The following is a 144,179-nucleotide window of genomic DNA, read 5'->3' on the forward strand; positions in this document are numbered from 1 at the left end:
AGCACTGTCATGTCTCTATTAACCATACAAATAGCAGTTAGGAGTGCAGGCCTTGGAGTCACACCCTGCAGGCTCTAATCCTGGCCCTGCCCCTTACTAAGAGAATAACCTTGGAGAAATTATTCACTCTCTCTGTGCTTCAGTGTCCTCATTTGTAAAATGGAGATAATAATAATACCAATATGAGTACTACTGATTGCTACAAGGATTAAATAATACAGGAAAACATACAAAAGGCTTAGAAAGCATTTAACAAATAGTATGTGACCAACAAATGTTAGCTACATACTATTATTCTATAGGTCTTTAGGGAACTCCATGATAATAGATAAAAAGGAGTAGGCAAGAAGATCATGGAATTGTGGACATGGCAATTCTCCTAAGCATGAGCCATTCGAATCTTTAAACACCCAATTGCTTCTCGGCCTTTTGGCTAAGATCAAGTGCAAATCTTTAAACATCCAAACCCACACTGATGGAGGCTTGGGAATCATTGTTCCAACCTTATGACCTGTGCCTACTGCTTTGTATGTTGCTTATTTTGTACAACTTTTACCTATAGATTTATAGATTTATTACATAGATAATATTTCTTGATTGTGTACTATTTGCTATTGTCTCCTCTTATTATTATTATTTTTTTGTCTTGAGAATAATTTCTGAATTTCCTCTTCCCCAAACTTTCTTTTACTACTCAGGAACCTTAGACAGCCTTAGTTCTGATGCTGGCTATATTCTGGGTTGATCTCCTCCCTTTCAGGATTCCATATCTAGTTTGCTGTCATTGCTACCAAATACAACATTTAGAAGGGGCTCTATAAACCCCGTTAACAATATGGCCATAAGAGCCATTTTAATTTCTCATTTTATTGACTCAGAGAACAGGAGCTTCTTGGTAAAAAAGGCTGATATGGGGGCGCCTGGGTGGCTCAGTCGGTTAAGCGTCTGACTTTGGCTCAGATCATGATCTCACGGTTCATGGGTTCGAGCCCCGCGTCGGGCTCTGTGCTGGTGGCTCAGAGCCTGGAGCCTGCTTTGGATTCCGTGTCTCCCTCTCTCTCTGCCCCTCCCCTGTTCACGCTGTCTCTATCTCAGAAATAAATAACAAACATTAAAAAAAAAAAAGGCTGATATGGAACAGAAAAGGGTGAAGTGCTGAACGAGGGTGGAAAAAGTAACTAATAAAAACCATTCTCACAAAATTCAGGACCACAATAGCCAGAGAGTAAAGTAAATCGAGAAACTAAAGTATTTCCCTAAATATCCGGAAAACAACCCTTTGACACTGGGATTAAAGTACAGTGTTTAAAACTTCAGAGATTTCTTTTAGCTAAATACTAGAATTCTTAGGAGAGAATCCTTTTCTGTTGTGTTTGTGTTTCAGCGGGATTCATAAGGGCACATGGTGACCTGGCTGGAAAACACTAAGAGACACCACCCCCCACCGCCAACCCCCTCCCTGACTTGCCACTCACACAGTCCAAGGCTCTTGATCACAGACAGATTGCAGACGCCAAATAAATTAGGCGGACGGAACTCATACATCAAAGCCATCTACTTGGATTCCTTTTTGGCCATTGGTGCATTTCCTCTCTCTCTTTTTTAATCAGCCTCATAAATCTGACCCTGACAAGGTCCTACCTCTCCATACCAATAGTCGGAGGTGAGATGGTAATTTGTCCTCAAGCTTCCCATTTGCTTCTCCACTTGAGTGACCCTCCATGCCACGTGGCACCCATTCATTAAAGGGGCTCAGGTGCGGCTGTAGGGAGATGTGTGCCAAGTCCTGCCAATCTGGTTACTCCTCCCAAAAGAACAGGGTAGTTCTCCAAGCACTGTGCACATCAGATGATTACGCTCTACGGTGTCTGATGAAATCCTGGCACGGGGACAGCTGTAAAGAATACAATACATTGTTATGTACTCTTCGGAGTATCTCATTCAGGATAGCTATTCACATACTGGTTAATGATGCCCTGGAGTCCATTTTTCAAGAGGTTTATCCAAATCGAGAACTGAAGGTAAAAAAAAAAAAAAAAAAAAAAGCCAGGTCCACGATGGTGGCCTCTCTGAGGCGGTGACACATGCCTGAAGACCTGGGTTGAATTCACCATTTCCAGGGACGTCTAACTCAATTTTAGGCTCCCGGGCTTGAGAGTGTGAATCGGGAATGTTGACTGGCTCATGTGGACAACAGGAGGATTTTCTCATCCTCCATGGAGAGCTTTCTTCTGACTTCTAGCAGCTAGATCTTGGCTGAGTTTTGAGTCCTCCTTGAGTCTTGACTCTCTTCTTCTCAGAGAAGACTCTCTGTCCTTATAAGGAGTCTGTCTCTTACTTCTCTCATCCAGATGCTACGCACAGCAGGCTTGGTGCCTCCTTGCCCTCTCGGGGATTCACCATAGGGAGGGGAAGATCTAGATATTCTCTGTCTTCTTCGGGCATGATTTGTACCCATAAAATGCAGTAGCTATGGGCAGTGTCATAGAGGCCTTTCTATCTAGTCCATTTAAAGACCTTGAGGAACGGAGATACCTTATTGTTGTCTGGCAGCTTATTTTGGCGATTCACAAAATAGCATTAAACCTCTTTTATGGGCTCATAACAGAAGAACCTATTGAAAGAGCATAATAGTTTCTCGTACTTTTGAGTGCCGTTCATTCCACCACCCCTGTAGACGATTTATGTTTTTAGGGGCCTCACCATAGGCCTCCATGCTTTTCATCTGGGCACCATCCTGGGAGAGTGATGTTCTGTACTGAACCTAGGATCATGGCTTGCAGATGTGAGCAGTGAGGAAGTGTTACTGGGGCAGATGATAAATAACAACAATGACTCAGCTGCCATTAATATCGGACCACTTATTATAGGTCAGCCTTTACATTCACGGTGTTGCTAAGTGCTTTATGATCGTTGTGGATTTGCTGTAAGTATCAGCCCTAAGAAGAATATTACTATTCAGATCCCCATTGCACACATGAGGAAACAGAGGTGTGGAGAGGCTATATGTAAATCCCTTTTCCCCACGCAAAATCACGCTAGAATTTGAGCCCAAGTCTTTCTGACTCCACATCTCAGACTCTGTGTTGTCCTTCTGGGTATCATCATGATATCATAGGACTCCCCTGCCTTGGCTGAGTAACATGCATTGTTTTGGCATGCTTGAGTTTCTATGAGGAGGCCTTGATCTGAACCTTTCAGTTCTTCTAGCTACATTTCCCCCTCAGCAATCTTATCTCATCCTGAGAATTTAAATATCAACATACGTATAACACCTATGTGCTGACATCTCTAAAGTCTAAATCTTTGTTCCAGACTGCTTCCCTTCCTCTCAGACTCATATATCCCACTGAGATTTCTAAATGGCATTTTCAACCTAACAAGTCCAAAACTGAATTTTTACTTCTCCCCCAAGTACCCTGACACCCCGCCCCCTACACGATACCAGGGCTCGAACAGACCAGAAATGGGTGCCCGGTTCTTGATTTCTCCTTTCCCTCATCTGGACTCCCACTAAATCTGTGGCTTCAACCTCTACCCACTTCCCTGTGTCTATGGTTGTGTCTGTAGTCTAAACTACTCAAACATCTTGTCTGGACTATTGCAATAGACTCCAGACTGGTTTCCTTGCTTTCGGACCTGCTGCCCTCAGCCCCAGCTCATTTTTCCCATAGTCTTCTGAGTGACATTTAAAACACAAATCAACTCATGCTCCTCCCCTGCTTAAAACTCTTCAAAGGCTTTCTTTGGACTAAAATCCAAACTCTATAGCATGGCCTTCAAGACGAGGTACGATCTGGCCCTTGGCTAGCCCTGCAATCGAATCTCATGCCACTCACTGCCTCACTTCCTGCTCTCTCACTACAGTGGTCTCTTTTCAGTTCCTCAGCGGTACGAAGCTCTTTCGTGCCTCAGGGCCTTTGCACTGGCTGTTCCCTCTACCTAGAATGTTCTCTCCCTGGCCCCTATGTGCTCAATCAGTGTTACATGAAAAAATAAGAACAGTAGATTGCCTCTCCTCCAAGAATAATACAAATAATATGAAAAAATCATGTCATTAATAACTTATTTGGCCATTTGTATTTATGATAGATAAATGATGTGAACTTAAGATAATTAGGTTATGGGTTTTCTGTAGCCTATTTATATGTTTCCATGAATGGAATAGGGAGGAGAAGGCAGTGGGGTGGGGGGAGGAGGTAGGAGCAATGTTATTTAACACGTGGTAATCATGAATCATGGATCCTGTGGGAAAGATGTTGATATCCCCGTTTTTTGAAACTCAGGTGATCTGGAGAGGTTAGCTAACTGGTTCAGGGTTAGCGGGTAGGAAGCAGTAGGTCTGGAATTTACAGGTGGTCTGTGTGGTTCCCAGATCCGGGTGCCTTAAAGCAGACACAGCTGAGGGAGAAAGTTCAAAGGTAAGAGAGAGGGAACCACCTGGAAACATTAGCTCTTCTGTTCACATGGACAGCGTCAGCGGCTGCTGTGAACTGGAGAGGCTGAATATCGTAACTATATCCAATTCCACACTGGTTGCCGAACGTGGCCTAAGTGAGCTGCATTAGACCCCAACTTCAAAACCCAGTACCCACATACGCAGATAAGGCAGGGAATACAGTTACGGATGGCAATTAATAAGCCACCATCTGCTGAAACATCACACTCTGAGTGGGATCTAGCATGGTTATGGGTTTCTTTGAATGTGTGTGTGTGTGTTTTTCCCACCATATGTGTTTAAAGGCTCCAAAAAGGAAACAGCTTAATCCAGGAATGTGAAAAAAATTGGTGACATTCTGTGGTGTGTCACTGAAATGAGAAACTTATCAGGCACCATCTATTTTGGGGGTTTTGTGGTATTTTATGGTTCCAGGGTTTGAGTTAGTGACAAAATGGCACTGCCAAGATGACTTACCGCATGCCTGGGGTAGGGAAGAGACTGTGGTAGGCGCCACTTCTAAAATTTACTTTTGGTTTTGCCCTGGACTGAGTTGACATGAATACAGAAAAGATCCCTTTCCCTCCAGGGCCTAACTGAGATCGCGGTCTATTCTACTTGGCCTCCCTATGTTCTTCCCAACGGAAGTTAATTTCTCTGCACTTGATTTTCCTATGTGAACTTCTGTGATAGCACTCACCCCACACAATCCTTCCTACATTGTAGCCTCTTGCATTTCTGTCTTCCTCCTCCACTGACTTAAACTTCCCTGAGGGTCCAGGCCCTGGGTTTCTCATCTCTGCATAATCCAGCTGGACCTAGAGGTACTCAATATATGTTGTTGAATGAAAATAAAATTGTTCTAGGGAGACAAAACTTTAACACAAGATACCTCCGTTATTGCAGCAATGACATATTGCATATCAATAACATCATTGACTATATCCTTATGTTAAATGCTAAAAAAAAGTCTGATATTACAAGAAAAAAATCCCCATTCTTTATTAAGCCAGTGGGCGGTTTTAGTTAGAACTTCATGTCTAAATTCTGTGGAATCCAAATATTCGAGATGAAGAAGGATATTGCATCTGGTCTCAACACTGGGGCAAAAGGGTGAAAGCCTTTTAGAATGTTCATGGTTAGCATGGGTAGCTTAGCATAGGTATGTCAATAAATCATTACCATGGCTCTTTGATCATTGGAGATCTGTGTGTGTGTGTGTGTGTGTGTGTGCGCGCGCATGTGCACAGGCATTTTATAAGGAAATATTCACTGAAGAACTTCCTAGTTGTGAAGAGAAATACAATGAAGGTCACAAAGCACCTAGATATTATGATAAGTGTGTTTGTGGAAGACAAAGTATTTTGTTTTCTAAATATTTAAACATGGCCAACACATCAGTTGGGATGTTTACATGTTATGGGAATAAAGGACTCTAGAGTAATACAGCGGATAATGCTCTCGAACCTGAAAAGGAGAGTTGGAAGCTGAAGAAGGATGTAATCAAAGTCTTATATGAGAAAGAGGCATTTGGCAACAGTATCCAGGGTAACTTCAGGCAGGGCTGCTCCTGACAACTGGGGCCAAGAGGGAGGCTGTGATAATAATCCAGATGTGAGGGGACAGAGGCTTAGTGACAGCACGTGGCAGAAATGTAGAAGAAGGATTGGCGATAAACGATGTTTCAAAGGAAAAAATCCCTGTAATTTTTGTGAATGGGAAAGATAGTCCTAAAATATTGAGTCTGGAGGGACTTGAATGATCTGTCAATACCAAGGAAGGAGAAGTGGGGAGGGGCAGCCAGACCACAGGAAAATAGGAGTTTGCTTTTTTGGACATGCAGAATCCAATAATGCAGTGAGATACCCACATGGCAATCCCCTCGCTCTGTCCCTGTCATTTTAGGACATTGTGGCTCTCTGAGGGATGCACAGGGGAAATCAGGTCTTGAGATGGCAAAGAGGAAACTTAAGAAAGATGAAAAACCAGTTACGTTTGAAGATGCTGAGGTTATAACATGGCCACCGGTGAGACGCACCACCTTGTTCCGGTTGGACCTCTGATCTCTTATCTCCCTGACTCTCCGCCAGGCTGAACGCCCTCACCCACGGACTGTATTCGGGCTTACACTTCTGCTTCTAGTCATCTGCAAGCATCTAGCTTGGCGTCAGGCGTTAGAACATGACAGCTTTACGAGTTGAAAATGTAGAAAAAAGTTCTTATTTTACAGTGGCCCCAAATACTAAAGCCTCCAAGCTTGTGAAGCAGATATATAAATCAAAGAGGTATATTCTGACCGTAATGCCAGTATCTCTGATCTAATCCTCTTGGTAAAGTTTAACACATCCTTCAGAACTAACTCAGAAGTTACCTTCTCTCTGAGTAGCCTGCCTGACTCCCCAGGCAGCTTCCTCATTGTCCACGTTCCCACGACACTTTGTACTTAGTTCTGCTAAGCACATGGAACAGTCGATGTCATTCTCTTACCACTGGACTGGGGGCATCTTGAAGAGGGAAACTGTTCATTCATCTCTGTACCCCCGCAGCCCTAACAGAGTGGGGGGTAGCGGGTGATACTTCATTGCTGGAAACACCCAAAAGAATTTTAAGAACACGGATGGTGTGATGTGCATTTGCCATAGCAAAGCCTGTGTACACATCATATGTCACGTCCCTGCTGATGTCGTTAATGCTGCACTGGCAGAGAGTTCTCATTACATGCTGCTGGCCCATATTTGTAATGTGTGACATTTTTTATGAAATACTATCAAGGGCAATCCATCATAGAATAACCTTTGGATTATATGCTGAGACTAGTTTTAACCATAGACATAAATGAACTTCAGAAATAATGCTATTTTCGAAGAAGGGTGTGTCCAAAGAGTTCTGTCTAGGAACATAAAGCAGAACATTACAGTCTTTTTAAGTTCAAAAAAAGTGCCTGAAAAAGAGGTTTCCTTCTTTCTACTTCAGGTGGAGACAGGGTTCTTGTGTGAAGATAAACAGATGACTCTGAAATGTGGCAGAATATTTATTTCTTGCAGGATATCTGTGCATGAAAATGGGGTGAGGGCTTGCTAAAGGTTTGATCACCCTTGGGGCTTGCAAGGTTTGTAATCGCTTTCTCTCAAGAGGCATTTTTTTTTTTTAAATAAAAGGACATGTGACAACTTGAGTGAATTTCAGATGTCAACTGTAGGCCCACAGTTAGAGGTATTTCTCTCCATGTATCCATAAAGATGGAGGATTTTACACACATTATAGAGTATAAATAAAAGAAAGCTTCTAAGTCTCATCATTTTTGTGTAAATCCAGATAAGACTCCTTTGATGAGCTTAGCGTTTCCTGTTAAGGTAAATCTTATAGGTGAGAGAAACACTAAAATTATAATTCTTTGTCTTCCTTAATTAGACTGGAGCTCCCCATGGATCTTGCTGAAGCTGTGAGAAAACCCAAGCCATAATTCACACTGTCAGGTCAGCAGATATGGGCACGAGGGTCCGATATGTCAGAAAGATTTGCTTAAGTGACCTATCTGTGAACTAAACAGTTCAGAAGAGATACACTGTTTTCATTGGAAAATATACGCTCTGAAGATGCTGAGCACAAACAGCTATGGAAATAAATCCCAGCCAGATTCTTATACCACCTTTACAGATCGTTCCCGAGGAAGTATATAAATCCCATTAATACCAACTGATGTGGGGCACTAATTAATAAGTCCCATTAAATCACGGAGTAATGACATTTAGCGTCTAATGAATGCCTCATAATCTCTTGATCGTTAATATTTTATAGCATAAGAACACAGAATTGGCATCCCTGGGCTCGCGCAGCATGGTTTTCTGTCTCTGACATGCCCCCAAGGGCATAACGTGGCACAAGGGCACCTCTGTAGTATGACTACGCAACATGAGCAGTTGAATCTTTCAGTCACCCTGCCTTCTAACACTTCCTCATTTAAGGAAATGTGAATCTGTCATTCTCCTATTTAACATCTAGGCTGCTGAGGGCCCAGGAAGAACAGAAAGGAGCTGAGGCGCGTGTGGACTTTGCCGTGCAGCTTTGCTTTCTTGTTGACCCTCCCATCCCATGCCGGAAATCTGGATGGGCGAAAAACCGTTTATTTTAAATCATTGATTTATCACTGGGGGCTTTCTTTATTCAAATGCAATAGTCGCTTCACAGAGCAGGTGCCCATTGCAAGGGTTTATTGATCCTCTGCTCTTCTAGAAATTCCAGGAGATAGAGGTGGTCAACAGAGAAGAAGTCCTTCTCAGAACAGGCTCAGGGGAAGTGGGAGAAGATCCCTGGCCATCTTTCCGTCGCTCCAGTGACAGTCAGTGCCTTCCCCCCCCCAACTACTCCCCCCCCCCCAAGAGGGGCTGGAGCAGAGAGAATGCTGAGGCTGCAGTGGACGAGTGAGAGGGAAGAGAGCACTGACAGCTGTCAAGGGGCTAAGAGGCTGCATCCTTCATCGTCGAGACACAGGGTCTCCAGCTCCAGATCACGATTCCAACGAGTTAAATAGCACCACGCCGCCAGATCTGGATGCGATTTGCTTCTGGGTACAAAACGGGACACTGATCAAAATCCACTTGGACAAGTGACAAGACTGAGCCTGATTTCGGTGGATGTCTTTTAAGGTCGTTGGAGGGGAGAGGACTGGAGGCAGCGTGCTCAGGGGGTAGGTGGAGAGAAGCTTCCAGTCCAGGGCAGGGATATAAAGGGACACGGAGCCGGCGAGTCGCGAGACCAAACGAGTGGGGAAAAGAGAGAGGGAGAGTTGAAGAAAAGTAGGGGGAAGTGGGGACAGGGTTAGGGGAGAGAGGAGGGTAGGAGAGAAAAGTGAGGGCGGCGGGGAGGGGTTAAAAGGGAAGGGGGATCGCCGTAGAGGAGGGCGGACCGCGCGCTCGGGAGGTGGAGAGGAGGCGAGGGGAGTGAGCGGGCGGGGGTCGCTGCCGCGGGGCCGGGGAGGAGGTGGGGGAGGAGGGCCAGAAAGTGCGAGCGGCGCGGGGGGCGGCGGGGGGCCGGGGGCCCGGGGGGAGGGGGCGGTCGCAGGAGCCGCGGCGGGGAAGGGGCCCGGGGAGCGAGCCGGGCGGGGAGCCGAGGGCGGGGGGGGGGGGGGGGGGGGGGGGGGGGGGGGGGGGAGCGCGGGAGGGAGCGCGGCGGAGAGCCGAGGCCAAGTGCATTGTGTCTGGCGGCGGCGCGCGAGCCCACCGGCGGCTGCGGCGGGGCGGGAAGCCATGGAGCCGCGGGCGCTCGTCACGGCGCTCAGCCTCGGCCTCAGCCTCTGCTCCCTGGCGCTGCTGGTCACGGCCATCTTCACCGACCACTGGTACGAGACCGACCCCCGGCGCCACAAGGAGAGCTGCGAGCGCAGCCGCGCGGGCGCCGACCCCCCGGACCAGAAGAACCGCCTCATGCCGCTGTCGCACCTGCCGCTGCGGGACTCGCCCCCGCTGGGGCGCCGGCTGCTCCCGGGGGGCCCGGGGCGCGCCGACCCCGAGTCCTGGCGCTCGCTGCTGGGGCTCGGCGGGCTGGACGCCGAGTGCGGCCGGCCGCTCTTCGCCACCTACTCGGGCCTCTGGAGGAAGTGCTACTTCCTGGGCATCGACCGGGACATCGACACCCTCATCCTGAAAGGTGAGCGGCGGGCGCGCCCTGCGCCCCGGGGCGCCCGCGCGGCTCCCCCGGGGCGCGCCGGTCCCCGCGGCCGCCTCCCCGCGCTCCTCTCCCCGGCTCGTTCTTTCATCCTTCCCGGCCGCCTCCGTGCTTCCTTTCCCATCCGTTCTTGCTCCCCCGTTCCTTCCTTCCCTCTTCTGTTCCCTCGCTCCCGCTCTCCACGACTCTCCTCTTCCCTGCTCATCCCGCTCTCGCCTCCTTCCCTCAAGCCTGGGCTTAGCCCCCCACCCCCCTTGCCTCCTTTGCCCCTCTTCCTTCCCTCTCCCCTCGTCCTTCGCTGTCTTTGTACACCTGCCTGACTTGGAATGCTTGTGCAGATTTCCTTGCCGCTGCTCCCCTACAGAGGGTAACAATAAGAAAGACCCGACCTTTCCCAGCCGGGCACCTCTCAAGTTGTGCTTTCCTTCTAGAAATCCCTTTGGAAGAAAAGTGGTGCAAGCCTCAGCCGAGGCAGAGAGGGGCTGCTTCTTGTATTGTGCTCCTGTCGGTATTTAGACGGGAGCGGTGAGGTTTTCCCAGCCTGGCGGGCTCATATGGGAAGCCAAGGAGGCCCGAGATTTTCTTCCCAACCCCAAAGTGCAGGGTTCGTGTTGATTCGACCTCAGAGAGTATGGATTCACTGGTGAGGCAGCTGGACGCGGATAGGACAGCTACTTTTTTTCCAGCCTTCCGGTTCGATCATGCCCCGCACCATCCTCAGTGTCCAGGCACGCCAGGGTGAGGGGAGGAGAGAACCTTCCGAGCCCTTTAAAGTGCAGCTTTCTGGATTTGGAGTGGAGTCTTCCGTGTAGGAGACCGTGTAAGGCTGCTTTTGTTGAAATCTGTGCAACACCTGGCTCCCATGCATGTAATCAAAAGTTTGCTTTTTTTTTTTTTGGTAATCTCATCCATGCAACAATATCTAACGTGAGCATCCTATGGGTGAAGCTTCCTTCTCATTTTCAGGGCTCCACTCTTAATATAAATTCTTTTTCTCTGAGATGAAAAAACAAACAAACAAACAAACCCATAGCTTCTTTCCCTTGGAGTCATTATTGCCAAAAAGAAAAGGTCTAAAATCAGTACATTTTAGTATTTAGTGGCTGTTCCGGAAAGCCAGAGAACGGACTTGTGTTGAATTATAGTGGGGAGTGGAATTACATCGAGGGGGTTAATAACGGTTTGGCCTTCAGAGTCTCGTTAGTTGGCATATTCCTCATTTCTCATACATGTCAACTTCCTCCGTCCCCTGGGTAGCTCAGCTGGGGACTGCCATCTGAAATCTGTCTGTGTATGGAAGGACTCCAGCGCTTGGGGGGGGGGGGGGGCGAGCGGGGGATAAGGACAGAAACCTTCCTTTGGGAAGTAAGCCTTTCTCTTTCCTCTCCTAACTCACATCCAAATCTGATTTCACCTCATGAAGATGCTGCATAATTAATCCTGATAGTAGCGTAGTACATGAACAAACTGCAAACGCCGAATTGGAGGCTCAGTTATGGAATGCTCATTTAGGCAAGGCAATTTTGAAAGCTAAGCAGTGTAGTCTGTCTTTGGAAGCGAGAGAGCTGCATTGCCTTACACTCTTCCTGTGCCTACAGTAGTTGATTGCATGTAAATTGGATATAGAGGAATGCCCGGAATAGCAGGGCAGAGTCTAACCTAACAACAGGAGAGGGACCCCCACAGGATGCTGCACTTTCCCCATCCCTAGAAGTGCCCTGGCTAGCCGAGGTGCCCAGGTCTTGGGCAGTCCAGAATCAGACGATCTTAAAGGTGGAAGGGACTTTAGAAGTCACTGAATCGAGTCTCCCATCTGTTGTCCAAATCCCTTCTTCTACAGCCTTTCCGGCGTTGGTCCAGCCCAGCACTTCCATACGACCCCCGGACTAGTTAAAGTAATTATATTTTTCTCATCATGAATTCGGTGTTTTAGAGGAAAGCAATATCAGCTTTGTAATAATGATGGTGTTTAGCTAATCCTTTGTGGAGAACGCTAAAGGGTTCTAGGTTGTAACCAGAAGACATGGGCTTTGCTGGTCGGTTGCAATGTATTCTCCAAGAAGTGGCCGACATTTGTTGGCCTTCAGTTTGATTGTCTACGGTAGTCGGAGAGCTGACTACTCTTTAGGGAATTTTCTAGTTCTAAAATTTAACATTGTTGTAATAATAACAGTGTGAATTTGGCTTTCTGGGAAGTTAACGAGCTGACATTATTAAGACATGAGGAGTTTGGAGAAAATGACAGCCATCAGTACATTATAGGATCATAATTTGTTGTTTGGGAGATGGCCAAAAATGCTTCAAGCACTTTCGACATTCCTACTAACCTACCTCGGGCTGGTTACATAACTCTTATTGATCTCCATTTCATAAACTATGAAAAAAATGGGCAAAATGAGCAGCTTTAAAATACCGTGATTCTATGAACAATTTGATTTTGGCATCAGTATTAGGGAAACCCTATTACCTTTGTCTTGGCATTGGACATCACTGGCTGTGGTATGAATTTCTTAAATGAGTCACATGTATCTAGCAGTTGAAATCACGTCTCATTAAAAAATTTAGATAACTAGGGTCTTGTGGTCTGTTTTTACTTTCTTCCCTGAATTACCTGGTTTATGAGTTCTAACCTGGCATGGATTACATAAGAAGGGCAGGAAATGAGAAGAGGTGACCAAAAGATGGGTTGTTCATTCATCCATTCATCCATCCATCCATTCATTCATTCATTCATTCATCCATCTGATTTATTCACTCAACAGATAGATATTGGGTGTCAGGTATTGTTCTAGGTGTAGGGGACACAGGAGTGAATCCATACATACAAAAGTCTGTCTTCATACAGCTCATGTCAAGTGGTGGAGTTATTTTCTAATGGGTTATGTAGTAAGTGTGTTTAGTAAATTATGGAAAGGGCACTAGGGGAGGGCTGCTAGCACTGGTAGGCAAGTGACAGAGAGTACAGTGCAGTGTGATGGAGCGCTCTGCCCTTTGGGGGTCGCCGGCCCTTCTGTTTCAAGTACAACTCTTCTGTTTAAACTACTCGAAGAACATTCAAATAGGAAGGCAGATGGAAGGAGACTCAGTTGGAAACATTATAGAATGCTTCTTTCTGTTACTGAAAACACTGGTTTTAATAAATAAACATTGATGAGATTTGTGAATACATTATGTGGTGAGCTTTGGAGAAATTAATTTTGAATGGGGATTAGTCATTGAAATTATATCCAAAGTTCCAACTGTTCTCACTGGCCTTCACTTTAGTTTTTTAAATTTTTTTAATTAAAAATTTTCCTTAAAAGCAATTAACATTACGTTTCAAATAGATGTGCCTTGTTGATGGAAATCAAATTCTAATTATATATTGCCTGCAATATACAAAAGGAAAATTAATGTAACAGTGCTTTGTTTTTATAAAATTTAAAGGGATGGAATTTCAGAAATGTGAAGATCATAATTCCGTATGCATAATGTTAACTTGTATAAATCATTTGGGATTGAATTCTTGAAACTTGAAATAGAACATGTCCTTGTGGTTTCAGAAGCATTTTTCATCTAATGAGATAAACAGAGATATCAAAGACAGTGGGACACAAATACTTTGTCATTTTGTTCTCTGCAAGAAAAAGAAAGTAGGAAAATTGGTAGGAAACTCAATGGATCTGTTCTCCACTCTGCTAATGATTTATCTGTTTCCCCTGTTGCTTATTTTCCATGAAATTAATAGTCTGTACAGGACCCACCAAGTTCTACCCAACACAGAATTAGATTGATGCTTTCCTTCAGCTCATTTGTAGACCAAAGTATCATTTGTGTTAGAATAATTATCTCCCAAGAGATAATTATTCTATCTCCCAACCTGTCTCTAGGAAAAGTTGAGAGACAAGAACCGTTTCTTCTCCTTGACCCGTTAGGTCACATATTATTCTCAGATCTTCTCTTGAACCAGAAGATGCTGCTGGCAAAGGGATTCCTTAGTGTTGGGGGTGCTGGGGATATCAATATGACTTTTTTTCTTTCTTTCTTCTCAAAGCACGTGGTCTCCGAAATTGGTTTGAGTGTCACTCCATATCATTTGTATTTATTCATTTTTTAAATTATGTGCATGGACCGTACTAACATATGCATCATAAAGCACATACAGAGACAAATTTTGAAGGGATGTGGTGATAGATACCAACAGAGGTTCAACCGGTTTCACCCTGCATTCCAGAAGATTGCTTGTATACCCCCTGGCCTGTACACACGCCACTTTGAAGAGTGCTTCTCTCACTGCTCATTAGCAGAGCCAAGTTTCTCATAAGAGCAGAGAAAGGAGTGATTTTTCCTATCCTGGCGGAACTTCCTGGGGAATCTCCCAGTGCACTGTTATGTCACACACATTCATCTTGCACAAGGGAGAGAAGACACATTTTATTTCTGTATCATTTCTGACACTGGGCACAGTATTAAATGAGCCCTTTTTGATTAAACCACTGGAGGCTCACGCTACACAACTCTTAATGACTAGATTTGTAGTTTTGCCACACAGTGTTGTGAGGCTGCACAGAGCCAAGAGTCATACTCTATGTTTCAACATATTCTGTTGCTAACGCTCCTGAAGGTTCTCTTGAATAGAAATTACATTCTTACTTGCCACTCTGCTATCAAAAAAAGATACTTGTTTGAATTCTTTCCATCTGCACGTAGGAATTGTCTTTTAAAAGTGATTTATAAACACAAAAGTGGATGGTATTTTTTAAGTGGCTTGTGATCAAAATTTTCAGAATCAATGACATTTGTATCCACCACGTCTCATGGATAACATTTAGCAATGGCTTTGAGGGAGAAAAAAGGAAGAGTTTTTGCTATGGCATAGAAAGTTCATATCCAATTATATCCGAGTTGCTGTGATTTTCTTTTGCCTTAGCTACTGATTTTTCTTCTCCACAGCTCAAAAAGAGCCCTCAAATCCCATCAGGCAGACTACTGGTAATTGCAAGTGTTCTTGATTGCCGTAGAAGATAAGCTTTTTGTTAGGGGAGCAGCTGGACTTTACATTCCGTTGAGGGAGTGAGGGAGACTCCCAGTGTGGGTGCTAAGCTAGAGACCATAATGAGTTGGAACATTGAAGGAATTTAGGTGGGTCATCAAGTTTCCCCAACACTTACCAAGAATGACCTTTCCTTTTATCTCCATATGCTGGAATATAAGTGCAGTGAATCATCCCCAGGTTATTGATCTGTGACCTCTGACAAGCAAGCCGTGACCTCGGTGTGGCTGTCTTCTCATCCCCTCAGCCTGCCTTTCTTGTGCCCACCTTATCTTTCAGGAAGCTTCCACTGTTCTTGGCTACTCAATCGTGTGAACACCTGGGTTCCACCTTCTGGTACTACCTGCTGGCGAAAAGAATAAAAGCAATCATATTTGGTCATCCTTTTCACTTTTTGCAAAAGCAATTGGTGAAACAGAAAGGAAAAGTTAAAAACAATCAAACTGGAAGATTGGTAAATACTTCACTTAGCAAATATGTCTCCTTCGGAGTAAAACATGAGTTCAACATTTTGGGGCACTTCAGCTAAGATCATTTTGAACCATGAAGACTTGTTTTAGGTTTAAAAAATTTTTAAAAAAGAAAACCACACCACAATCTTGATACTGTCTAAAGCTTGGCACAACTGGTTGCAAAGATATTTATCAACATAAAGGCATCTATAAATAGAAAAGTGGAGTTTATCTTCAAAACCTGATAAAATTTATGTCAGTTTATTTTTTTTTTCACTCTCTTATAGTGTTTCCCTGTGGTTAGTGATTGCAGTGATTAATCTCTTATCCCAAGTTTTAACTAAAAGGATGTAAGTGAACTTAGAGCATGAGAGTCAGCATTGACCGTCTGAAGCTGACAGCCTTTGTTTGCTGCAGAGTTAACTGGAAACTATATGCTGTGCTCCATCTTCCTTGAGATTCAGCCAGATAAACTGATTGCAGACCTAACAGTAATGTCATGGGGACATCCAGCAGAGCATGCATTAGCATGGAAAAAAAAAAGGGAAACAATACAAACCATATTTTAGTTTTGGTTATCTTAAATTACTGAGGACACATGACATTATTTTCTAGAACTTGCGAGATGTCCCCCAGTGTTCAGACTTTTCGATATTTTGTTCACAGGTAAAACTCAATCAACTCATTTCTCCTCTAAGGACCTACAGGATATACTATGTTTCCTTTTGGTTTCTCCAGGTAATTTGATTCCCTACAGGCACAAAGGGAGAAGATTCCAGAAACAGAAGTCAGACATTCTGAATGTATCCATAATTCCAGAAGGCTTAATTGTCCCTTTGCAACAGGTCACCCAACTGCAAATCGACATGGATCCTTTCATCTGCCCATAAGCACTGACTTACAGACTTTGGGTCTATCACAGGGCAATAGACAGGTTTAGGGAGAGTGCTGGAGTGGGAAGGGTGGGAAGCTATAATTGGTTCGGATCTCTTTTGTTTACATTTTAAGGAATTTTTATTTGGTGTAGGGGATGTGAGCATTTGCTTCACTCAGTGATCAGTCGATAAATGTTACTGAGTGTTGGAAACGAAACGACTTTGAAGATAAGAGCCTGCTTAGTGAAAAATATGGGTGCTATGTCCTCCTATCTTGGGGGGTTGTACTTTCCCTTATTGCACCCAGAGCAGTGAGGAAGGAGTTTTGGGTAGGTGGTTAATTTGGGTTCAAATGTCTTTTCTTAAGATCTCACGATTTTGAGAACTGCTCACAGTAGTGGTTACAGCAGTCATGGAATTTTAAGCGTGTGCCTCCCGTTTAAGTGGTCCTCAGTGAAGTTACCCCAGAAAACAACAGAATTGATCACTTGTCGTGGGATTGAGAACTCATGAAACAGATCATCACGGTGACAATGGGATGCAGCGGGAGACAAAGTGATGTAGCGGGAGACAAACTGTAGGGGAGAGGAACCCAAAAATATAACGGACAGTGGGAGTAATCGAGCCTAGGCCAACTGGAGCTCAGTATTTGTTTTATGTCACCGAGGTTTCAGAATCACTTCTTCCGGATCATTTCATTCTTCGAGTCCAAAACATTGTAGGAAACTTTGGTGTTGAGACAATGGAAGCATTGGCTGAAGGAAGCTGAAACTCACAAGTACTAGACAAGTAATGAGAGAGCTGAAGAAGTGTGGCGGGAAAAGTGACAGTGACTGCTAACACGAATGTTTCTGAAAAACGCCTCTTTTTGTTAGGGTGTTGAAACAAACAAAACAAAAGACACAAGGAAAGCGTTTACTGTTCAGCAGTGAAAGGGAACATCCAGCCAGAAGATGTCCGCCGAAGAAGCATCAAAGTCAGGTTGTAGTTTTTTCCTTCTTTTTTCTCAGTTACCTTTTCTTTGGGAAGGAGACTCAGAGTGATAGGAGGAAAATAGGTAAGCACATGTAGAATCAAAGATCCACAGAGTTGAAAGGAACTTGGAGCAGCGATCCTCACCCTATTTTTGTGTGTGTGTGTGTGTGTGTGTTGATGCCTGCGGTAGATTTCCACATGTGCTACCAATGCCTATCAATAACATGCAATTCCCAGCATACCAGCTCAAATTCCCTCCTTTTCTTTCTGAGAGCCTATTATCAGGACGCCTGTAAGGGAGGGGATGTTGTAATCAGCAGCATTTTGAATCTGTTTTAATTTATAAAACAGTCTATCATTTGGATAAAGGCGGCCCCTCAATCTTGTATAGAAGAAGCCAAGAGATAGCGGTCTGACAGGCAGTGGGGGTGGGGGCTTTATCCACATCGCATATGCTTCGTGGACGGTGGTAAGGGGAGCCGATGGATTTTGTGCGCCTGGATGCTTCGGTCCCCCAGAGTCCTCCCCGGACACCACCACTGATTTGGAAAATTGGGAGCTGTGTAAATAACTCATTACCCGTTAGTCTTCTCAACTGGTCCCAACCCACCTGATTTGGGAAAATTTTTAAAAAGTGACGGGAGCACAGTTCTGTATGCCCTCCAAATGTGACACGGTTCTTGAAATAAATAGGTCTGAAAGCCCCCGAGAGACATTAAACTGAGTCGCTCCCTGTTCTCTAACCCCCACATACAGATGATTCTGCAGTAATATTTTGATGATGCCATGGGGGAAATTGAATTCTTCTTACTAATAGGCCCCAGATTTTCATTTTGGAAATTTGTGGCGTGGGTACTTTTTAGAGCATGTTCTTTTGTGTTTTTAAATTTCTAAACTATCACAGAGTTTTTGTTTTAGCATGCTTCCAGTTCTATTTACAGGTTGAAATCGTAGACAAATTTCCTGCGCCCTGGCCAGGTATTCTATATAGATAGATACATGGTAGATAGATAGATAGATAGATAGATAGATAGATAGATAGGTAGATAATAGTATATCATATAGTATAATCTATCTAAATATATATTTAAATATATATCTATATAGATATGTATAGATATATAGATATTTTACATAGATATATAAAATAAATTGCTTGATAAACATCCACTTACACAGGTGGGTTTATCAGTTAAGGACCTCTTAGGGCCAAATAACAGAAATCCTAAATATAAACGGCTTAACCTACAAGGAAAATGTATTCTCTCCCATAACAAGAAGCCTGGACCTGGGCTGATTGAAGATTCAGTGCTGTTGGGCTTTAGTCGTCCCAACATGGCTGTTTTTGCCTACAGGCTTGTCTCTTGCTGGTCACAGCGGGGCCATGAGTCACTTCGCCATACAGCAACAGTTCAAACCAGGAAGGAAGGAAGGCTTTACCCTACTTGGAGAACTTCTTTGATAAAAAGTGTAATCTCCCAGATGTCTCCCAGCAGACTTCCCAGAGGTCTCATTGGTGAGAATTCTGTCACATGACCATTCCTGAACCAATCCCTGTCAAGTGGAATGGAATTTTCAGAACTCCCTTAGACCAATTAAGTTTTCTCTTGGCCCCAGAGAAGGAAGGACCCAGTCTTCCCAGGAAGCACTGGGCTGCCTGACAAGGGAAGAAGATTTGGTTTCTTTTAGCTAAGGAAATGTGGCGGTTGTATTTACAGCCACAGTGCCCGCCACAGTAGGGAACTTCAAATGGCAGTTCCGTCCCAGCTGTGGTTATTCCGCAGGTAGATCAGGACTGAGAAGAGAACCCAGGTTTTCTACTAGCTTTCCCAGATTTACTACATTCTCTCTCCACATCCTGCCCCCATGGGCAAAGGGGAAGAAAAATACCTTTTTCCCTCTGCACTCCTAGCTCCTCAGGTTGGGACCTTATAATCTGTAATAATCTGGGGCCAGATTTACAGAAGACACATTGACAAAAGAAAAACAAACAGAAATTTAACATATGCATGGTACATGACACGGGAGCACTTAGAGATGAATTTCCATCCGTCCAGGTAGAGACGGGAAGAAGGAGGGCAGAGAGGTATTCTTATATGTACTTCTTCTCAATTGCCTTCAGCTCACAATAATCCTAATGTAAAAGTGGTATGTTTGGGGGCAGCATATTCTGCTGCCTTTCTTGGGCACACAGAAGTGCTTTGAAATCCCAGTGCCTTTTTTTTTTTAAATGTTTATTTATTTTTGAAACAGAGACAGAGCATGAGCAGGCGAGGAGCAGAGAGAGAGGGAGACACAGAAAGTGTAAGCAGGCTCCAGGCTCTGAGCTGTTAGCACAGAGCCCCGCACGGGGCTCAAACTCACGAGAACCCTGAGACATCATGACCTGAGCCGAAGTTGGACACTTAACTGGCTGAGCCACCCAGGTGAAATCCCGGCCTTCACAAACAGCCCATTGTGCTTCTTTACTCTCCAGTGACCTAGAGACTTCATGGTTACTTCTAAGGAAGCTTATTTATAATTGCACTTCTAAACATGGAATGTAAAATGTTCAAATGTGTGTGTTTTAGGGGATATGGATGTAATCTAAGATCTGATAGTGTAGTTGCTGTCGATCTGATACACACCAGTTTGGTGAGTTCAACGTTTTCAGTGCTTCCTGGATGGACATTTGTCCCACTCCCCACCTCCCAGCCCACGCGGAAGTTCAGTGTACATCAGAGAAGAGCCCTGTGGAGATCATCATTCTGAATATGCTTTCTCTCCACCTCAAGCCAGCTTGGCTTATAAAAATCATTTCACCCCGTAGTATGACTCATTTTAATTTCTTGTAGGAAAACAACAGTGACCATAACATATTTCATGCTCATCCCTTGACTGGTAACCAAGTGACCATTATTATAGATCCCATGTGCCCTTCGCTACAACAACTTGAGAAAGAAAATTAGCAAATCACTCTGCTGTTGTCTGTGTCCTGATGTGTTGGGAGAGGCACGTATTCAAAACCTGAGAAACTAATCAATTCTAATTGGAAGAAAAACCACTTTACTAGTGTCTTTACAGGGCTTGAATAATCCTTGAAATTTCTGTGAAGAACTGTTTGCTTTCAAAATTGCAAACCCCGAAGGCCACGTGAGGAGGCAGTTGCTTGGCTGTGTATGATCTTGGGTTTGGAGGAGGGGGCGGAGGGAGACTGCGATAGGATGAACCCCAGTCAGCTCAGCTGGAATGCTCAAGCCAGCCCCCTCCGGCGCACCTCACATTTCCTGACGGAATTGCTATGCTCCTCTTGGACATCTTATTTGAAACCGAGATGCCTATTTATTAAAGCTCGATACCTCTTTAGAGCAGGAATTTCAAAGCAAGAAAATAACCTGAACCATTACAGATGGGCTGAGCTAGCAGGATTTTAGCACAGAAGCCTCAGAAGATGGTGTAGAGCCACAAGGTATGTGGGTGGACATATATTTGGACGACCAGATTGCATGCCAATTTGTAGGTTCAAAAAAAAAAAAAAAAAGAAGGCAAGAGAGCAGGCAGGAAAGGAAAGAACAAATGAGCAGCTATTTGGTGAATCTTTGAACGACCATCTCTACGGAGATCTTATTTCTTTAAATATCTATTAGTACATTTATCTTTCTAAAATATAATCGTATCATGCCTTTCCTTTTATTAAAAGTCTCTGTCTTGAGGGTTCCTCAGTAAGTTAAACACACAATTACCAAATGATCCAGCAATTCTACTCCTAGAAACATATGCAGAAGAATTGAATACAGGGACTCAAACAAAATCTTCTCCATGAATGTGCATAGCAGCACTAGTCATATTAGCTGAAAGGTTCATCCATTGATGAACAGATCAACAAAATGTGGTATATTATACAATGGAACATTATTCAGCCATAAAAAAGGAATGATTTGCTGATGCATGCGACAATACGGATGAATCGTGAAACCGTTCTGCTAAGTGGAAGGAGCCAGACACAAAAGGCAAATTATTGTATGATTACATTTATAGAAATATCCAGAATAGGCCAATCCACAGGGAAAACAAGGAGGGGGGAATGAGTAGTGACTGCTTACTGGGTTTTCTTTGGGGTTGATAAAAAAAGTTCTGAAAGTAGTTTGGTGGGTTGCACAGTGTCTTAAATGAAATTGAATCGTTCACTTGAATGTGGTAAAAAACAAAAACAAAAACAAAAAACAAAGAACCACCCCACCCAACCTCTGACGGTTTCCCACTGTCAACAGCTAGAAGTCTAAACTTGTCAGCAGGTCTCGAAAAGTCGTAGTCTTCACTGTGTGGTTCCAGCTACCTTTCTGGTTATATATCCGGCAATTCCTCCAGGAAATTTAGGACCAGGCCACACCAGCCCGTTTGCTATTCCCTCAGTACATATGCCCTCCACGCTCTGTGTTCGGGCAGATGCTGTTGCCTCTGCTGGAAATACCGTGCCCTCTTGACCATCTGGGTACTCTTCCGTGGAAGCTTAGTGCCTTGGTTACATCCCCTGTAAATTTCCTTGACCCCAGCCTCAGCCCCTCACTCGGCAAAATTAACTGCTTTATTAGCTGAGACCCCAGTGTGTTTTATACGCTCCTCTATGACAGCACTTCCTACGTTGTTTTGTGGTTTGTTTCCTTGTCCGTTTCTCTCCCTGCCTTAAGGCCAGGGACAGAGGCCACCCAGCCCAGTATCTGGCACATGGTGATCTTTCCATAGAATGGCTGTTGAAGACTTGCGTTGGATTGATTCAAAGCATGGTCATCCTTTCTGGTTCTTTTTCTTGTCGCCCCCTCTGTCGTTTTGTGTTCAATTCAAGGACAAGGAGAAGGGAGAATTATTCCCAGTTTTCAAAGCCCAGGACTCTAATAATGAATTCAAAAAAGACAAAGTACTTGGCATTTTTAAAAAGTAGTAATAGTAGTAGATGTAAAAAAGCATTTATGGCATGTTTTTATTTTTGAAGTGTTCAAAAAAACAGTTTAAAATTAACAGAGTGCTTCCCTATGAGTGGGATTTTCCTCCTAAAATGCTCTTAATCCTGCACTAAAGGATTGTGTTATTATTGTTGAAGTTTTCTTGTCTTTCTGCTTATCTCCCTAGGAAGTCTCTACCCTCAAGAAACTGCCCAGCTGGTCCCTGCTCCCTCACAGGACTTAGCAGGGTGCTTTATAAATACTAGGAACTCAGTACATACATTGTGTTTTTGCAGAGTTCGTTCTAAGTGTTTCTTTGTACAGTTTTTGGTAGGTTAAATACTCTTTTTTTTTTTCTTTCTTCAGTAAAATTGTTGCAAGTCCAATTGCGTACTTCCTCTGACCAGCAGGCCGAGGAGCTGGAATAAACTGCAGAAAGACTCTTGGTGGCTGCCCTTCACCAGGCAGGTAACCGAGCTGTCTGCAGAGTGGAGCTCATTACTAGGAGGCTCTTGTCAGCTAGAGAATTGAACGGGGGGCAAGAGCACTTTTAGGGCTCTCCCGGCAGAGGTGGCTCTCCAAGAGCTTTGCTGGCGTTCTGAAGTGATCTCTCTCTCGACGCGTTTATTTTGCAGTTTTCTAAGGAGACAGGAGTCAGGAGACTTGGGGCATCTTCACCAGTCTCCTTATTAACTCATTCTGTGACCTTGGGCAAGTCGCCTTACCTCTCCAGAGCCTCATTTTCTCATTCGTAAATACAGAGGTTGGATCAGCGTAACCAGTAGGGTCTCTTTCGGCATTAACTGGTGGTAATTACAGGATGTCCGGAAAACAGCAGCTTAATTAACTTTGCAAAGTGTAAGGATAGGAAGAGGTCAGTTCTCTCTAGAAGCAGGTGAGCATTAAGACAATTCAAATTTGAGACCTTTTTCCTGTTTTCAAATTGTTCACCCATATGTCTTTGTTTTCTTTGCTCTTTGAATGCGATAGGCTTTCTTATTGCTTAATTTTCTTTTCCATTTCCTGAGGATTTCAAAGGAGAAAGCAGGACTTTCTATATTGTTTCAGGAATTCTTTTCTGTGGGAGCAACGTTGGTTTTGGTCGGAGGAATTCAACTATATATATATATATATTTTTTTTTTCTTAGAGGATTTCATAGGGAATTGGTAATAATAAGTTATATATGGTTTTAGGGATGGGAGTCAGAGTTTATAATAGAGAACAAAAAGGATTACTCTTTATTTTTTTAAAAATATTTTTATTTATTTCTAGGAAAGAGAGAGAGAGAGAGACAGCGTGAGCAGGGAAGGGTCAGAGAGAGAGGGAGACACAGACTCCGAAATAGGCTCCAGGCTCTGAGCTGGCAGTCAGCACAGAGCGCGACGCGGGGCTCGAACCCACAAACCGCGAGATCATGACCTAAGCGAAAGTCGGACGCTTAACCGACTAAGCCACCCAGGCGCCCCAGGATTACTCTTTAGAAAATTGCATAGTATCCTTTAAATTTTGCCTTTCTTGCTCATTTTTAAATGCCTTTGAAGAAGTTTTGAAAAGATTTTGATGAAAGAAAAAATCATATACTTATTTTGTTACTACAGAAAAAATTCTAGCGTTATTCCTTCTTTGCTTTGAAGAGTATTTAATACTCATAATCCACGTGAAGTCAACGAGGAGTCTACAATTATGTGTTACACTTCATTTGTTCAAAAGTTTTAAAGGTATGCTTTCTGAATTTAATATTCCACTGTGTTTGATACCTGGAAGATATGTTTGATCAGTTTAATTTAATTCTTATTATGAATCCTGATTATTCATTTCAGTTTCTTTTTCCCCCCTCAAATGATATTTTAGGTGGCTTTCCACATATTGTAACTGGCATAATAGTTCATTTTAGGGGCGCCTGGGTGGCTCAGTTGGTTAAGCAGCCGACTTCGGCTCAGGTCATGGTCTTGTGATTTGTGGGTTCAAGCCCCGCACTGGGCTCTGTGCTGACAGCCTGGAGCCTGGAGCTGGCTTCAGATTCTGTGTCTGCCCCTCTCTGCCCCTCCCTGGCTCATGCTCAATCTCTCTCTCTCAAAAATAAAATAAATATTAAAAATATTTTTTAAAAATAGTTAGTTTTACTGAAAGCCTTAGTCAAAGAATTTGAACATGATATGACTTTCATTGACCCCAAATTTCCTCCTTTGCAGAGGAAAGTATATACCCAGGTAACCTCTTCAGTCATCCCTGGCCATGATTGTAATGGTGGATCTGCTGCTCAACTTCTGATCCTTGGTAGGACCAGTTGTTTTTACTTAAATCTTTCCACACAAAGCAGAGAACAGGTAGACAGGTCCACCATCTGCATCATCTCCATCGGGGTCAGGCTGGTTCTTATTGAGAAAGCCAGCGTGTGACTTCCAGAAGATAGATTGTATGTGGTCTAAGGGGTTGAGTGTATTCCCTCACCTGGCTCCTGTCGTAAGCATTCGGTTAGTTGGAAGATTTACTTAGAAGATTATCTGCGAGGAGGGGAAAAAAAAAAAAGGCTAACTAACCTACACTGAATGGTGATGGGGGAGATGGGAGAGCCATCACAGAATGGTCTTAATTTTGGTCCCTTGGTTTGGGAGTAGTTTTCTTAGTTTCTTCATTCTTTTGGGATTCTGTTTCTTTGTTTCCTTTTACAAGCAGTAATACTAGGGAAGAATTCTATGCAATCCCTCGAGATTATGAACTCGGTAAGCGGAATTACTCTGTTGTAGCCATATGATGAGTAGTGTGATGCCCATGGAGTATAAAAAAAGCACCTTAAGTGTACACGGCACGTTCCTTCCACATCACTCAAAGCAACTTTTCACAAGGAGAAAGAGGAGACGTGTTCCCTGAGGAAGCATATGTGGTGGAGGGGGATGACATTGGAACTGCTGGTAGTTCCCATTTATATACAGAGGGGGTTCAAGTGTTCCAGTGGTGGTGGGATCTGGGCGCGGGGAGGAAGATGAGGAGACCTGGGCACCAGGACCTACGGGCCTAGTCCTGGCTCCAAGCACTGCATGTAAGACCTTGGCGAGTCATGCATACCTCTCTAGACCTCAGTTGGACGTTTTTATTTATTTATGTATTTATGCATTTATTATTTATTTAAGAAATAAATGAATTTTGTATATGTATTTATTTAAAAATAAATAAATAAAAAAAAAAAAAATATATTTATTTAAAAATAAATACATACATTTAAAGGGGAGGGGCAGAGAGTTTTCCAAATTATTACATTTTATGGTTTATTTATAGCATCAGGGCGTCAGGATGAGTCTTCCAGATAGCTGAAACCTGCCTTTCTGTGGATCAAAACTTGTGTTTATCTAAATGGATGAATGGATTTATTCAGTGCATTATGCACATCCTTGCCTTCCGAAACAGAGGGCACTACATTTAACTTCTGCCTAATGATTCAGGTTATCATTACGAGCAACGTTGGAATACTTTGGTGCCCGGAGGGAACGTGGAGGGCGTGTACAACTATTGGCCTCAAAACTAAGTAACAGCACAGCGTACTAGTTTAAAACAATTTTCTTTTGGTTTTGTTTCTGTTTTTGCTTTTGTTTTTGTTTTTAATGCTTGCCGCTTTTCTAAACATCACTTCCTTTTGAGTCTGTTTTCTGACTCGCCTCTAGCTGCCCTGTTTATATTCTACTTTGCTGGTTCGAATGCGCTGGGCACAGGGGGCTGGAGACGAAGCAGGTAGGAATTAAGTCTGAAGTTAGAGCAGATAGCCCTGGGTGAGGTTTCAGGCGGCAGTCCTACGGTGGAGACACTGGGACTTGACGGCCACTGCTCGAGCCTTTTGGCGGTGTTCTTCCGCGCTGCAGGAAGTAGGCCTTGCAGCAGTACAGACTGAAGGTATATATATTCACAGAACGATGTAAAGTTGGTGAGCATGCTGCCTACAGGAGAAAACAAGAACGGGGTGGCCAAGCAAGAATGCGAAGAGGGCTCAGAAATAGAAAGGGGTCCCTGAGACGGCGAATGGTGGATCTGCGAGAGTGTCCCATGACCAGGTCTCATTTGTAGGGCCTCCCACACAGTCATCCCATTCCCAGCCTTGGCTTGCCTGCCATTGTCTACCGTGACAGCCCATTACCCACCTCCTTTAGATGAAGCAGATACGGGGGGATTGGCAGTGGCCAAGTTGAATTAGGACTCACGGATGCTGCACTTGGAGTTAGTTGTCATCCTATTGATCCTCAAGGCCGCTTGTAGTAGATTAAGAAAATGTAAATTGGTTATTCATTTTCTGCGTATTTACATGGAAATGCCACTTTATTAGCTTGCAAAATACAGTATCTTCCATTTCAGCATAAATTTGGACACTGACTAATTTGCACTTGTTTAATCTTGCAAGCTTGGCAATTTTGGGAAGCCTCCCACATCCCCCATCCTTCCTCCCCATAGGCTCACCTCAGCCATCCGACAAAGCCAAGGATGTTACTTCAGCCATCTTAAAAAATTACCACTGGGTTTCTCTAAGCTTTTCTGAAGTAAATTAAGTAATTAATAAGCATCGTATAGGTCGGTCTCTCCTAGGGCTCTCTTTGCTGTGCTTTCTGGGTGCCCCCCAGAGAAACGGTGAAACCTGGTGCTTCCTGGGACCACGGCTCCATTGGCCAGCAGGACAGGAGCTCATCCCGGTTAGGAGGGAAGCAGGAGGGTCTAAAATCTGCAGCTGTGGCTTCATCCAGGATCGCGTGTAGGTACCTCCTGAGGGTGATAGGGAGGTGTCGGGGGAAAGCCACAAGGTGATCTGTTATTAGAGAAATGGGGCTACATGTGCCACCCCTGGTGGCGTGGAAGTTACGTGTGCCACGATTGTGTGCCACCTGTGTTAGCTTTGTCCTCCCTTTTAACACAATCAGCGTGGGTGACGATGGGCACAGGTGTGGAAGCAACTTCCACTTTCTTCCAAACTAATGCTGACCCTGCCTCACTTCCAGAAAAATGCTGTCATACTTGAGCTCAGGATTCTGGAATTACAGTCCCTGTAACAGTAGAACGCGTGGCCTTATTTATCCGAGGCTTCAGATTGACCTCTTCTATATTGATTTGGGATGATCATCATGCAGTCTGTTGGGCTGTTCCTAATTATTCTGGCTATCTTAATTATTGGATTGTGCATGATCTGTTCTGTTCAAATAATTTCTCAGCAAAAAAGAATTGAACCAGCTGAAGAGTGTGTATACATCTACCTCGTGCCTATCTGCTCTGCCTCTAGCCCTCTGTGTCATGTTAAATGAATCATTTTTGCCTCCCTGTTTTTCATTTTCCTCTCTGCGAACACAGAGAGAGCGATATGATCTTGTGGCTTAAGATTTAGGGTCATTGGATATCAGGCACTAGCAAAATGTAAATTGTTGCCACCTAGTTTGATGGGACCGTTCATGCTGACTTTATGTCGTTTAAATCTGATATTTTTCTCATTATGAGCGTACAAAAACACATGCTCATTGTAGAAAATGCCAAAAACTGCAAAGAGGAAAACAAAAATCATTTATAACCTTGCAACTTAGTTACAGAAAGCCTGGTAAAGCTTGATTTCTTCTCATCCAGCCTTTACGCAAACATATACACAAAGACGAATTTGAGGTAATACAATATATATAGCTTTGTAGCTAGCATTAAGCCACAAGAACTTTTGCAGTTTTCAACATTTTTAATATGTGCATAGTATCTTAACGAGTGGACGCCCAGCCTTCTAGTTAACTATTCCTTCTGACTCGCCTATGTCCTCATCTCCCTTTCTTTTGCACAACGGACACAATCATCTATCTGAAATAAAACTTGATGCTATCACTGGCTTGCTGAAGTCCTGCTGTGGCTCCTGATAACTTACTGGATGAGGCTTTGCAGTGGGGAGAAAGAGCTGGGCTCCCAGCTGCCTGCTAACCTCCCCTTTCAGCTCTTTATTCTTATCGCTCTCGGCCTCACGCTTCATGCTTGGCAGCACTGAACCTCCTGTCTGTCAGTCCCTGGAAACGCTCCTTCCCTCTGCACCTATGCGTTAGCTCTTCCTCTGTCCGGAATGCCTATTCCTTCCCCTGATGTCACCACGCATGACCTGGCTGACACTGACCAGCTTTAAAACTCACTCCGGGACAGGCATCTCTGACTGGCCCCCATCACTGGGAGTGTGTTTCTCTGGGCGGTTCTGTAACAGCCTGTGTGTGTTTCCATCACTTAAATGACTCCTGGCCCCCTCCGATCCGTTCTCCGCACAGAGGCAAGAATGACGTGTTTTATGCTTGTTTGTTTCAAAAACAAGCAAAATCAATTCTGAGCATGTCATCAATTCTGATCGTTTGTAATCTGTGGCGACTCCCATGGAGGCTCACGATAAAGTCTCAACCCGCCTTCGGGCTGTCCGTGTTCTAGCCGCCACGCACCTGTCTAGCAGCATCTTCCCTGACCCCCCCCACGCTCTGCACCCCAGTACCGCAGACCTTCCTCTGGTTGCAGGATTTTTGTTTTGTACCACAATACCTGAGATTCGTTGTCTCAGCACTTTGAAGAATGAAGAGGTGGCCACAAAATGAGCAGCACACTAAAGTTTGGAGTATAAGATTAGACAGGAACAATAGCAGGAAAGCTCTCTGTACAGAAACGGGACATTCGAGAGTGAATGCACGTGAACTATAGGCAGGGGTCCTTGTTCTATAAGGTTCTGGTGAGCCCTCCTCCTTCCCTTCCCCCTTGTTCCTTCCCAGGTCCTACCCTTGTTGACTGGATAGCTCTACGTGCTGGGTTGTCCATTCCTGATTGGCTTGTTTTCATTATATGAGGAGTGGTCTACGGCCATCTTCTGTCAAATTCCTGAGGGAAACCTGAGGGGGAGTAGGTGGGGTCTGTTACATTCTTAAGAGGCACTTGATGCCTGGGGAGGGGGGTTGCTGTGGTCGGCCGCTCCCAGCATTGTTCCAAAATGTGTGTTTCTCCCCACCCAGGGACCTCAGGTCCTATCCTTTCCATCTCTGCCTATTTCATCCCATCTTTTCCTATCATACTTTTCAAAGCCCTTTCCATTCCCCTCCTTCTGCCCCAAGAGAATATTCCTGCCCATCCTGGAGACCTCAGCCTTCATGGACCACCTCCAGCTTTCCCCCCGTGGCTCAGTCATCCTGTCCTCTGTTCTCAGAGAACTGTGTGCTGCTCCTTCACGTCAGAGTTGTAATTTTACATCTACTTGTGCTATTATTTCAATAATGCCAGTGTCTTTTACTAGACCCTAAGCTCTCTGAGGGTAGGGCCTGTATTCATTCTCATCCACTTCATAGATAGGATTGGATTGGGGAAAGAATGCCCAAGTCCGATAGCTGAGGTTAGACAAAGTCTTCAGCAGATCGGGCTGGGTGAGACCAGCTCAGTGAGATGTGACCAAGGGGGGCAGTGCAGGAGCTGTGGATTAAAGGTGGTCCTGCGTAGAAGTGGCTGCTCCTTAGGTCCTGGGCATACCCGATGCAATCAATATCATCAGCTCCATTTTACCGGTTAACGAAGGCACAGAGAATCTCATAAAGGTAGCAGTGATAGGGCCATAATTTAATGTGGAGCCGTCCTTCGGGATGGGGAGGCAGCTGGGAATGAAGGACAGGCCGGTCCAGGCTGTCTGCTGGGAAGTGACGTGTCCCGGCTCGCCTTCTGGCAGCTGGCTGGCTCGTTGCGTGCTATGAAACCGGCCAGGCAGCGAAGACTTGCAGCCAGCAGCAGGGAGCTGCGTCTGCAGAGGCTGCTTTCATCGCTGCACAGTTGTGCCCCACCCCGGCAATTAAGGGTGCTCTCCGGGTGCTTTTGCCTTGTGCTACCCAGGTGGGGGCTGCTGCTGGCCAGGGGACCAGGATCCTCCGAGGGCACCGTGCCGAGTCGTGGGCAGGAAGTCACCAGCTGCCTACACTGAGGAAGCAGGTACTCCGAGCCCTGCAAGGAAACCGAGGTGGCCCTTCCGCTTCTAGTCCAAGGCTTTTGAAAGTCACCCCCACCGGAGGCTGAGAACGTGGGCTTCGCTGGAACACCGGACTTCTAGCCCCAGGCTTTGAAGACCCAACAAAGGCAAAACAGAAGTCTTCTGGCAAAGGAGAATAATCCAGAAAGGATGTTGCCAGAGAGTTAAAGAAATGTCTTCAGGATTTTCTTAAATTAGGTTTTCCTTTTGATTACCTAGTTATCCTTCAGAAACTTGGAACAGTCCCATTCCTTATCAACATACTCCTTGTCAATTATGCACAGGCTCAGGCTTATGGTGCCGAGGGTGATGCTTAAGTGCTAGGCAGCTGGAAGTTTTCCCCTTGGGTTGCGGGGAGTGTCAGGAATGCTAATGTGCTGTGCTCTGGGCTGAGCTGGTGGCTGGACGCAGAGGCCTCGCAGAGCTCAGTGGGGCCTGGGGGCAGGGCGGGGAGCAGATAAGAGGCTCAAGGTCGGCACTGCCCGTCCTGGGGGCAGGGTGGCTGGCCCCACTGAGTGATCTGGAGGGCTCAGCGTCAATCTTGAATTTTTGTGATTCCGGTAGACCCTCGCCCTGTCTCTGGTTCTTCACACTGCGTTCTCAGAGGATTGACACGATGCTTAGCAAAACTGCTTATTGGCACTTTTATTTTTCCTTTCTGTCTGGCTGTCTCTGTCACTCATGCTGCTTGAGGTAAAACTAGGGCTGGAAACATCGTGTGGGCATGTTCTGATGAGATGTGGGCTGGAGTGTGGCCGGGCAGGGCTCGTGCGTGATGAGAGGCGACCTTGGTGAGGCGCAGGTCGGGAGCGTTCGCAAGCTATCCTGTCCCCTCCACGTCCTCCGACGAGGCTTCCTGGGGCTGCCTGTGAGACGCGCAGGTGGTCAGAGAGAGGAGTCCAGCTTCGCCGCCCGCTGTCACTGGAACTGGACCAGAAGTACGTTTTACGTTTCGGGCTCCGAGCACTTGACGGTTATTTTGACTTTGAACTATGCGGGTGGGTGGCGAGTAGTTGTAGGAGGAAGAACGGGGACTTGACTGTGGCGTGTGGAGCGGTGGGGGTGGGCCCTCTTTCCCCACACAGAGATTCCCAAATGGATGGCGGTTCCACTTTGGCCAAGGGCGAGATTTCCCCTTCCCACCCTCGCTTTAGGTTTTGAGCGTCGCCCCGCCAATCTGGGACTCAGGCACGTCCGGGCTGGGGCTCTGGGTTCCAGAGAGATGCCATCTACCCTCATTCCCAGCCACTGTGCTCCACCTTCTTCTCTCTTCTGAGCCACTCCTGTGCCCTTCTGTTTTTCCTCAGCCGTCCTCAGGGGTTTTAGGCATCTGCCTGCCTGCTCAGCAGGCAGGGAAAGAAATCTTTGCGCACAGAGGTTTGGACAGTGGTTTCCTCGAGTCTTTCCTTCTATTTCCTTGTGGGCAGCATGAGAACAAAGGAAATGGAAATATACAAATAACATTGCAGTAAAAGCGATAATAAAATTGCAGTAAAAGCCCATGTCTGCCTGCTTTGTCCTTGTCCCTTTAAGGGGACTCATTAGGCACGATCAGGTGTAGTCATAGTGATTCACATCTGACAAGGTCTGTTAGGTTATCTGAGATTGCCTTTGGAAGGAGATGCAAATTCCATGCCAGCTCTGCTAGCCGTGGGACCTCAGACAGATTATTTGGCCTCACTGAGCCTCAGTTTCCTCCTCTGTAAAACAGGTAGCTACAGACTCTATCTCATGAGGGACATGTGAGTAAGGCTCTGAGCATAGAGTCTGACATAATATAGCAAAGCTTCAGTAAACTATTATCACAACTGTTTATTTCAAATCTGTATATTTTTGGAGAGCGCAAGTGGGAGAGATTCAGAGAGAGGGGGACAGAGGATCTGAAGCAGGCTCTGCACTGACAGGCTGACAGCAGCGAGCCCGATGTGGGGCTCGGACTCACGAATCGCGACAACTATTTAGTTATGTGGCCGTGGCAGGCCACTTACGTGGTCTGTGCCTTGTTCTTCCTATTTGTAAAAGGAATGGAATGTTGTCCTTATGTAACGTGTAAGGATGTGTGATGAGACCCTCTGAATGCAGCATAACGGGCTATATGATAAATAAAAGCATGATTACACCATTTTCGTATAGACCACACTAAAACAATTCTGGTGGTCCCACGCCTGTGCTTCCCTGGCGGTGGTAGATTTACGTCATGACTCAGAGGTGTCTGTGAGGTTGCTGGAGGATGCAGCACACATGGGAAATAGTGGGAAAGGCTGCCAAAGACAGAGGGTCCTGCGTGGACTGTCATCTTCCTGCTGATGCTTCAAAAAGGCTCTGGAATTTGGTTTCTTCCTACCATAAGGTTCTTGCTGCTGGAAGGTGGTGAGTGCCCCCCTCCATTGTTCTCGTTGGCAGTGGGTCTTGGATAATTCATTCAATTTGGAGATTTTATCCCCCTTCACTTCTTGTGTCTGGTGTCTTCCCGGCCACCTAACTATCAGGGGGCTGGGGAGGGGAAAGGACATGAAATCAGACTTCTCCGTTTTGCTTGATCATTGCTCATTCTTGATCATTACTTCGAAAAAGTTGAAAATGTTGTTTCCAATCAATTTATGTAGGTTTTTGAAATTGATTTCAATAGCCTACCGAAGCCCAAGAGTACAACTCTATCAATTATGGAGGCAGTAATAGAACGGGCGCTCTCTATAGATCCTGAAGGCTGGCTCTAAAGGGCTCCTAGTTTCCATTTATCTTGATATGTATCTGTGACACGTCTCATCATAAATCCAGCGGCCCATCTGGTGAAGGGGACATAAGAACATTGTTCATGGTAGCAAATATGTTTAAATTTTTTCACAGTTTGAGCAGAGCCATTACCCTTGTCTACACTGCCATAAATTAGCTCTACCAAACATTGCTTCCCTAATCTCCATATCCACCAGTAATTAGTCAGTTCAGCTTGATCCAGGGTTCACTGTCATAAAGGAAACAAACTTCTGAAAGTATAGCTCAATTAGGAAGATTCTATCGAGGCACCTGGAAGCCGCCAAGAGTGCATTGTTTTTAAGGATAATTTGCCCTGGAACACTGCCAACCCACTCCACAATGGGCAACCTTTCTCCAGTAAGTTGCTCTTTTCTGAGTATTTGGGAAACTGCTAAAGTCATCAGTAGTTAAGCATCCCCTTATGACAGGTGGGAGCTCTCTCTCTTTCTCTCTTTCTCTCTCCCTCCATCCCTCTCTCCTCCCTCCCCATTTCAGAGTCATGGCATTTTTGTGGAACCATATTCTAGATTCAGAAAGTGGGTCCTCTGTCTAGAAGGCACTTGCGAAATAAATGTTCGTTGAACAGATGAATAAATGAATCAGTGAAAGAAAGACTAAATAAGGAGACGATTGACTCTTGACGGCAAAGGGTAATGGCTGATCCTTGGCCCCTAATTTTTTCCCCAGATCTGGAGGTGAGGATGAGGTCCCTCAGGTCAGGGCTCAAACTTTACTGGTGCTGCTTACAAAGACAGCAGGAAGAGGGAGTGGACGGCCGCTGCCCCTGGGCACTAGGCGTGGGTAGGACACTTCATATATATATTAGCTCGTCGGTCCTCATGCCAATTCTGTGAAATTGTATTACTTCTACTTTCCAGATGAGGGACTGGAGGCTCAGGGCGGTTGAGTTTATTGCTCTAAGTCACACAGCTGGTCCCAAAACCAATATTCTCGTTTACACTCTTGAGTGCTGCTTCTTCTACACACCTATTAAATGCAAGGAAGACCCGGCATTGGGGAGTACGCAGGTTTAAACTTCCGATTAAAAAAGTTGTATTCGTCGATGTCCGTATTCCTGGAAAAAGTCACACTGGAAAGTGGATGAGTAAAGCTCAGGTTTGCTTCCCACACTGACTGGCTGTCTTCCAGAATCCAGGAGATCTAAACTTCAGGTGTGTGTACTAACGACAGCTTTAGGCTCGAGGGGCTAGTAACACAGGTTTTGTTCGGACTGTATCGATCTCTCCGAGGTCAGCATGTCATGACCTGAGCAAGAGTAACCAGCAGCAACTGTCGGCCTGTCCCTGTAACCTAGTATCCCCCATGGGAAGGGAAATACCACTGTGTACTGAGCTGGAAGACCCACTGAGCCAGTGGCTGTATTTGGTCTCACATGAGTCGGGGCTCAGGGAACAAGGTAGGGGATAGGGTGTCGGTTCTTGCTTGCGTCTGCCTTCTCACCAATGGCATAGTCGTATCTCCCACACTGGCAACTCTGAGATGGAGAAGAAAGAATGGAGCCTGTCTCCACACTGTGGTTCACCATCTCCTGTTAGAGAGAGAGGGTAAAGGGAAGGAGAGGCGAAAGTGGAGGGAGAGAGAAGCAAGCAGAGAGCACTGTTAGGCTGAAAGCCCGCATCAGCTACATAAAATCACATCCTGTCTTTAATCTCCAATTCTGAATCCATGTCCTAGCAGCTAATCACCAACTGCGTGCCATCATGGTTTTGAGAAGCTGAGAATCCCTGGTTTTGATTTTTTAATTGTACTTTTATTGTAGATATAACATAATAACTACATAAAGGAAATGTAAAAATGGATTCAGCAAGCCAGTGGTCTTCCACTGCCTTAACCCCGTGACAACTTCCACTTGTGCGCAAGATCATGTGTGTTTGAGCTCTGGTATTTCAGGTTTGCTCCCCTGCTTCCCCCCCCCCCCCCCCCCCCCCCCCCCCCCGCCCTTGTCAACTTCCTGTGGTGATGTTTACTCTCTCTGTAGGAGGTTGACTCTGTCAAACTTGTCGCTGAATCCTCTCTCTTTGGCCCCTAGAGATCATGTGTTTACAGTTCAAGGAACTCACTAGAGTTTTGCCTTTAAGGAATAGCGCAGTTGTCTGGGCTTGCTCAGGTAAAAAAAAGTAGTAGTAGCAGAATAATAATAATGATGATGATGATGATGATGATGAAATTAACACTAACAGTATTTATATGAATGCCTCATTTTTTAAAAAATGTTTATTTTATTTTTGAGAGAGAAAGACAGAGCATGGGTAAGAGAGGGCCAGGAAGAGAAGGAAACACAATCCGAAGCAGGCTCTGAGCTGTCAGCACAGGGCCTGACATGGGGCTTGAACTCACCAACTGTGAGATCATGACCTGAGCTGAAGTCGGACAGTCAACTACCGGAGCCACCCAAGTGCCCCATGAATGCCTCATTTAATCCTCCTCTGAGATAGATGGATTACCCCCCGTCTATATATTACAGCTGAGGAAAGGGATGTTAAGAAGCTTGCTGAGGACACACAGCTAGTGAGTGGTGAAGCCAGAATGCAAATCCAGGCTCTCTTGCTTCAAAGAGGATATAGAGGGGCACCTGGGTGGCTCAGTCGGCTGAGCATCCAACCCTTGATTTTGGCTCAGGTCATAATCTCGCGGTTCATGGGATCGAGCCCCGAGTCGGGCTCTGTGCTGACAGCTTGAAGCCTGCTTGGGCTTCTCTCTTTCTCCCTCTCCCTCTGCCTCTCTGTCTCTCAAAAATAAATAAACCTTTTTTTTTTTTTTTTTAAAGAGAGAGAATAGAGTGAACACAGATAAGATTCCACACAAGTGAGATGGTGACTCTCTGTTAGTAATAAGCAACAAGAGTGGCAGAACAAGCTGATGTGTTGTGGAGAGAGAGTATAAACAAGAACGACTTTCCCACCTGCCAGGCACTTGCTCTCAGTTGCTTTTGCTTCATTTGGAGTCTTATTCCCCTTCATCTGGAACTTTCCTGTCTCCGGTCCAAGGGCCACCAGCCATGTGAGACTGCTGAGCTCTTGGGATGAGACTTGTATGGAAGGAGCTGTGCGTTAAGTGAAAAACAGCAGATTTCGAAGATTTGGTATGAAAAAAGTATGTCAAATATCTCACTAATAGGGATGCCTGGCTGGCTCAGTTGGAAGAGCAGGGGCTCTTGATCTTGGGGTTGTGAGTTCAGGCCCTATGTTAGGTGTTGAGATTACTAAAAAAATAATAAGTAAACTTGAAAAAAGCCTCACTAATACTTTTCCAAATATTGCTTGTATGTTAAGTTAAAATATAATACAATTATTCTTGCCTACTTATTTTTGTAGCATGGCTATTGAAAAATTTGACCATCTGTATATGACTTGTATGGTATTTCCACGGGACAGTTCCATTGTACAATCACTAATGTTGTACCTCTCGTCTCAGTCCTGGAGACCTGATGATGGGTTTGCCCTCGGGGTTTGACTTCAGGACTGGTTTTGGCCATTTGAGGCTTAAAAATCAATGCTAGACCACTAACCCTACTGTATTTGGTTTATTTCTCTAAGTGGGGGCTGTTCATACATACCCCTTAAAGGAGGCGACAAGGAAGACGTTTTCTTTTGTCCGCGTAGCGCCTGATTCCCTCTGAAATTAAATCTCTCTGATGGGAACATGGCAGCTCCCCTGCCCTGTGACCCCATGATGGGATCTTCCCTTTCAGACCGGGATGCGTGGCGGCAGAGCTGGTGCGAAAAGAGTTGTTTATTTTTCCCGCCACGGGCCAGTTATGGAAATCGAAGTCGCCTCTGAAATGTTTTGGGAGACCACGCAGACTGCTCACTGACCCCTTCATCTGCTGGAGAACCTGCAGCAATGATTATCCTCCTGTGGTCAGCAGCCGTTGCTGCCACGGCTCTTACACGTCAGGGACCCAGAAAGAAGTCACAGCCTTGGCTCTTAAGGAGCTCGGAAAACTCAGAGGGAGGCAGACTCTCTGATCTATTAAGAACTGATCAAGAGCCCGATGGTGAGGCTCAGGCTCTAGCATCGCAACGCCAGAGAAGGGAAGTGAGCTGCGGGGGCTGGCTGCCGTGGTCCTTCCGGAAGGCATTTCAAACGAAGGCGTTGGGCTTGAAGGGCATAGAGGCTTTGGGGTTGGTCCAAGGTGATGGGTGTATAGCTATAGGAAGAAACAGGCACGACCCTGCCAACGCGCATGTCTGGGAGGGGTGGAGATATAGCCCTGGGGACCAGTTGCGGTCAAAGTAAGGGGGCTGGGGGGCAGGGATAAATGACAAGGGCTTAGAGCCTGGATGTGAGTAGGGGGAAGCCAATGGTCTCTTACTGCATAGAGGCAGGTCAGAGACAGATGATGAGAAACTCAGGCTTTACTACTCTCAGGGGCCACCAGAGATTTTCTGATCTTCTGTTTGCCCAAGTGTAGAATTTGGTACATTGGCACAGCATTACAGCTATTTAATAAACAGTTATGTGGCATTTACTATGTGCAGGGTACTTCATTTTAAAATAAGTACATAATTCTACAATAAATACCTAATTACATTAGGGGAGGTAAAATTGTGTCCCACTTGTAGTAATCAATTTACAGAAACATATTAAGTGGGTGGTACTGTAAATGGCAGGCGACTACAGCAAAAATCTTATTTTTTATTTTATTATTTTTTAATTTATTTTGAGAGAGAGAGTGTGAGCAAGGGAGGGGTAGAGAGAGAGAGAGGGAGAGAGAGAATCTCAAGCAGGCTCCGCCCTGCAGCACAGAGCCCGATGTGGGGCTCGAACTCACGAACCTGTGAGATCATGCCCTGAGCCAAAATCAAGAGTCGCACGCTTAACCGACTGAGCCACCCAGGTGCCCCTGATAGCAAAACTCTTAAGGGTTGTCATAGTCGACATTACAGAAGGGCACCTGAGGCTCCAGGGGCCCCAGCTCTTTCCACAGGAGATTTATCCAGCAGTGGCATGAGGGTGGGTTGGAGGGTGGAGAGAACAGCGGTGAGGAGACCCGTTGCCAGCTCTTCAGGAGCGAACTGACCGGAGACTTGCCCTGAGCGTTGAGTGGAGAGGAAACATGAGAGCTAGACCGCCATTCAGGCAGCTACTGTATGTGTTTGTTCATCTCTCTGTACACTTGGGTTCATCTGCGATGCACATTTGGGGCACAGACTCCTAGTGTGTGTGGCAATAGGTCTGTATGGTGAATGCAAGCAGCTGCCAAGAGATATTTCGTAACCAAATGCTGACATTTATTGAGTGCTTCCACTGACTGCATCCCGTGCTAAGTCCCTAAATGACCTCTTTCAGTCCTCCCAATAACCGCAGAAGGCATCTGCCATTCTCTCCCCCTCTTTACAGATGAAGGAACAGAGGCTCAGAGAGGTTAAGTCATTTGCCAAAAGTCACACAGCCAGGTTTCAAATCCAAGCCTGTCAGATTGCAAGGCCTTTGGCCACCACATCATTGCCTGGTACTAGTGACTTTTTACAGCCTCTTCTGCTGTTTGTTTCTCACGTTTCTCTCTCATTTAACCTTGAGTCTGGGTTTCTGTGACTTAGCTTAGAATTTGATTCATCTCCCTAAGCACCAGAAACAAGATATTCACCAGACCATAAACCCCATTCCTAACCTCTGTGCAGCATATTTATGTATCTTCTTTTGTGGCTTATATCATCGTTAAAGTAGCTCTTCTTGGCCCTTTAAGAAGCTAATTAATCACTAAATATAGATCACAACTTGTTCTTTTCAACCCTCTGCATGTTTCTTCCCCCCATTGTGTGATGCCATCTGGTGCTATGAGCTCATGTTTTTTGTGTTCCTTTTCAGAGAGCCAGATTCATCGCTCTCTATACCCAGAAAGCCAGTTAATTTCAAAGTTTGCATGTATGGCTTTGAAAACATTGGAATCTAATGCCTCCTTGTGGATTTCCACAGTATCACTCTTTAACATAACGCCACATGCAACTTGTGTCTTTACCGCCATCCACATATATACACACACACGTCTTTTCATCAAAAGGACCTAATTTGTCTTTGGCAAGCGGACAAGCAGCTACAGGTCTTTCCCTGTGTGATTTTTGTCAAGTTTCTTTTTGTCAATTTAAAGTGTATGCTGTAGGAAGCCAGACCTTAATAATATACCTCTCCTTTCGAATCTATTGAACTTTCTGAGACGGCGGCGGGACAAGGGTTTAAGAACAAGAAAATATAACAGCTAACGCGGGCCTCTGACACTGCTGCTGATCTGTCCTTCGCTCCCACTTTCTCTCCTAATTCTGCCTGGAGTCTCTGATCATCTTCCAAGGGAGTGGAGCACAGGAGCTGTAGACTCTTTTCTTGCAAGCTCAGCTGAGGGGCTCTGGGCTGGCCAGCAGGCTCCCAATCAGTGGGATTGTTACGTACTGCTTGTTCCTGTCCAGTCCAGACCTTGTCACTCTCCACACCTCTTTTCTCTTCTCGTGTCAGAGCACTTGGTTTAAATTTAGCCTGGGAGCCTAGCGGCGAAGGAAAGGTAATTTGGCTACGTGTGCACTGCATACCTCACTCCTGGCACATGCTGGATCCCCCGGGGGAAGCGGGAGGGCACTGGCCGGCTGCCTTCCTCCTTTGCATGGCTCTTCCTCTTGGAATCGTGACTGTGCCCAGCGCGGGGCTGAGATGAGCCCCGAGAATGTCCCCAGTGATGTAAAAGGAACCATATACTTCCTAGCATAGAAGCTGCCGTAGGGCCTGCCCCTCTGACTCTCAGAGAATAGCTTCTACTCAGTCCACACTGAACAAGTTTCTGCTGTTCAGTCTATACTCCATTTGAGCATGAAGCAACTTCTGTGAGATGCAGGGAAGATGAAGTCACTGACTCAGCCATAGCGCCAATCCAGTCTCCAAATAGCATAATCGAAAGGTATGGGGAATATATAGAGACAGAAGCCTCAATTAAGTTTTGTTTCCCAAAGAGCACATGTTGTTAATGACACCAAAAAAAATGTGGGTGCCTGGATGGCTGGGTTGGTTAAGCCACTGACTATCTCTTTTTTTTTTTAATGTTTATTTTTGAGTGAGTGAGAGAGATAGAGAGAGAGACAGAGAGAGAGAGACAGAGCATGAGTGGGGGAGGGGCAGAGAGAGAGAGAGACACAGAATCCAAAGCAGGCTCCAGGCTCCAAGCTGTCAGCACAGAGCCCGATGCAGGGCTCGAACTCATAATCTGCGAGATCATGACCTGAGCCGAAGTCGGATGCTTAACCGACTGAGGAACCCAGGCACGACAGCTCTTGATCTCGTGGTTGGGGGTTTAAGCCCTGCATTGGGCTCCATGCTGGGTATGAAGCCTACTTTAAAACAACAACAACAACAAATGAAAAAAATATACTTTTCACTTTAAATTGACAGTTTGCTTAATAACTCTTTCTAACCAACCACAGAATTAAGATGCACTTCTGAAAGATTAAGGATTTCTAACTTTCTTGAGTGACTAGTATACAAAATTTGGGTAACAGCATACATGTTAAAGCTCAGTTACTATTTTGCACTGTGGCCATAAGCTAGTTGCTTAACGTCTCTGAACGTCAAATTTTTCTGCCTACTTAATGGAGTGAATCATACTATTTTTTAATCTGGTTCATAGGGTTGTGGGTGAGTATCAAAATCAAATAGATTTTGTCAAATGCTTTTTCTGCATCTATGAAATGATCTTGTGGTTTCTGTGCTTTATTCTTTTGATGAGAATTTATTTTATTAATTGATTTTCATTGTTGAAAATGAAACCTGTTGAAACAGATCTTGCACTCATGATATCAATTCCACTTTGTCATGATGCACAATCCTTTTTATATGTTGCTGAATTCAGTTTGCTAGTGTTTGTGGAGGAGTTTTGCATATAATATTCTCAAGGAATATTTTGGAATATTCTTTGCTTGTGATATAAATACTGACCTCATACAATGATTTGGGAATTCTATTTTTTTTGAAGAGTTTATGAATGATCATTATTATTTTTTAGATATTTGGTAAAATTCACCAGTGAAGACATATGGTCCTGGGCTTTTCTTCATTGGAAGATTTTAATTGTAAAGATTTTATTTTTAAGTAATCTTTATGCCCAACACGGGGCATGAACTCACAACCCCAGGGTCAAGAGTGTCGTGCTCTACTGACTGAGCCAGCCAGGCACTCCATCATTGGAAGATTTTTAGTAAGTCATTTACTAACTCAATCTCTACCTATTATAGATCTTTTCAGATTTTCTATTTCTTACTCGAGCCAGTTGTCATAGTTTGTGTCATTCTACAAATTTCATCTGTGTAATTTGTCGGCTTATAATTTTTTCATAGTATTCTTTTACAATCGTTTTTATTTCCATATTGGTAACGCCCTCTGTTTTAGTCCTGAGTTTAGTAACTTCAGTCTTCTCTCTTTTTATTTTGGTTAGATTAACTAAATTTTATTAATCTTAGTGCCAATTTTTGGTCTTGCTTATTTTCTCTGTTCTCCTATTGTCTATTTCATTTGTTTCTATGGTAATTATATAATCTATTTTCTTCTGCTTGGGGTTTAGTTTGCTTTTCTTTTTTTAGTTTCTTAAGGTAAGAACCATTAAGTTCTTGATTTGACATCTTGTTTTTTTAATGTAGGCATTTGTAGACATTTATAGCTATAAATTTTCCTCTAAGCACCACGTTAGCTGCTTCCCATACATTTTGGTACGCTGTGATTTTGTTTTCATTTATCTCAGAATGCTTTTAAATTTCTCTTGTGATTTATTGTGTGAACACTTGGTTGTTTAGGAGTGTGTTACTTAATTTCCACAAATTTATAAATTGCTCAAATTCTCTTCTCTTACTGATTCTAATTTCATTGTAGTATGGTCAGAGAACATACTCTGTATGGTTTTAATAATTTTAAATGTATTGAGATTTGGTTTATTGCCTAACATATGGTCTATCCTAAAGAACGTTCTATGTGCACTCAAAAAGAGTGTGTATTCTGCTGTTGTTGGGTAGAGTGTTCTATAGATATGTTTTGTCTACTTGTTTTAGAGTGTTGTTCAAGTCTTCTATTTCCGTGTTGATCTTCTGTCTCCTTTTCTACCATAACTGAAAGTGGGATATTGACGTCTTCAACTATCCTTGTTGAATTGTCTATTTTTCCCTTCAGTTTCTGCTTCCTGTATTTGGGGGGCTCTGTTGGTAGGTACGTGCATATGTGTTTATAATTTTATAAATTCCCAGGGGATTGACCTTTTACCATTCTAAAATGTCTTTGTCTGTAGTAAAAAATTTTTGTCTTTAAGTTGATTTTATCTGATGTTAGTATACCATTCCCGTCTCTCTTTTGGTGGTTGCATGGTATGTCTTTTTCCATACTTTTACTTTCAACCTATTTGCATTTTTGGCTCTAAAGTGTGTCTCTTGTAGACATCATATAGGTGGATCATGTTGTTTTTTTTATAATGCCAATCTCTGTCTTTTGATTAGAGTGTTTGATCTGTTTAGATTTAATGTAATTCCTTATAAGGGAGGACTTATGTCTGCTGTTTTGCTACTTGTTTTCTGTATGTTCCTCTATTCTTCCATTACTATCTTCTTCTGTGTTAAATAGATGTTTTCTAGTAACCTCTTACATTCCCTTATGTTTTATTTTCTCCCTATCTATCTATCTATCTATCTAGTAGTTGCCTTGCACATTACAATTACCATCTTAATTTATAACAATCAAATTTGGGTTAATACCAACCGAATTTCACACAGATGTAAAAGCTTTGCTGCTTTATAGCTCCACTCTCCTCTCCTTTGCATGGTTATTATCATACAAATTACACTGTATGCTCCTCAACACAGATTTACAATTATTGGTTAATGTTTTGTGTCTTTTAAATCAGATAATAGAAAAAAAGTTACAACACAGATAGTACATTTATATTGTCTTTTATGTTTACCCATGTCATGACCTTGACAAATGCTCTTTTTTTTTAGTGTTTCTTTTTGAGAGGGGGGCAGGGAGGTGCAGAGAGAGGGAGACACAGAATCCAGAGCAGGTTCCAGGCTCTGAGCTGTCAGCACAGAGCCTGATGCGGTACTTGAACCCACGGACCATGAGATCATGACCTGAGCTGAAGTCGGATGCCTAACTCACTGAGCCACCCAGGCGCCCTGAGAAACGTTCTTTATTTCTTCATGTAGATTCATTTACTGTACTTTCCTTTCATTCAGAAGGATCCCCTTTAGTATTTCTTGTTAGACAGGTCTGCTAGTGACATAGTCTCTCAGTTTTTGTTTAGCTGGAAATGTCTTAATTTTTCCTTCATTTCTGAAGGATGACTTTGTTGCATATAAAATTCTTGACGAATTATCTTTCTTTCATTGCTTTGAATATGTCATTTCACTCCCTTCTGGTTTCCATAATTTCTGATGAGAAATCATCTTCTACTCTTTTGAGGAACCCTTGTATGTGATAAGTTGCTTTTTTCTTGCTTCTTTCAAAATTTTCTCTTTGGCTTTTCTGAGTTTGATTATGATGTGTCAGGGTGTGGCTTCCTTTGAGTTTATCCTATTTGTAGTTCATCAAACTTAGATGTGAGTGTGTATGTTTTTCATCACATTCAGGAAGGTTTTGACAATTATTTCTTCAAATATTCTTTTTCCTCCCTCCTGGGACCCCCATGATACTTACATTGGTGTAATTGATGGTGTTTCATAGATCTCTGAGGCTCTGTTTATTTTTTATTTTGTTTATTTATTTATTTATTTATTTATTTATTTATTTATTTTTCCCTCTTCTTTCTTAACTGTTTTTCAGACTGGATAATCTCAGTTGACTTATTTTCAAGTTTGCTGATTAATTTCTCTTCCCTTCCAGTGGATTTTTCATTTCATTTATTGTGCTTTCTAAGTTCAGGATTTCCATTTGTTTTTTGTTTTGTTTTGTTTTGTTTCTTTTAATCCTTACCATCTGATATACTCTGTTTGGAAAGACATCGTTCTCATACTTGCCTTCAGTTCTTTGGATATGGTTTCCTTTAGTTCTTTGAACACATCTTAAACAGTTGATTTAATGTCTTTGTCAGGTAAGTCCAACATCTTGGTTTCCTCGGTGATAGTTTCTACGGACTGGCTTTTTTCCTTGTGCATGGGCCATGTGTTCCTGTTTCTTTGTATGTTGTATACTTTTTTAAATTGAAAACTGTGTATTTAAAAGATATTACGTAGCAACTCTGGAAATTAGATTCCTCTTCTTCCTCCCCAGGGTTTGTTACTATTTTGTGTTGTTACTGTTGGTTTCTTTAGTGTCCTTCCTTAACTGATGGCTTAAAGTCTTTGTCATACTGGCCCCGGAAGTCTCTGCTTGGCCAGCTGTGGGTGAGGCTAATGGACAGAAATATCCTTAGCTGCCTGAAACTAACAAGTCTCAGTCTTAGCTGCTGGGCTCTGTGTGTCCTTTGTGCATGTCCTCAGCTCTGCCCTAGCCTTCACTCCCTGCTTATGCAGAGCCTCAACGTCAGCCTGAGGATGAATAGCAAGTGGAATGACAGTTTTGAAAAATACAAGTGCAAGCTATTGATACATTTGCTGCATGTTATCTGCTATTATTCTCATACTCGATTATTTGTTCTTTGTAAGCCCAGGCATTTTCTGACTCCTATGTAAATATCTAACTTACGTGCCTTAGACCACACACCTACTGCCATGGGCCCATGTTGAAAAACTAAGGAGAAAAATAAAAAGAGCTTTGAACTTTGAGAGAATTGGTAGTTTCGTAAGGAAAAAAAAATTAAAATCTTCCCCAAAGCAGAGACGGTTTTGGGGCAGTGTTGCTCAAAGTGAGATTCAAGGACGGCCCGCCTCAGAATTACTTGGGATGTTTGTTAAAGTTCACGTTCCTGGCTCCATCCCAAATCTTTTGATTTAGAATGTCTTGCGTTGGGTCCATCCAGGAATCTACATTTTTTTATAGCTTAAAAAGTTTTTTAAATGTTTATTTATTTTTGAGAGAGAGAGAGAGAGAGACAGAGCATGAGTGGGGGAGGGGCAGAGAGAGAGAGAGAGGGAAACACAGAATCTGAAGCAGGTTCCAGGCTCTGAGCTGTCAGCATAGAGCCTGACATGAGGCTCAAACCCATGAACCATGAGATCATGACCTGAACTGAAGTCAGACGCTTAACTGACTGAGCCACCCAGGCACCCCCAGGAATCTACCTTTTAAACTAGCTCCCCATTGATTCTTAAAAGTACATACTACTGCATGAGAAACTCTTTAGGGAAGATGATCCTATAGGTGCCTTTGCATCGCAGACTGGCTCGTGATACAGACTGTGCTCAAATATTAATGTCCCCCTTTTAGTGCCGATTTCTACAAAAATTTTACTTTATTTCTTTTTTAAAATTTATTTATATATTTTGAGAGAGACAGACAGCATGTGTGGGGGAGGGGCAGAGAGAGAGGGAGTGAGAATCACAGCAGGTTCCTTGCTGTCAGCACAGAGCCCGACATGGGGCTTGAACTCACAAAACCGTGAGATCATGACCTGACCTGAAACAGTCAGATGCTTAACCGATTGAGCCACCCAGGTGCCCCCCCCATTTTATTTTATTTTTATAGTTAATTAAATTCCAGCAATTAGACATTTATTTGCATCTATGAGGATTTTTTTTTAAGTAGCTGCCAGGGTTATCATAGGATTTAGGCTGAATCATGGGGCTCAGAAGATTTTAGGGGAAAAATAAGCCCATATTTATTTATGCAATAAAAGCATGGGTTGGGAGGGAGGGTGGAAGAAGATACTAGATAAAGCAATGGATATACTTGCCCATTTCAAAGTATTGTGCCTAGGGCTGGACATGCAACCAGAAAAGGTAGGGAAAGTTTCTCCTTTTTCCTCTCTACTTTAATTTTCTTTTTCCTCTCTGCTTTCAGTACTACTCTTTCTCTTGGGACCCAGAATTTAGGTCAGTAAAATTTGTACGAAGGAAATACGTCAGCTGCCCGGGGGTTAAATAGGCTCTTGAGGGTTGGCTGGTGACGCATCACCACATAGAGATTTGTTTTCGTGGAATAATGTCTTCTGGTCTCCAAATAACACGCTTGCTAATGAACTTTTTGATGCATCCCGTTTGCAAGTTTGAGATTGGCTCAAGTTCAGACACACGTAATTTACCTGGGTTAACTTAAAATTTTAAGCTGATTTCCCCCCAACCACGTGTATGCTTTTAGGCCATTTCTCCTTGAGGAGTTTTGTGTTTAGTTAATACAAACACAGCGTTGACAAACAATTTGGGGAGTTTAGATCCTTATCAAATTCAGCACGTTCGCAAGTGAAACACGATTGAAAAAATTATTTCACGTTTTAGATGCGTACTGCTCTGACTTGCCTGTGCTACTGAGAGTCATGACGAGACCCTTCCCCCTCCCCCCAGTCAGCCCAGTTCAGGACGCATCTTGTGCTGTAGATCTCTGGAATTCTCTTACCAATGCACAGACCAGTAAATCGCGTTTCTCATTTCCTTCAAGGTATTGCACAGCGATGCACAGCTATCAAGTACCACTTTTCCCAGCCAATCCGCTTACGAAACATTCCTTTCAATTTAACCAAGACAATTCAGCAAGATGAATGGCACCTACTTCGTGAGTATTTCTGGGAAAGGGTCAGAGAGGAAATGGTGTCTTTCCGCACAAAAAGTATTCCCGCCAGCCCTCTCAGGTTTGAACGGAAAGATGTGCGGATCCTATGTGGGCCTCTGGGCCCAATCCTACTTGGTCAGAGAGACCCAGGGTGTCATTTCACTAGGCTGCGGTCACAGCTTGTTTACAGATGGAATGTGTGAAAATCAGGCCTGAGGCTTTGAGAGACAGGGAAGTGTGTGTATTTCAGCCCTGGGGGCACGCTGCCTCTTGAACCTTTTCTTTCCCAAGTCATTGGGAATAAGGATCTGCTCTGCCACTTGGGTTAGTAAACCAAGGAGATTATACCTTAGGTACACTCCGAATAAATAGAATGATAGAATATTCATTTTAGCTACCACGTCTATCTCAGACCTTGGTATTTCTGCCAAAATATTGTGATGAGTTTATGTTGTAATTTTCTCGGAGGACGTCTGTTATCAGAGGATATCTCAATGGTGGGAGGAACTACTCTTTTTCACTGTCAGGAAAATGTGAAAATCTAGAAAAGATCATGCCTCGTGACACTAAAGAGGGCAGATACCTACCTGAAAATCGTTGATTCATGCTGCGTAGCGATAGGTGACTCAGGAAAGCAGAGAACAAAACAAAACAAAACCCAAAAACAAAAAACAAAAACCTAGACCCTAATCTGGGGCTGACACTGTCATTTGCCAATGAAATACGCAGCAAGGACGTTGGTGACAGTGTTTGGGTGGCCAAGGCCACTGCGGAAGATCAAGCAGAATCTCATTTTGCCAGGAAATCTCTGCAGCTGAAAAGGCTCTGTTTTGAGCTTCCCACCCGTGCACGGAAGCGCTTATGACACGGCTCCCGCAGCAGGGTCGATGTCACACACTCCCTGGCTGGCCGATTTACATCTTGGAGAGTCATTGGCTGAAATGTGATTTATTCCTTAATGCTACAACTCCCTGAAAACTCTTTCTTGTTGGCTGATCTTAACAAGCATTTCTCAGCAGATCTGAGAGTTTTATCGAAGTGTTCCCACGTCTGAATTCTTCATGGGCGTGTTTGGAGTTCTTTGCCTTTAAAAAAATTTTTTTTAATGTTTTATTTATTTCTGAGAGAGAGAGAGAGAGAGAGAGAGAGACAGCATGAGCAAGGGAGGGTCAAAGAGAGAGGGAGACAGAATCTGAAGCAGGCTCCAGGCTCTGAGCTGGCTGTCAGCACAGAGCCTGACACAGGGCTTGAACCCACAAACCGTGGGATCATGACCCAAGCCGAAGTCAGACACTTAGCCGACTGAGCCACCCAGGTGCCCCTGGAGTTCTTTGACTTAATCAACAGTCTAGAAAGCCACTCGGTCACTGGTTTCTGTCTGGTGAGAAAAGATAGTCATAGGAACCTGAGAAAGAACTCACCTCTGTACTCAAGTAGTTCGTGCCCTGCTGTTGCCCAGCAAGACAGTATTTGAGTGTACCCTTAATCCTCTTTGCCGTTCTTCCAGAAAGAGACTTTTGGCATCTGCATGCATAGCCCTTTCTGAGAAAGTGATAGTTGGTGATTTGTACCATGTTTACCAGATACGCTTAACATGTCTGGTACTAATGCAAATTCTATGTGGATTATATCTGAACCTTGTGCCTTTTAATGGTCGTAGACAACAGAATTACTACTTAAACCACAGAGAATTTAGGGAGTTGAGATACTAATGACTGAACTATTATGACATCGCCCCTGCTCAGATGTGGATGTCTCCAAATGGCTTATACCCTTAACATTAAACTCAGCCCCTTTAAATTATCACGGTCCCTGGCTCTTGATCAGAGTGAGGTGCCTACACTTCCTCATCGAGGCAGCAGTGTTCTGCTTTCATTTAGATGCTCTGAGCTGGAAATGGGAAATCCCTTTGAAGATAAACATCATATGATATCACTCATATGTGGAATTTAAGAAACACAACAGATGAACATAGGGGAAGGGAAGGGAAAATAAGATAAAAAGAGAGAGGAGACAAACCATATGAGACTCTTAAATACAAAGAACAAACTGAGGGTTGCTGGAGCAGAGATGGGTGGGGGATGGGTTAAATGGGGGATGGACATTAAGGAGGGCACTCTTTGGGATGAGCACTGGGTGTTATACATAAGTGATGAATCATTAAATTCTTGTCCTGAAATCATTATTACACTATATGTTAACTAACTTGGATTTAAATAAAATGTAAAAATAAAATAAAATCATATAAAATTCAATTAAAGTTAAATAATCATAAAAAAAAAAGGAATGGTCCATGGGTCCTGGGGCAGCCGCAGATCTCTGCTTGGTATCTATTGTTTTGAGAAGGATCATAGGCTTTTAGCTAACAATTTTTAAAGTTAGATTTGTTCAAAAAAAAAAAAAAAGAAAGAAGGAAATAGAAGAAGTAAAATAGAGGGTGGGTAATCAGAGTGCTGCCTGAGGGTGGCAATCAGAGTGAAAATACGTCCAGGAGCAGGTAGTCAGTCCATCTCTTGGTTTTGCCTAGGAGGTGGGGGAGGGGCTGCGTTTTGGCCCAGGGATCATGATTGCCTTTGTGACGGACTATACCTGCCGGTTGTGTCCACGATGGACACTTGACCATGAGAACAGTCCCTCCTTAAGCCTGGGTAAACGGGTACTTGGGTTGTGGGGCCTATGTTTAAGAGGAGAGGGGTTTACGAGCAGATATCCCAAATGTGCACTTTGGGCCCCATTTCCGTCACCGCAATTGCCTTCACTTTCTCAAATGCTTTCTGAAAATAGGCGAGAGTAGATGTAAATGAAAAAAAAAATAATCGGCAACCATGGTGCTCAGGTAAAACCGTATTTCACTGCAGCACACATTGTGGGCTCTTTCTCCAAAGCCAAATCAAGTAGGGCCACCATAGTGGTGGTAAGCTACATTTCCATCGCTCTTTTCAGGGAAGTAAAGATATTTCTCATACCTACCTCACTGTCAGTACACTAAGTAACTTGCTATCCATTACCCAAGTTTACCCTGGCGTTGTCCTTTGGCCTAGTCTCCATGGGGTACAGACTTCTCCGTAGACTCAGAAGGTAGACTCCACCCTCTGGATTGGCTGGACCCCCTGTGTCCTCTTCTGGAATACCTGGGGAGAGACCTCCCTAAACCACCTCAGCCCCGCAGACCCTAAGACGGCCCGTGTCACCCACTAGTTTTGACAATGATGTATACAAAGCTCTTCGTTCTCTGGTTTTCAATAACTGCTGCTTCTGCTTTTCACTTGGAATGTTTGTGTTTCGAGACTAGACTTGAGAAGAATCACTGCCGGCTTCCTGGGCATGGCCGTAGCTGTCCTGCTCTGTGGCTGCATTGTGGCCACGGTCAGTTTCTTCTGGGAGGAGAGCTTGACCCAACACGTGGCTGGACTCCTTTTCCTCATGACAGGTATGCCCAACACCACAGCTACCTCTCCGGGCGGAAGTGAAGGCTGCTGTGCATGCGGCCAGCCTCGCACTGTTGATTGTGCTTTCACTTGTGAAAAGAGCAACCAGAGGTCATGTGGCTTTTACGGGGAATACACAATTTAAAGAAAACAACAATGTTAATAGTACAGGCCTGATTTCCCCACTGTGGCCCCTTAGAAGGTTGGATAGAAATGTCTTGGGTTTAATCTCTGTGTGAGCCAGCCCTGTATTTTCTGTCTCTGCTTCATACCATGTCCGTAGCCCCGGCCTGGTCTCCTGGCAAGCACTGCTCATTGTTTATCAGAGCCTGAATGGAGAGAAAGAGTGATCAGCACAACCAGCCCCTGGGTTGAAAGTCAATTCAAAGTACTCTTAGTGATGGTGCCTCTGGTGTCATCTATTTCCTTCCTTCCCTCCTTTTTTTTGAGAGAAGAAAGAGACAGCATGAGTGGGGGAGGGACAGAGAGAGAGAGAGAAAGAAAGAGAGAGAATCCCAAGCAGACTCCACACTATCAGCACAGAGCCAGATGTGGGCTCAAACCCACGAACCATGAGATCGTGATCTGAGCCAAGACCAAGAGTCGGACGCTTAACCGACTGAGCCACCCACGCATGGTGTCATTTTTACACACAAATCATTGATTTTTTTCACTCCACAGATATTTTTTGGGGACTTAACTATGCACCAGGCACTACTCTAGGTACTAGAGACACCATGAATAAGGCAGACGGAACTCTTCTCCATTTCTGTCACGGGGAAACAGAGACAGTAACTTGTGATAATGGTAAAAGCTGTGAGGAAAACAAAGAAGGTGGAATAGGGCCTCAGGGAACACCTGGCTGAGGTGATTTCCCAGCTAAATCATGAAAAACACCCCCCAGAGGTTGAGAGTGCTTTAGGGTAACTCATACCCTGACGCAGAGGTGGCTTGGTGTATCTTGAGCCACCAAAAGAAGACCAGTGTGGTTGGAGGGTAGGGAGAAAAAGTAAAGTATCTCTTGAGGTGGGAGATGCAGGCAGTGGCTTGGATTTCAATCTAAGGGTAATGGAAGCCACAGAAGGTTTTAAGCAGAAGAGGGACTTGATCTTAAAGCAGGGGATTGAAAAGGGGGTGGTGTGTGGAGACAGGACTGTGTCACTTTGATTAGCAAGTGAAGGATACCTTTGTCGAAAAAGAAGTCAGGAGCTGAGTTGACAGCTAACACTGAAGGTGGCTACGTGGGAGAAATCTTTCTTTCCTTCTCCTCTTTCACAAGAAAATTGATGTGTGTTAGTGATTAGTGAATGCCAAATTAACAGTCTCACACGTATACTCAGTATCAGGGCTAATATGACTCTGGATATGTCGCCATTTTGAACAAGCCTGTTTCCTATTTCTCTGGAGTTCAGTTTTTCAAATGACCACACGGGGTTTGCTAGCACTTCTCACTTAACAGCCACTCACTCAACGCCCACGTTAACTGGAGGCTGCGGCACCTGACACTACTGGCTGACACCATTTTCTGCCTACCTGTCTTTCAGGATTGACATGTTGGTGGCGCTTTGCTTTCTGGTGTGGCCAGCCAATCTGCAGCCTAAGTAACCCAAGCCACAGGCAGGGGCTCTTCCTTCCTGACCCCCATCAGCTCATTTCTCTCTCTGTGAGCAATATGGGTCATCGTCATAAACACTCTGACAGAACACGCCGACGTCACGTGGCCCCTGAGTAGTCTGAGCAGAAAACCAACTTAAGCTTTTCATATTTTGGCGACTACTCTAGGACTATAGCCCAGGGAGGCTAAAATTCTAGGTCCGGAGGTTTTGGAGGAAGATTTGAACTCAAGACTAGCCAGTGGGTACCTCATTTAAAACCCAAACTGCAGAACGAAGGAGTCAGGGCAGCAAAGAAGCAGAGAGGCCTGTCTGCCCAGAGGATGCCTTTAAGTCTCTGCTTAATGGTGATTAAAACTATCACCCATTTTCTTCCCTCCCATTATTGGCTGAGCCCCCGGTTTCCTGACTCTTGCCTCTGTATGCATCAAAGAACTGCAGATTCACCTCCCTTTCCGACCCTGGAAAGACTCCCGCTCACAACCCCTTGTCAGGAAAATGAGAGAAGCTATAATGAGAAAACCTTAGCGGTGGTTTTAAAGCACGCTTTAATGTGGGTAATGCGTAAATAATTTAGGATGCTCTTAGATATAAAACAATTGTTCGCAGTAAAATAAATCACAGGGCCATAAAAGCCAGGGCTAGTGAGACTTCCTGAGAAGGTCGCAGGCCGAACAGGTTTTAAATAAAGGAGGGTGGTTGTTGAGCACTGGGTAGGCATGGAGGGAGGCTGGCAGCCAAGTGTCCTGCAGCTCCGCTTTCCCTGCTCAGCCCTTCTTTCTCACCCGCACGTGGGCTCTAACTCCGAGCCAGATTGGCTCAGGCAGCCTCAGGATGTATCATCAAAAGCCCCTGTGCAAATGTATGTGTGTGGTTTTTTTTATGTTTTTGCTTTTATTTTTGAGAGAGGGAGACACAGAGTGTGAGCAAGGAAGGGACAGAGAGAGAGGGAGATATAGAATCCAAAGCAGGCTCCAGGCTCCGAGCTGTCAGCACAGAGCCTGACACGGGGCTCGAACTCAGAGGGTGAACTCATGACCTGAGCTGAAGTCGGGCGCTTAACTGACTAAGCCACCCAGGTGCCCCCACCCCTGTGCAATTGTTAAACAAAAAAACTAAGCAAGCAAAGCAATAGGCACAATCACAAAACCCCCACGACAACCAAAAAAAAAAAAAAAAAAATATCCCAGACTTAGAAACTTGAAGTTCGATGATGAGTCCTGAAGGACCAACAGACACAACATGACATCATTCAGCTTTCTTTGCTTTCGGTTGGCCAAACATTTTTGGAATAAGGAGAAAATCCTCTTGTAGATCCTACAAGAAAAATGAGGTGGTTTAAATATTCTCCTTATTCTGGACCAAATTTTGCCTATGGGTTTGCCTCATTAAAAAAAAAAAAAACAAAAGCTCTTCGTAATCATGATCACACGTGAAGTATTTAGTCTTCCGGGCTTCCATTTAACATCCTCCCGTCAGCTTTCCCCATGCTGTTCTGCTGTTTTCCTACTCCGTGGTTTTCAGTAGTATTCCATAGCCACATGCTTTTCCGGGGAGTGGCTATGCTGTGTTGTGTTCATCTGTTCCCTTCCTTGTAGGGTTTAGAGAGGTTTCTTTCATTTTTGCTATTTCAAATGGTGCCTTTGTGTTTCCTTTGTAAATACCGGGGTCGCTACATTAGTCCATTGCACGCGATAAATTAGCTGGAGGATGCTCGCATGTAGTAGCAGCAGAAGGGAGCAACTAAGGGTTAAAAGAATTGATTTTAATTAAGCAGAAGTGTCTTCAACAGCCCTTGTCAGCATCCCTCCCACAGATTTCTGATGCTAAACTTAGCCCCTTCTAATGTGCTGGCACCTTCATTCTCCACCTGAACTTATTAGCCAAACCTTCAATGGGGAGCATCAGTGATGTGACGGTTGGAGACGTTAAAATGGAAACTTTGGAACAGTCTTCCTCCTCCTGCCTTATTGCATGCAGACAGCTCTTGATGACCCACATGTGGAGCAGCAGTGCTGCTGACTTCACACTTCACACTGGGAGCCACGCTCTGGCCCCTTTCCTCTCCCCTGGCGCCTCTCCAGGGGCCTTCCAGCAGGACCCGGGGTACGCTTCACATCTCCCAGAGCCTCCAAATATAGCCCTTTGACTTCATGGCCTCTGAGGTCTCTCTCTCTCTCTCTCTCTCTCTCTCTCTCACACACACACACACACACACACACACACACACACGATCAAAGAGGCACACGTGGGGGACCAAGGGAATAAGACCTCTTCCACTTCCTCTTCTGCTCTCGGGGTGCTGTGAAAGCATATTCCCATCAACATTCAATGCTTCATCGCCGTGGCGATGTAATCGTGATCCTTATCGTTTCTGTTCTATACACAAATCTTTGAAAGGGTTAATTTATTCAAAGCAAACATTTAAAAATTTTTTAAATGTTTTATTTATTTCCAGGAGAGAGAGAGAGAGACAGCGTGAGCAGGGGAGGGTCAGAGAGAGAGGGAGTCACAGACTCTGAAACAGGCTCCAGGCTCCGAGCCGGCAGTCAGCAGAGAGCCCGACGCGGGGCTCGAACCCACGAACCGCGAGATCATGACCCAAGCGAAAGTCCGACGCTCAACCGACTAAGCCACCCAGGCGCCCCTCAAAGCAAACATTTTAAAATGTAGTGTTTAGGTTGCTGTTGCTTTTGTGTTATTACCTTTTAAAATATTGGGGAATCTCAAAAATTGGTTAAAGCGTGGGCGTTTCTTGCTGGGGGCCCCATTGCCCACTGGATCTGTTCCCTTCACGGGGCTGTCCAGTGAGTGTTGTGACAGCTGACAAAAGGAGACAGAGCCCAGGCTGCCCTGCAAACGTCAGGGACAGTCAACACCCACATTGTGTTATCCCTTCCTTTGCTTCGATGCATTAAAGAAAAAATAAAAAAGACTTCACTGTAGTAGAGATATCAAATTATCTAGGTTATCCATTGATTATGACCTAAAGGTCCATAGGGACTTAGTTGAAACATTTGAAGCCAGGTGTGTTTTGGATTTCAGGATTTTTAAGTTTCATTTTAGAAAGGTAAATATGGTGACTATATCTTATATTGTCTAACACTCCTCAGCAGGGTCTGAAATCAAATACATTAACATTTCTGCAGCAAAACATATGAATATTCACTCGAAGCAGGATCAATAAGGACTATAAATAGCCTCATGTCACATCAGGTCAGGGTTTGCATTAAACAAGATGGCTGCAGTCTTTCGGAAAAAGAGTGAATGTGTTTTGGATTTAATAATTGCAGATTGTGGACCTTCTATTTTATTTTTTTTTCAAAGTTTTGTCTGTTTCTGTTAGTCTTGCCTATTCATTTAGGAAAGACAATTTAGGAATGGCTTTTTGAGCAATCTGTGTGAAAAATAGCATGAGGCATTTTTGCTGGAAGAGCAAAGAGACCAGAATGATGGGCAGGCCATCTTTTGAAGGAGTGGGGAAAAAAAAATCAATGTTTATGCCTTGGGGTGTTGCGGTTGTGTTATTTATCAAGCAGGCTAACCAGGGTGAAGCAGCTCCACTCCTTTAGGACTGTTAAGCACATCAAAGGAGAATGGTCAGAAGAAGGGGCCTAGTTACCCTAATTACAACTTGCCAGCTGGCCACAGGCACCGTAAAGATTTCAGGGAAGGAAATTAGGTTGATGATCTGGACAGCTGCATAAATTTACTTCCATCCTGATCCCAAAAAGATCCCTTCCAACCCTATAATTCTGTGACATCCCAGTATCTTCTAATTAAAAATATTGGTAGAAAACTTTTTAATATTTTATAAGAAAAGTAGTTGCATGCAGGGCTTTTCAGCACCAGTAATTATTCACTGTTTTGAAGACGCTACTAGCAATCACCATCACCCAGGCTGGAACTCAAGAACCTCCTTCCCCAGGCACCACCAGCTGGGCTGAAGGCTGTCAGTGGTAGCTGAGGGGGACTCCTGGCTGGTCAGGGAGTGAGCAAAAGGGAAGGAAAGGCTAGGAGAAGAATGGAGGAGAGGTGACCTCTCTCCCCTTGTATCTTCAGGAAGGACCATTAGATTTTGAACTTTTGGAGTGCAGGGGTGGTACCTTATTTATCTTTTCATACTCCTGCCCCAGACCTTGCATTTACTGGATTGCTAACAATAACGGTGCAGCATTGTTTGCAATAACTTGCTCTATAGGTAAGTCCCCCGTGGGGTCATTTGGGACGAACTGGTCCTTAAATTGGTAGAACTCGATGCATTGTAGAACTCAGTTTCGTTCAGCAGGCTTTGTCGACTCCATGTGCTCGGCTCTGGTAGGCTCCGTGTGGAACTTACCAGAAGTCTCGGAGGTCTCTACCACCTTGCCCTGAGATGCACACTGGAAAGTGAAATGGGAAAAACACCCAGGAGTCCTGATCACAGCGACGGCAAACCAATCATGTCTGCGGCCAACAAGGACTCGTTAAACCCCCGCTAAGATAATCAGAACTGGATTAGGACATAGTAGATGCCTGATAACTAATCGCTGAATAACTGATTAAATAACCTTTAAAATAGTAAACTCTTGCTAAAACCTGTAAAAGGAATAGAAATGTACTTCACGCATTGACTACACGCACAGATGATGTTATGGATGTTATGGACTGAGTTGTAGCTCTCCCCAAATTCAGGTTTTTGAAGTTCTGACCCCCAGTACTTCACCATGTGACTGTATTTGGAGACGGGGTCTTTAAAGAGGTGATTAAGGTAAAATAAGGTCTATTAAGGTGGGCCCTCATCCTATAATATATGATCAACGCTCTTTCTTGGTGTCTTTGAAGTCAGAGTTTTTTTCCTTTTTAAAAGATCTTGAGTGGGTTAGGCCTCTTTTACAGTTTTTTGGGCAAGTTGGAAACCATGTTTTCCCTCCTGTCAGTACATTTCCTGGAAATAATCAGAGACAGGCCTTCCGATCCCACAGGAAGTAGCTGTGGCAGGGATCTATGTTCGAGCTCTCTGAAAGATGTGAGTCTAAAAAGAGGAACTCTTGCATATGCTATTTTTTTTTTTTTTTTTTTTGGTTAATCTTTGCTTTCCTCCTTCTCAGAACAATTTCAAAAGTATCTTGGAAGAATTAAAAATATCACCAAAGGGCAACCTGTGAGAGCGCCGGTGGGAAGGGGGAGGGTAGACCAGGGTATATTTGTGGGTTCACAGTAACCCTCCCCACCAACTTTAAGCAAAGCAAGTAAAGGCAGAAGAAACTAAGGCAGGTTTTCATCAAGATTTGACAAGTGCCCTCTTCTGAAAAGAACTTCCAAAAAGAACTTGAGAGATATAGATATTTCCCCATAAAATACATACAAGTAAGTAACACAAATAAGACAAAGAGGCAATTGGGTTTGCAAGGCAAGATGGATCTAAGGGTGAGATCAGTAGCAAAAAGCGTGACATGAGATCCCCAACTTTTGCTCATGGTGGGCCACTGATTAGCTCTAGGGAGTTTCAGCAACTTGACCAGAGAAAGAAATTTCTTTTTCTCTTTTAAAAATGTTTATTTATTTTTGAGGGAGATCACATGCACACACACAATTAGGGGAAGGACAGAGAGAGACAGAGAGAGAGAGAGAAGGAGACAGGATCCTAAGCTGGCTCTGTGCTGACAGCAGAGAGCCTGATGCAGGGCTTGAACTCACAAGCCGTGAGATCGTGACCTGAGCTGAAGTCAGACGCTTAACCGACTGAGCCACCCAGGCGCTCCAGAGAAAGGGATTTCTGTTAGGGACATCATTCACAGCCTCCGCGAGCTCCATGGACACAAGGCACAATCATTCATGACACCAAGGGCAGAGAAACTCATCCTTCTGGTTAAACCTTCAGGGTCGATTATTTCTTATAATCTGTTTCTATTCAGTGTAAACTGGTGGTGTTATACTAAAATTCATTTCACCGAAAGCAATTTTATGGAGTTGGCAGGGGAGAGGTGCTAATAAGATCAATGTTCAGCATGAAATCAACGGGAGCATATATAGTTATATACGCGGCATGCTTTTTTGGTGGTGGGGGGTGGGAAATGTTCTTGCTCCATGCCTTTATTTTGGAATAACAGAATCACGGAAATTTGACACTATCAGGGTCTGCAGTAACCAAGTCCCTCATTTCTTTTTCCTGGTTGAGGAAACAAAGACTCAGGTAATTTCAAGGTCACAGTGATTAGTAGTAGATCTGGGCACCAGAATACACATTTCCTGCATCTCAGCCCAATGCATTTGGACATCAAAGGATGCTTGAAAGAGTTTGAACTCAAGTTTTCAGAGGTCATTAGAACTACATTACTTGTAAAAAGCCTAGCTTTTAGGCATTCAGCTCTGTGCAGACAGCTGAATGCAGAATAGAGTTGTTTTTCCTACGAACGGGTCATTGTTGTATTATGATACTTTACCTGTTGATACTCCAGAGATCAGTTTTTTTCTAACTGCCTTATTGTTCTATGATCAGCATATCTTAGAAGGACCTTGTTATATAGAAACACTGTCTTTGTTTTGATGCCAGTGAAAGCATTCGTGTCCATGTAAAAGCATTTGCTCTTCGCAAAACTTGAAAAAAAAAGCAGAGGAGTGTTACTTTTTGACTGGCCCATTCCTTTATGAAAGAATTAGTTCCATCTGATCTCGGGGGACCTCAAAATGATATGTTGGCCATAATAATCTGGAGCAGGAAGTCAGAAGATAAGATTTTATCCTTTTTGGAAAGACAGAATCCCTTCAGAGTTTAAAAACAATTAGACAATGAGTAGGAAATATCAAATTATCTCAGATCAAGTGTCCTTTTAACTTGAAGCATGTCTTTTCGAAATGCACATTTACCAAAGGATTCAGGCAATGTACCCGTATATGATCTGAGTGCAGGCAGAATTCTGGCGCTTCACAATGGCATTAAGGTCATCTTTATTTTCTCCCAGTTGCTGCCTGCCCAGAGTTTGGTTTTCTGCTAGTGTTTCTGATCTCCAGAGCGCTATTAAAAAGGATGGAGGAGAATCTGTTACTTTCGGCCCTCTCTTTTGAGCCCTCAAACCTATGCCTCTGTTTCCTATGGAGATGCTCAGTGTATCCCCAATATATCCCCAACACAATTTTCCAGCAAATAGATGCAACCTCCATTGTACGCCGGGATAAACCAAAGTATGAAGCAGAGAGGCGGGGGGCTTGGAACAGAACTGGACATCCCAATAATACACTGGCGTTCACCTCTGTTTTCATTACCCATTGTCAGCGAGTGCCTCATTCCTCCCATCAAAGGGAGCACCCTTGACAATCCATTGTGGTGGAATAGAAGCATCTATATTCTTGGAACATCGCTTAAGTACTAAAAATACTGTGTTTGGGGGACTTTCTTTCTTTCTTTCTTTCTTTTTTATCAGAGTCTTGATTTTAGTTTTCTGGAAAGACAATTATACATACATGTGTTGGTACAAGAAAGTAAAGTTTGGGGTCTGTCCATTTTCTTATGTCACCCAAATTGCCTCCTATATTCTGAATGGTTGAAGTATAAGATCCCCTAACTCAGCGATTTTACATCAGTTCTAACATCCTGGATTTCATTTGTATCACTTAAAAGCTTTCATTCATTCATTGAAAAAACCCACAATGATTTGTTGAGGCCCTAGTATATACCACACTCTGTACCTTAAAACATAATTTGGCACTTGAAAAATTCATTTAAAACATTATTTACAGGGAACGTGATAAATCCTAACGATACCGGTAATTGAAGAAGAAAACAGACTGTGTGGTGCTTGCAACTGCATGAAAGTGTATCCCTTTTATTTCCTACAAGGGAAATGAAGACTCTTATATTAGGTGTGAGTGATCATAGTAAAGATCACTTCCTCAAAAATCATTAGAATTGTTATTTCATTGTTTTAAGAACAGAAACCAAAAATAAGTTCAAACACACATGCCCTCCAAGCAAGATAATTCTGAATAATTCAAGTTATCAGAGTTTTCTCCCGTGTTCTTTCCTCTCATACCTCCAATACGTAGCCTATGGCCTGGAGCATAAAGGTTTTGCCAGTGTTTGTTGAACGAATTCAGGCGAATTCAAGTGCAGGAATTACAGATCCTTCACGAATTTGGAGTGACCACCTCATCAGCTGACCTGATTTGCACAAAGGCCCGTGTGGCATTTGCCTTGTATCAGGCAACACTGTCACTGATCATTCCGTTCTCTTTTGCATTATTTATAGGGATATTTTGCACCATTTCCCTCTGCACCTATGCTGCCAGCATCTCCTATGATATGAACCGGCTCCCAAAGCTCATTTACAGCCTGCCTGACGATGTGGAACATGGCTACAGCTGGTCTATCTTTTGCGCCTGGTGCAGTTTAGGTTTTATTGTGGCAGCCGGAGGTCTCTGCATCGCTTATCCGTTTATTAGCCGGACCAAGATTGCACATCTGAAGTCCAGCAGGGACTCCACGGTATGACTGTCCACACCCAAGTTCCCTGCTCAGTGGCCCGTCCACAGTGCCAACGACTCCTGAGAGGAACAGGGTGGAATTCAAGTTGGGATCCCAAGCACAAAACGGTCTTTTACATTCCAAACTGTAGCCTGCCGGCCCTTCCTGGATGACTGATAGAAAATCATGTGAAACCTCCAGACCTTTCTACGGACAAGCCTACTGTGGATTCAAGTGCTTTAATGACTATTTATGCTTCGACTGTGAGAACTAGGGAGCGGTGCCATGGAACATTTCTCGGTTTAGAAAAAGGGGAAATTGCAATGGGAAAATTTGTATGGCTGCCATTTGTTTCAGAAAGTTTGTATATAACAATTACCTGAGAGTCGTTTCTATTTGCAAAGGGGTTCATAACAAAGCGAGTATAATTTTCTTGTCATTGTGCCACGCTTGTTAAATTTTAATGCAGTACCTTCAGAACTTGTCCTAACGTGGTCTTGTGTCAGCACCAAATATCTGTGCATTATTTGTGGATGTTCCTTGTCACGGGAAGACTCCTCTTCTGTTGCCTTATTTATTTATTTATTTATTTATTTTTAATGGAAGTCTCTTCTCTGTCTTCGTACTGGAATCCAAATCCCAAGAAAAACAGACCAACCGTGTAAGAGCTAATCCGTGACACTATGCAGTATCGTTCGATGTCTTACCTGTTGGTTAATCTCTGTCTCCTTCTGTTAACTGGATTTCTGCATTAAATGACTGCCCTCTTGTTAAGCTGGGTGTGTCTTCTTTCAGCCGTGGTAATGGGCCTCCTTAGCCAGGTGGACAGAGGGGAATTCTGTTGTTTTAGTAAGACTTTTCCTAAGGCTACCGAGTTGCTTCAGTTATCTTTTGTGCCAGCCGACACTTGCTATTGACAAAAGATGCCTTTTTCAAACTTATTCGAAAACCTTACCGTAGTATTATATATTTTTTCTCTCTCTTTCTTTAACCATCTGCTTGGTAGTCAGCCCATGCTAAGGAACCACAAAGGTCTCCTTTGTCTTTGGACCTACTAGGCCATCGGGTTTCAACCTTGGCTGCACATTAAGAATCACCTGGGGTCACCTGGGTGGCTCAGTCAGTTAAGCATCCAACTTCAGCTCAGGTCATGATCTCACAATCATGTGAGTTTGAGCCCCACGTCGGGCTCTGTGATGACAGCTCAGAGTCTGGAGCCGGCTTCAGATTCTGAGTCTCCCCCTTTCTTTGCCCTTCCCATGCTCATGCTCTGCCTCCTCTGTCTCTCAACAATAAATAAAAATGTTAAAAAATTAAAAAAAAAAATCACCTGGTGAATTTCTCAGCCACATCTAAACTAGGCCCCTCCTCAGACCAACTGACTCAGAATGTCGGCAGCTGGGCCCAGGCTCGAGTATTTTTGAACCAATATTCCAGAAAATCCTGATGTGTAGCAAGATCGATGTCCCTGTTCTGGGCCACAGCCGTGGTAACCCCCTTAGTAATTAACATTTATTTAGCACTGAAGGTATGCCAGTAACCGGGCTATGTTGTGGGGTTTTTTGTTCCCTAGGTATGATTTCATCAAAAAATATTTAAATGTTTTTATTTATTTTTGAGAGAGAGAGACAGAGCGAGTGGGAGAGAGGTGGGGGTAGGGGGAAGACACAGAATCTGAAGCAGGCTCCAGGCTTCGAGCTGTCAGCGCAGACAGGGGCTTGAACTCATGAGCTGTGAGATCATGACCTGATCCGAAGTTAGACGCTCAACAGACTGAGCCACCCACGCGTCCCGGTATAATTTCACTTAACCTTCTCAAAAGCTCTATGAGAGAGATACTTTTATTCCATTTTTATGATAAGGCGCTGAGGATCAGACTCAAGTTGTTTCATTTTTTTCTCAATCTTTTTCCTATGTCAGTGCATAGGACGAAAGTTAAAATCCTTCCATTGTGTTTCCTTATCTTTAAATAGAAGGGTGGGCACCAGCTGACTTCTGAGTGTCCCCTTCTAACTCTGACATCGTCCTGTTTCCTGCACACAAGGTGTGCCAACAGTGCTCTGTAAAACAGGGGAAGGTACCATATCTGAATGTAAGACATTGTTCCAGATTTTAATTTCGTTGACAGTTCTATTTTTGCTTTATTTTAAAAACTGATTTGGTACTCGTGGAAGGATAATGATGAAGATAATCTACCCCCTCCCCTCTCCCATCACCTACAAATAAAGCCTGATTTCCAAATGACAGTGTCTACCTGTTGTCACATAAGCCTTTCGGAAGAGGTTAAACAATCCCAGTGACCACACAGGCTCTCGGGGCTTGTGGAGAGATTCCTCAGCAATCTCTCAGGTCTGTTTAATAAACTCATCCCTCTGGATGAGATCAGAGACACATAGAAAGGGGAATTATTTTCACTTATTACTTATGCGGGAAATGCTCAAAGCAGGAGAGCTGTTTCTTTGAAGTATTCTTTAAAGATCCCCATAGATGATGTCAAGACACTTCAACATTTATATTCTAACCGCCAAAGCAGTGTCTGAGTGAGTGACTTTTGAAGTTTCTGAGAAGCTTCCTAGGGATTTGAGGTGAGAATGGAAAAAAGCCTCGGAGTGACAGAAGGTTGAAGGGTTCACACAGCAGAAAGATGCCCAGAAGCCAGGGGAGTTCAGTTACATTCAAACGTGTGCTGGCCAAAAACAGAGCCTCCCTGCCTTCCAGCCAAAGTGAGCTTAGAGCAAGGGGTGACATGCCCGTCAGCTCCGTGCTTTCTATTTACTGTGAGCAAATGTTGCCAAAGTCAGGCATTGGGCCCCCAGCCCTTGGACTTCTCTTCGGAGTGTTTTCTTAATTGGCTTATGAATGAAGAATGATTGAAATGGCCGCTTAGTACTGCATGGAAGAGAATAATTTATTGAGACAATCTGTTTATTCTCTTCATGCCCTCCCTGTCCCACTTCTGGTAGCCAGACTATATTCTTTTGCCTTGGGGATTTTTCTGCGGAGCACAAAGCAGAGGTGGTTGAGTTCATTGAAATGATGCAATGGATCCAGAAGGGAGGACAGGCTAGCTGACTGGCTTTGTGAGCTAAAAATGCCCGAGGGCATCCCAGACACTGAACTAGACCATTGTGACAATCCCGTGACTGGCTGGACTATACGTTCCCCAAAGGAATCAACACCACAGAGAGGATGGCTATGTGGGGCGTCCAGGGAAAGTGGGGCATGCAGGAAAACTGAGGCCCTTGGCACAATGGGACAGAGAGGACATGTTACTTCTCAGATGTAGCCAGTCTTGGCCCTTGGCCCAGGGATATTGACATAGCTGTGTATGTGGGTGTGTTTCCCCAATAAAGACTGAGGGCTAATACCCCACCCCCTCCACTCCTGCAAGATAGAGCTTTGAATAGAAAGCAAGTGGATTTAGGGGCGCCTGGATGGCTCAGTCGGTTAAGTGTCGGACTTCAGCTCAGGTCATGATCTCACAGTTCGTGGGTTTGAGCCCCGCATCAGGCTCTGTGCTGACAGCTTGGAGCCTGGAGCCTGCTTCAGATTCTGTGTCTCCCTCTCTCTCTGCCACTCCCCTGCTCATGCCTCGTTCTCTCTAATATAAACATTAAAAAATTAAAAAAAAAAAGTAAGTGGATTTACAGAACACTTGGGATTGACTACAGATTGAGTCATGTCCATATGCCATATATAGACAACATTTACCAAAAAAAAAAAAAAAAGAGTTTTATCCTAAACCTCAATGAGATAATCATAAGCCCCACAGGCCTCTTCTTTTAACAATGTTGTCTTTGGTTTCTTTGCAACATTAGGACTGTTGCAGCCCACTCTGAGGGAACCCTAACTCCTCCTTCATTAGAGTATTATGGACCCTTGATAGTCAAGAATCCAGGATGTAGTAAACTTACACAGAATGTTACTTCTCCGTAAGAGCACTGTATCTTTCAACAAATATTTATTGAGTGCCCACTATGTGCCAAGTACTATTCCAGGCCTTTGGAAAACATCAATGAAGGCAAACAAAGGTTCTTGCCCTTGTGAACCTTATTCTAGTAAAATATGGTATAGTACAAGAAAAAAATTAAAGTCACCCTTTTAAGCCCCAAATGATTTTATAAATCTTAGACTGAAGTAATTCAATTCAACACAGTTACTAAAATAAGTTTCTTTTGGATCACACTTTCATTGGCTATGCACTTCATATCATCCTTATTTGAATCTGTCCTCAGTTACATAACTTTCTTGGGGGTTGGGGCATGGCCTCTCCAAGGTTTCCCATTTGAAACTCAAACCTGAGAACAACAAAGGTGTACGGCACCGATAAACCTCAATTACCTGAGCTAAGGAACCCAGGTTCTTGGGCTTTTAAGGTTACGCGAGCTAAAGAGGAAGGAGAATCTGGGATCCTGGAGTCACAGAGATTCACAAGGTCAAGATGAACTACCCAGTAAGAGCCGGTCCATCTGGGATGCTAATGCCTCATGGTCACTGCCTCCAGATCTTTGCTCAGGCTGTTTCCCCTGCTGGAGAATCATACTCTGACTTTTCCTTGTGTCTCAGCTTCAATATAATGCTCGTGGAGCCTGCCTGTTGCCAGTTACACTGCATGCTAACTGGGTTCAACTGTGTCTTGTTTGTGTTTTGTGTCTCGTGCTCAGCCAAGGAACACGGTAGGTGCTCATAAACATTTGCGGAATAAATGCATGAATTCAGAGTCACAAAGATAAACCTACATCTTCCCTGGACAGAAGTGACTCCCTTAGTACCACTTGTAGGGAGCCCATCAAAACATATACGGTCATACAATAGGCTAAATGGAATGAGAATATAGCTTGGCAAGCAAGTAAGCCTCATTAGAATAATTAAAGGGACAATTAACCCAAACTAGCCCAGACATAACTTGAAAAGTGTTATGAACCACATACTATGGAACATTTATTTGATGGCTCAAACGGTATTAAGTTAGTAACCTCAATGTGATTCTACACCTCAGCTTAAAGCTTTCCCATTTAGGTGCAGGTAGGAACACTTTAGAAGTGACTTCCTTTGAATGTAAATAGCTATACTGGCCAAGAACCATTTTAAATTGTTTTCTTTGAGTTTCTTCAGGACCCTGTCCTTAGATTTGAAGGAGATGAGTTCACCTTGCTGCAGGACAACCACAAAAGCTTGAAGATACTCAGGGCACCCCCACTGGAGACTGGAAACGTGGCTGTCCAATATAGTTCCCCCCATAATCAACCTATATTTTGCCAACCTTCAAAGCAAGATTTCTACTTATTCTAAAACCTTTTAACATATGTCTTCTGGTAGCTTCCATAAAAGGAAAACAAGTTGGTTGGCTGGAAGATACTTTTTTGTCCTTATTTTCCATTTTTTTTCCTCCCTATCAGCATGTACTGTAAGATCCTGCCTGCTCTCTGCTATCTTGGGCTGTGCTCAGGCTTCTCTGCAGACAGGAACTGCGAGGGGACCACAGGGCTGAAAAGGTGAGAAGAAGGGGGCAGAGGAGCAGGTGAGATTGTAGAGATAAGGCAAAACTATGCTGGCTGCCCTAAGGAGGCTGGGTTTTATTCTGGCTGCAGTAAGCAATGAGCGTGTTTAAGGAAGCACAGTGGTGTGATCTGATTGTTGTTTTAAAATGTCAGTGTGGCCACTGGATGGAAAATGGGTTGGAAGAAGCGAGTGGAGGGCGAGAGTGTTGCAGGAGTGCAGGACACATGATGGTGGTCCAGACCAAGAAGGTGAGGGTGGATGTATTTCAGAGATGGGACTGACAAGACTTGCTGATCACGTGGATGGAGAGGGGAAAGAAAGAGACATTATCAAGGATGACAACTAAGCAATTTTTAGAGTTAGGTTTTTTACTAAGGAAATTATGATTATTGTATCAAAAAAGCAATAAGGATTTGAAAAGGGAGGGGAAAGTTACTAAGTTTCATGGTGAGCCCAGTGTCACATAGGATGGCATCTATCCTTAACTGAGTAGAACCCAGGACTGAAAAGCTATAGGTGAGAGTATGGTCCAATGACCCTAATGCACATTTTCCCTAGTTGATCCGACTACCAGGCTCATCTTCTTTGATTTCTAGTTATTCTCCAGAAGCTGCCTATATCGGCTGCACTAATCAGCTTGAGTGTGAACTTGATAACTTAGTGGTGACTGTGAAGATTTCGGTCCAGTCACAAGGGGTGATTGGAAGTGAATGGAAAAGACACATGTCATACATGGGCCTCCTCAGCCTTACATCATACCTGATACTGATTTTATTCAGTTTCTATCCTGTCTTAAGACTGGCATTTCCACCATGCACAAGATGCACAGACCATTGCCCCATAATCTGCTCATTTCTGATGACACCACTGCCTCGAGTGTAGGTTATAAAGATGGAGGAACCAGAGCCTCAGGCTCTCAGGGAATGTCCTCAATCTACACAGGACCTTAGAGCTAAATTCCCTTCAATATCTGCATAGACATGGAGTGACATCGTCTGAGAATTCTGGAAAGTATACGGAAGCCTTGCTAGAACAGGGGTTCCTGGAGGGTCTATTAGACCCAGACCAGAAGGGTCTGGGACTCCATTGTCTACATTCCCAGGACACAATAGGTACCTATCACCTCCAGCCAGATGTCAAGATCAGGGTGCTTCATTCTTGAATCACATAACACCTTTTACTTTTATCCTCATGGTTTTGCCCGTCAGTCAAATTGAATGTGATGATCACATCAGTACTTGCTTTAGAAACTTGCCTGAACTGAACTTCACTCAACAGTGGCTTCAGCGGGCTTCAAACTCATTCCCCACACAGAAAACCCATTCTGTCTCATCACACGGGTTGAAACTATTAGGCTAAGAGGACAAAGGGAACCCAGAAAACTGCAGAGATTGTTGAGGTGTTCTCATTTCTCTCGAAATGGATTACTTCTGGATTCTATTGGGTTGGGTGTTCAAAAAACATCACCTCTCTTTCAAGTCCCCGATTCTAAGAGGATAGTGCTGGAGTTCCAATCCCACCAATTCGGAGGTCTCCTACTTTCATGTAAATGTTGGATGTAAACAAGAAGTGGAAAAGAAAGCTCCGACTCTCAAAATCCTCTCCAGTCCTGTCCTTTGGCATTGAGATGCTACATGTAGGACTGATTCAGCATTTCCTCAGCGCCACGCCAAGCTCTTTACAAACTCTATCTTGTTATTATTTCCCCTACATTATGGATGGAGCAACCAAGGCTCATAGAGGTTAAAGAACCTTCCCTAAGGTTTTAAGTGGCAAAGCCAAGATTTGGTTGTGACTCCTCCCACTTCCCCACATAGCATCCTACCTGAGACCCAGCACAAGTACCAATAGTGCATCCTTAACCATATCTGAGCTTATTTCCCCAGATTATATACATCTAGATAGATTCACATTCCCCCGTGTTTTTCATGGTTGCCCTTGGAAGTTAACCACCCTGCAGTTTTTTAGGTTTATTTATTTATGTTTTAGGAATCTCTACACCCAACATGGGGCTTGAACTGTGACCCTGAGATCAAGAGTCGCATGCTTTGCTGACTGAGCCGGCCAGGCGCCCCTGCTCTTCAGTTTTTAATCAAGCAGCTGCATTTCTAAACCAGAGCACACACTGCCCTTTGTAATTCTGTAAAGAATGCCAGACCTATTTTTATAAGCACAGAACCTCTCCTTACTGATTGACCTTCAGGAGCCCTGTCCTCTGCAGTAGCCTAAAGGTATGGCAGCAATTTTAATTACCTTCTTGGCACTGCTCCCACAGAACATTTTGAGAAATTCCCATGTCACCAGGGCTGCTCAAAGATTAATATTTAAATGGGTAGATCCTCCTTACTTTGTCCTGTGAAAGCATCCCTGGTGGCTTTTTGAAAATTATTCAATGAAAGCAATTACTCAAAAAAAGGAGGCTATACAGTCTTGTGGTTAGAGATAGGATAGGGACTCAGAGGCGCATGACTTTTAGTCCTTGTTTTGTGACTATGTAGATGTGTGTTCCTGAAAGTCAATCATCTCTCCTGAACCTCCGGAGACAGTCAGGAGCTCATGGGCTTTGCAGGGACACTGGCAATACCACACATTGAAGAAGTCCGTGAAATACTTCGAACACCTCTATAAACTTTTATATTCTTTTCCAAGTTGAATGTGAACTAATCTTTTGTAATGTGAACCAATTTTTAAATTTAGCCTCCTGGGGATCCCTGGGTGGCTCAGTTGGTTAAGCATCCAACTTCAGCTCAGGTCATGATCTCACAGAGTGTGAGTTTGACTCCCTCCTCTGGCTCTGCCCTGACATTGTGGTGTCGGCTTGGGATTCTCTCTCTCCCTATCCCTTTCTCTCTCTCTCTGCCCCTCCCCTACTCATGCTCGCTCTCTTAAAAATAAATAAACATTGGATTGTGATCAAGGTGGTGGAGCAGCATGGAGACCCTCAGCTTTTCTCATCCCTGAAACACAGCTAGATCAGCCCCAAACCATTTTGCTCACCCAGGAAATCGATCTGACGGTTCACACAGCAATCTGCATTACTTGAGACAGAGAGCTTGGCAGGTACACGGTGCAGAGAGGTGTACTGGGAGAGAGAAAAGCCATGGAGGGCAGGGAGCTGTTTTTGCAGAGGAAGGACAGAGAAAGGGGGAGAGTGGAGCACTTCGGGAGAGTGCAGGAAAAACACTCCCCTGAAAGTAGCTGGAGAGAAAGAGTGAAAACACTCGCAGGCAACTGAACAAGAAATCTGTGCCCCCAAAACCACTGATTGAAAGAAAGGAGAGGGTTTCAATACCACCAGGATTCTATAAACAGTGGAGCACAGAGTCTGAAGTTCCAGAGTTCAGTGCCTGGCGGTGCTGTGGTGAGGAAGCAGAGCGAATCCCCAGGAGCAGGCAGTGGGGTCTGAGGGGTCTGTATGCCACATGAGGAGAAGTGGTTCTCCTGCTTGGAGAGCATTTGGCAGAGGCCATACAGCCTCTCCACAGGCAGAGGTCCCAGCAGACCCCGGAGAGCAGCCACATTTGGGTGTATTGTGACGAAGACACCAGAGTGTGTTAAAACCTGGCACTGACTGTGTGTTGTGATTTTCACATCTCAGCCTCTGCTGCTGTGTGATTGCACAAACGTCTTCTGGGGCAAGCTGGCCCGTGGCTTTGCTCAGGGAGATACTCCCCCAGGCAGTGAGTGCAGGTCCAAGTGGCAGGGGTCTCTGAAGTGTGGGGTTTAGAAACAGAACACCATCTGAGATAATTCTGGAGGGAGATGCCTCCAGGCAGGCAGTTGGCTTGGGCATGGACAAGGTAGAGGCAAGGAGTGGATGGAGGCCGGAGACAAAGGAGGGGTGCTTGATTGCGAGGTCTCGGGAGTACAAAGCTCCTGTGCCAGAGACCAGGGAGCTGGGTGAAGCCATTTCCACTTCTCTCTCCACTTGCCCAGTCTAGGGCAAACTGGATGTAACTTCATCTGGGTTTCTTTCCGTTTGCTGGTTCATTTATTAGTTTGTTTTGTTTGCTTCTGTGTTTGTTTAAATTGTATCTTTTCTTTTTCTTGGATACAGAAAGAGAAACATATTTTTATTTTCTTTATTAAAAAATTATTTATGAATTTTATTATATTTTTTAAAATTTACTTTTTAAAAAATTATTCTATTTTATTTTCTTTATTTCATTTTATTCTATATTTTTTATATTTTTAAGTTTTTATTACCTTTTTTCCTTTGCTTTTCTTTTCTTTCCCTTTCTTCTCTATTCTATAAAGCTCCTTTCAACAAGCAGCACAAAATATACCTAGAATCTAGCTTCCTTTATTTGATTTTTTAGTTTTGTCTTTAATTTTTTTTAATTTTGATTTTTATTTTATTAATATTTTCTTCCTCTAAGATGACAAAATGAAAGAATTCACCCCAAAAGAAGGAACAGGAAGAAATGACACACAGGAGCTTAATCAACACAGATATAAACAAGATGTCTGAACTAGAATTTAGAACCATGATAATAAGAATACTAGCTGGCACTGAAAAAAGCATAGAATCCTTTTTTACAGAGATAAAAGAAGTAAAATCTAGTCAGGACAAAGTTCAAAATGCTATAACTGAGATGCAGTCTTGAATGAATGCTATGACACCAAGCATGGATGAAACAGAGTGGTGAATCAGCAATATAGAAGACAAAATTATGGAGACTAATGAGGCAGAAAAAAAGAAGGAAACAAAGGCAAAGGAGCACGATACAAGACTTACTCCGTGACTTATTAAAAAGGAATATCCAAATCATAGGAGTCCCAGAAGATGAAGAGAGAGAAAAGGGGGCAGAAGGTTCATGTGACCAAAGTTTAGCAGGAAACTTTCCTAATTTGGGGAAGGACACAGACATCAAAATCCAAGAAGCCCAGAAAACTTCTATTAGATTCAACAAAAATCAACCATCATCAAAGCATATCATAGTCAAATTCACAAAATACACAAAGAAAGAATTATGAAAGCAGCAAGGGAAAAAAAGTCCTTAACCTACAAGGGAAGACAGATCAGGTTCTCAGCAGACCTATCCAGAGAAACTTGGCAGGTCAGAAAGGAGTGGCAGGATATATTCAACATACTGAACCAGAAAAATATGCAGCCAAGAATTCTTTATCCATCAAGGCTGTCATTCAAAATAGAAGGAGAGATAAAGAGTTTCCCAGACAAACAAAAACTAAGGAAGTTTGTGACCAGTAAACCAGCCCTGAAAGAAATTTTAAGGGGGACTCTTTAAGTGGAGAAAAGACAAAACAAAACGAAAAACCAAAAGCAACAAAGATGAGAAAGGATCATGGGGCACCTGGGTGGCTCAGTCGGTTAAGCATCCAACTTGGGCTCAGGTCATGATCTCCCGGTTTGTAGGTCGAGCCCCGCATCAGGCTCTGTGCTGACAGCCAGCTCAGAGCCTGGAGACTGCTTCCGATTCTGTGTCTGCCTCTCTCTCTGACCCTCCCTTGCTCATGCTGCCTCTCTCTCTCTCTCAGAAAAAAAAAAAAAAAAGATGAGAAAGGATCAGAGAACACCAGGAACACCAACTCTACAGGCAACACAATGGCACTAAATTCATATCTTTCAGTACCCATTCTAAATGTCAATAGACTAAATGCTCCAATCAAAAGACATAGGGTATCAGAATGGATAAGAAAACAAGACCCATCTATATACTGCTTACATGAGACTCATTTTAGACCTAAAAACACCTGCAGATTGAAAGTGAGGGGATCAAAAACCATCTATCATGCTAATGGTCATCAAAAGAAAGCTGGAGTAGCCATATTTATATCAGACAAAATAGATTTTAAAATTAAGGCAGTAACAAGAGATGAAAAAGGGGATTATATCATAATTAAGGGGTCTATCCACCAAGATCTAACAATTGTAAATATTTATGCCTTCAACGTGAAAACACCCAAATATATAAACCAATTAATCACAAGCAAAGAAACTCATTGATAATAGTACCATACTAGTAGGGGACTTCAACACCTCATTTAAAGCAATGGACAGATCATGTAAGTAAAAAATCAACAAGGAAACAATAGCTTTGAATGACCCACTGGACCGGATGGACTTAACAAAGATATTCAGAATATTTCATCCTAATGCAGCAGAATACACATTCTTCTCGAGTGCACATGGGACATTCTCCAGAACAGATCACACACTGGGTCACAAATCAGCCCTCAACAAGTACAAAAAGATCAAGATCATACCATGCATATTTTCAGGCCACAACTTTATGAAACTTGAAATCAACCACAAGAAAAAATTTGGAAAGACCATGAATACTTGGAGATTAAAGAGCATCTTACTAAAGAATGAATGGGTTAACCAAAAAATTAAAGAGGAAATTAAAAAGTACAGGGAAGCCAATGAAAGTGAAAACACGATAGCCCAAAACCTCTGGATGGTCATAAAGAAGTAAATATACAGCAATCCAGGCTGTATTCGAACAGACCCATAACCAGTAAAGAAATCGAATTAGTAATCACAATCTCCCAAAAATCAAGAGTCCAGGGCCAGATGGCTTTCCAGGGGAATTCTACCAAACATTTAAAGAAGAGTTAATACCTATTCTTTTGAAGCTGTTCCAAAAAGATAGAAATGGAAGGAAAACTCCCAAAGTCATTCTATGAATCCAGCTTTACCTTGGTTCCAAAACCAGAAAAAGACCCCACTAAAAAGGAGAACTACAAACCAATTTCCCTGATGAACATGGATGCAAAAATCCTCAACAAGATACTAGCCAACCGGATCCAACAATACATTAAAAGAATTATTCACCATGACCAAATGGGATTTATACCCAAGATGCAGGGCTGATTCAATATCTGCAAAACAATCAATGTGATCCGTCACATCAATAAAAGAAAGGACAAGAACCACATGATCCTCTCAATCGATGCATAGAAAGCATTTGACAAAATATGGCATTCTTTCTTGATAAAAACTCTCAAGAATGTAGGGATAGAAGCATTGTACCTCAAGTTCATAAAAGCTATACTAAAAAAGACCCACCACAAATGTCATCCTCAATGGGGAAAAACAGAGAGTTTTCCCCCTAAGCTCAGGAAGACGACAAGGATGTCTACTCTCACCACTGTTGTTTAACATAGTATTGGAAGTCCTAGCCTCAGCAATCAGGCAACACAAAGAAATAAAAAGTATCCAAGTTGGCAAGGAGTATGTCAACCTTTCACTGTTTGCAGATGACATCACACTTAAGTGGAAAACCCAAAAGACTCCACCAAAAAAACTGCTATAACTGATGCATGAATTCAGGAAAGTCACAGGATATAAAATCAATGTACAGAAATTGGTTGCATTTTTATATGCCAATAATGAAGCAGCAGAAATAGAAATCAAGGAATTGATCCCATTTACAATTGCTCTAAAAACCATAAAATACCTAGGAATAAATGTAACCAGGAGGTGAAAAATCTATACACTGAAAACTATAAAGGAAATTGAAGAAGACACACACGCACAAATGGAAAAAGCATTCCATGCTGGTGGATTGAAAGAACAAATACTGTTAAAATGTCAATACTACTCAAAGCAATCTACATATTCAATACAACCCCTATCAGATTAACACCAGCATTCTTCACAGAGCTGGAACAAAAAATCCTAAAATTTGTATGGAATCAGAAAAGACCCCGAATAGCCAAACCAATCCTGGAAAAGAAAACCAAAGCTAGAGACATCACAATTGCAGACTTTAAGCTGTATTACAAAGCTGTAATCATCAAGACAGTATGGTGCTGGCACAAAAACAGACACATAGGTCAATGGGACAGAGCAGAGAACCCAGAAATGGACCCACAAACGTATGGCTAACTAATCTTTGACGAAGGAGGAAAGAATATCTAATGGAAAAAAGACAGTCCCTTCAGCAAATGGTTTTGGGAAAACTGAACACAAAATGCGTAAGAATGAACCTAGGCCACTTTCTTACACTATACACAAAAATAAACTCAAAATGGATGAGAGACTTAAACGTAAGACAGGAAGCCATCAAAATCCTAGAGGAGAAAACAGGCAACAACCTCTTTGAACTCGGTGGCAGCAACTTCTTAACTTACATATCCTGGAGGCAAGGGAAACAAAAGCAACAATGAACTATTGAGACCTCGTCAAGATAGAAAGCTTCTGCACAGCGAAGGAAACAATTAACAAAACTAAAAGGCAACCAATGGGATGAGAGAAGATATTTGCAAATGACATCTCAGATAAAAGGTTACTATCCAAAATCTGTAAAGAACTTAGCAAACTCAACACCCAAAAAACAGATAATCCCATGAAAAAATGGGGAAAAGACATGAATAGATATTTTTCCAAAATAAAAATAAAATTTTTAAAAATGAAATACTTTTAAAAATAAGGTGAATGTTTTCACTGTGAAAAATGAAAAAAACTTTACATCATAAAACATAAATAAATAAGGGTGCCTGGGTGGCTCAGTCTGTTAAGCATCTGACTTTGGCTCAGGTCATGATCTCATGGTTGACAAGTTCAAGCCCTGCATCAGGCTCTGTGCTGACAGCTCAGAACCTGGAGCTTCCGTCGAATTCTGTGTGTCCCTCTCTCTCTGCCCCTCCCCATCTCATACTCAAAAATAAATAAAACCTTAAAAATATAAATAAACATTAAAAAATGACAACATAGCATGTAAATTACACAAACAATGGAATGAAGCTATCTGATGTTGAATCAATACAAGGACATCTTCCACGTTTCTTATTACACATCAAGGAGGGTACTTCATTTTCTGTTTCTCTTTAAGAAGTTGGTCCTGTGCCGTGACTTCAAAACAAAGCCTCAAGACAAGCCTTGGGAGATATATGGAGGCTCTGACTGCCATTCCTGTCGAAAATAGAGGAAACTGATACTCTGAACAATAACCTAAAGTCTCTTGGCCAGTCTCTGGCAAGGTGTTGAACTCTCTAGCTAGTGAGCTAAGTAGGTTTTGAGGTCCACATAGCTCAGTATCTGTATTTCTGCAAACACGTAGATGAAGCAGTAGCCTCTGCTTTATATGCGGTGACTACAGTAAATCACTATCATGCCAACGCTGTTTCTCAAATAAAATGAAACTAAACCAACTGTGAAAGGTAATCTGGGGGAGATAACATGAGTGATTAATGCACTATTGATTCAAAGGATGAGCCAGTTCTTAAACAAAGAATTTTCCAAATAAAGTAACAGTTTAAAGAGCGTTCACAGGAATGGGGAATGGTTTTCAAGAGGATTGGAACAAAGTGAGGAAGGAATGTCTGAGGCAGAGTGAGGGGAGGTGGGTTGAAGGGCAGAGCCCCGAGAGCCACAGGCAGCCGTGTGGTGCAGGACACATGAACACACCCTTCTCTCAACCTTGTGTAAAATACCAGTTCCTACAGGGAGCCAGAAGAGTGAAGAATGCAAAGGGTTAAGATGGAATTTAGTGCGATTTCATTATTTTTAAAGCAATCAGCCTGTGGGTCTGATACGCCTACATAATCAAGAAGGGTGTCACAGAAAATGTCAAGCTTTTACCTAGGAACGATTGAGCAGCTGGCTCTGTGTTGCATGATTCCATACATCGCAATGTTGCAAAGGAAAAAAAAATCTTCCCTCAGGGAATAACAGTTGAAAATCTTTTCCTTTTCCCTTGGTGACATTGGAATGCATGGATTTGGTTCAGGCAAGGGGGAACTTGGTCTAGCATCCTGGAACTTTCTGGTTTGTTCACTTGGTTGGCAGATGACCTTGAAAAGTAACCTGTGTGTGGTCATTTATCTATCAGATCTATACTGAGTGACTGGTATATGCCAGCGATTGACTTCGGTGTGGGGAATCATGTGAGCAAGTCAGCAAAGCCACTCCCCTTAGGAGCTGTCATTGAAATAGCCAGAAAGACAGACAATAACCAAACAAGTCACTTGTGCTGGGGGGAGGGGCTAGGAAGAGAAAGAGAGATGGTGAGGAAAATAGTGGGGACAGAAGGAAAGAGTGTTAGAGATGAAGCCAGAGGCCAGATCGGGACACCAAGTTTTATTCTGAGTAAAATGAAATGTCATTGGAGTCTTTTGAGCAGGGGAGTGATATATCTGACTTACACAAAATTAAAAACAAAAACCTTCTGTCTCAGTGAATGAATTTTCCTTGGTTTCCGTGTTAATATCCAAAGGCCAGTACTGGACATTTGGAGCACACAGGCCGAACACGAGGTTAATGCATCCACTCTTCCGAGACAACCTTAATCTCAAATAGTGTGGAGGTATCAAGGACAGAGTCACAAAATGGCAGCTGGTAGAGTGACCACAAAGTGGTAGAAATAATTAGTAAGAGAGAGGGGGTTGGGCAGGGAGGGGACCTGGAATAATTACTTTCCTTTGTTACACCCTCGAGAAGGCAGTTACCCACTGAAAGAACTTGATGAAAACTGACAATATTAAATGATTGTGGCATTCAGATGGCAAAATTATACTTCACATCTGATTCTCTTGAACACAATAAATTCATGGAATTTAAGTGAAAGACGAAGAACGCTGAGTTCTTCTGGTATCTAGGCTTGTTTTCAGTTGTTTTTTTCAACTTCCATTGCTTGTCATTCATACGTTTTCCTGGATTTCGTTCATCTTTCTTGGTCAAGCTTTTTCTGAGAATGGTTTTGTCCCCCCACTTCCAGAGGTCAGGGCTAATCCTTTCTCCCGTATACTCAGACTTTCGGCTGGCACCCCACCTCCCTCCACATCTGCCTCTCTTTCTGGAGAGATGTCATGGCAGCATTTCAGGCAAGGCCAGTCTACCAAGGAGCATCTCTGGAGCCTGATACATAGCAAGGACTCAGTAAATGCTTGATAGCTCAGTGAACGAAGGCATAAATAAGTGAGTGAACAAATAGGAGAATAGAAAAGGCTACATACACTATAGGAAATAGTGTTGGTATAACATGTATAAAAATATTCACTTGAGATTTCTTTTTAGTTTATTTATTTTGAGAGAGAGGAAGGGAGAGAGACAGAGAGAGGGAGCTGGAGAGGGGCAGAAAGAGGGAGAGGATCCCAAGAAGACTCCACACCAGCAGCACAGAGCCCAACTTGGGGCTCGAGCCCATAAACCGTGAGATCATGACCTGAGCTGAAATCGAGTCATATGCTTAACCGACTGAGCCACCCAGGTGCCCCACACTTAAGATTTCCTAATGACCATGATTTCTGTGGGAAGACCTTACATCTCAACTAATTTTAGTTCAAAGGCTTTCCTGCATAGCACTTTGACAATCATATTTACCTTATATCTAAGTGAGTGATTCCTCTTGAAAATCAATATATCTTGAATCCCTGACGAGACTTAGCTTCTCAGGTTATATAGGAAGCAGGTATCCCCCGGACAGCCGTCCCTCTCTTGCATGGCTTTCTGAATGTCCCTTCACTGTCCTCAGACCTACAAACCTACAAGCATTTATTTGTTCCCCTCTAACAGGAGCCAATACAATTTAGTTCAAGAAATATTAAGCGTTCTTATGTGCCATGCCTTGTACCAAAAGGGAAAAATGCTGTAAACTATTCCCAGCTAAAAGATCATTTCAAATTCTGGAAAAACCTCAAAAAGCTTTATTGCTTTATGCATTTGATATTAAAGACGCTTTTGCAGAACCTGAAACCATGATTTAATTCTGTGAAAGACACTAAGATCATTAGAACAACCACCTCCGACAATCTCTGCTGCTGTCATTCAAGTCCACGAAGAAACACATTTTTCTATCTGTCATTTACTGCATCTTGGTTACACACACAAAGATATCCACCCCCACATGTATTTTTTTTTCTCCTCAAGATGAAAAGAAAGCTTAGAAACAGAATAAAAAAGACTGTATTGTTAAAAATCTTCGAGAGGCCAAAACATTGTGAAAGTAATTTGGGAAGGGGCCGCAAAACAGAAAGTTGAGACTTGAAAATATGGCCACAGGGAGAATGCAAATCGTATGGAAGCAGTGGTGAGGCTGGGGCAGGTCCCCCCCCCCCCCCCCCCCCGCACGACAGGAGTGAGCTCAGTGACCGAAGTGTGTGGGACAGAGCTCCCAGCTGGCATCAACAGAATCTGCTTTAGGTGGTTTAGAAGAAAAGAAGTTTACTTTAAAATATATTAAGGTGTTTAAGAGGGCCAGGAAATCTGTCCGGTCGGCTAAATGACCAGGAACACCTCCCAAACCGTATGATGGGATTGTCGCCTTGGTGACCCTTGCCGCCTCTGCTCGACACCCATACCACAGCTCGCACCATTGATGTTGGTCCCTGAATTCTGCCCTCTGTCCCTGCTGACCCTTGGGACCAGCTCCTTATTCTACCACCCTTCCAGAAAGTGGGTTCCATTTTGGTGCTTGCTTAATTAGAGGTGATACGGTAACAGGCACCCCTCCCACTTTCACCCTTTGGCCCCTTTCTTCCGATTTTGGGAGAAAGAGCACCATCTATTGGTCGCTGGGTCATAGCACACACCGCATCCTGAAGCGAGGCACTGCACCCTCCCGAGGAATGATCTCTGGAAAGGAGAGCACAGTCGTGGAGCGTCCCACCATGCCATGGGACCTTCTGTTTCAGGGGGTGGGGTACATGGTAAGAAGTCCTCTGAGCATAGGCCTTGTCGTCTCCCTCCCATCGCTGTAACTGAACTCCGGTGAGAAGCATTGCTGCCTGGAAATAAACGATGCTGAGTAAGAGAGTTTGGTGAGGTCCATGACAGGTGCTGCTGGCCTGAGAATCCACACCCAGAATGACTCGTTATTCCTTGAGGACAAGTTATTGCCCTCTCCCCAATGGAAGGGGTCTCCACTATAATGTTCCCCGCTGAGTGCGGCATTATAGCAGGTCTCAGGCTGGTCACTGCTCCTGAAAGTTCATCAGCAGTGGCAACAGACACTTGGAGTGGAGAAGCCCTTGTTGGGCCAATGCTCTGTCTCTATTCCATTCCTGAAACCACAGCTACTTTGTCCATGAAGCCACTGAGCAAGGGTGGCTAGGGCAAAAGGGAAGGTACAAGGCAGGCGATCTTCCACCTGCGTACTCAGAACCTCCTCCTCAGTGGTAGCTTTTGGGACCATTCCAGTGTGACACAAATATTCTTCCATAGACTGGGCCCTGCTCTGAGAGGTCCATCCCGTTCTTTTTCCCCAGACCTTCTTTCATGTCGCTGACCATACCTTCAAGCTGGGGACCACTAACGTGACATGGTGAGTGCCTGCCTCTCAGGCTCTCTCTTCTTCCAGGGAAAGCGTATCGTGTGGGCTATTCCAGGTTCTGCTCCCTGGGAACATTTCCTTTCCCCACTGTCTCTCAGCCCCAGGGGGTGCCAGCAAAATTTGCAGAACAGTCTACAAGCCAGACTTGACTTTTTTCCTCTTTGGCAAACTCCTCAGTGGGAATTCTTCCCCCGGGGAACATGGTTGTGAGGGAGGGTAGCAGCGTAGGAGGCAGAAGGGACATTGCAGGATAATGTGCCGACTATTCTGTAGCTCATGAGGTCCATCAGCCATGGTGCTGATATATCCCACTTCCATCTGATGGAAACGTGCTGGTGGGCTGGGTTCACTGAACTTTGGTTTGGTGGATCAAATCACTCTCAGTTAGAGGCGCCTAGGGGACCAAGTCGGTTAATCGCCTGACTTTGGCTCAGGTCATAATCTCACGGTTAGTGAGTTCAAGCCCCACGTTGCACTCTCTGCTGTTCAGGTCCTCTGTCTCCCTCTCTCTCTGCCCCTCCCCCACTTGTGTCCTCTCACTCTCTCAAAAATAAAAATAAACATTAAGAAAAATCACTCTCAGTTCAGGGTGGTCAGTGTAGGTCAGGGTCACCAAGTGCCCTGTGGTCAAGCCCTCAGTAGGTCAGCCAAGAGTTCTTTCTGAAAGGAGAATAATTACATGCACAAGAGAGCTTGGCTTTGCTCCAAAAGCGAAGAGGCAACAGCTATAACTTCCCCTATTAGGACTTGCTGCTGGCTCCACACAGCAGTCAGGTGGGTCACAGGCATTCTGAGCACCATTAGATCCGCTGGGTCATCAGGGCAAGGGCGGAGAGCTGGCCACAGGGGGCCAGGACCAGCCGGAGAGCTCCCTCTCCTGCGCAAGGCTCCATTAAAGGTAAATGAGTCAGAACAACAAACCCGAAGTGACACCAATTGCCTTCTGGTGCCAAGGAATTCCACGAGGCAACTGTGCATCTTTCTTCTGAATGGCACTAATAGTCGTAGTTTCTACAAAGGAACTATTGCTTTTGTTTGGCCATTATGGCAGGAAGGGGGAGCCCTGGGAGGCCCTCCAATAACAGACCCCCTCACTCCACGCTTTGGAAGCCATTGTCGGGATTCTGCATTTGCTGAGGGCTCCGTTCCAGGCATAATGTCTGGGGACATTACCACGTACTTTCTCACTGAGGAAACTGAAGCAGGCAGAAGAGAACTTCCAGAGTCCTACCACCACCACGTCCGCCCCCCTCCCGGCATCTGCTCCCACTTACAGTCTGTTCTACAGTGTGTGCTTCTGTAATAGGCATTAACTCAAATATTATTGCTAGGTGGGGGGTGATGTCACTATAATGGGGAAATTGGGTCCGTTCATGAGTGGTTTCCCCCAATAATATTTTGTGCCACCAGATAAGAGCTGCCGAATGTGAAGACACCAGTGGAGTGAGCTGAATGAGCAAACTGCCAAAGGATCAGGTACTTTATGTGAGTCCTTTTCACTGTATCCTCTTCCTGGGGCTGTTGGGCTACAGGTTCTGTCTTGGAAGTGCTTATTGCGTCCATAGCTCCTTCTACCATTCCTCCTACCAAATTCTATCAAGCTGCCTTTGCCCGCTTCTTGGAAAGGCGAAATCCTTTATTTACTGATGTGCAGTTGACCCTTGAACAACAGGGTTTCGAACAGCAGGGGTCCCCTTTGACGTGACAGCGAAAGCTGCAAGGCATTTATTTACAACTGCCCACCTCAGTCTCCTCGGGACCAAATCCAAGGCGAAGAGTGCAGAGGTCATGACTGCCACCCGAGGCCATCAGCAAACCCCAGGTGCCCGGGACCAGGCAAGGCTGTGCTGTCTGATAGGGTGGCTGGGCGGAGGGCGTGGGCTGGTGAGCAGGAGCCCAGGCTGCAGTGGAGGACCATGCCCGGAAGGCGGGGACAGTGCTGCAGCAGCTTAGCCTGGGACGCCCCGCCTCCGTCCTCCTTGCGCAAGCTCCAGGGCTGGGGCCTCTGCTGGGCCAGGTGCAGACCCCTCCCTGGGGGACAGTGGAGGTACACCTGCTGGGAGGCATGTACTTGGCCCATGTCACTACCCACAGGCCTGCCCTGTGGCTGTTGCTGCTAAGCCAAGGCCACCAGACTGTGGGCTCCTGCTGCCACTGCCCTTGACCTGCTCACCCAACCAGCCTATACTTTGTTTTCCATAAATGTACCTACAGAGCTACAAGTGTGTTTTTTCTTCCTTATGGCTTTCTGAATAACATTTCTTCTCTCTAGCTTACTTTAATGTACGAACCCAGCATATAATACATACAACAAAATAATGCGTTAATCAGTTATTTATGTTATTGGCAAGGAGTCAGTTCAACAGGAGGCTATTAGTAGTTAAGTTGTTGAGGACTTGGACGAAATTATATGTGGATTTTTGACTGTGTTGTCAAAAAGGGTCAACTAATCCCTGTGTTGTTCAAGGGTCAACTTTATTAGGAATGTGACAAGCTCTTTTAAACTATGTTAATTGGTGCTTTTGTTGGTGTGCAATTTCCAAAGTTGGACAGGTCTCCCCCATGTTTCTTCCATGAATTCTGTTATTTTTAGTGCATGAATTTGAGAATAAGAAATTTTCAGGAGCACATTTATCACGTTATCGCAGAAATGCCTGTGTGCCGCCTTCCCACTCGTAACCATGGAGAAATTATTCATACTCTTATCGAACGCTAATTCCCCTACGTGTGGAATGTGGTCCAACCCCCTTTTCAAGGACACTGCAGCATTTAGCCTTTTCCTACCTCATGAATTTTCCGCCTTTCCCGGAACATTCTCTTCAATATGAAAAACTTGTTGCTACTTTTCCCATCTTAAAAAAATTTAGTCTCGATTCCACATCCCTAACCCACCTACTAACTCCATTCTTTGCTCCCTTTTCAGCAAAACTAGTTGCAAGAGTTGTTTGTACTCATGATCTCCAGAACCTTCCCTATTTTCTCTTAATTCCAACCTGGTGTGACTTTGTTCCCTCCACACTCCACCAAAACTCTCACTAATAATCTCATTGCTAAACCCAAGGGTCAATTTCTAGCCCTTATCTTATCTAGAGCACTTCCTCCTCCAGACCTGTTGCTCATTTGCCATCCAGGCAATCACTCCTTTTCCTCCTGCCTCACTGGTTATTTCTTCTCAGTCCCCTTTGCAGACTCCTCCCCTTCTCTTGACCTCTTAGTGTTGGAGGAACATAGGGCTCAGCCCTGTTCTTCCTTCTCCTCCATTTAGTCTTTCGACGATCGCATCCAGTTTCATGGCACCAATATGCTGAAAATCCCCCAATTTATTTATTTTTTTAAATGTTTTATTTATTTCTAGGAGAGAGAGAGAGAGAGACAGCGTGAGCAGGGGAGGGTCAGAGAGAGAGGGAGTCACAGACTGAAACAGACTCCAGGCTCTGAGCTGGCAGTCAGCACAGAGCCCGACGCGGGGCTCGAACCCACGAACCGCGAGATCATGACCTAAGCGAAAGTTGGACGCCTAACTGACTAAGCCACCCAGGTGCCCCTGAAAATCCCCCAATTTATAACTCTAGGGCAGAACTTCTTAAACTTTGGACTCCTCTATTCAATTGCCTACTCAACACCCCCACTGGGATATTTAATGGGCATCTCAAAAGCCAGCAAGTCTAAAAATGGGCTTCTGCCTTCTCACACCCAACCTGCCCCCTTCTGCAGCCTTTCCCCATCAGTTGACGGAAATTCCACTGGTCAGGGCGCTTGGTCAGACATCTCATAGCCACTCCTGTCTCCTCTCCACTTATCACACCACACATCAAACACAGCCACAGATCCCCCGGCTTAAGAACCAAAATATTCAGTATCCAGCTGCTTTACTGCCTCTACTGCCACTGCCCTGGGGCACGTGACCGTTTTCTCTTGCTTGGGTTATTGCAAAAAACTCCCAACGGGTCTGCTTTCACCTTTGCGTGTCCACAATACAGCTGTCACAGTGATTCTGTAAAATGTATGTTAGATTTCTACTTGTTCAAACCACTCCGATAGTTTTAAGTCAAAGTCAGTCCTCCTAAAAGTCTTTTAAAGTTCCCCCATGGTCTAACCAGCCGCCACCACCACTCACCTCTCTTCAACCTCTTTCTCCCCCTCTTTCACTCTGCTCGAGCCAGATTTCCTCTCTGCTGTTCCTCAAACACGTCAGGCAGGCTCTTGTTTCATGGGCTTTGCAACTGGCTGTTCCATGTGCCGGAACACTCTTCCATGTCCTTTAAGTTTGCTCAAATCTCATATTCTCAACAAGGCTTACCTATTTGAAAACGGAAAACACTTCTAGCCCCATCTCCCTGTGTTTCCCTAACCTTTGCTCTGCTTTCATTTCCCCAGACCCACACGTATCACCTTCTAATCCATCAAATAAATTATTAGGTCTACTGTTTCTTATCTCTCTCCCCTACTAGAGTGTTGTTCTATGGGGCAAGGATCTCTGGCACGGACGTGAACAATGCCTTGGTAGATAATAGGTGTGCGATAAATACTTGTTGTATGAACGTGTGATAGGCTAGGTCCCGCTGGGATTACTGTGAATTACTTTCAGGCAAGTGAGTGAGTAAGTAAGTAAATAAATAAATAAATTCCATTGATCACAGGTGCCCCCACTAGCCCCAGACGGATTAGTGGACCTAGCCTGACGCTGGGCCAAGGTTACATGCCACACCCCAGCTGGAAAAGAAGTCTTCTGCTTCTAATTTGGAGAGGTGGGATTCACAAGGTGAGAAATTTCCTAAACATGGAAAGGTCGTTCAAATAGTACTAAAACAGCCAAGAACCCAAGTTACTACTTTACTGGAAAAAAAAAAAAAAAAAAGAAAATCGTATTTGCATCAACTTTCCTTTTAATTTTTTTAATGTTTTATTTGTTTTTGAGAGACACACAGTGTGATCGGGGGAGGGGCAAAGAGAGAGGAGGAGTCACAGAATCTGACGCAGACCCCGAGCTATCAGCACAGAGCCTGATGTGGGGCTTGAACCAGGAACTGTGAGATCATGACCTGAGCCGAAGTTGTACGCTTATCGGACTGAGCCACCCAGGTGCCCCTGCATCAACTTTCTATTAAGATCTTCTCAAGTAGTAAACACAAGGAAGGCATTTCATTTAAATAAGAGAGGGGTGACATTTAAAAACATTTGTTAATGTTTTTAGAAAAAGAGCAAACTTTATTTTCTATCATGTTGGAGGATACTGGCTTGATTCTTATTGCGGTTATTCCCATTAATGTTTTACAGAATACGGGACATATAAAAGGTGTTGCAAATAAAAATTATTTTCATTCCAATGGAGAGGAAAATTATAGGCTTAAGAACCAAGTTTAATATCAAAAGAAGTAACACATCAAAGCTTCTACGTTAAAAAAACCCTGATAGTGAAAATATCGTGAGCCCTGTGATGAGTGCAATGCACTTCATGGGAACCTCTGAAAACCTGTGCTCGAAGTTGCAGCTCCAGCTCGGAGCCAGTGCCGCCTGAGCGCAACTGCTCACATTCCGATGGAATACAAAATTTGAGGGTCCTTTCGTAGGAATATTCATTCATTGGTCTTTGTTGGCAACTTTTGGCTCTTCTGAGGATGAGGCTGGAGCGCGTCCTGCCTTTCGGGGGAGTCTGCTTCCCGGAAACTCTGTGGCCCCATCGAGATCCCAAGACAGCCACCTTCGCCGCCGCATGGCTGACGTACCTGATGTACGAGGACTTGAACCTGGTGCTGGCCTGCTAGAGTCCAGAAGAGTGCAGCTTCCTGTATTTGCATATGAATGCATCCGTCCTCCCAAGGCTAACCTTGTGGCATTCCACTGGCACTAAAGAGCCAAACGGTGGCATTCTGTCCAAGCACTCCTGGCTAGTGGCTTCGAAGGACAATGACACGGTCTCTGATATGCCAGTTTTTTCTCCAGGATTCAAGCGCTTTTTGACTCCAGGTTCAGGTTCATCTGTGTGGCTGCTCCTGGGATTCAAAGGGCTGCTGCTCTGTTCGCCATCTTTGAGGCGCCTGTGGTGCTCCTCGCTGAGCAACAGTACAATGGTTCCGCCGATGTGAAGCACTCTGTGACAAAAAAAATGATAATTGGTATGAGTCTTTCTTTTTAGACAACAAACAATCCCACTTTATTTAAAATATTTGGTGTTTTTAATTTGAAATTTAATTTTATCTATTTAAACACAAGGTTTTGATAATTAGGTAGTATCTTCCATACTGCATATTCATTATAGTAATTATGGAATCACAAGCACAAATCTGCTTTAATTATCTATTTTTACTCTACTTAAAAGGCAAGCCTCAAAGTAATTCATAGTCACATTCTAATAAGTGATTGTACAAAGGAAAAGGCAAATGAAAGAATCCTATAGGATCAGCATATACTAGGCTGATGGCAGAAGAAAAGCACCGGAAAGAGTGCGGACACGGACAAAGGAATGACAAGAGGGAAGATCAGCAAAGGAACGGGAGACCTCAGAATGTCAGCCTGTTGAGGAGAATTACTCGGTCACTGGACCAAATTCTGTGGAGCACTTCTATGTGGAAAAAGTGACGAGTGAACACACAGTCCTCAGAGCTGCTCAAGAGATTACTGACAGTGGGCGAGAGGCGAGTAGAGAATTCCAGAGGGTGCCAAACGCTACCCTCTGGGCAAGTCCGAGGTACCCTGGGAACACGTTAGCTGGGTCCCGAATGTGCACCGTGAGTTAAGGACAAGCGGGAGTGAGCCAGGCCAAGTGACAGCAAGGGGCCGGAGCGAGGCAGGGAGCTGGAGGCAGAAACACAGCAGAAAGGAAGAGGTGAGGAGGAGGAGGCACTGGAAGAAACTCAGCGTGAGGCTGAATCAGACGGGTGGAGGAGGAGGGAGGAAAAGAGTGCTGTCTGGAATGTGCTGGGGGACCTAAGGAAAAGGGCGGCCTGAGTTCCAGTCGCCAGTTGGATGTACAGCCTGGAGGCAACAGAAGACCAGGGCTCGAGGTAGAGACTTCGGAGTTGTCAAGAGCACACAGTGCATGAAGCTGTGACAGTGGATGACATCTCCTGGGGAGGCAGGTTAGAGTGAGAAGAGAAAAAGGGCCAAGGCACAGAGGCTTCACAGTTAAGGAAGGAGAGAGGAGGGAGGGGCCATGGGACAGAATCCTAGGAGAAAGGCTGGACAACGGTGACGGCACGGAAGCCAAAGGTGTACCCTTTCAGGACGGGATGGTCTCCACGGTGTCTGACGCTACAGGACTAACGGATTAGGACCACACGAGGCCATCAGTGAGCCCGGGGACAGCAATCTTAGCTGAGAGCAGGAGCAAATGCGGGTCTGCCAGAATCGAAGTGGGACTGGAAGGGGAGGAAGCACAGATGTCAAGTGTAGACGATTCTTTCCAGAAGTCTGGTTGTATAGGTAGGAGAAAGGTGACAGCTAGGGGGCAAGAGTTAAAGGGAATCTCCCCCGCACCCAACAAAGATATCAGGAGCTTAGAAGTAGCTTTCCCTCATCTAAACGATCAGTGAATCAAGACAAGTTTGTCTCCAAACGATACCATATTAGGCTGCACTGCCTATGTAAAACCTCCAACTATAAAAAGTGAAAAATCAAACCATAAAGGCTGTGGGTAGGTGTCAAGGAAGCGTGGTCACAGGAGTTCCTTATATTCAAATACATATACTTTCAACTGGTCCTACTGAGGCATTCAAATTATGGGGGGAATCTTGAATCTCTTCTGGAAAGGTCCAGGTTAAATATAAGTCATTGCTCACACATATTAGTATTTCACTATGAGTTGGCTTAATAGTATGGCTGGTGAATTACCTACTGGGCACAAAGGCTGTGGTTATGAACGCAGGCTGCAGGCCAGAATCACCTTGGGAGGGGTTAAGAAATACAGCCACGTTCTACTCCAGACCAACTAAACTGAAGGGGTGGAAAATGAGCTTCACTGTTTTTCAAAAGCCCCTGAAATGATTTTAATATGAAGTCAGGGCTGCAAAGTCTGCTTGAGGAGAATGTACTCCCAGGCAGAAGGAAGTGCAGGTGCTCAGGATATGTCTGAATTACAGGTGGTGCCCAGCTTGCAGGTTAGGTAATTGTGTAGCAGGGGAAGGGGCTTAGAAATAAGATAATCTAAAAAGAAGTGTGTAGAGTCCAGTTCACAAGATGGAGGTGACATGGTTTTAGCTGGATGTGGACTTCATGTCAAGCTTTAATTTTCCTTACAGAATGTCAGCTTTGACACTGAATTTTCTCCATCCAAATCCATGGCTCATTGTTTCTACTGGTGACATGATTTACATACAGGCTCATTACCTGTCGTCTTGCTCTATCAAATGCACACTGAGACAATTTAATGACTTGAATTCTTGGTCATATCTTTTTATTGCTCCATGTGTTCTAGGTTCTCTCCTTTACCAGCTTAAATGAACAGAAAAAAAATATATATTCTGCCTTCACTGTTTGAACTTCTCAAAGAAATACTTTCCCTGAATTATATTCCCTGAGGCCAACCTTAGACCCCCTGACATGAATAACACTTCTGAATTTTCATTTTACAATCAGCAGTGTTGTAGCCTCTCTCTGATACTGAATGCTCCTTATGTGAGTTCTGTTGTGGGGCTTAGTAGCTGTGATCTTGAGAAAGTTCATCTTTCAGGGTCCCAGTTTCTCATCTGTGAAATGTGGCCAATTAACACATTAGGAGGTGAGGTTTTTGTGAGGTTTATAATATGTAAATTACCTATCTCAGTGATTAAAATATAAGTCACTATTCCAGATATTCAGATTTTGGGCAATAATGAAAAATTAGTATCTTTTTTGGAATAAAACTTAATACAGTATAAGATGATATGGAATAACTATTTCAATTATAACCTTCTGATTTGAAACCTTAGAAAATTTAACTACAAAAATTCTGAGAAATTACTAAAATGCAATCAAATCTCAGCTGAAGAACTAGTATATATATTTGGTTAAATGACCAATAACTCAAAAACTATGAAAATTAGCTCAACAAGTTACCTCTCCATTTCTTGTAGAATGCTTTTGATGTCTTTCTCTAACTTAAACTTTTTCCCAAATGGAATGTCAGAAATAATAATATCGACACTCTCTGAAGGCAATGGCAAGTCTGAAATACAAAAACCAGAGAATCCTGTTACATTAAGTTCAAATATTTACAACCTAAATATAAGAAAATTGAAGTATGCAGTATTATTTTTGCATATTAAATACAATTTAGGGTTACTAACATTGTCTCCAAAAAATTACAAGTTACTAAACAGCTTTTCAACTAAAAAATAAATGATAAAGTTATTATATCCTGTTCTTTGAAAATTGGTTTTTCTGTTGTGATATGACATAAATTACGCAAAATTTTAAATTAATCAGAAAATTGAATTCTCTAAACATATTACATGAATAGAAAGTTGCTAGATCCAAGAAGAAATACATTAAATTGTCTAGAAAAACCTTTTACAAATTATATTGTCTTTCATTTCCCTCTTCATAATTAACATATAAAATTTTGCATGTGTAACTGTTGGTGGGAATGTAAACTGGTACAGCCCCTCTGGAAAACAGTGTGGAGGTGCCTCAAAAAATTAATAATAGAACTCCCCTATGACCCAGCAATAGCACTGCTAGGAATTTACCCAAGGGATATAGAAATGCTGAGGCAAAGGAGCACATGTACCCCAATGTTCATAGCAGCACTCTCCACAATAGCCAAAACATGGAAAGAGCCTAAGTGTCTATCAACGGACGAATGGATCAAGAAGATGTGGTTTATCTATACCATGGAATACTACATGGCAATGAGAAAAAATGAAATCTGGCCATGTGTAGCAACATGGATGGACCTTGAGGGTGTTATGCTGAGCGAAATAAGTCAGGCAGAGAAGGACAAATATCATATGTTTGCACGTATAGGAAGATTAGGAGGAACTTAACAGAGGAACAAGGGGGAGAAGAAGGGAGGAAATGGTGGGGGAAAGGGAGAGAGGCAAACCATGAGAGACTCTTGAAGGCTGACAAAAACTGAGAACTGATGGATGTAGGGGGGAGGGGGGATGGGCATGGAGGAGGGCACTCGTGGGGATGAGCACTGGATGTTATGTGGAAACTAATTTGACAATAAACTATTTGTAAAAAAAAAAAAAATTTGCATGTGTATATCTGTTTTTAAAAGGGATATGATCTTAGCTTTCACTGAAATTTTAAAAGAGACCCCAAAGGTTAACAATATCTACATAAATCCTAAGACTAGAGAAAATGCTAAATAATGAATAATCAACAAAATGAACATTATTCCTAAATAAAAGTAAATGTAGCATTTGATTACTGAATCTGAATTTTTTTCTCATCTTTATATTTCTCAGAAATTGGGTTACCAGAAGGTAATACACATAATCTTAACTTCCACATTTTCTTTTTTTTTTTCCTTTTTAATTTTTTAACATTTATTTATTATTGAGAGACAGAGCATGAGCATGGGAGGGGCAGAGAGAGAGGGAGACACAGAATCTGAAGCAGGCTCCAGGCTCTGAGCTGTCAGCATAGAGCCTGACGCGGGGCCCGAACCCATGAACCATGAGATCATGACCTGAACCGAAGTCGGACACTTAACCGACTGGGCCACCCAGGAGCCCCAACTTCCACATTTTCTGAGTGTACTTTTCACTTTGTACTTATTTTACTTCCTCCATCCATCATGTAAATTAGTTATATATTCTTAAGGTAGATGTCCCAAATTTCATTTTTTGAATAGTATTTAATTCAGTAAGAACTGAACACAATTTAAATACCCTTTGCTCTTCTAAATACCATATAAATTTTTGTTGGCTGGAAATTTAAAAACAAAACAAAAAAATCCCATTTTCGGGGAAAGTCTAACGAACACTTGATCTTTCCTAGTTCTAACCCTTACTTGAGATTAGTAGGAAAAAGAATAATAGGTTATTAGAAAAAAAAGTATCAGGATAATATTCTTTTAAAGCCAGACATCAATTTTTTTTTTCTAAGTCATATTTTAGCTTCATGTACTTAGTTTTAGGGTGTTGATCCAGGACACGTACATTTAAATACCATTTCTATACTTTATGCAGGACTACTCAAGGCAATGTATGATGAAGGCAATGATGGTTATCAGATATTTTATACAGGAGAAACAGTGCAATGCAGCAGTTGACTCTAGAGTGTGAGCCCATGTCTTTCTTGGGTGTGCACGCGCGCGCGCGCGCACACACACACACACACACACACGCTAGCTGCCCAGTTTGTTCAGTTTGGTAACATTTTTTTTCTTCTGTCAGTCTCTATTTTTATTTGCAACTTTCCTACTCTGTATTATATAATTTGCTAAACTGCTTTAAGTAATTTTAGAAGTGGAAGGAATAAACTTAAACCGAATACATTTTTTTTTCAAAAAGTTCCAGAACTAAGCAATGCTATCTTCCAATAGAGCATAAAATAAGCTTTTGTTGATGTGACTGAGAGTGCAGGCAGTACCCGCCATCACACACCTTGCATCTGCCACTCACGAGCTACCAGACTTTGGGAAATGGCTGCCTCAGTTTCCTCATCTGTAAAGTGGGGTGAGGGTAGCCATCTCAGAAGGTAATGAGCGAGGTCATTTATGGAAAGCATTCAGGGTAGGGCCTGGCACACAGTGAGCGCTCAATGACTGGTGATTAAGTACAGTGTTCTCCATGGGTGTACAGGCAGATGATGGCCAGCTCAAGACCAGTGGGCCAGGACCCTTCAAAGGGCCTCTGGAGAACACGGCACTTCCTTCTCACGGCCCCCCAGGTGCGTGCAGGGCCACTGCTCCCATGTGGGCCTCGATCGTCTCTTCCTCCAGCAGCGGTTCTCAAGGCCACCGCCGCCCCTCCTGGGCAGCCTCGCCAGAAGACACCAGCAGCCGCGGAATCTCCTGGGAACCACGAGTGCGAAGTCCCGCTCCCTTCATCCCTAACCTACTATGTAGTGCGTGTCAGAACCGACCGGAGGGCTGGTAAAACGCAGACTGTCGGCCCTACCTCGTGAGCTTCTGATGAGCAAACTCCTGAAATCAGGAGCGCCTGATCCGTAATTTTCAACACATGACATCTTTTAAATAACTAAATGCCTTGAATGGCCTATGAACAAAGAGTCTGCTTGTAGTTAAGGAGATAATAAGAATCTGAAATAGAACATAGCTTAAAACAAATATGTAAAAGTCATCCCTTTTGTATAACTCTGCAGGATGACTCAAGAACATGAAAAAAATGCACAATACTGGTGTATCTTGAACAAAAGAAGTGCTCTATATCTTCCTCTTGCTGGAAGAAAAATGGGTAAGAACTGCTTAAAACTCAGAATTATGGCCCTAATATATTTTCTTCCAATAGGTTTTAAGAGTCTTCAGGATATTTTTTTGTGCATATTGATTTTATTTTAAAGTTTATTTATTTATTTTGAGAGAGAGAAAGACAATGTGAGTGGGGGAGGGGCAAAAAGAGGGAGAGAGAGAGTCCCAAGCAGGCTACGCACCGCCAGTGCAGAGCCTGACATGGAGCCGGAAGTAGGGTCTGAACCCATGAAACTGTAAGATCATGACCTGGGCCGAAACCAAGAGCCAGACGCTTAACTGACTAAGCCACCCAGGCGCCCCTATTTATTTATTTTTAAATGTTTATCTTGAGAGAGAGCAAATGTGCACAGGGGAGGGGTCGGGGGACAGATCCAAAGCAGGCAACAGAGAGCTCGATGAGGGGCTGGAGCTCACCAACCGTGAGATCATGCTCTGAACCGAAGTTGGATGCTTAACCAACTGAGCCACTCAGGTGCCCCTAGGGATTTTCTTTCTGAAGCATCTGATAACACTGAATGAAAATTGGCAACATTTAACTGTCTGCAAAGGTCTTCTATTAGTGGAACTAACAAATCAATAGCTATAGCTTCATTTCGTTTATGTACATAAGAAAACTTGGAACTGAAAATGAGCAACATTAATTTAGAATAGTCATTTGATCTAAATGAAAAGTCATGCTTTACAGAGTGATAGTTAAATGCATTTTATTTAGCTGCATTTGATAAATGACGGTCTTTGGGCTCAGTCCCCTTAAAATAACTGTGATGTTTTGAAATAAATGCTACACACACCTAAAAACAGATCTGTTTCATTTGGTTAGTGATACCACCATGGGCCCCTGGTGGCTGATGAATGTCAACAGACGCTTAAGTTATGTGTTTATCAGCTTGCTTGAGAAATGGAAACTCTGTATTTACTTTTTCATGAGACCTGTGTTTTAAGAACTTCCTACTGTTGAAAGAGTTTGTTTCAGAATACAAGTGTTATCAAACAATGAAAAAGGATACCATACAATAAACTGTAAGGCCACTGGACCAAAGAGAGCAGTCCAACAAGTCTCTGTGGTAAGCTTTTTATCCCCTATTTCCACATACTTCACATACACCTAACCCATCACTTCCCACACTGCCTTCTGATTTCCCAAACATGGAGCCTGGCAGCTTCGTGATTCTTGTATAATACATCCCGGGCCACTAGACATGTGGGTGGAACACCAGGGCCCAGGCCAGCAAGGGCAGGATAGGTACTAGAGGAAAGCTCACACTGATATGAAGGAAAACGCAGCCACATTATGGGCAGCTTATGGGTGTACTGAAAAAAAAGCACGCCTTATTCCTACAAGGGTAGAAATGAATGACACCTAAGAACAAAGCGCAGTTGTTAACAATATGCTTGTTACGGGACGCCTGGGTGGCTTAGTCAGTTAAGCGTCCGACTTTCGCTTAGGTCATGATCTCGCGGTTCGCGGGTTCGAGCCCCGCGTCGGGCTCTGTGCTGACGGCCAGCTCGGAGCCTGGAGCCTGTTTCGGTCTGTGACTCCCCCTCTCTCTGACCCTCCTCTGCTCACACTGTCTCTCTCTCTCTCCTAGAAATAAATAAAGCACGTAAAAAAACAAAACAAAACGCTTGTTATAAATTCTCACTGAAGTAATGTGTGACAGGCTATAGAATGTCTACTTGGAAGGAGTGAAAACATTCCTTTTTTCACCTGTCAACAATTTTGTCATTTTAATTAATTTAAACACGTGTTTCTTTTGCTCAAATCTGTATATATTACAGCTCTCCATCTTATCCTAGGAATGCATATATATCTGTAGATTCACAAAAAACAAAGCCTAACCAATGACTAATTAGTTCCCAAGATAGCCTGTAACATAATATCCATTTGGTTCCAAATTTTCATTATAATTAAAACTTAGGAATAAACACATGCAGTTTCTGCATATTAAAGGATCATCTCCTTTTATACTATTAGAAAGTATAAGGTGAAAGTTACTAAAAAGGTAGAAAAAACATAGTCATTAAAAGCTCACAAAGAGAACAAAGATAGCAATTCTGCAGAAATAAATCACGATGGGAGTATTACTAACTTCCCAGATGAACCCATGTTTACTGAGGTCCTTAATCACGCTATGTTAGGCAGCGTGCTCTGTGTGCTTATGTGACAAATCCTCACCGCAGGCTCTACGAGGTAGGGATTACCTTCGTAGATGGTAAAATACAGAGGCCCAGGATATTGCTGAAGGCCAGAGAGTAAAGAAGCAACGGTGGAGCCGGGATTTATACTTGGTCTGTTTGATTCTGAAGTCTGAAGTAAAGACTTTTACTCTAGTAAAAAGATGTGAAATCCTCACACCGGTCAATGCTGAACAAGGGATTCATGGGTCTCATCATTCTACATTGGGTTTATGATTAAAGGTTTGAAACGTAAAACCAAATTAGTGAAGAAAATAAATACTTGGATCCAGCTCCAATGTCCACCTCTTAAGCAGAGATGTATTATGAAGGGCTAATTATTAAACAGTTAATTATGGCCCCTCTGTACCAAGATATATATGGTTCCCTCTAGACTGAAATTTAATATTAAAAGGTTAGGATGATGAAACAATTTAAAACAGATGGTTTATTCTTTTCTCCAGAGAAAGTTACCCTGAAAACAATTAATTCACCAAAGAAAAATCTATAAATGATGTAATGTGAAAAATGTTTTATCTCACTAGTAATTAAGGAAAAGGAAGTTTGGAAAACACACCAAATTTGGAGTTCAAAAAAGCTGTAATAAAATGGTAATACCTAGTCTCGACAATGGTTTAGGGAAACGTGCACTTATGTCTGCAGCTGGCGTGGAGAAGCCTCACACAACTTCTCTTCTCAAGTGCTCTCCCTTTTCTATGTTTCCTCACTCCCAAGGGGATCTACTGGATTTAGACGTTATCTATGCTGCTACTGCCTCACCTCTCCCCTAAACTCCAGATCTGGGCATGGGGCTATTAGCTTGTCATCTTCTCCACTTGGTACCCAGTGATCGCGTGGAATTTATCAGGCTCCCAAATTCCAACATGCTCCGCAGCGGTTTTCCCCAGTTCCGAGGGCGGCGACCCCACCCTCCGGCTGCTTACATCACTCCTGTTCACTTAACGTGCCACGCTGAATCCAACAGCACATCCTGCTCACTCCACCTTCAAAACTTATGTATCTGACCTCTTCTCAACACCTTCATGAATAGCGCTTGGGGCCAAGCCACCATCATTTCCTACTGTATTATTGCAATAGGCTGTGCCTAGTTACTTTGTGTCCTGTTTCCATCCCCTCTGCTGTGGTCTATTCTTGACATGGCAGTGACAACGATCCTTCCAAAAGCTAGGATTCATTTGGCTACTTGGTGCCATAGAAAACCTTTTGTTTTTAACACTTTCATTATTTTTAAAACTGAGCCTTTTGCTTGTTTTTAAAGTGAAATCTTGTGGGGAAAAGCCCCCCCCCCCACATGAAAATAGATAAAAATGGAGTTGGAAGCATGGCGGAGGTCAGATGGAGTGCTCAGTACTTCCCTCCCAATGCCTCCAAGGAGCTCAGGAGATCGTAAAGGTTTGAAAAACCACTGAGCTGCAATAGCTGATGAAGCCAGTCCAGTCTTCTCCCAAGTAACCTCCCCCCACCAAATAGCTTTCTGAAAGAAATCAGAGTTCATGAGAGCTGATTTCGGCCTCATCACGCTTCGTTTCCTCTAGAAACCTACATCTTATCCCATTAAAACTTTGACAGAAAGATTGAAAAAATAGTCATCGGCAGTAAACAACTCTGAGATCTCAATCAACAATACACCTTCTTGTCGGGATGAGCACCGGGTGTTGGATGTACGCAATGAATCACGGGAATCTATCCCCAAAACCAAGAACACGCTGTACACACTGTATGTTAGCCAATTTGACAATAAATTATATTAAAAAAAATTTTTTAATTAAAAAAAAAAAAGCAAAAAAATCCCCAAAACCAATACACCTTCTCTGGGGCTGCTTTATTACGTTTTGACACATAGTTACCCTAACATCTTCTTGATACTCTATTACACCTCCACTGCATTAAAAAAATCTCTAAACAATTATTTTGTTTCTCCAGATTATAGGTTTAACACTGGGACCATCTACTACCTATTCACACCGGATCAAGAGAATGCCATTTTCTTAGTTGGAAATTAAATGCACTCGTTCCTAAGGGAGAAAGATGTACTAGGGGAAGGGAAGAAAGGGGAGAAAAGAAGGAATGTGAGGCTTGTCTAAAATGATCTATATACCATGGATGGGTCTGAGGGAAATATTATTTTGATTGGACTCAGCAGAGCCGATTCCTAGTCTGTTATTGCTGATTCCCCAGCGGGTTTCCCTCTACCTCACAGGATGACTAACTCTCCTGGTGTGCCCCAGACCTTCCCAGTTTTAGCACCGGAAGAACTGGTTTAGCAAACAGGGAAGGCTGGTACCTCGTTCCTATTTACTGTCCAGTGTGAGGCAAGAGAAAGGTAAGATAATATCAGAACATTTCAGTTTATCTGGAAAAAATCCAAAGTTTTTATTATTATTATTATTATTATTAAATATTATTTTTATTCTGTCCTCTATTTTATGCCTATAGTAAGTGATCTCTGGTTACGATATGAGGAACAGATCACATACAACAAACACACCTTAAAGAGGCACTTTCACTTAAATGCTTAGGGAGACTATATAAATGTTGGTACTAATAATCTTTTGAAAAATAAGTTGTAATTATAATATTGGAAATCAATCAAGTATTAGCCCCAGAGAATTCAACCTTTACATATGGAAAGTGAATACTGTTTAATATTATGACTCTAAATATATTTATTACATATGTTCATTTTCCCAAATGTTTGCATTTTTAATGTCTTACCTGTAACAGAGACTTGAAGTAACTCAATTTTATCCTTAAGGCCTGCAGCTTTCAGATTGTCACATGCACCTAGTAACTGTGAGTCACTGACATCGGCACCCACGTAATATACATCCTATGAGGAAAGAAATTCATGTTTTAAGTATAAATGAGACTCCCCGACATTTTATGTAGTTAAGAAAACCTACTTCCTTTCTCTCAAATAATGAAAATGAATTGAATGGACTCCTTAATTCAGGTTAAAACAAACTTATAGTGGGGTGCCTGGGTTGGCTCAGTTGGTTAAGCGTCCGACTTCAGCTCAGGTCATGATCTCACGGTTCGTGGGTTCGAGCCCCGCGTCGGGCAACTAGCTCAGAGCCTGAAGCCTGCTTTGGATTCTGTGTCTCCCTCTCTGTCTGACCCTCCCCTGCTCACGCTGCCTCTCTCTCTCTCTCAGAAATAAATAAAACATTAAAAAAAAACTTATAGAATTTCTTTAAAATGATATTCAATAGTAAAAAATTGGAAGTTTTTATTAATTTTTAAAAACTATTAGTGTATTTCACAGTAACAAATACTTAAAGAATTTGGGGATGAGCATAATCTGTCATGACTTATCACTGAAATTGCTCACATTTTCCTAAATTTATCATAGGATTTTAAGAAATAACACAGCCATTTAACCCTTCATATTCCATTCTGACAACAGTAAATAGCAACTCATGTAATCAAAACTACTAATCCTGAAAAGACAATCTATTTGTAAAGAACTGATCAGGGAAAATACATATAATGATTAAAGGAAACACACTGCTTGATCTACCAAACTTTAGTACTTACTGGCCATTCTTTAGCAGCTTCCAAAAGTATTGTCCCAAGTCCACACATTGGATCTAAAACAAATGCACCAGCCTACAGACAGAAATATTGACTTGGTATTATTCGGTCTATCATAATACGTAACAGAAACCTAAAACTCGAAGAATCAAAATTTCAAGAGTAAAGATTGCTTTTTACACTTTATTAGGAATTTCAGGTGGTTAAAGCCAGAAGGTAGGCGCATGCTCGACATGTATGAAGATTAGGAAGGTCACTGGTGTGGCCAAAGCAGAGTGAGTGACAGGGAAATGCAGTGTTAACATTAGAGGTAGTCAGGGTATTCTGTCAAGAGGGACTGGGTTAGGGGGTGCCTGGGTGGCTCGGTCGGTTAAGCGTCTGACTTCAGCTCAGGTCATGATCTCGCAGTCTGTGAGTCTGAGTCCTGCGTCAGACTCTCTGCAAATGGCTCAGAGTCTGGAGCCTGCTTCAGATTCTGTGTCTCCCTCTCTCTCTGCCCTTCCCCACTCACACTCTGTCTCTCTCTCTCTCAAAAATACATATTAAAAAAAAAAGATGGCCTGGGTTATGTTACATGTAGTAACAATCCCCAAATCTTAGAGGTTGAAAACGACACATAGTTAATGCTACGTCCCCTCAGAGGGGCATTGGGGGCTTCTGCTTCGTAGTCTGGGAGACAAACTCATGAGGTGGTCACCATCCAGAGCACTGCCATCAGAGGGGAAAAAGCAGCATGACATAGTATGTACTTTCTTAAAGGTGCCGTCTGGAAGTGAGACACATCACTCCCACCAACATTTAATTGGCTAAAGCGTGTCAGTCACACACACACAATTTGAAGAGGTGAGGAAAGTGTAAACCTACTTGTGCCTAGGAAAACAAGAAATTTGGAGAAAAAAACAATTATTCCCATTCTGGGGGAGGGATGTCACATTACGTCACATCTTGTAGGTACTGTAAGAATTCTGGTTGTCTTCTGAAGCATGGGAAACTGGAAGGTTCTGAGCAGAGAAGAAGCATGACATTACACTTCAAACGGCTCACTCTGGCTGCTCTGCTGAGAACGGACCAGAGAAGGGTAAGAGCGTTAAGAGGGAGGCTAGTTAGGGGATGCCAGCAAGAGATGATGGCGACTTGAATTAACAGTGGTATTGGTAAGAGTGGTGAGAAGTGGTTACATTCTAGATAAGTTTTTAAGGTGGAGCCAATGGGATGGACTGGATGTGGGATGTTAAAGAATGACAATAGCCAGAAATGACTAAAGGTTTTGACCTGAGCACATGGAAGAACGGACTCCCCTGTTACTGAGATGGGAAAAGATGGGGAGGAGAAGCTTCGAAGGAGACAGGAGTATGGTTCTGGACATGTTAAAGTTTGAGATGCCTCTTAGACCAAGTATGGATGATGTCAAGTGATTTGTTGAACATATGGGTCTGGAGTTCAGGGGAGAGGTTCAGGCTACAGATACGAAGTTGGGAACACTCGGTGTTAGTCATAAATGATATTTAAAGCATCAGAACTAGATGAGTCATCTAGAATGTGAGAGAAGTTAAAAAAGAAAAGTCTATGGGTTGGACCCTGGTGATCTCCTAAGTATAGACGTTGGTAGATGAAGATCAGCCTTGCACACTGACAGCAGCACATACTGATGTAGGAGGAGAACCAGAGTGGTGTTCCAAAAAAAAGTGGAGAAACATGTTTCAACAAGGAGAGTGGTGATGACAGTATCAGAGTGCTAACAGGTAAGTGAGATGAGCAGTGTCAGCGGAGTGTTGGTGATGACAGCCTGACAGAAGTGGGCACAGGACACACGGGAGGAAGTAGCGACACCAAATATGGACAACTATTTTTAAGGGTTTTTCTGTAAAGGGAAGCAGAGAAGCAGCATGTGGGTTCAGGAAAGGGCCATTTTCTTAAGTTGCAAGAGACTAAATCAAGCGTACGCGCTGCTGGGCGTGTGCAGCAGGGAACGTCCTCCGGTGGGCCCGAGGCGGCGGTCCGGCCGCAAGCACTGGAGGGAAACAAGGACAGCTCCCCTGTCGCGAGCGCGGTGAGGCCGAGCGCGTGGGTGAGGCTCCAGCGTGCTGGTCAGGAGAACACGCTGCAGTTCTCTGCCGAGCCCAAGATGGAAGTCAAATGAGGAGCAAGAGAGTGACAAGTGTGGGCAAGGAAACGACCGTCCTGGCGGAACGTAGAATCCAAGCCGCGAAGGTGAGCGGCGCGCGGCGGTGAGGCCCCAGGACCATCCCCCGCGGGGGCGGAGGACCTGTGTGGCAGGGCGCCAGGGGAGCTGAACCGCCCGGAGAACGAGGCTAAGAGCGGGCCTCCAGAAGCTGAGATTCATGGTCTGGGCATGAGAGGGTACAGGATGTGAGCAGGGCAGGCCGTCAGAGGTAGGGAAGCCGAGATGCTAACGGGTCAGGTCACAGAGCGGATACGGAGATCATAAAAGCACTGTGACAGAACAGTGGCCTATGCTCTGGTAGGAATGACACAAGAGAGGTCTACCTGTGACTGGGACAGTTTCCCAGCACGTGCTTCAGAGGCACAGAGAGGTTCTGGGCAGAAGGAGCAAGCGGGACACCTACCACCTCCGGGCCCCTGGTCCCGATAGGTCTACAGAGGAAGCAGAGCCCTCAGTGCACAGCCAGGCTTCCGTCAGAGCCAGAGGACACCTAATGGAAAGAAACATACAGTGCTTCAGGAGAGGGAAGGGGAGATTCTCCTCTGGCAGGAAATTCGAAGGAGAGTATCCTATGGATGCCCCCACGAAGGGGGGATAAGTGAAAAGAACAGTGATCTAAATAAATGACAGCTTCGTTAAAAATAACGGTGGTCTGAGACCTAATCGTCATTAAGATCTTGGTACGTGTCAAACACCGTGCTCCTCCTCTCTCCAACACGGTCCCTGCCGAATGAGGCAGTCTGACCTTAAAATCCATAAATGTCAACATAGGACCTGCTCTCGCTGTGACATCTGGGTACAGGGGCAGAAGCAGACAAGTATTTCTGTATGCTTATCTTAACAACTAAGACTTACAGAACTTGATTTTCTTTAGGATTTTTTAAAAAGTTTTATTTCTTTCTTTTGAGAGAGAGAGAGCACAAGTGGGGAAGGGGCAGGGAGAGAGGGAGAGAGAGAATCCCAAGAAGGCTCTACACTGCCAGCACAGAGCCCAATGTGGGACTTGAACCCACGAACTGTGAGATCATGACCTGAGCCGAAATCAAGAGTTGGAGGCTTAACCGTCTGAGCCACCCGGGTGCCCCTTCCTTTTCAGGGTATGTAGGAAGGAGAACAGTGTGTGGTACGAATGAAAAATATCTGACATCCTCACGTTTAGATGTCACTGCTAACAGTGCTGGCTTACCCAAGGTTGAGCTGTGTATGCACTGCTCTGGGTACCGCGCTCCCTAGAGGGGGCTGGATCAAGGCTAAGTACTGGGATCATTTACACTGTGGGTCTTTACTCAACTCCTCCGCAACAGCTGTGCTGTGCTACTTCTCACACGCTTTAATATCCCGATGCTGGTGGTCACATTTAGAGGAACATTTCTTACTCTAGGTTCTGGCAAGGCAAACTGACAGTAAGGGAAAATTTTAACAAGCATTATCATTGGATATTTTTAATTTGCTTTCCACTTTTCTGACAAATGGATGTTTATGTCAAGACAAAGGTAACATTTCAGGCTTGTAGGTGGTTATATAAATTTATATTTATATAATACACACACACATATATGTTGTTATATAAACTGTGGTGAGATCATTGGCTACTTGGTAACCGTAACTCACTCCTTAGACTAAAAGAGATTTGGACTAAAGATTAAAATCAAATAACAAAGAACATCATGGATTCTGGGAACATGATAATCTCAGAGCAGCTTTCTTCTTTTCTCTTCCCCTCCAAGCTCTTCAGTTCCCCTGAGCCCAAGTGATGGTCAGACCTAGGGGCAACTAAATGCCAAGAGATGCCCTGGCCTTGGTTTGGGTCCCAGAAAAAGGAAGTGGCCTGGGGCCTCTGCCACGGCTGGGTGGGGGGTTAGAGACGAGCACCAGAGCCCAGAGGGGGAAATCACCGGAACCGGGGAGAACCTGGTCTGCAGAGATCTACGGACCTGCAGGGAGACCTGTGAACAGGAAAGTTCTCCCCTAGAAAAGGTTTCCAGCGTGGCCGACAGGGTCTCCTTCCACTGCCGAGCCCAGTGGTGCCACCGATCTATCTGCCCTTTGCCAGTTACAGGATTTTAGCCATTTAAAGTATTTTAATAACCACAATTGACTCTCAGTGAGCTTAAAAAAAAAAAAAGGCAAATCTAAAGGGTAGGGGTCCATCAGTAGCAAGAGAGTGAACGAGCAGAACAATCTAAACGTGCTTCTAATGAAACAGGACTCCAGAAGACAGGTAAGTATCTGAAGAAAAGGGATAAGAGCTTCTAGAGATATTCAAATGTAGTGCGCACACACGCAAAACTTTTCAAAGCTAAAAAACAATGATTTTTAAGCTAAAATGTTCCAATGAATAAAGCAGAACATATTTCTATGACTCTTGTTACAGCCTGGAAGATAACATTCAAGAATAAGTCAATATGTAGAACCAAACTATGAAGAGATGGAAACCAGGTGAGAGAGGATAAGCAACTTGGAGAATAGCACCAGGAGGCTTAACATGTTTATAACTTCAGAAGCAGAAAAAGAAAGTAGTTTAAGGTAAAAGCCACTAGAGCAAAACAGCTAGGACAATAATAATTAAATAATGAAAGAAAGAGTGCCTGAGCCAAAGAAATAATAACAATAACTTCTGTAATTATTATAGCCATAGTTATTACTGTCATCGACTTAAACACTTTCTATATGCCATGCACTGTTCTAATCATTTGAGAAATGCTAATTCACTTAGTCCTCACATGACCCTAGGAGATTATTATTTTCACCTTGCAAGTGAGAAACTGAGGCACACAGTTAAATATCTTGCCCCAAGTTTTCTAGGAAGTCAGTGGTGTGACCAGAATAAGAACTCAGCGTGGGCTGAACAGAAAATGCACATATGTAAGTATATCCTGCTAATATTCCTGAACTTTGGAGGATTAAAGGGAAAGTCTTACAAGCCCCCAAGTGGAAAGACAGGCAGCTCTAAAGGAAAAGGAAATTGTACTGGTGTGTAGTGCTCACCTAGCACACAGGAAACTAAATGACAAGGGGACAGTGTCTACAGACCCCTGAGGGGAGGGGACTGACACAACTCTTAAAGCCATCTGACACGCGTCTGTACCCCAGGATGAAAAATAAGTTTGAGGATATATAGGAATTTCAAATTGTGTATTAACTGGACACCACATTTGAAGAAATTGCCTAAGAAAAGACTTTGACCAAGCAACAAATAAACCAGAGCAGAGACCTCAAATACAGAAGAACAGTGGGGAAGAACGATACACCTTGAAACATGTCTTTGTTTGCTTACATGGAAAAGTGAGTGTGTGTGTGTGCGCGCGCGCACGTGTGCACAATGACAGGCTGTGTAATGTAAGTGCTAAATAAGAACTTTTGAAACAGAAGGGGCATACTGTGAGGGAAATTCTTACACATGATAAAGAATTTAGTACAATCTAATAGTTGGGTGCTGAGAGGGGAAGGGTGTAAAAATGCTTCAAAGGTCTCATTGTAGGGAGGAGTAAAGAGGGGGTCAGGAGAAGAGAAGAAAAGCACTCTCGAGGCCTCATATTGTGCGAGGGAAGAGGGTAAGCTTAGAGTTTTTTGGTGGTAAAAAGCGTCCCGACAGAGGAAAGAGTTGGTAGCTTGCTTTAAAGCAATAGACAAGTCCCATGTGTTTAATTAGGAGAGCGGGGAACAGAACCATTAGTGAAACAGAACAATACAGTATAATCTCCAACCTCAAGGAGAGCAATGAAGTGAATATCAAGTAACTTGATCAAGCCAGTGAAAACAAACAGTGTAAAACTGTTAAAAACAGAGTAGAATAGGAAAAAACACAATCAAGTGTGTCTGTCATAACACCGAATTCCCTCACTGGAGGACAGAGACCATCAGAATGGGATCAAAACAAAACAAAACAAAACAAAAAAAGCAAACCGAAAGCAAAGTTGAAAATAAAGCAATGGCAGAGAAATGCAGCAAATGCATAGAAAAAGACAGGACTAAAAATATTAATAAGACACAAGAAATTTAAGTTTAAACTCACTAATTGAGATAAAGAGAACTTCATGTTACAATGAAAAGACACCATTTCTGATGAAGTGGTAACGGTCATAAATGTGCACATACCAAACTAGACCAGAGCTGATGAAAGCAACGGCTAGCAAAAATGCAAATACAGTAACATGATGAGATTTTGAAATACCTCTTTCAGACTTGTGCAGATAGTAAAACAGTAATACAGCGGACATTTGTTGACTAAAAAATAAAATTACTTTCTTATGTCCACAGAACATTTATAAAAATTATCGAGATCTTGGTCATAGAGAAAAAACTTAAATTTTTAAGAAGTGGAGGTTTTACGGGCCACGTGACTGTGACATAAAAGATCAGAAATCATAAGAACGTAGCCTTTGGACTCAGCTTTTTCATAACCAAAACGCTGTCAGAAGTTCAACGATATGTAAAACTAGATCGCTGTAGCAGTTCATAAGTGTAAAAGGCAAGAGAAAGAAAAGGACAGAAGAAAAAGAGAAATGAGAAGAAAGGAAAAGAAAGCAAGCAAGCAACTAAGATGCCCATCAATCAGTCGATGACGGAAAGGACCTTGCTGTCATCAAATGAAAACTATTTCTCACCTGAATCTCAGCGAGAGAGGCCATTGCCCATGCTATGGTAGACCTCAGGCCTGCTGTCCTGACGTAAACTCTGCTGGCTAAGGGCACCCTAGAAACAAAAGAACCTGATGACATACCCAATATTACTGTATGTTAGAGAAGAGCATGATATAAATAAAAATGACTCACCTGTCCGTATCTGTGACCTCCTCTTTCTATATTCATCTAACATACACTAAGAAGCCCCTGGTTACAGAATATTTTAACCTTATGACAAAAATACCTTCTTTCATTGGCACCTCGTCCAACCAGCCAGTGTGGTATTTCAGAAAGGTAACTTTGTTACACGCTGAAATTTAAACTCTTAGGTGTTTAGCTTGTAAAAATCTACTCACATATGCAGGAGATATTTCTCAAGGGTTAATATACTTCCCTTTCTTCCCACATGGAATAGGCCTTTTCTCGTTGATCCCGAGTCAGCAAGAGGAACATCATGTTCTGTGACCAGAGGTGTGGTATGGGAGGCAGGGCTGAATGGAGGCTAACCCTTCAAATCTGTTTTCTAGAAAAAAAATCCCTTTTGCCAGTTTGCTTTTTGCTCATTTGCATCTTTCTCAAAAGATGAAATGAAGCATGACACTGCATTGTCTAAAATAATTTATGGAATGAAGGGCTGAAGCACACATCTCCCAGATGAGTTCACTGGCCTCCACTATGTACCACTTCATACTTTATCCTATGCTTCCTTACTGTTACTATCGGTGTTTCCAGATTTGATGGAAGTTTTCAAAATATTATTTCTACCTTTCTAAATGCAATGAACAAAGAAGCTTGATAAAAACTATTATAATAACCTTAAGCATTCTTTTTTACATCCTGCTTTGGGCTTACAGATGCATAAGCGTGAGCTTAGCGCAAATGGGGTATTATTATAGAATTTTTATAATCTTTAAAAATATTCCATGCCTAGAATCTAGCAAAAGGGTATCTAAATCACATTATACTGTGTAAACAGGGATGTGCATATATAATGTTTTTAATTAAGATGCCAACAATATTTACAGGCTTCCAAGTAAAAAACTGGAAATCACTATTTTCATCCAACCTGCTCTTTCTTCCTAAGGCATCTAGAGAAATACCTGTTATGTAAGTGTTCAACAGACATTTTGAAGTAAGGAAATGAATCATTTGCATTTATTATTATATAGTACCCTGCAAGATTAGAGTGATACCTGAAGTAGATTTTAAAAACTGGAAATATTCTCCCACGATAAAAGAACAATGACAATAAAATTTGTAGAATGTATAGGTGTGAATTTTAAGAAATGTGCTGTATTTTCTATTTTAATAAAAACTCCAGATGCCAAAAGACTAAGGGCTTGTGAAAATCATTTAATAATAGAAATAATTAGATATAATTTTCAGTTTGAATCATGTAATCAGTGAATGATTATAATCAAATCTTTTATAGCTCGAACTGGCCAGATTAAATCATAAGCATTATGTACTAAGAAAACACTTTAGTGACTCAAGTAGAGAACTCTAATGCTTTGCTCTTAGCCCCCTCTGTTACATCGATGTTTCATACTAGAAATAAGGGCATGAAGTTCTTACTTTTATAAACTCTAAGGGACACACCTGAAGCTTAGAGAGCAATAGCTACCTGAACACGGGGATTCCCACCACAGAGTAAATGTCATTTAGATGTATGAAGATCTGAAAGAACAAATAGAGAAATTAGAACAAAACGGGAAATACATTACCAAATGCACTGATAATTTGAAAATTTCCATGTTGAAGCTGTATATAATCTATATTTTATCTCTTATTTAAAATTTTTTAAATAGCCCTGTATTTTAAAAAAAAATTCTAAGGCCTTGTTTGTCATATATGGAAAAATGTTCCATAATATATTTATTTTTAAAGTTTTATTTATTTATTCTGAGGGAGAGCACAAGTAGGGGCGGGGCAGAGAAAGGGAGAGAGAATCCTAAGCAGGCTCCACATTGCCAGTGCAGAGCCTGATGTGGGGGTTGAACTCAAACTGTGAGATCATGACCTGAGCTGATGTTGGATGCTTAACTGACTGAGCCACCCAGGCGCCCCCCCATAATACTTTTTCCTGAGTAGAGGCAAAGTAAATTTTCAGTACATTCCATAGAAAGATTCTGCTGATAATTTGGTATACAAGATATGTGTATGGAGAATCATGTTCTGAAGAGATCTGGAGTTCTTTCTTCCTTGGGGTTCTCTGAATTATCATGACTGGTCAGACTTTTCAGCATTTTGGGTTAGAGAAGACTTCCTAACCTTAATTCTTCCCACCTTAATTTTAACTTCAAATTAAGATGTGAGGTCACACAGGATCATCACAGGCTATACACATTTCCAGGGTAACAAAATTTTCTTCAGGCCACAGTTATTATAGCAAGGGTGACCTTTTCTTTCTCTACTATCTGTAGGCAAGTTTCTTCCTCTCTATCTCCCTTCTTCTGTTAGGTCATAAAGAGGATTTAAATGTCTCATGTCACAATTAGTAGCCCGATTAAAACTTAAAAGTTAGAATCTTACTTTCATACAGTCTGATAAAGTTTATGGCATAGTCTAACTCTGCTGTTTGATCTCAAGAGCATTTGACCCTTAATACTTTCGCTCTAAGGTTATTTTTACTATATAGTTTGTTTAATCAGAATTACTCCAATATCAACAAATTTTTATCAAGTACAGAATGATCTGAATGGACTCCAGTGAGTCAATTAAATCCTTAATCATCAAAGTAAACTTTCCAATGTTTTGCATTATTGACTTTAGCAAAAGCGTTTATTAGAATTATTTTCTACTTAAAATTGATACTAAGGATGAGATACAGTGATATTTTTATAGATCAAATTTCCTCATTAAGAATAGCTTCTCCCACTATAACATTTTTCTATTAATTTTATAGAATAAAATTTGTTAAGACTTGATTCTTCTGTTAATTTTGTTCACAAATTTTACTGTATGATTTTACTGTTGTCGATTTTGCTCTGTGTTATTTCTACCGATAACAGCTATTATTAATTACATGAAATACTGATAGGAATTAAATTAGCAAGGTGTATTTAGCGAAACTGTGAGGAAACTGTAATTCTCAGACAGTGAGATGAGGTCAAGGGGAAGTATGGAGACTGAAACCAGCAGAGGACAAGGTAAGAGAACTGGAGAGGGGAGGTGGGAGGAGGGCCCCCTCGTGATACAACATTCTTGGGGTCAAAATGTTTTTCATGACAGTAATGAAGGACGTATACCAGGCATTACCCTGTAAAAGTGAAAATATCAAATAGAAACATTAAGAGATAAAACAACACGAAATGTTCTCATATGGCCAGCTACTCCACTTAAAGCTATGTAAGAATAAACTTATGAATCAATGAATCATGAAAAGGTCTAAACCATCTGTCAAATTTATCAGATGGTTTTCAAAAAAGTGAAGAATAATTTTTATGGCTAGTATTGGTTTTCCCATATAAGTGTTTTACTTTGTCCCAATGAAATATAGGGAAACCTAATTAAATTAATTTTGAAAACAGAGGGAAAAAAAGAAAAAACATAATCCCAGAATCTTAACAAAGCCATATTAACATACTATTGAATCCTGTGTGGGCATTTTTGTTTTATACATATATATTTTTTAACATTAGCTAGATTTATTTACTTACTTACAGTATTTTCTATTTTAGAGATCTGTTATGTATTCTAGTGATTGTAAAGGGCATCTCTAAAATTCAACTGTGACAAAATAATTCCATCCGCAAATATCTTACTTGGATAAGACATTTTCGCAGTGAAAAAATACTAGCAGAATTATCTGCACTACTGTACTATTAGGAGGAAAATGGACTGCTGGATCCATGCAGACATGCTTTTTAAAAACTCTGCAGCAACACTGAAAAGTGCAGTAAGGATAGTTGACATGGTCTTTAAACAATTAGGTCATAGGCACATAAGATAAAATGAACATTCGGTACCTCTAAATTTGGATTCCTCAAATCCGCTTTCCATCCAAACTGTTTCATAAGAGCAATTCCAGTTACTCTTCCTACCTCCTGGAAAAGCAGAAAGTTAGAGAAAACAGAACTAAACCTGAAAATTTTACATTTCAAATGTAAGCAAAAACTAAGAGCATGTAGAAAAATCAGGTCAGACTGTTTGATGGTAAGTCACGGTTGTAATATTAAAATATGACACTAAAGCATTTTCTGTTCAAGGCAAGAAGGCCGCATTTTGCCTCTTCGACCCCCCAACATCTTACATCTTACATCAAACATCTTACAGCGTTGATGCTTCCTCACATGTAATCGTTATTCTTGTAACTTTAGACAGCTGAATTAACCAGATCATGAATTGATAAAAATGCTCATTGTGGGTTTTGGAACATAGATACAAAGTGAAAAATGAACTATTTTAGCTACTACAATCCTCTGTGTTTACAAATTACCAGAACAACTGAAACTTTAGGGTCTATCTGATTTAAAGGCTGGTTGGAGGACCCAGACCTATGCCCTGACATCACTGAACTTCGTAAGGGCCACGTCAGAAAGTATTTCAAAGGAAACTGTGGTATTCCTTCTCATGGAGATGAGGGTCTCATGCATTTGTGTATTTGTAGTCTGGGTCCCGGTGACAATCACACACACAAGGCATAGTGCAGAGCAGCCGTTTAATAAACACAGAACTGAACTGAAGAGAAAGCCCAAAAGCTTAGGACAATAAGGATTTCCAAATGTAAAGAATACCTGAGTTTAAGGAAACTTTGAGGGAGAAAGGAAAAAAAGGAGGTCATTACATGGAATGGCATACTATTATTCTTAGGCATCTGAAGTGAAGTTAAAAAGGAACATGCATTTTTAGGGGTGCATGGGTGGCTCAGTCGGCTAAGTGTCTGACTCATGATCTCCACTCAGGTCATAATCTCACCCTCTGTGAGTTCAAGCCCCGCAATGGGCTCTGTGTTGACAGTGTAGAGCCTGCTTAGGATTCTTTCTCTCTTTCTCTCTCTCTCTCTCTCTCTCTCTCCCTTTCTCTCAAAATAAATAAACACTAAAAAAAAACAACAACCTGAGAATGCTTTTTAAATAGATTTAATTACATGACATTATGCCTAGTTATGTGCCTCAGCCTACTTAATTGTTCTGTGAAAAGCTGTCATCTCATTTTAAATCTAAACAGTAGTAAATCCTTTGAGAAAATGGAACCCTGCCTTGGGAGGTAAGTGTACCTGTGCAGTAAAGGTCTTTGCAATAGCTCCACTGCAGCGACAAGAAACTCTGAATGTCAAGTCGTTCTGGTTTAGGGCATCAGCTGCTTTTACTACATCGTTCTGAAGTGCTTCTTGAGATTTTTCTCTTTTAGTGAGAAAGTATCCTTGCTCCCATGTTTCTTCTTCTATTTGCTTTTCTGGCTGGCATTCCTTATTCTCTTGTAACATTTGCAATTGTTCTGTTTTTAATTTCTTAGCATTGATGATGTCATTTGCCTCCACTTTTCTTTTTGGCGGGTTATCGGCTCTTTGAAAAAGTTTGTCCTTTTTTGCATCATGTTCAAGAAGATTTTTCCAAGTTGAAATGGTATTCAACCAACTTTCTGGATCATCAGTTATAAGTCTTTGTATTTCATTTAGTATCTTTCCTAAATAAATAAGTTCACAGTTAATTCTACAATGAAGCTTTAAAGACAGTCTATTACTATCATCATCTTCAAATTCTACTACCTTTATTTCTTTAAAATAGGCTTTATTAAACTGTTACATGAATAGTGAATTCACCTTCACTTGGAGTTTATATAATTTAACATAAAAGTATTGTGCAGAATAAAGGTCGTTCTTTTTTTTTTTATTATTTTGAGAGAGAGCAAGTGAGCATTTGAGGGGGGAGGGGCAGAGAGAAAGGGAGAGAGACTCATAGGCAGACTCCACACCAGCAGCACAGAGCCCAGCACTGGAAGCACAGAGCCCGATGTGAGGCTCGAACTTACAGACTGTGATTTATGATCTGAGCCAAAACCAAGAGTCTGACGCTTAACCGACTGAGCCACCCAGGCGCCACTGAAGTTCATTCTTATATTCCATACTTAATATGAAATTATTTAAAAATTCCTATAGAATTATCATGTATTTTGGCAAGATCATTTGTATTATGATAATATATATCTATACCTTCAATATATGCATAGGCCTAGAGTATGTATTAATCTTTGAAATAATGCAGATCTTGCCTATAAAAACTAGGTGAAAAAACAGAATAAACTGCAAAACAAAGCTTAGAAACAAGGGCAAATGAATCTTGAGACTATCTTAGACCATACAATAGTAGCATACATCATACAATGAATTTTCATAAAGTGAGTTTTCATAAAGTAACACTTCAGATATACAACCCATTCATAAGTTAGGGACTGCCCACATGCTCAATACAATGTAATTGTTTTTTGATGAAGAAGGGTCAAGATGTCCCAACAGTAATTACAGTATTCTCTAAGATGAGAATGTGGAATGTTGGGATGAAATTCTATCGACCCCAGGGTATAACACCTGAGGATCTGCTTTAAAACAACATTTCTGCCCTGTCTTGATTTCTTGCCATTTATATCTTTACTAACACAGTTTGGTACAGACCATAATATTACATGATCTCATGTGCACAATCAACAATTAAGATGAAGTTTAAGGTAAAGTTTAGTCTAGCAGTATCTGACCCTTTATTGTTGCTTCTATTAAGATCCTTCAATTATTTTAGCAGCATATTTATAAAATTAGCGAGTGAACAGGGAGTCTCTTAAGTCCCCTTTAGCTGTGATGCTTTACTAATGGGTACAAATTTATTTAAAACCTTAAATTTAAGGACCCCCAAACGAAATTTTATTACATAGTATTCTTTCCAGTTAATATAATTAATCAGTTAAAAAGTACAAAGTGACAGTTTTGATCAGCTTACTAAAACCATGCATTCTGGGTTCTTATACGCTCCTAAATCTAAAGAGAAGCAATGCATCACATGTATCTTTAGAGAAGGTGTCTGGTCATAATTAAAACAGAAGAAATATGACTCAGGACACTAAGGCTCAGATAATAGGTAGCAGGTTGCAAAGAGACACATTAGGTGACAATATGATTAATATGGTGGTAATATTCGGGAAATATAGAAAAATACATAATTAGTGATTCCACAGGTATGAATGAATCTTAAAAATATGAAATGGCTACAAATTAATTACTGGGCAGAAAACTTTGGAGTATAATATATCATGTGTGTAAAAGCAACAGGCATATACTGTACCTTTACTTACAGAAGAAACAATAAGTGGAAACTGCTTTTTAATCAGCAAAAATAATCTTTCTGCAGATTTTAATTTTCTCAGCATATTTAAGTTAGAACAGGTGGTGAAGAAAACTTTCCCTGAAATATAGTCAACCTAGAGACAGAAAAGATTAATGCAGACCTGTGTCAGAGTAAGAATCATCTCCCTTGTCCCCTCCTAATGAATTAAAACATAGCATCCAGGTTAACGATAAAAACAACCATTTCTGAAATATGTACTACTTGTCAGACACTCTACTAGTTACTCAGAATACATTTCCCCCCTCACTCTTATAACCACTTCTAAGGTAGATTTTATCACCCCATTTCTCAGCTTATGAAACTGAGGCTTGGATAGGTTAAATAACTTGTATGAAGTCACACAATGACCAAGATCATAACCTATGTCATGTTACCTGTTGTAAAGTACACTCCTAGGACAAATCAGGTGTCTAGCCCAGGGTTAACATCATCAGGAGGCATTTATTAAACACCGACCTTGTGGTCTATCAGGAAATATACAACATATATGCTAAAGATGAATAATAAAGTAACACACATATACTGACATACAAATTAAAAGAGAACATTTACAAGAAAATAACTTGAATTAAACCCAAAAGAAAACAAAAAAGCTAATATGATAAATGCACTGATAAGCTATATATACAATAAGGAGCACTGAATATGGAACTATAATTAGTAAAAGTCTTGGGAAAGAACTCTATAAGATTCGAGAAGAGAGATTTAACAAAAGAACAAAGAGCAAGATGCAGAGGTGGGAGTGACAGCCTGGCTGAAGTGAAGTGTAAGCCAGCATGGCAAAATTTGCTGTGTTATGCTGATTGATGGTGTCAGGTGGATGGATGGTGTAGCTCAGATCAGCTTGATATATGGTCATGAAAATTTGAGTACTGCAGATGGTAACGGTCCACCATTATAGACTTTTGATGAAAGCCATGACAGCACTGAATTAGCTAGCAGAAAAAATTACTTTGGAAGAGGCATAAAGTACTGGGTGTAGAATGTGATGTTAGAGGAAGAAGGAGACTACCAAAGTAGAAATAGTAAAACTCTTGGCTGTGGAGCTGGAAAAGGGCTAAGAGGAAGAAATATGCACCACCAGAAAGAGGTCTGGGAGACAAGATGGATATGTGGTAAAGCCAGAGAAGAAAGAAAACAAAAAATGCACTGACTACCAAGAGTCTAGTGACGTATGCCAAATGGAGCTCAATACCAATGAAGTCCTAAAACTTATGGGGTCAACCCAACCCCCTCAAGCTCAGGATGGATGTGGATTGTCCTTAAAGTTTGCTTTCAGCAGTGGCCATCAGGTGATTAATATGGATCTAAGTTATCTCCTAGAAATCAGGTAATGGGGAATTTTAGGTTTCCCATGTGTTTAGGGAGCTTCTGTCCAATGGGAACTTGAACTCAGAGTGTTTTTGTACTTTTGATCTAGCATGGTCTAATTAAGCCCTAGGGATGGTAATTTCCGGAGTTATCATTCTAGCTTGATGAAGAAGAATCTCTGCAGAGGAAGCCCTAGGTTGACACACTTAAAACCCAAATACTTCATTATAAGACTAAAAAGTTCTGGGGATCTAATGTACAGCGTGGTGATTATAGCTCATACTGTATTATATATTGAAGGCTACTAACAGATTTTAAACATTCTCACCACAAAAATTAAATGGTAGTTATGTGACTGGATGGAGGTGTTAGCTAATGCTATGTTGGTAACCATTTACAATTTATAAATGTATCAAATCAACATGTTATACACCTTAAACTTACATAATGGTATATGTCAATTATATCTCAATAAAGCTGCAAAAACAAATAAGAAGGAAACCCAAACAGCTCAGATACCAGCAATGTATCTGACCAAGACAGATGGAGAAAGCAGGGAATGAGAAGGTTTAGGAATTAATATTTAAGGCGATAAGGAAGTTAACTAAGATAAGAACTGCTAGTCTCTAGAATTTACTTCTTACTCATTAGAAAGGTGACATTTCCCACAAAGTCAAAACTAAATATATACCTCAAAATGCTTAGAACTTGAAAACAAAATTTTAAAAAGTAACTTAAAAAATTTAGATTTTATGTTACCAGACATAAAAATGTAGCTGATATTAAAGCCATCACAAAACAAGTTAACGGACATGAAATACACTGCTAAGATTCTAGGGGAACTGAAATAATCATTTTACTGAAGATGTATGGTTTTAGGATTCCAGTCCTATAAACAAACTGATGCAAACAGCTGGACCAGTGATTTTAACCTAAGCAGTCAGTGATCTAGATATTAATTTATAGTTGTTTAATTGTACAAAGATCTTTTACTTATTTGAAATATGAAGAGAAAAAATTTATACAGCGAACTCTTAAAAATATCATCATTTTGGGGAGGTGGGAAGAACAAATGAACATGATTGAAAATCAAGTTAATTGAGAGGACCTAAAAGGTAAATTTATTTGGGGAATCAAATCATAAGAATAAGGCCTTAAAGCATTAAAATGTTAAATATAGTCTCAAAACCAACATAATTTCATTTAAAAATCAACATAAGGCCTACATTCCTTTTACAAGTAATAAATATAATCAGAAGTAGTTTACTAAACTGCAAGACAGTCACTATGAGAATCAAAAAATCATATACATGAAAGCACTATAATGTTGGACCCTTTGTGAAGTTAAACTATGATATCTTAAAGCAGTAGGGAGAATGAATTTTGGTGCTTGTAACTTCAAACACTGCTGAAGCTGGTGTTTACCTTTTTCTTTATTGCTTGTAACTTATGATACTCAATTATAATACTTAGGGGAGAAATGTGGCATTTTAGAATATTTCATCCTAATATTTGTTACTTGGAAATGTATATATATATACAATCTGTTTTTTCCATTTGGAATTAAATCATAACCAAGTGTCTAAAACCAGCTGGTTTTATGTCTAACACTTTCGAAGATGAAATAACAGCCTTTATTAAAGTAAAAACAGTTCTGTTATCAGCTAGAATATCTAAGTGGTTAGCATTTTTGCCTTTCTTTTAAAATTCAGGCATTTAAGTCTAACACAAAAATTAAAAGTTTAAGTCTTGGCAAAATGCACGGGAAGATAGGGAGATACCAAAGTTCTCTTATTTCTACAAATGCCATTTAGTTATGGAATTAATTTTAAACTGCTAAGTGAAGAGCTGAGGTGGTACATGAGCTTTTTTGGTTCATTTTAGAAGAAGGAATTAAAAAATATATTTTACTTAATGTTTAAAAAAGCATTCAATTTACAAGAAATGCATAGGATATTTTTAAAAATCAACCTTATACAATTATTCCTTTAAATAAAAGTAATTATGAAATAATCTGGTTATCTGGTTAGATCTACCCCACTACTTTCTATCACCAGGACCTTACTAAAAAATTAAAAATTGGTTGGCTTATTCAAGTTCAGAACCTAGGTTAAAGTCTTTGCTATGTGGGTTTATAAAGACCAATTAACCCATTGACAGGGCCCTTCTGGCTAGCTGGTATTACATACGCCTCTATTATACTGAATTTTATCTTAAAAATAACTGTTCTTGCTATTATTGTTAGAATAGCACTCTTTAATACATTGTACATTATTATAAAGTAAAGCTTAATTTTTCTTAATTTTAAAGCAATCCAGATAAATTAAATATATATTATGTATGTATACAAAATACATGATACAGATAAAAATATATAATACAATATAAATTGAATATTTAAAAATACCCGGGAACCTATAAAGAAGTCTGCCCTATGCCAGGTGGAAGAAAAAAAATCTAATCTGAAACTAACCAAACTCTAGACACAATTTACAAGATTCCAAGTGACAGGAGACAGAGAGGACAGAGGAACATGCTGAACTATACCATGGAGATACAGTTGGTAATATTTAGATCAGGGGACACTCTAGCATTGCTGTCTAACAACTTTCAGTGATGATGACAGTATTCCATAACCTGAGCTATCCAATGCAGTCACCACTAGCACATGTGGCTTCTGAGCACTTGAAATGCGACTAACGTGTCTAAGAAAGGAAAACTGTTTGTTGTATATTTTAATTTTAATGAAAAGAGCCACCACACCCTCTTGGGCACCACAGCTCTAGACTAGGGGTCAGAAAATGAGGCCTGGAAAGCTAAGAATGGTTTTTACACTTTTAAAGGGATGTAAAAACAAATAACAACAAAGAATAACAAGTGGTCCACACGCATGATCTACAAAGCATAAAATATTTAGTATGTGGCCTTTTTTTAAAAGTAGGCTCCAGAGGCACCTGGGTGGCTCATTCAGTTAAGCGTCCAAATTTCCGCTCAGGTCATGATCTCGAGGTTTGTGGGTTCGAGCCCTACATAGGGTTCTGTGCTGGCAGCTCAGAGCCTGGAGCCTGTTTCAGATTCTGGGTGTCCGTCCCGCGCTCTCGCGCTCTCGCGCTCTCGCGCTCTCGCGCTCTCGCGCTCTCGCGCTCTCGCGCTCTCGCGCTCTCGCGCTCTCGCGCTCTCGCGCTCTCGCGCTCTCGCGCTCTCGCGCTCTCGCGCTCTCGCGCTCTCGCGCTCTCGCGCTCTCGCGCTCTCGCGCTCTTTCTGCCCCTCCCCCACTTGTGCTCTGTCTGTCTCAAAAAAAAAAAAACTATAAAAAAAAAAAAGGAAGAGCATCTTTAAAAAAAAAAGAAAAGTAGGCTCCATGCAAAGCAGAGCCTACCATGGGGCTCAAACTCACACCTTGAGATCAAGACTCAAGGAGCCGAGATTAAGAGTCGGATGCTTAACCGACTGAGCCATCTAGGCACCCCAATCTTTAGAGAAAAAGTTGGCCCACCCGTGCTCTAAACTACAGGATAAACAACAACCCTGCTTCTTTAACAAATAATAAATTGCCTGGGGGTGGGGGGAGGCGTGGAGGGGAAATCTATAGATTAAAAGAAACTTAAAAAAAAATTTTTTTTTATACGAAAGAGATTTAAAAGATTATCAGTCATAATGCATGGCCCTTATCTGAATCCTCAAATACACAAACTTAAAAAGAAAAGTGGCAGTTACGAGAAAGTTGGAACTTATACACTGACTAGATATTTGATAAGGAATTATTTTTAGATGTGATATTGTGGCTTATATATTTATTAATTTTTATTTTTAAAAATGTTTTATTTATTTTTTTAAGAGAGCGAGCAAGAAGGGGAGAGGCACAGAAAGGGAGACAGAGGGTCTGAAGCAGGCTCTGCACCTGTGAACGCAGAGCCTGATGCGGGGCTCAAACTCCAGAGCCATGACTGGTCATGACCCGAGCCGAAATCAAGACCTGGCTGCCTAACGGACTGAGCCACCCAGGCGCCAGACCTTTTCTCTTCTATGTTATACTATATATATTATGCTGTGAGTCCTCTCATTATAGACAAACAGGAGTCCCCTTATCCACAGTATGCCTTCTGGCAGTTACTGCGTTTAACCACGTGGTTCAGAAGCAGATGACCTCGGTGTGACGTAAGGTCAACAGCGTCAGGCTACGTCAAGCACAGTCCTCCTTCCGAAGTACCGTCAGAAAGTCAATAGTAGCCTAACGTCATGCACCACACTTCGTCTCATCATTCTTTCATCTCACATCATCACTAGAAGGGTGAGCACAGTATGATATTTTGAGAGGGAGGGAGGGGCGGAGGGAGAGTGGGCAAGAGAACATGTTCATTCACGGAAGTTTTATGACAGTAGATTTTTATAATGTCCTATTGAGAGATTGTTAATCTCTTACTATGCTTAATTTATAAATGAAACTTTATTATGGGTTTAATATATACTGTTTAAAAGCAGTATATATAGGGTTGGTACTATCTATGTTCTCAGGCATCCACTGGGGGCCCTGAATATATCTCCCATGGATAAGGATGACTATTACATAGGTAAACATTTACAGATGAGGTGATATCTTGGCTTTGCCTCGAAATAAGGTGGGTGGAGTGGGAGGAGCATTAACGGAGCAGAATTCACCACGGGATCATTGTAGCAGCTGGTGGACAAGTAGGTGAGATTCACCACACTGTCCTTTTGTGTGTGTTTCAAATTCTCCGTGTATTTGAATAAACCGAATACGCTGGACGTTTTCTATCGCAAGCTGCCTGTTGGAGGATGAACCTACGTCAGTCATCCGAGGAGGGAGAGTTTGCAAGTTAAAATGCAGATTTAACGATTGGGCTATACAGCCCATTTCTTATGGGCTGACTTTTCTCTATCGAAAGAAAAGTTTTAGGGGGTGGCGATTAAGGACACACATTTGCAACAAGCTCCCTCCAGGATTCTTAACGTTCACTAAAACTGGAAAAACCCGACTAGAAAGGCATGACTACTTTGTAAAAGGAAACAATCACTTCTAAATCAATTCGTTTTATAAATGCAGATTTTACGATATTAATTTTCTTGAAGCTAACCAAAGTTTCTAACACTCTTATTACTGCACGAATGATTTTAAGTATTCCTGTGCAACTCATTCTTTGGGAACACTTATTGATCACCTACTAATTGCAAGACATTGTGCTACATGTGCTATCAATTTTTTTCTCAAGGACTGCTCTAATCCTTTAAAGCAGATATTATCTTCTCCATTTTATATCCAAGGAAAGTGGGGCTCAGAAATTTGAGTATTTACCCCAAATTAAAAAAATCTATTAAAGGAGGTTAAGATTTGAACACATGTCTTTTGCCTCTAAGGTCTACATATACTCTTTTCCATGCTGTTACAGAAATAACCTACATAGTTAGGGGCAGTTTCCCGCTATAATTTAGTGTACCAGTAAAGCACCCGGACTTCGAAGCAATAAAGATCCAGATACAAGTCCCAGCTCCACCACAGAGCATCAGTTTTCTCTTTCTATCTTTGTAAAATAGAGGAGGAAATGACGTATCGCATAGGATTCTTCTGTGAATTAAATCATATCATGTACATAAAAGCATCTGACACATTTTAAGTGCTTTATAAATGTTAGATGCTGTCATTGTTCTTTAGGGATTGCCTCAACTTTGAAAGCAAAACGGGGATGGAATTTCAGAGGTTCTTTGTTCAGATCCCATTTCCAAGCAGATCTATTCTTAAAACGTGCACAATCAAAATATGGAAATCCCCAGATCTTGTGGCATTTGATTCTTCTCATTGCCAGGAAGGTTGTCCCTATAATTAATTGAACTGTTTTTGTTGTGGTGAGCCCCTCCTCCCCTCACATCTCATTTTTTTGTCTTTAGAGAAGATGGAGACAAGCAGAGTAGACAATTTTTCTAATTCAACAGACTGCAATTGGGTCAAGGCTTTTATTTTTCATACTAAAAACTCTAAATTAATAATTTTAAAAAATCAGTGCAGCATGATGTAATGGAAAGAATTGGACCTGGGTACTGGCCTGCCTGGGTTAAACATGATTATATACTCAGATGCCTGATTTCACAGCTTGGGTTTGAATCGCGCTTCATTTTCCTTTTCTGTTAAATGTAGAGCCTACCTCACAGAATTGTTAAAATTAAGCAAGTGAATACAGATTAAGGGCCTAAGAACATGCTCAATCAATGTGGGCAATTCTCACATTGTTGCTTTTTTAGATTAACCACATTCAGCACTCCATTAAATTTTGTGACCAAAACCACAAATGGCTTGTAACCTAATAAGACTGATGTCATTTTTCATGACCTCCTCTATCCTCCATGCTCCCAACTCCCTGCAGAAAATCCCTGAGTGGCTTCCAACAAACACTAGGGGCTGCAAGAGTGAGTGGTCAATTTCATTTAGTAAGCTTTCCTTTTCCAAAAACCCACCATTCACACTCACACACAGCCCATCAAGTTAGTGGAGTCTGTTTCCAGTACATCTTTTCCCTCTGCTTTCAGGGAGCCAGCTCAGCACGTTCTAGAACCCAAACTCAAGTTTAAAACCTTGTTCCTGGCACTGGAATTAACAAATACCAGGAACTGTTACTTCCTTCCAGCAGTTGGACTACGAAGCCTCTAAGGCTAGTTACTTTTGTAGCTACTATTTACTCAGTGTTTAAGAGTACTCTATGGCCTTAGAACAATCCCATGAGGTAAATACCATCATCGTCAGGAAACTGACAAGCAAATGAACCTGAAGCTTGTATTTGTATTTAAAGGCTGGAGAAAGGCTTCTAACTGTGGCAGGTCTAATTCGAACTATGGGCACTATCGAATACCTTATTTTAAAGAATCTCGGAAATACCTTGCCTCAAACTCCTTCCCGCCTGTAAAAAAGACTACAGGCATGAGAGATACGCGGTCATGTCACAGGAGAACGACTGGCAGTAATGAAAGGACGTGTCAGAACTCCGAGGCCCGCGGCGGGAGAGCTGGGCGTTGAGTCTCCGGCTTTCCTGGGTCTACACGGACCCTGGCGGGGAGGGAGCCCGGGCGCGGACCGGGACAGGGCCGCCTTCCTTCCCGCCCGGGTGCGCAGCGAGGCCAACTCACCTGCGTGGCCGCCAGCCGCGCCCGCACCTCCCGCATCAGGAAGGGCTCCAGGCCGCGGCCCGCGGTGCAGAAAAACCGGGCGCCCGCGGCAGGCCGCGAGCCGGAATCTGCAGGAACCGCCGCCATGGCGACTCGGGCGCGGCCCCGCCGCTCGGGGTCACGTGGCCTGGGGCGCGCGCGGCGCGTCCCCGCGCTCCCGGAGGCGGGCCCTGGGGCCGCGGGGCAGGGTGGAGTCAGAGGCTAGGGTTGGCTGGGAGAGCGGTGGTGCCGGGGGCCTGGGGCGGGGGTGGTCAGCTCGGAGGAGTGGCTGTGGAGCTCCTTGGCTAATTGCCCCGAATTTCCCTGATTGTATCTGGAACTATTTAGAATCACACGTGGAAGAAGGGATACAGTTGGGATCTGTAATTGGAATCTATATAAACGGTGTATATCTAATCCATCTACCTTATTTTTGAGATTGAGAAAGCTGATCCCTAGACAGGCCAAGGGACAATGGTATAGCCAAGGCTGGTCTTGATATCCTGTATATTGAGCTTCTATTTCTCCCAACCTTCTCCTGCCCTCTTTATCCCTCCCCATTACTCTCCTCACATAAAGAGCCCTATTCTGCCTTCACCAAGAATTGGGCCAAAACTGGGAATCCTCAGGACCAAAAGCAGAAATTCTCACTCTCCAATGCAGTGTTTTTAAGTTCATGAAACAGGTCACATTTCTTGCACTACTAAGTTCACCATCAGGGTAGTGAATGCACGGTCTAATTTAGACCACCTGCTTTAATTGGCTCTCTTAACAGTATTTGAAGGGACCACTCTAATTCTGAATTTTCTTTTTTTAAAAAAAAAATTATTTTTGTTTTTTTAAAAAAATTTTTTTAATGTTTTATTTATATCTAGGAGAGAGAGAGAGACAGCGTGAGCAGGGGAGGGTCAGAGAGAGAGTCACAGACTGAAACAAGCTCCAGGCTCTGAGCTGGCAGTCAGCACAGAGCCCAACGCAGGGCTCGAACCCACGAACCGTGAGATCATGACCTAAGCGAAAGTCGGACGCTTAACCGACTAAGCCACCCAGGAGCCCCTATTTATTTATTTTGATAGAAAGAGAGAGCAGGGGAGAGGCAGAGAAAGAGAGGGAGGGAGAATTCCAATCTGGCTCTGCCCTGTCAGCGGAGAGCCCTATGTAGGGCCCAATCTCACAAACCGCAAGATCATGACCTGACCCGAAATCAAGAGTAGGATGCTTAACCAACTAAGCCACCCAGGTGCCCAATTTTGAATTTTGAACTGGCAATGAAAATATTACTTGGGAGGAATAGCACCCATATTATGAAGTGGACGACATTATATTAGCTCCATTGTATCGAAGTCATACACATAGTTATATGAAGAGACAATATATAGAAACCGTTAAATCAATAGCTATCTTTCTGGCGAGTCCCTCTCATGTGGTTCCCAATGGGACACCTAAGTGAGTAACAGATACTGCCTCTCTTCCTCCCCACCCCACCCCAGCTCATGGTCTACTAGGGCAGTGTTATGAAAATTCTTACAGACTCTTAATGAGCGTTTCAAAGTTTCCGTCCTAAAACTTGTTTCCAGATCCTTTCATGTTGGCAAATTCTTTTCTTTCCTTCATTCTTTTTTTTTTTTCTTTGCCTCCAGACTTAGGTTTTCATTCTTTTGGCAGTTGACTTAGCTCTATGCTTTGCGATTCCTGATACTCAAGTATCTCTGGGGAGATCATGAAACCTCCTTAGTACTTCCTACGTTATGTACCCAAGATGGTAAGCACCCAGACATACAGTTCAACAAATACTGGGCACCCACTCTCTACCAGACTTCACAGTAAGTCTTGAGGATACTAAGATGAGTAACCAAGGGTTTGGACTTTAAGGGGTTTAGAGAATGGTAAGATTGATTTAGTGAGGATATACCCAGACAGCACAAAGAGGCAGCAGGGAGCACTTTCTGATGACAGTCACTCCTGAGCCAAGGGTTGAGGGTTGTATATGAGTTGAATTCTCCTTGGGGATGGAGGGTGGGGGTATTAGTAGTGGTGTAGTATTTCAGGTAGTGGGATCAGCAGGTGCAAATGTGAGTGAGAGTGTGTGTGTGTGTGTGTGTGTGTGTGTGTGTGTGTGTGTTGGGGGAGGGGGTGCGGACTGGAAGGCCACAGCAGCCGTTAGGTGCTATGTGAGCATAATTCTATGAGTTGGGAAGTTGATAGACATAAAGGTAGACAGGTGGGTAGGGTAATGTTACGGTAATCGTGCCCACGGTAGATGAAGAAATGACTTCTCCAGTGTAGGGCAGGCTAGCCAACAAGCTTTCCTGCAAAACCACTTCTGAGCTAGGCTGCAGTCCTGCAGAACCCGCTTTCCGCCTACATCCTCTTTTCTCTTCCGTGTTCACCCCCCCCACCCCCCCGCCAAGCCCCTCAAGAACCTGGGGCAGCAAGGTCAGTCAGGAGCTACTCTTGTTTCAGTTGGGGGGGGGGTGGGGGGGAGTCAGGTGCATTTGCTCACCTTTGGGCCTTGCCGTAGCCCAGCACTTCTGGGAATGCCTTTCACACAGTGTTGGAGTTGAGGTGAAAAAGGGGGAGTTTTGCCTCTTTAGGGAGAAAATAATTGGTTCTCTGAGAGGAGAGTTGCCTGGAATTCTCTCCCCATTACTCAAATACTCTTTCCTCCATCATTTCTGCTTCTCATTGAAAAAGGCCTCTACTGAAAAAGAACGAGTTTCTCATATCCAGCTGAGATTTGCTGTTCCAATATCGCATATTCAACAAGTAGGAAGTTGGCATTTGGCAGGACCAATTTTACAACAGATATACTTTTAAGTGGGAGTGTTTAAGGAGTTTAGGGCACGATTATTTGCTTCAAGATCACCATGTTTTGGTGCAATAGGCAACTCCTTTCATTCTTAAAAGCATTTGATGCATGTGCTTAGATATTAAAATGCGAATGCTTTAGGTTGTGAGATACTTGAGGAGGGGTGACCTCACTGATCTAGGCATCCATAAAGACCACACTGGTTTGCCTATGGTAGGCTCTCCGTCAATGCGTGCTGAATTAAATGGAATGTAACTAATTGGAAACCCACTCCCTAAAGAAGTCCTCTTCAGCTAGGAGCGGTTGCAATAACCACCACACCAGCAGGGGCCTTTGTGAGTGAAATATGGGGTTAAAGGTAGAGGACTGAGGCCAATGGAGGGCACTGAGGGATAGAGAGACCCCATTCTCTCTATTCCTCCTCACATAATTTATAAATAACATCACTTAACAAGGAATACTTGTCAGAATGACCTTAATATCTAAGTCTTTTCAATGGGGGTCTTATCAATGTCATACTCGCCTCCCACCCCTGTATTTTGGTACAGTTGAGTGGGGTTGGTAGTGAGCCAGGCCCCTTCTCCCAAGGAGAATAGGAACCATAGCTGTATCCCAATGGATTCCGTTGCCAGCTTCTCTGAAACACCCACTCTTTCCCTCCTCCCAGGCTTTTGCGTCTGCTGCTCCCTTTGTCTAGAATTCTCTCTTCTATTTACTTTCTTTAAGGCTGAGGCAGAATGCACATCCTACAGAATGTTCACCCCTGCCTTAGCATGCTTCCATTTATATAATATTTTATATCTTTATTATTTATTCATTCATAAATATTTATTGATTCCAAATCAGTATGTCACTTAATATGACAAGGTTCCAGCCTTTGAGAAACTTTTGGTTTAATGGGTGGTAATGGTGATGGTGGTGGATCGCTGAGAGAGGCATACAAAGGATGACAATAAAGTGTGATATTTGGTAAGGAAAAGAAAGCAGCTGAGCCTGGCACATAGTAGGCACTTAGTAAATAAGTGAAGTTGAATAAGTGAACTTATCCTGAAGTCCAGTGAACATTTGTTATCTTTGTGGCTTCTCATCTCCCTCTGAGCATCTTTGCCAAATCAGGACATTTTCTGTCTTCTTCTTCTTCTTCTTTTTTTTTTTTTAAATGTTTTATTTATTTCTAGGAGAGAGAGAGAGAGACAGTGTGAGCAGGGGAGAGTCAGAGAGAGAGGGAGTCACAGACCGAAACAGGCTCCAGGCTCTGAGCTGGCAGTCAGCCCAGAGCCCGACACGGGGCTTGAACCCATGAACCGTGAGATCATGACCCAAGCGAAAGTCGGACGCTTAACCGACTAAGCCACCTAGGCGCCCCAGGACATTCTCTGTCTTCTGAAGCTCACTGCCCAAGGTTTGGTGTATCATACGGTGCAGATACAAACAATGGACTCCTGCTCACACAACCCAGAGTAGTAACTTTAGGATTTTATAAGTTTTTTAGAATTCAGTGGAGTTGTCATTGTGGTAAAAACCTTGGGTACAGACACAGAAGTCTGTTGGACACACACATTCCAATCAAGTCAGTGTGGATTGTGAAAGAAGGAAACAACATCTTTTTATGGCTGCAACTGCAATTGCAATTTGAGAACAAGCTATGGGCCACAAAGTAATCATTCAAACCACTTATATGCACACAGTAACCACCTTGAATGGTCCTCCTTGAAATACATACTCAGAAAAGAGAAAATTTAGCAGAAAATTATTGCCTTGTGTACATAAATACTGCCCGTGGAGCATTATTTATTCATTAGTGTTTATCGTCACTGTAGTTTTAACGTAGCATCAAAATTCAAAAGGTGCAATCTCCATGGTGTGGTCTAGAGGGAAAATTCTTTTATATGTATTATCTTGCCTTAGTTATGCAGTGCATGAATTTGTTATTTCATTATTATTTTGATGTACAAATAGAGTCTAGCGTATCCAGTGCTTTTTTTGAAAAATGTGACATGCATTTAATGCATATTTTAAAACACTAGGGTTTTTGATGTGATTTTATTTGTTTAAATATATTTTGAGCTCATAAAACTGTATTTACATCTGATAGACCTTCATAGCATCCCATTTGGAAGGGGGTATGGAAATTATTTCTTTGATGCTTTTGCTGACTGAACAAATGACCGAATATGCAATTTTTAAAAATTTACTTGGATGAACTATATTGCCTAAATAAAATAAAGCCATTTTCTTCTTGCAGTTATGTTCACCTCACTCAGGCTATTGTTTTAATAGTTCTTTTCTTGTACTGCACTTATGTGTATATTTACTATGAATTCTTTTCCATTAGAGACTTGTTGTTAACAATTGTCCTATTTCTTAGTATGAAGAAACCCCCCCAGATATCCCAAACTAGCTGAGAGTCCCATATTTTGACATTTCTCTCATTTTCTGGTAAGACACTCTCCTTTCTAGTAGATGGTCATTTATTTTGCCTGTGTTATCAGTGGTATTTTAAACAGAATAACCTTAAAACTCAAGCAAATGTAATCTACAAATAAAAACAACCAAGGTACAGATTCTATTTCTTTAGAAATACAGATGAGTACCTTGTTTTCATGTGAATGGTATTTGGCAGAATAGAATCTGAAGATTTTGTTAGAATGTTGGCCTAATTCAGTCAACGCTCCTTCTATTGTTGGCATGATGGTTGACAGTGGACTGTGGAGTCAACAAGCTTATTGTTTTCAACTCTTTCTATTTTTCTTTTTGTTGAGGGGCAATAATTTTTCACTGCCCATGAACATTCTGTGCTATTTTGAAAAATAGATTTTAGCACTCTTGAAAAATTTTTTCTGATACATATCAGAAAAAGATAATCAGGGTTGCCTTTCAACAATTTTCTTTTAAAATGTTGGATTCCTGGGAGCCTGGGTGGCTTAGTTGGTTGGGCATCCAATAGGTTGATCATCCGACTTTTGATTAAGGCTCAGGTCATGATCCCAGGGCTATGGGATCGGGCCCCATGTTGGGCTCTATGCTGAGCCTTCTTAAGATTCTCTCTCTCTTCCTCTGTCCCTCTCCTTCTCGTTGCACTCTCTTTCTCTAAAAAAAAAAAAAAAAAAAAAAAAAAAAAATTGAAATTTAATACTTAAGAATATACTACTTATATATTTTTTAATGTTTTTATTTATTTCTGAGAGAGAGAGAGGTACACACAGCGTGAGCAGGGGAGGGTCAGAGAGAGAAGGAGATACAGAATCTGAAGCAGGCTCCAGGCTCTGAGCTGGCTGTCAGCACAGAGCCCAACACGGGGCTTGAACCCACGAACTGTGAGATCATGACCTGAGCCAAAGTCAGACGCCCAACTGACTAAGCCATCCAGGAACCCCAGTCTTTAACACATTTTCTTGATGGGATTCAACAAGACTTTAAGTCACCAAGCAGAGAAATATAGAAATTATCAAACTGTTCTGCATAAAAGTCAACAGGAGATAGGGAATGTCCTGAAGGGGAAAGGTCTGATAAGGAAAGGGGATATGTGGGACAGTAGGGAGGGAAACCGAAGTCAGTGGGGATAAACAAGCAACGAGCGATGGCCTATAGTACGGTACCCAGAGAACTTGTAAGGATGTTCAATACTCAATTTAAATTTGTTTCCGATGCTGCCATGTTGAACTGTCTGCAGTGACCCCAATTTTCAGTAAACAAATAGACGAAACATAGCTTTTTGCCTGAGGTATGTTAGGATTCAAAATTTCAGAGTGTTGTGATATGGAAAGAGGCAACACCCTTTACATGGACTCTGGTTGACTTTGGTCTGAGTAAATTCAGTGGAATCAGAAACTCAGAACAGAACTGCCAAGGGAAACACAAGTGTGCAGGCCTATTAACAAGGAATGTACAGAGAGGGGCCATGGGTCATCACTGACATATGATGACATATGTCATCCATCACTGACATAGGATGGGGATACAGGCCAATTTTAAATAATGGAAATCCAGTTGACATCTGGGTGCAGCTGAATTTGTCTCTCATCTGCAACAATAAGTTTTATATAAACCAAGTGTCTAATATTTAAGCATAGGTAGACATTACAATCTTGGGGCAACCCAGGGCAGGTTAACTAAGGGGGATCATAATCAGGGGTTGAGCCTAACATTCTCAATTTTATATTTTTGGATGATCACTTTCTCCTAGTTTTTCTATAAAATGTCAAATAGTACTAGCTTTGTACTAGCACATGGATTGATCACATTAATCAGAATCGCTTCAATCTGTTCTCTGGACATTGTCCATAGTTTATAGTGGATATTATATTGGTTGTCTACATTGGATGTTAGATGCTAGTGTGGATTTCCCAGACTTTAGGCTGAGCACGCATGCTCTTTAAGTTGGTAGCATTCTCCGCACTGTGGTAGTGGGTTTGGCTTCTTTTAAATGAGTTTCTAAAGTTGTGAAAGGGCGTGTGTGTTGGAGGAGGGGGGAGAAATGCTGTTACAAACTTAGAGGCTCTTTGTCTGTGGAATGAGAATAGCAGTGACATTTTTGAAGAGTTGGATTTCCTTGGAAGATAGAGCACTAAGAACAAATAATTCAAAACCATCGTTAATCCAAACCATTCCAGAGCAATGTGGCACACATATGTTTCAAATATATGGCTCAATGTGGTAAGTATTTGCTCTTTCAGACTGGTTATACACAGAATTAAAAACAGTCCTACACATAACTTTTGTTGAAAACTGCATTAGGTGATAACTTGATTTAGAAATTCCTTGCTCTTCTTCTTTAAATTATGGTTAGCCTTTTTTTTTTTTTTTTTTTTTTGAGACAGAAAAAGAGGACGAGCAGGGGAGGAGTAAAGAATCTTTTTTTTTTTTAATTTTCTTTAAATTTTTATTTATTTTTGAGAGAGAGGGAGGAAGAGAGAGAGTGGGAGAGGGACAGAGAGAGGGAGACACAGAATCCAAAGCAGGCCCCAGGAGCTGTCAGCACAGAGCCTGATGCGGAGCTTGAACCCACGAACCGTGAGATCATGACCTGTGAACTTGATGCTTAACTGACTGAGCCACCCCAGGTACCCCAAGAAATCTCTTTTTAAAAAAATTTATTTATTAATTTTGAGAGAGAGAGAATGGGAGATGGGGCAACGGAGAGAGAGAATCCCAAGCAGGCTCCATACTCAGTGCAGAGCCCAATGCAGGGCTTGATCTCACAACCATGAGATCACGACCCTAACTGGAATCAAGAGTTGGATGCTTAACTGATTGGGCCACTCAGGTGCCCCCAAAATTATGGTTCGCCTTCTACCCAGATGCTGTCAGTGATATTCAAATACTGGAGAAAAAAATGTCTTAATGTTAAGGTAAATGTGATGGGAAAAAATGCAAGGAAAAAGTATGGGGAAAGTTCAATCCAAATCTAGCTGCTACAAGCCTAACTGCTAAAAGTGGACTATAGGCTAGCTACAGGTTTTATATTTATTAACTATGATTTAGCATAGTATTTTTCTAGCTATTATAATCATTTCATTTTGACATGGATATGAAAGTAGAGACGTTTGGGGAGAAAAATTAAAGAAGGAACTAAGGAAAATGAATCTTACCTGAAAGGTTAAAAGGAGTTGAAATTGTTTAGCTTGCTGAAATGAAGGAAGGGTAAGAAAAGCCTTCAATACCTTTAAATATATGAATGGAATCATCAGTGATATAGTGGCCTATTTATCAAGAAAATAGGTCAGGCTCAATCCTTTAAAGATTTCTGGGACTTGTACATGCCACAGTCTGAGGTTCTGGCTGTCTGGCCTGCTGATTCCTCTCTGATTATGGTGTTTCTGGGTGTCCCAGAGGGCAGCGACTGATGTTGACCTCTGTTGATCACTTTCTAAGCAAGGTAGGTGTCCTAAGATCAGGTCACAAAGGCTGAAGTCACAGGGCGGAGACAGACAGTTGCTGAAAAAGGTAGTTGAATCATTACCCACTTGCAAAGATGTTGATGAGTGAAAAAAATTCATTCTTCTTCCATTAGCTCTTTAGCTTTATCCCTCTACTTGGATTTATTTGCCCGGTTGGTTTTTTGCCAGGTTTTTGTTTTTTTAATTGTGGTAAAAACCACCTAGCATAAAATTCACCACTTGTAAGTGTGTGGTTCAGCCATGTTGGCTGTAGTCACATGATTGTGCTACAGATCTCTACTCTAGAACTTTTTCATCTTGCAAAACTGATCAACTTCCCATTTCCTTCTTCTGCCAGCCCCTGGCTTGTTGGGTTTTGATGGATTATTTTTTCCCTCACACGGTTGCCCCTTTCACTAGTCTCTTATTCATACTTTGTCCCCAGGGGCTATCATTTAGAAGGTGCTTAATAAATGTCTGCTAATGAATGTCAGAAAGAACATCAGAATGAGTCTTTTCAAGTAGAGTTATGGGACTAATTGTAAATTGAAGAGTGTCGCTGACACTGCTATTCGCTTTCCTAACCCATTCTCTATATTTCTTCTCTTTTTAACAAAACCCAGAATTCCCTCGTGATAACTAACTGCCTCATCCTAGACTCTTGAATGATTCAGTATGTGGCTCTCCTCCCTACTTGCATATACAGATTTCTACTCCCCTTCGGATTCTGATTTAATTGGTTTGAAGTGGGACCTAGGCACTAGGAGTTTAAAATTTTCTTAGGATATGGGTGCCTGGGTGGCTCAGTAGGTTGAGCATCCGACTTTGGCTCAGGTCATGATCTCACGGTTCGTGGGTTCGAGCCCTGCGTCAGGCTCTGTGCTGACAGCTAGCTCAGAGCCTGGAGTCCTCTTCATGTTCTGTGTCTCCCTCTCTCTCTGACCCTCCCCTGCTCACGCTGTCTCTCTCTCAGAAACAAATAAAAAACATTTAAAAAAAATTGCAGTGTTACTGCTAAATTAAAATTTTCCTAGGATAGAGAACCATTGTAAGACAATCCTGTTCTTCTTTGCTAGCTATTTGCTTTTCCAGGCTTTTTATTCCTGGAGGATGGCCAAGTGACCTAGTTTTGGCCAATAAAACTCTACTGGGTCTTCTAGAAAACATGTTGCTTTCCTGACAAAAGAAACAGACACCAGAGAACTAAATGGGGTAGTGTCTTCCTCTTTTCTGTGTTGAATGCAGATGTGATCCCTCATACTCTGGTAGCCATCTTGCAAACATGAGGCAAGTGTTAAGAACAAAACCCAACAAGTTAAGAATGGGGAAGCAGAACGTTGGAAAGAATCTGGATCCCTAATAACATTGTTGAACTCTTGGACTGCCTACTTTTTCTTGTTAAGTAAACAATAAATGTCTTTATGGTTTGATCTGCCTCACAGTGGCTCTCTCCTTAATTATCTGCTTACAAAAGCATTCTGAACTGAAACAAAGGGTATTCTAGCCCAAACTCAAACTAGATGCAAGCAAATAAATCCCCAGGATAAAATGGGGATCACAGTTCATGATATTTCCGATAAAATGAATTGGGATAAAATGATCAAAAACAGACCATGGTTGGTATACTATAATCTTTACTCAGTTTAGCATGTATGTTTTTATATTTCCAGTCATTAACATAAGCATGGTAGAATGGCATATCTAATTTTAAAAAAGAATACCCATTCATTGAACAAAAAATCTTACTGAGCATCAATCAGCTCTGTGCCAGGCATGATTTTAGCTAAGCCCATGAGAAGGAAACACCAGTGAACAAAACAAGTATCTTTGTCTTTAAAAATACCTCTCTGGCACTTATATTTTAGTTAGGTGGTGAGGGAGGCAAGCAAAGAAGCCATTATCATAATAAAGAAGCTGTGTGGGAAACACTAGAAAAGGCTGGGGCCCCTGTGTGGCACAGTCTGTTGAGCATCTGACTCTTTCTTTAGGCTCAAGTCATGATCCCAGGGTTGTGGGATTGAGCCCTGTGTGTCAGGCTCCATGCTTCTCTCCTTTTCTCTCTGCGCTTTCCTCCTTCTCTATCGCTAAACCAACCAACAAACAAATAAATAAACATAGAGGTTCTTGCAGGGATCACAGGGGGGAAATTCTTCACTAGCTATACCTTGGCTTATTTTTTTGTAAAGAAAAGTATTTTTTAATGTTTATTTTGAGAAAGAGAGAGAGAAGAGAGAGAGAGGGAAGGGCAGAGAGAGAGGAGAGAGAGAATCCCAAGCAGCCTCCATGCTGTCAGCACAGAGCCTGATCTGGGGCCCATCGCACGAAATGTTGAGTACATGACCTGAGCTGAAATCAAGAGTCAGGCACTTAACTGACTGGACCATTCAGGCACCCCAGAAAAGTACTTTTTTAAATGTGCTTGGGGGATAAGGAATAGAGCAAATGCTAAAAACCAGGACAAATTTTTTTTTTCCTTTGTAAAAGTATCAATGAAAAGGGAGAGAGATTCACCGTTAGCCAAACTGTAGCCAATGTAAGGGAGTCTTGTGTTCTCTGTAGAGCAACTGGTAGTCATAAAAATTTTTGCTCCTAAAAATTTTTTTTGCAGGAGAAACAGAAGTCCCTGGAGGTCAGGGCCTTCAAGAGATGTGGTCTAGGCTCGCTGATGCTTTATGGCTGCGTGGTTTTAGCCCAGTTTGGTTTTACGAAGTGAGAGGAGAAAAACAAGGTTCTGTCTGGAGGGCTCTGTGTTCTGTTTGCCTCCCTGAGTTATTCTGATGGCCTTCTGGTCTCAAGGTTTATGGCACCAAATGAAAACTGTTTATTTTATCCAGGCTTCAATATCTGACAGAGGTAAATCATCCTATCCTGCATCCTGGATTAAGTGTAAACAGAAGTGTGATAAGATACGACACGCGGAACAAATTTAAAAAGTAGTAATCATCACGGGACAACAATTTTTTTTATAAGTGTTTTTCTATTTGTGCCTCCTGTTTCCTAGCACTGCCTACAGAAATGAGATTTTATGAAGTGACATTATTCTCTCTCTCTCTCTTTTACTGCTCAACAAATTTAGTAGATAAATGTCAGAAGGAAAAATGAATCAAATTCCAAGTTGCTTAGTGTTGCTGCTATGATTTTGAAAATCAGCACAGCTCTATGTTTTGTGTATGGTTAGACACCATTGAATAAAAATATTCAGAAACCAAAGAAAATCTTTTTTCCATATACCCGAGGAAGAGGCAGATCAGTAGATGGAGTATTTATTAATCTGTTCTAATTATTTTTTCTTTGGAGTTGATTCTATAATTTATATAAATAAAAGTTTTAATTCTACCAGTGCAACTTATGACAATGATACAACTCAAGCTATTGATTTCTCAGAGTTTATTCTGGGCAATTCTAAATAACAGTCTCAATGAAAATGACCAATTGTGATCCTGATGGCTGAGCTTTGATGAGCTAATAGAGCATAGTGCCCTGCAAGGACTTACAGGCAAAAAAAAAAAAAAAAAAAAAAGGCTTTGGAAAAAAGAAGGGTTTAAGGGTTTCCAAGGATCATTTACGAGGTACCCACATTTTATATAAAGGGTCTCAGATCACACGAAGCCCATGATACACAAGGTCAGCCATGAGTCACTTCGCTCTATTTATATAAATGATAGAGATTCACAATCTTGTAAGAAACTTTACCTAAAATAGAGTAAAAAACTTTAATCTCCCTCTCTAGGCTTCCTTCATTACAGAGGTTATGGTTATTTTTAGAGTATACAAAGGAAAATGTTTTTCAAGAGGTATGTAAAGCTCAACTTTCCCCCAAGCATCATTAATGACATATTCTGGGTCCAAGTTCTGCTCTTAAACCAGATCTTTGAGTCGTGAGCTTTGCCAGTTTTTCTTGCTTTGCCTTTAGTTTTGATGCCTGTGTAATAAGAAATGGATTCCCTATATTCTGGTGAAGTCTAATAACCCTGTTTCTATATCTCTTCAGCCCTGATCAGAACGCATTATAGCTTATTGAACAACAGCATCATGATTAGAGTTAAGAGAATATATTCTTGGTACTTCTATTCTTAAAATTGATTCCTTATCAGAGAGAACCTTGGCACCAACATCTTACTTTCTATGGTATTGATCATAAAAACATCTCTGCCTTGACCATCATTTATGACAGTCATTATTAGGAGATACTCACAGAACTAAATAAAAGATAGCTGCTTAGACTTGGATTTCCTTACATTTTGAATCTATTCTCCCCTTTCTATACATGTCAGGCTCTTTCCCTGCCTCCTTTCCCACAACCTCCTTGCTTCTATGCTTGGATATTCTTAGTAAATGAGAAAATAGTGGATAGCAGCAAACTGGACTCTCAAAATATGGCTGGTTCAGCAACTAAAACAGGACAAATATTTTTAAAAAACTTAAAAGGAAGTAATCTCATAGCACATTGCTTCTGGCGTCCTGGTGGTTTCCCAATTATCAGTTGAGTGGTATCCCATCCACCAGTAGATATAGAAAACTAGCTGTATGTTGGGAACTATGCTAATCCCTTTTCATTTACATTATCTTATTATTACTCCCTGTAAACAACTCTGTAATCAGGTGGGTGTTATTACTAGCTTCATCTTACAGATCAGGAAATTGAGGCACAGAGTGGATACCTATTTCCCATAGGTACACTGACTCCTAAGGCGCAGAACTGAGAAGAGAATTCTTGCTGCTTGACCTCAACACCCAGGCTCTTTCTGGTTTTCTCTTTCAAGGGATGTTCAGTAGATACTTCAAGTAACTGTACAGTAAGTGCTTATTTAAAAGTTTGTTGATCAACGTTCACAGTTGCATTGAGACATCTTACTAGTCCATACCTCTACACTCATTCAAATGAGCACCAAAGATCTGTGCATTTCACGGTCACATTCAAATGCCTTTTCTTAAGGCAGTGCTTTTCAGCTTATTTATTTGGACTTTATGTTTATTTATTCTCTTATATTGTGATTAAGGTTATATTTTGGACACCTGTGTTATTGTGCAAGGAGGGTGGAATTAGAGATTTACGGTAATCAATTCGATGAGCTGTTTGGAAGATGTGCTGTGTATAATGCTCTTTATATCAATGGTTGAGCTGGTTAATTTTTCTTCTATAGCAAGTGCTGACATACTGTTCTCAAGGACAGTAAATAAGTATTTAAGGCTTTACAAGCTATACAATCTGTGTCATAACTACTCAACTCTGCTTTTGTAATGCAAAAACAGCCATTTACAATATGCAAATAAGTGAGTATAGCTGTGTTCCTATAAAATTTTGTTTACACATAATAAATGTAAATAATAAATTTACACTGGGTGGCTCAGTTGGTTAAGCGTCCGACTTTGACTCAGGTCATGATCTCACAGTTTGCGGGTTCGAGCCCCACGTTGGGCTCTGTGCTGACAGCTAGCTCAGAGCCTGGAGCCTGTTTCAGATTCTGTGTCTCCCTCTCTCTCTGACCTTCCCCTGCTCACACTCTCTCTCTCTTTCTCTCTCAGAAATAAATAAAACATTAAAAAAAATTTTATTTACAAAAATAGGTGGCCAGTCTGCAAGCCATGATTTACTGACCCATGTTCTATTACTTTATTTGTTATCTACCTGACCTATCAGTTTCTGTAGGGCATGTTAAAAATTTTCCAAATTTATTATTTATTCTTGATTTATCACCTTTAAAAACTGTCAATTGTTACTTTACAGTCTAGAATATTAGCAGAAAATAGAGGTTGAGAATGTGAACGCTGAGTCAGACAGTCTGACCATGTTCTGTGTGTCTTAGCTCTCTTTGCCTCAGCTCCTTTCTCTGCAAAATTGGGGATAATAATAATAATTTATCCTTGGGATTATTGAGGATTAGATGAATGAATACATTTAAAGGTCTTAGAGTAATGCTTGGTATATGATAAGCACTAAATGAAGGGATATAATCATTTTACATTTTTGGCATATATATGTATGTATGTATGTATGTATGTATCTATCTATCTATCTATTGAGAAAGAGAGAGAGCATGAGTGTTGGAGAGGCAGAGAGAGAGGGAGAGAATCCCAAGCAGACTCCACACTCTCAGCACTAATGTGGAGCTCTATCCTACAGACCACGAGATCATGACATGTGCAGAAATCAAGATTTGGGTGCTCAACCCTCTGAGCCACCCAGGCGCCCCTTGCCCCTTGCTATCATCATATCCATATGATACATGGATATTTTAATCCATGTTTTTCCCTGCTATTTTTGGCCTTGAATTTACTTTTATCTGACATCAAAATTTCTTCTCTGGATTTCTTTTTGTCACACTTGCCTTTCCTCCTTTTCATTTTCAACATTTCTGTATTTAAGTTTATCTCTGTAGACAACGTGTTTTTGCATAGTACTCTTTGTTTTTACGCCAATCTAATACTCTATTTCTCTTGATTAGTTTTAACCATTTACATTTATTTTAGTTAGGTCATATTTAGAGTTACTGAGATCATCTAATTAAAATTCTTTATCATACTTTTATATGGTTAATTTATTTCTCCTCTCCTTTCTTCCAATGAATAAATAAAATATTCTTTAAAAAAATTTTTTTATGTTTATTTATTTTTGAGACAGAGAGAAACAGAGCGTGAATGTGAGAGGGGCAGAGAGAGAGGGAGACACCGAATCTGAAGCAGGCTCCAGGCTCTGAGTTGTCAGCACAGAGCCTGAAGCAGGGCTCAAACCCATAAACCATTAGATCATGACCTGAGCCGAAGTCGGACACTTAACCGACTGAGCCACCCAGGTGCCCCCTAAATCAAATATTCTTATGCTGGACATAAGACAGTTACATTTTATATTTTTCATTACCTGATGGTTACTTAAACCTTATTAAGACCTCTCTTATATTTATTTTTTCTTTCATAGTTCTTGATTTTATCAATATTTATGTCTTCTCTTTGAAGCCTGTATTCTGAATCAGATGGTCTGACTTTGAATGTTAGCACTGTCTTTTACTGGCTGTGTGTCCTTGTACAGGCTTCTTAACCTCTCTGTGACTCAGTTTCCTCATCTGTAAAATGAAATCTTTCTTCTCTCTGACTACAACCTCTACTTCCCTCTTCCCTGAGGCAAGGTACTTAGTATCATCTTGTTTTGGTTACGGATTTTTATGTATATTAATTTTCCCTCCTTCCTTTTTTAGACAAAATAAACCTTATTGAATTACTTGCTCACCCTGATTTCTTTTATATCTGGCTTTATTTATTTTTTTCTTCTTGTGAAAATATTCTTCCTAGGAATGTTTTCACAGCTGATCTTTGTGTGATAAACCTTCTGAGAAATATTCTTATTGCCTTCTATTTAAATGTGACCTTCTGGACTTAAAAAATTAAGTTTAATGTTCTTTTCTTGAAATACTTTAAAAGTATTTTTCCATTTTATCTAGTGTAGCTGTTGAGAGAATGAATAATCTGAATTTTATTCTTTGTAGTTGAATTACTCTTTCTTTCTAGAAGCTTTTAGAATTTCCTTGTAGACTTTGAAGTCCTTTAGTTTTCCCCCACTGATCTCTGGATTTTGGATTTTCTCTTCCTTTTCTCTCCTCTGTTTGGCCCTTGGCAGTGTATACAGCTTCTTAATCTGAAGTCTTTCATCTTTGGTTTTGGGAAAACATTAGTCATCTTCAAATATTTACTTCCTTCTGTTTATTATCCCATCATATTATTAAGCAGATGATGACACTTTGTTTTCATATCTCTAATGTATATTCATAATATCCCACATATATTCTGTTAATCCATCCCTGAATCCTTCTAGAATGGTTCTTTGTCTTGGTCTTCCAGCTCACTAAATTAGTTTTCCACTCCATCTATACTGTAGTTCATGATTCTTTATGCTTCCTTTAAATTCTTAATCTGATCCTTCCATTAATTCACCTTTATTTGCTTTTTGCTATTGTTCATGGTCTTTTGCTTTATAGCATTTATGTTCTTCACATGCCATTTTCCCTTCTGAGCTTATATTGCCTGGGGTATTTGCTACTTTGGCTTTTAATGAGTATTCAGGGAGAGGAGTCTGAAGCTCAGGCCCTGGTTTACAAACCTTCTGGTGACACTGCCATTTCCACTCTACTCACAGCCATGATCATTGTCAATGTCTCAGGTAGGTCTTAGGAGTTTTCTGGTAGTTTTTGAAAATGCATTTGATTCCTTCTTGGTTGTATTTTGCTTTGTTTTGCTTGTTTTTGCTCTGTTTTGCTTCTTAAGGGTAGGGCTCAGGAGGGGGAGCTAGCAGCCTGGGCTAGTTCAATGTCATGTTGTAAGTGTACATACTTTATATTATTGTCAGTTTTCAAACTGTATCTCAGTGTTTGAAAAGAACTGTGTACACCATGGCTCCTTCCTGAATTTCAGTGATTTTAGTAATTGGAGTAATTTTAATCTTCTGGTGATTACTGTATAATTGACTTGGCACTACCAATCACTATCTCTGGAGACTGCTGACATGGAAAGAATGGTGTGCCTGTAGTTGTATGGACTTGGCTCAACTTCCCTTTCCGTGACAGGCCCAAAAGGGCCAACACTCTACTTCTCAGGGTATAATTCGTGTGCTTCAACCATGGTTCTCTCGTTCTACCTCTAGCGAGCCTTACCAGTCTTGATGATTTTGTGACTTTGACAGGAAAGTCACACCTTTAAACTTATGTCATTTTAATAAAAAGTTTAAATTGAATTTTACTTTCACTGATTTCCAAAAAGTCAAGCAGTTCACTTCTGCATTATAAATCCTGCGACTACACCAGATCTGTCAAGTAATAAGGATGAAGTGTGATTCTTTCCATTTTCGTACAACTTTCTACTTTTATGTCTTCTTGTGAGTGGGTTTGCTTGAGAGTGCCACAGAGCATCTTACCACCAGCCTTACAGAACACACATAATATTTATCTTCCTGGAGGAAAAATAATTAGATCTAAGATGTAGGTTAATTTATTTTATTTTTAAAAGAAATTCCTATTAAAGTTGTGAATGATAATTTAGTTGATAAAAAGAATTTGTGTTAAGTGCTAAAATTAACTACTGAGATGGCGTGTAAAATATTTCTCTGGAGGTCCTTAAATATAGGTATATTTTTTGGTTTTTGAGGTGTCTAGTTTAGGGGTATTTTTAAAGATGGAGGAATTGAGGTGATATCTCTTCTATTTGAGCCCTTTGATTGAAACTGCTCTTCAATTTTAGCTGAAAAATACACTTTCTTTAGCAGTGCTTTTGTGCAAATTATAATTTTCAAAGGATGAAGGTTAAGATAGACATACAGCCTCCAGCCTCGGAGCCTATATATTTCATCTGAAATTTTATAATAATCAATTCTTCTTCTCTCTCTCTCCTAATCATTTGTATCTGCTCCTATTGCTCTTTGTTTTTGTCCTAATAGTTCCTGGAAAAATCTGAGACCTTCTCCTTACTCCTCCCTAACCTTGGTAGAGGTTTTATAGTTTTCTTAAGAGTTGCCTTACATGTACACTCCCTTAGTCTGTCCTTAACCTCTCCTCAACCGAATATGTTACAGTGGCCGAGACTAGAGCAATAAATATTTCTATGATGGTGGGCTGAATTTTCCCTAGCTTATCAATCATTGTAATATTCTTGACTGTTCTCTCACACATTTCTTTTGTGAAAAAGTTAATTATTTGCTTGGTAAACCTGGGAACAGGAAGTGGGCATGCAGACCCTTCCCTTCCTCCTTTGCTTTGAGATCAAATTGTTCCAAGGAAGAATGCATTCTGTTCTGTTTCTCTGGTGCAACATTTACAGGGTGGCTCGCCTCCAACTGTGTTCAGGAGATGCCTGTGATTGTTCCAGCACTTACTGTGACCAGCTGAGGAGGGCTTTCTAGTTCTGAGGTTCTGTCCACTTATGGAAATTACTGAATATTTGGGTTTAAATCTACCATTTTATTGTGTGTCTTCTAACTGTCCCACTCATTCTTTGTTTCTCTCTCTCTCTCTTTACTTTTTTGCCTTCTTTTGAATTTAGTTATAATTCCATCTTTTAAGAATCTATTATTTAAAAAATTATACATTTAAAAAAATTTAAAAAATAAAAAAATTATACATTTTATTTTATTCTATTAAGGATTACCTTCAAAATTAGAAGTTACCTTATAATTACCAAAAAATAATCATTAATAATTTGTGAAAGTCAAGGGGTGCTTGGGTGTCTTAGTTGGTTAAGCGTCTGACTCGTGATTTCGGCTCAGGTCATCATTTCACAGCTCAGGTCATCGTCTCATGGTTCATGAGATCGAGCCCCGTGTTGGGCTCTGCTCTGCACTGACAATGCGGAACTTGCTTGAGATTCTCTTTTTCTGCCCCCCCCCACTCTTAACATAAATAAATAAAATTAACAAAAATAATTTGTGAAAGCCTAAGTTAATCAAGGTTTTTACCCTTCTCCCAGATAGAACCTTATTAATTCCATTAATTACCCTCCTAATATGCTGTTGTTTCCAGGTAATCTTAAAGTTTTAAAAATTTAAAAGTCATAAGACATTATTTTTAGCTTATACAGCTCATATTCTTTCATATTTGCCCCATATCTTTACCATCCTGTTGACCCTTTATCCTGTGCTGCATTTCAGATTCCATCTCATACCATTTTTTTTCTTTCGCATGAAGTACATTTTTAGAATTTCCTTTAACTCGGGTCTTCTGATGATGACTTAGTATTTTTTCTTAATTTGAAAATGTTAGTATTTTGTCTTCATTTTTGAAAGATGTTTTCACTTGATATAGAATTCTACACCCATACTTGGAAGATATTCCGTTGTTTTCTTGGCTTCAATTATTGCTATTGTGAAGCCAGCTATAATTCTAACTTTTGATGCTTTGAAGCTCTTTTTACTCTGGCTACTTTTAAGATTTCCTTTTAGTCTTTGTTTTCTGCCTTTCACCTTGATTCAAAGTTTGAGATTCCTGGACATCTTGCTGATTAGAGACTAGATTGCAAATTCCTGCTGAGGTGGATTGATTTTTAGTTCACATCTATTCTAAGGGCATGTTTTTCACAATTTTAGTTGAAAGAGGGAATTAATTTATCAGAGTCCCATCCCTTAGCAGTGTCCAGACTTTGATTTCTGTCTCTTTGACCTCAAGAGGAGTCCAAAATGCAAATGAACTTCATAGTTTCTTTTCCATCATAGACAAGTGCCTTTAGAAAAAATGTAGCTTTGAGTGCCTGGGCTTACTTTTTTTTTTTCCAGTTCTTGTCTAGTCTTGGCCTAGAAATACTGCATAATTTTGTAAGTTATTTTATTTTTTTCTTCCAGTTTTCTTAGTTGTCCTCAGTGAGACGGTTAGTCTGTTCTTCCTACTCTGCTCTTCCCTTTTCCTCGAGAGCTCCCTGTCTACAGGAATGTTGGTCTGCTCTTGTCCATGACCTTAGCTTGGTAGTAAAGGCTTTGGTGAGGCCATTAATTCTGTCACATGCTTCTTAAATTATATTTGTAAACTGATTATCTGATTAATTATGATTAATCTATGATTAATCTGATTAATTATGATTAAATATGATTTCTCTGTAGTATGTCCTAATCTACTTCCTTCCAGGCATTCGTTTCTAAAATAAAAACTGGTTTCTCAAACTAGATAAATCCTCACACAAAATGCTGTTAGCATGAATTTTTATAATAAAATGGACAGTCACTGAAAGATTTGAAAAGCCACAGAAGGAGAAAAAATGGTGAAGGGAGACAAGGTAAACTATTAAATGAATTTGGCAGGCAAGAGATCATTGGCAACCTGGGCAAGAATAATTACTTGCCACTGGTAAGTGGCAAGAAGAATGAATGGGAGCTGAGGGAGCAGAGCATCTTTTATAAAAAGGTTCTAAAGGAAAGAAGAGAAGTAGGGCAATAAAAGAGTCATGAGAGCAAAAGATGACTTAAATATGAAGATGGACATATTTCTATTCTGAGAAAAAAGAGCTTGTATGCAAGGAGAGGATGAGGCTCTGAGATACTTGATAGAATTAAGTTCATCAACTTTCATATGGTGATGGGCTCAAGAGCAGAGGTGAGTTGGCCCTCTGATCAGATTTTGAACACATCTTCCACTGAGTTTGTTTGCTTCAGGACTAGGAGCCTTAAGGATTGAGTCTGAGTATCAGCAGTTAGAGGAAGTCTTCTTATATATACTCTGAAGATAAGCTAGATACCTTCCTGCATATGCTATTATGTATATGCTATTATAAACCAATGAATTTTAATTTGCTTAGAATTCTAAGTCCTTTCCTGGCCTGAAGGTGACAACCAGCTTCTCTTAAACAGCAAAGTACAAGTATTCTTATGGTAGTTTATCCTTTTTCACTTCTTTTTTCAGTTACTATCTGTGTTGTAGATAATTGAAGTTACCAGAAGTTAAGCTATTTTTTTTTAACATTCCATAATAAATGCTTGTGCAAATGTATTGAATAACGACTGTGACATTTTTCTTTACAGCTCAATAGACTTTGATTAAATTCCACTAACGTTAATTGGACGCCTACTCCACACAAGCCACTGTGGGCGATGCAAAAATGAATAACACACAGTCCTTGCCAAATGGGAACTTTCATTCTATGCAACCACTTGGAGAAACTCCTATAGCTCTTCCCTTTTATATTCCCTTCATGTAAGGGTGAAAGGTAGGTAGTAACAGATGGAACTTCTCATTTTATTCAGCTTACGGTTTTGATAATCACCAAATGTGATCATTCTATTTTACGTTATGAATTATATCCAAGTCCTATTAAGCCATGTTTGACTCATTTTACACAGGTGGTAGCATTGTATAATAGGCCACCATATTAAAATGCAAATTTAGCTAAAAGATTGTATTTGCATATGGCACTCATTTTTTTTAATGTTAAAAAAAAAACATTTAAAAGTCAGCCAGTTGAAGTTACTGAATCCTTTTAAAAAATATATTGCTCTAATCTCAAGGCATGAGACAGTGAATTAAAATAAATACCCTAAAATGATTCTACTATTTTCATATGCAACTGTAGATGTCAAATTGTACACCTTAGATTTAACATGACCGAAAGTCAACTCTTGATTCCTGCACACCTCAAACTGTTCCTCCAATCATCTTCCCAATCTCAGGAAGAGATCTCCAATTTATCTCCCATCTTCCATTTCCACAGGCCAGAAACACCAGTGACATCTTTCTTCCAAATCCCATATCCAATCCACCTGTAAATACTGTTGGCACTAACTTCAGAATATATCCAAAGTCTGGCCAGTTTTTACCACCTGCACTCAAGATGACGATCTTTGTCTGAATCATCATTACCTCTTGCCTGGCCAGTACATTTACACCTGTTTTATGAAACAAACAAACAATTGGATGTTATAAAAGGTATGGATATATTATAGTTTACTTAACTATTCTGTTTTTTAGTCAGTTGTTTCTAGTTTTTCAAATAACATGCGTTGAAATAAGCCAGTCACAAAACGACAAATATTGTATGATTCCACTTATATGAGGAACCCAGACTCATCATATTCATAGAGAGAGACAGTAGAATGTTGGTTGCTAAGAGCTGGGGGGAAAAGTGAATGCAGAGTGTTGGTTAATAGGCACAGAAATTCTGTTTTGCAAGATGATGAGTTTTGGAGATTGGATGCATAGCAGTGTGAATGTACTTAACGTTACTGAACTGTACACTTAAAAATGGTGAAGCTAGTAAATGTTGTGTTATGTGTCACTTACTACAGTTTTTTAAAAGGTAAAAAAGCAAATAGCATTAGGAAAAATGTCTAGAACTCAAAAGCTATAAAAGAGACTATAAGCCAGCTTAACCACATAAAAATTGAAACCCTCTCTCATAACCAGGGAAAGGCAAGTTGTTTAACTGAGATTTTATCCTCTCCCTCACTGTTTGGTAACAGTTGACAATGCCTGATGTTGCCAAGAGAACAGGGAACTAGGCATTCTCAGACCCTGTTGGTAGAGAGCACATTAATAAGACCGTTTTAGTGGGGTATTAGTTCATTGACAAAAAATGGACATGTGTCTACATTGGACTCAGCAAATTCACTTCTATTCTATAGAAATACGTGCTTACAAAAATAATGTACAAAGATGTTAATTGAAAATTTTCTTATGGAATTGAAAAATACTGCTGAAAAAGAGTTTTATACCACTTTTATGCAAAGTTTCAAGTATTTTTCTAGGACAGGCACCTGTGGATTTCTGAATCAAATTTTTGTACATTTAAAACGTGAGGAGGAGGGGCGCCTGGGTGGCTTAGTCGGTTGAGCGTCCGACTTTCGCTTAGGTCACGATCTCGCAGTTCGTGGGTTCGAGCCCCGCGTCGGGCTCTGTGCTGACTGCCAGCTCAGAGCCTGGAGCCTGTTTCAGTCTGTGACTCCCTCTCTCTCTGACCCTCCCCTGCTCACGCTGTCTCTCTCTCTCTCTCCTAGAAATAAATAAAACATTAAAAAAAAAAAAAACTTGAGGAGGAGGGCACCTGGGTGGCTCAATCGGTTGGGCATCCTACTTCGGCTCAGGTCATTATCTCACGGTTCGTGGGTTCAAGCCCCGCATCGGGCTCTGTGCTGACAGCTTGCTCAGAGCCTGGAGACTGTCTTTGGATTCTGAGTCTCCCTCTCTCTCTAGCCCTTCCCTGCTCATGCTGTCTCTATCTCTCCCTCCAAAATAAATAAAACATTAAAAAGAAAATTAAAACAAAACAAAACAAAGCTGAGGAGGTATTACCAAACTTCTTTCCAAAAGAACTGTGCCACCTTACACTCATTTGAGAGTTTTGTCAGTTTTTCTCAAGATTGGATATTACCAGTGTTATTGATTTTTGCCAGTTTTATAGATAAAAGAATGATGTCTAATTGTTGTTTGAATTTGCATTTCCCTACTAATGAGTTAGAAATCTTTTCATACATATATTCCCCATTTGTATATTTTTCCTGTGGGTTTTCTATTCATATATTTCACCCATTTACACTGTATTTTTATTGTTTTATGGAGTTTTAAAATAAATCTAATCTGGATTTTGATCTTTTATCTATCTATTACCTATCTATCAATTAATCAATCATCCATCAAACTATCATCTATCAGTTATGAGCCTGTGACTCTACTCAGGTGTGTAAGAACTATCATGTTACTTAATGTTCTTTAAATGCAATTATATGCATCTCTCACAACACCTTCCCAGAGATGGAAACTCATGGGTAGTCATCACTGGGTTTTTTTCCTCCTAAACTTTCATGGATGTGGGAAGATTCTCTTAGGCAGAGCAATATATTTGGCCAGGCCCTTGGGTTCTATACTCCACATGGATATTATTCATATGCCTGCTTTTCAGCTACCCTGCTGGACTTGAGTACAAGATTCTTTCCTGAGATTCGAAGCCTTTATCTGTTTTCATTGCTTTTTCTGGTTACTTTTTTATTTATCTTATTTTATTTTATTTTTTAGTTTATCTTTAGATCTTGATCTCACTGGGAAATCACACATGCCTATGTGTATGTTTAAGGCCTGGAGTAAGAATCCAAATTTTATTTCCTTCTAGATATCTAACTGCCTAATTATCATTTATTGAATAATCGATACATTCTTTTCATATATATTTTTTTAATTTAAGTAATCTCTACTTGAACTCATGACCCTGTTCTTCTAACTGAGCCAGGTAGGGGCCACAGTCCATTCTTTTAAGAAATGAAATGCAACGTGTTAAAAATGACTGATGAAGGAAGTCAATTTCTGGGAAGAATAAAGGCTCCAAAACCTAGGCAACTTAAATGTGCTAGAAAAAGAAGAGAGACTACTGGCACATGTAAGATATATAAACACGCTGAACCAGAATCCA

General features: G+C 42.1%; 2 protein-coding genes across 4 annotated transcripts; one reads left to right on the top strand and one right to left on the bottom strand.

Moving 5' to 3' along the window:
- The first annotated feature begins 9,661 nt into the window (after positions 1-9,661).
- Positions 9,662-60,963, top strand: TMEM178A (transmembrane protein 178A). Its single transcript, XM_039251260.1, has 4 exons — positions 9,662-10,084; positions 46,595-46,708; positions 49,998-50,135; positions 59,975-60,963. Exons 1-4 carry the CDS (start codon positions 9,685-9,687, stop codon positions 60,214-60,216), a joined length of 894 nt encoding a protein of 297 aa, XP_039107191.1. The 5' UTR covers positions 9,662-9,684; the 3' UTR covers positions 60,217-60,963.
- A 23,128-nt stretch (positions 60,964-84,091) lies between these two features.
- On the bottom strand, positions 84,092-119,756 carry THUMPD2 (THUMP domain containing 2). 3 transcript variants are annotated; one of them, XM_039251266.1, is made up of 11 exons: positions 119,616-119,756; positions 111,108-111,243; positions 109,052-109,461; positions 107,802-107,879; positions 105,458-105,510; positions 103,816-103,903; positions 97,027-97,098; positions 96,205-96,319; positions 93,428-93,440; positions 92,397-92,487; positions 88,000-88,071 (listed from the first exon to the last, which is right to left on the bottom strand). In XM_039251266.1, the coding sequence occupies exons 1-11, from the start codon at positions 119,739-119,741 to the stop codon at positions 88,000-88,002; spliced, it is 1,254 nt and encodes a 417-aa protein (XP_039107197.1). In that variant the 5' UTR covers positions 119,742-119,756. The 3 variants fall into 3 exon arrangements, with proteins under 3 accessions (XP_039107195.1, XP_039107196.1, XP_039107197.1); XM_039251264.1 differs by lacking the exons at positions 92,397-92,487; positions 93,428-93,440 and adding an exon at positions 84,092-85,021 and having other exon boundaries at positions 87,963-88,071; XM_039251265.1 differs by lacking the exons at positions 92,397-92,487; positions 93,428-93,440; positions 119,616-119,756 and adding exons at positions 84,092-85,021; positions 119,368-119,596 and having other exon boundaries at positions 87,963-88,071.
- Between the last annotated feature and the right edge of the window lie 24,423 nt (positions 119,757-144,179).

This window comes from Hyaena hyaena, unplaced genomic scaffold (genome assembly GCF_003009895.1).
Source record: "Hyaena hyaena isolate Hyena2069 unplaced genomic scaffold, ASM300989v1 scaffold_388, whole genome shotgun sequence".
NCBI classification, from domain to species: Eukaryota; Metazoa; Chordata; class Mammalia; order Carnivora; family Hyaenidae; genus Hyaena; species Hyaena hyaena.

Bases quoted from the DNA above. Each gene is read 5' to 3' on its own strand.
- TMEM178A (XM_039251260.1), top strand. From the start codon at position 9,685: ATGGAGCCGCGGGCGCTCGTCACGGCGCTCAGCCTCGGCCTCAGCCTC. The intron at 10,085-46,594 runs GTGAGCGGCGGG...ATTTCCTTCAAG, and splicing joins CGACACCCTCATCCTGAAAG to GTATTGCACAGCGATGCACA. The intron at 50,136-59,974 runs GTATGCCCAACA...CATTATTTATAG, and splicing joins ACTCCTTTTCCTCATGACAG to GGATATTTTGCACCATTTCC.
- THUMPD2 (XM_039251264.1), bottom strand. From the start codon at position 119,741: ATGGCGGCGGTTCCTGCAGATTCCGGCTCGCGGCCTGCCGCGGGCGCC. The intron at 111,244-119,615 runs GTGAGTTGGCCT...TTCTGTCTCTAG, and splicing joins CGCGGCTGGCGGCCACGCAG to GTTGACTATATTTCAGGGAA. The intron at 97,099-103,815 runs GTGAGAAATAGT...TTCTGTCTGTAG, and splicing joins CCTCTCTCGCTGAGATTCAG to GCTGGTGCATTTGTTTTAGA.